Below are 121,896 nucleotides of genomic sequence, written 5' to 3'. Positions count from 1 at the left end.
TGTCCATTCCCAGTGTCCATTCCCAGTGTCCATCCCTGCCCATTCCCAGTGTCCATTCCCAGTGTCCATTCCCACTGTCCATCCCAGCCCATTCCCAGTGTCCATCCCTGCCCATTCCCAGTGTCCATTCCCAGTGTCCATTCCCAGTGTCCATCCCAGCCCATTCCCAGTGTCCACCCCAGCCCATTCCCAGTGTCCATCCCTGCCCATTCCCAGTGTCCATCCCTGCCCATTCCTGCTGTCCAGCCCTGCCCATTCCCACTGTCCATCCCCGCCCATTCCCAGTGTCTATCCCTGTCCATTCCCACTGTCCATCCCTGCCCATTCCCAGTGTCCATCCCTGCCCATTCCCAGTGTCCATCCCTGCTCGTTCCCAGTGTCCATCCCTGCTCGTTCCCTGTGTCCATCCCTGCTCGTTCCCAGTGTCCATCCCTGTCCATTCCCAGTGTCCATCCCAGCCCATTCCCAGTGTCCATCCCTGCCCTTTCCCGCTGTCCATCCCTGCCCATTCCCGCTGTCCATCCCTGTCCATTCCCAGTGTCCATCCCTGTCCGTGCCCGGCTCTCCCCGCGCATCCCCGCGGGATGCAGACGCTCTATGCAAATGAAGGGCGGCCCTGGCCCCTATGCAAATCAACATGCAAATCGAGCGGAGGGCGTGGCCGTGCCGAGGCGCGCGGGGGGCGGGGCCTGCGGCGCCGCGAGGTGCCGGGGGCGGGGCCGGCGATGCAGATGAGGGCGGGGCGGTGCCGTATGTAAATGAGGGGGCGTGGCGCGGCGGGCGGTGTCGGAGCCTCCCGCCAGCTGCGGGCAGCGGCCCCGAGCGCGGCCCCGGCAGCGCAGCCGGAGCGGCGGCAGCGGCGGCGGAGCGGCGTTAGCGGAGCGGGCCGGGCCGGGCCCGCAGCCCCCGCGCAGCATGGCCGAGCCGCCCGCGGCAGCGCCGGCCCCCGAGGGCGAGGAGGGCCCGGTGCGCTTCGCCCGCAAGGGCGCCCTGCGGCAGAAGAACGTGCACGAGGTGAAGAACCACAAGTTCACGGCGCGCTTCTTCAAGCAGCCCACCTTCTGCAGCCACTGCACCGACTTCATCTGGTGAGCCTTGCCCGCTCCGCCGCGGCCGCTCCGGGACACCGGCTCGGCGGGACACCCCTCCTCGGGCTCACCCTGGCCATCCTCCGGGCCCCCCTTTCCTCCCGTCCTGCTCCCCCCATCCCATCCCATCCCACCCCATCCCGGTCCCCCGGTGCCCGTTCCCCTCCGGCCGGCGGCTCGGGCAGGGTCTCTGCGCCGCGGGGCCGGTGTCTCACTGCGCCTCTCTCTCCGCAGGGGCTTCGGCAAGCAGGGCTTCCAGTGTCAAGGTGAGTGTGGCGCTGCCGGGGGGCTCAGGGGGTCCGCGCTCCGCGTCCGTCCCCCGGGACCGGCCCGAGCATCCCCGCGTCCCCTGCGGGCACCATCCCCGGGTACCGGCCCCGAGCATCCCCGCGGCACCGCCAAGCAGCTTAGTCATTTTTTAATCAACCCAGCAACTAGTCGGTGCCTTTAAGCCGGTCGTGTCTCGTTAGCAGAGATAAGCGCCCGGGAGTTCAGCTAAATCCCCCGAAAAAGGCCGAGGGGAGTTTGTTTTTAATGTACTTAACGCCAAAACATGTGCTGGGTGGCGAACGGGCTGGGCGAGGGCTCCGCGGCTGGAACTGCGCAGCCGGCGAGGGCTTGAATGGCTTGGTTGTGTTGCTGGGGAAAAAAAATGAGGCTTTATAACCAAATATGTTGCGGTAGCCGGGTTACTATGACCATAATTCTTTGTTCTGATGATGCTGGGGCTCCGGAGAGGCTCTTCAGGGACCAGGGATGTCCCCCTGGGACATTGGGCTGAATCACCCAGGCGTTATCGGGCTGTAGCCAGCCCAGCTGGGGGCTGCTCCTGCCCGGCCTCCCCTGGTCCCACCTGCGAGGGTTCAATCGGGGCTGCTCTCGCAGCTGCTGGCAGCCAAATTTTCCTTTTGTGAATATTTGGGACAGAGGTTTATTTTGGCGGGTGGCTGGCTCCCAAGTTGAGGTATTTGGCATGAAAACAAACGTGCTTTAGAGCTCTGAAAGGCCCCTCTTTGCAGCTGTCCTTGGGCTTTTGGAGTGGCACACGGTGTGAGGAGCTGGGCTGGGTCTGGAGCATCCCTGCAGCTGCCTGTACGAGCAGTGTGAGCCTAATCCAATTTAAATGATGCTGCTCCTCATCCTTAACACTTACCACACGCATGTAACCTTAAAATACCAAAGCCATCTCCGTGCCACCTCCCAGAGCCCAGCCTGGAGGCCTGGACAGGTGTTGGCAGGCAGAGGAGAGTGGATGTGGAGACTAAAACGTATCCCAGGGCTGTTCTCAAGGTCACAGCTTCCCCTGGTACCTGAGGTTTCACACATGGGCAGCTCAGCCACGGTGCTGAGAGGAATTCTGTGCGCCCTGGTTTGGTGTTGCCAGGCATTCCTGGCTGTGAATGAATTCCCTGAGCTCCCTTGCAGCGAGGTGTATTTGTGCAAACACCGTGTCTGTGAAATCCAGAGCGTGTTATGGAGGGGTGGGCACCACCCCAGCCCGGCAGGGTTTGCCTGCGTTATTTCCAGAGCCTGCTCAGTTCTACCTGAGCATCCAGTGTCGGGTGCCTGGCGCCTTTCCAAGTCTCCTCCAGCTGTCAGGCGCTGTTATCCAGACCTGATACGGTGCTCTTGGTTCAAGGTTTGCCCTCAGATGGTTTTGGGCAGGGTTGAAGCAGCCCAGCTGGGCTCGGGGTGGCCGGGCAGTGCAGCCCTGGCTCGGGGGGCAGCAGCCCTTGTGAGCTGCAGTGGCACCAGCAGCACTGCCAGGGGGTCAGTGCCACCCCCGGGGGTGTGGGACAGGTCTGTGACATCCCCTTGTGCCTTAGAACCCCCTTGGCAGGGGTCACTGGTCACTGTGGTGTTACAGACGCGTGTGCCACAGGGAATACTGACTGTGCAGCAGGGAATCCTGCAGCTCCAGCTCTGCACACCAGCCCAGCCTCTGCTTTCCTGAAATCACCGATCTGTGGGCCAGGTGGGACGTGCTGGGGTGCCCAGGGGAAGGTATTCCCGTGGGGGAGGCAGTTCTGGGGTGATGCCCATCACGGCGAGGGCACCCCAGCTGTGCCCCAGGGTGGAGGACACTGCTCTGTGTCCCTGCAGGGCATTTCCAGCTCAGAAATTCAACCCAGAGGTCTCTGCCACCTGCTCTGGAATCACGGCTTGTCCTGCTGTGAGGCAGAACTGGGGATGCCAGGGCTGGCACTGCCCTGTCCAGCCGTGCCAGGGGAGCCGTGCCCATGCTGGACTGAGCAGGGATCACCAGCTTTGGGTCTGTGCCCCACCGGTTGTGCCGCAGCTGCTGTTGAGCTTGGCAAACATTGGCACAGAGCAGAAAATGCCAGGGCTGGTTTGTGTATGGGGGTTCCTCAGCTCTGGGGTGAGGGTGTGCTCTCCCTTTGCCGTGCACAGCTTTAATTTAACTTTACCAACTTCCCCGAGTGCCTCACATTGTGCTGCGGGATGGCTGGGATGCAGCTGGGGCTCACGCCTGTCTGCTCTCAGCCGTGCCCGCTTTAAGTAGATTTTCACCTGTGCCCTGATTTCTTTCTAGGGCATTTGCAATAATTAGATTGTTAATTAGCTCGTTACTTGTGACTTTTGGCAGGAAGTTAGCAGAAACTGACTCTTTGTAGCCTGAAATACTAATGGGTACCACAAAATGCCACTTAATAGCCTGCTAATCTGCTGCTTATCCTCGCACACCATCTCCTCCTTATCCTCGTGCTCATCTGAGCACTTCCTGGGCCAACGTCTCTCTGGTGAGCCAGAAAGTGTCTGGGTGTGGGCAGGGAGGCTGAGCACAGCCCTCCAGGAGCAGGGCTGCTTCTGGCGCCCGGACAAAAAGAAATCAATACCTCGTGGGTGTTGGAAAGCTGAGGGATGCGCCTGGAGCCGCCAGGAGGATGTGAGCTGCTCCCGAGGGAGGCTCGGTGCCCCCTGGCTGCTCTCAGCCCGTGCTACAGAGGGGTTCTCCCCTCTGGAAGGTGCAGGGGCTTGTCAGGAATGGAGAAAAGCAGTGTGTGTGTGTTTGTGTGTGTGTCTGCGGTCCATCCAGGCAGTGCCAGCACCAGGGATGCTTTGGGAGGGACGGAGGCAGGGATGAGCAGCCCCTGGTGTCTGCAGCCTGGGGAAGCCAAGCCTTGGCTCTCCTGAGGTGCTGTGGGATGCTGAAGGAAAGGGAGCTGCTCTGAAAGCTTCTGAGAGCGGAGTTCGGCTCGCCCTGTGGGAATGTGCTGCAGCTGGCAGCTCTCGCTCCCTGCTGGTGTTTCCCCCGCCTTGGCACCCTCGGGGCCGTTCTCCTGCTGCCCAGGCAGCTCCTGTGGGTCAGGGCTGCGATCCTGTGAGGGGGATCCCTGGAGCTGGGCTTGCTCAGCCTGCAGCCGCTGTGGCTGGGCAGAGGTGAGGAGCAGGGGAACATGATTCACACTTGGGAGCAAAAAATAACCTGCATCTGTCGCTGCTTTCGTGTGTGCCATGTAGCAAAGCTCTTGGAAAGGAGAATCTTGATTCTTCCTGAAGAGAAAGGGGGAGAAAAAAAGCATAATTTGGTAATGTGTGCTTGGGTGTCATGCAGTAACTTTTCTGGGGAGAATGTTTACTTCTTGTCCCTGCTTGTGACTCAGTGAGCAGAGAGACTCTTCAGATTAGATCTCCTTCCAAGGCTTGCAGCGCACAGGATTCCTCCCTGCAGGTTTGCCTCTCCCTGTCCTCCAAGGCCTGCGCTCTCCTTCTGTTTTGTGTTCCCACCAGTCAACGTCTGAGAGCGGCTGGGAAATGTCACCCCGGCCGTCCCTCCGGAGCAGGCATTTCTCTCTTGCTCAGAGCCCTCCCAAGGCACCTTCCTCCCCCCAGGAGGAAGTGAAACCCATCACACTTTGCTCTCCCCTGCAGCCTCTGCGGGCTGCCTGGGCTCCCCTTGCCTGCGCCAAACAAGGCAGAAACAAAAGCAAAACAAACCCCAATCAGCCCGAGCCGCCTCAAACCCAGTAATTTCGTGTCAACATATTATGCACACTGGAGAAATGTTAGTGTTCAAATAGACTAATTAAAAATGTTACTGCAATTACTTTTTTTGCAACACAAACGATGCTAATTATATAATGCTGCAGAAATTGGAAACGTGATTTTGGAGGGGGTTTTGGTGCGGTGGTAACGCGGCTCTGGGTGCTGGAACTGTGTCCCCAGGCCCGAGGGCTGTGTGTCCCCAGGCTGTCCCCAGGCCAGAAGGGGTGTGTGTCTGTCCCCAGGCTGGCAGGATATCTGTCCCCAGCCCAGCAGTGTGTCTGTCCCCAAGCTGGCAGTGTGTCTGTCCCCAGTCTGTCCCCAGCCCGGCAGTGTGTCTGTCCCCAGGCCAGTGAAGTGTCCCCAGCCCAGCAGTGTGTCTGTCCCCAGCCCAGCAGTGTGTCTGTCCCCAGGCCGGCAGTGTGTCTGTCCCCAGGCCAGTGAAGTGTCCCCAGGCCAGCAGTGTGTCTGTCCCCAGTCTGTCCCCAGCCCAGCAGTGTGTCTGTCCCCAGGCCGGCAGTGTGTCTGTCCCCAGGCCAGTGAAGTGTCCCCAGGCTGGCAGTGTGTCTGTCCCCAGCCCAGCAGTGTGTCTGTCCCCAGGCCGGCAGTGTGTCTGTCCCCAGGCCAGTGAAGTGTCCCCAGCCCGGCAGTGTGTCTGTCCCCAGTCTGTCCCCAGCCCAGCAGTGTGTCTGTCCCCAGGCCAGTGAAGTGTCCCCAGCCCGGCAGTGTGTCTGTCCCCAGTCTGTCCCCAGCCCAGCAGTGTGTCCCCAGGGCAGCACTGCAGAGCAGGCACAGCAGAAAGGGGAAGTGGGGCTGGCCGTGCTGCCTGCACGGATGGGCTGTGGTGCTGCACAGCCCGGTGCACACCGAGCTGACAGAGATGGGAGCCTGTGTCCCCCGCCTGTCCCTGCCAGGCTGGCCCTGGAGCTGTCCCCTGGACAGGCAGGGAGCTCTTTTGGAGGGATCTCTTTTGTCGGGACCTGTTTTGGGGTGCTTTTTAGGGCCACGCAGGGCAGGGACAGCTGTGTCCCTCTGCTGTCCCCATGCAGCACACAGGGCTCGCCCATCTCTCTCTCTCTCACAGTGGAAGTGGTTTCTCCTGCCCTCCCCCCGCAGTGCAGGGTGGGTTTTTCTTTCTTATCTCCGGAGATAGCTGGCATCCTAAAACCATCTGGGGCTGGCTATTGAGGGCGTCTGGTTCCTTGCTGGGGTATTTGTTGCTGGCCCATAGGATGCTGCCTGTGGGGCTGGGGGTGGCAGCGGGGTGTGCAGCACGGTGCCCGATGGCTCTGACACCACTGCAGGGGTTAAACCACCCCGTCCTGAGCCTCTGCCGTGGTTATTCTCCAGCCATTGAGGCTTCCTGGGGAATTCGGTGCCTGGGCTGTCTCTAAGGAGACTCCTCAGCAAACAGGGCTGGCATTTCTGCACGCCTGCTCGCTGGCACACGTGTGATCCTGCAGCAGATCCCTGCAGGTGTGTGGGGCACCCTCCCCTGGCAGCGAGCTGGGGGTGGGCTCTCACTGTCTGGGCTGTGAAACGGAGCAGGACCTTGAGGGTTTGGTGCCTGTGAGGAGCAGGAGGAGGGGCTGAGCCTGCTCTCAGCACTGGCTGTGGGTTCTGTTATCTGCTGGGCTCTGTGGGAGCTGCACGGAGGGCATTGTGCAAGCCCTGGCTGTGGCTGCTGCCCTTCCTCCTTCCAGCCAGCACTGCTCCTCCTCCTCCTCCTGCAGCTCCCCAGCAAGGACCTGAGAACACCAGAGAGGCTCCTCAGTGCCCCTTGGGTCTATGGGCAGGATCAGAGTGCCTGGGGAATGGAATTGAATTAACTCTGGCTGTGCCTGGGGGATGGAGTTAACCCCAGCTGTGCCTGTGACCCAGCCAGGGCAGGGTGCCTGCATCACCCTGTGGCAGGGTGCGCTCAGCAGGGCAGGGTGGAGGTGCCTTCCCCTGTCCTGCAGGTGTGTGCTGACAGAGGGCAGGGTCTGCCGTGGTGCCTGGGTGGGATCGTGCCCAGGTGAAGGGTTTGGGGCTGTTCCTGCAGCTGTGGGAGGGTTGGCAGCACAGGACACAGCTGGCAGACACCCCCTGTGTGTGCCCGTGGTCCAGCTCAGCCCCAGGGCCAGCACAGCGTGTGCTGCTGAGGTTAATGCCACCCGTGTGGCTCCGTGAGTCACTGCTCTGCCAGCCCATCCATCCGTCAGAGCCGCTCCAAGGGTGAGTAAGGAGCTCCCTGCAGGGGAGGAGCAGCCCCAGGTGCTGGGCAGCGTGCTCTGAGCTCAGGGGGGCTGCAGCCTGGCACAAAGGAGCTCTTGGGAAGAGGCAATGGCACAAAACCGGGGGTCCTGGTGTGGGGTCCTGCCTGCAGCCCTGGGTTGGCAGCCCCGTGCTCTGGGCTTGCCCTGTGTGCTGCCCACAGCTGGGGACACAGATCACAGGGGGCTCTGGAGCCCCTCCAGCCCTCCCAGGTGATGCTGCTGCAGGAAATGAAGCCTGGCCAAGGACGTTCCCCTTCCCTGGAATGGCTCAGCTCTGTACTCTGAGGTTCAGCAGAACCCACAGGTGCTGTGCTCCTTGCAGGGACCCTGCAGGGGCTCCCTGGGTGGCACAGTGCCCTCACACCTGGTACCTGAACAGAGATGTGGGGCTCAGGGTGGCAGAGACCAGGGCTGTCCCTTGGGTTTGCCTTTCTGCAGGGAAAGGGCAGCTCTGGGCAGCTGTTCCCCAGCTCTGAGCCCATCCCTGCATCCCTGCATCCCTGCATCCCTCCATTCACCCACCCATTGCTGGTCCAGGCTGGTGTTGGTGGCCTCTGTGCCACGGCCAGGAGTCCCTGGAGGCAGAAAGGTGCCATGGACATCAGGGATGGGAAATGACACAGAAACCGCCTCAGTTTTGCCCTGCCCCGACGGGTGAAGGTGCAAATCTCTCTGGGGCTCTGCAGCCCCACCAGGGCAGGTGCCAGGGGCTGGGGAAGGGACAGCCTGGCCCTGTCCTGCAGCACCCTGCCCCAGGCACTCAGTGTTTCCACGAGAGCCACAGAGGGGACGGGGGGACAGGAAGGGAGCCCTGGTGCTGTTTGTAGCAGCTGAATTCTGCGTGAAGCAGAAGCAATTCCCAGAAGTGGCGGTGCCGGCCGTGGCTGTTCCTGGGAAGGGAAGGCACGGCTCCAAACCACAGCCTGCTCCTGCTGGCAGCACCCAGAGCCCTGCAGGGACAGGCTGCCCTCACCCGGGAGCTGGGGATCCCCATGGGCCCCACCTGAGAGGCTCTGGGGTCTCTGTGCCCCATCCCAAGGGGGGCTGTGCCAAGGAAACGGCTCTGGCTGTGCTGAGGGGCTGCAGGGACAGAGCTGTGTGCCGGGGGCTGCCTCTCTCAGCACCCCAGAGGGGTCTCCCCTTTGGAGAGGGTGGCCAAGGCTGGGCTGGCCCAGCCAAGGGGATGGCTCTGGCCAAAGGGCTCCTCCTGTGTGCAGGTGGTTTGTGTGGCTTTGCTGTGCTCCCCTGGGCTCTGGGGAGCACTTTGCTGCAGGCTCTGGGGGATTGATCCATCCTGGTTCGGACTGGCCTCCACAGGAAAAGTGAAACCGATGGAAATGTTGTGCTGTGAGAGGCACCGAGCTCTGTAACTCATAACCTGCCAGCAGCACTGGCTGTTCCTGCTGAGGGTGACTCCTGCTCGTGGTGGGGAGCTGGCTGAGCCCTGGCTGTGGTTTCTGACAGCTGAGGCTGCCCCTGTGACGGGCAGTGCCTTTCATGAGAGGTGACAGCTCTGCTCTGCAGCATCGTGGGGCAGATGGGGCTCAGCTCTGCTCTGCTGCTGCTCCCTGGCAGCTGCTGGCCACTGCCCGTTCCCTGTGCCCGTTCCCTGTGCCCGTTCCCTGTGCCCGTTCCCTGGCCATTCCCTGTGCCATTCTCTGGCCATTCCCTGTGCCCGTTCCCTGTGCCCGTTCCCTGTGCCCATTCCCTGTGCCATTCTCTGGCCATTCCCTGTGCCCGTTCCCTGTGCCATTCTCTGGCCATTCCCTGTGCCCGTTCCCTGTGCCCATTCCCTGGGCCATTCCCTGGCCATTCTCTGCCCGTTCCCTGTGCCCGTTCCCTGTGCCATTCTCTGGCCATTCTCTGCCCGTTCCCTGTGCCCGTTCCCTGGGCCATTCCCAGGCCATTCCCTGGCCTTGCCTCATCCTGCCCCTGCAGCCACAGGGACAGGGCTCTGTGTCACCTCTGCCAGCCACGCTGTCCCTCCTGTGCCTCTGCTCAGGCTCTTTGCTTTTCAGGGATTTTGGGCTCACTCCCTCCGCTGTGCTCTTCCCATTGTGTGGAAGAACAAAATAAATCCCAGTGCAGCCCTGCTCTGGAATCAGTGAGTGTTTGGGGTGGGTAACCTCGTGTGCCCCCTGTTTGGGAGCTGAACTCCTGTGCCCAGAGCAGGAGCCTCCCTGCCCAGTGATGGGCACTGGCTGTGAGTGCTCAGTGCTTGTGAGCTACATCTTGTCAATTTAAATAATTTGCTTCCATATTTGGTCTTGCTTTTGTGCCAGATTTATACATCTTGTTTAAATCTGACAAGCAGAATATACTTGCTGCTAATCCGAGCTGGACAAGGCAGCGCCTGCCAAAAAATCCAATATTAATAAGCTTCGGTACATGGAAGTTACTGGATTTGCAAACTTGAGGCTTGTTATGGCACAGCTCCCTGAAAAGTGGCTTTTTTGCATCTACTTAAATCTGGGTTTTTCCGAGGAGCCAGTCTGTGAGCTTCCCTCTTTGGGTGGGAAGCTCAGTCTTTGGAACAAGGGAAGCTTTCCAGCTCCGAGCAGGAGATGAGCTGTGTATTTTTGGGGTGTGGTTGGGAACATGGGGGATAGCTGCTGTCTGTGCAGGGGGGTCTGCAGCAGGGCTGTGAGCTGTGCCTGTGCTTGGGGACTGGGGCTGCTGGAGCCAGGCCAGAGGAACCCAGAGCTGCTCCAGGGATGCAGCCAGGCTGGGACACATGGGGATGCTCACCTGGACAGGAGAGGGATCCAGGGAGAGCTCAGAGCCCTGCCAGGGCCTGAAGGGGCTCCAGGAGAGCTGCAGAGGGTCTGGGGACAGGGATGGAGGGACAGGACACAGGGAATGGCTGCCACTGCCAGAGGGCAGGGATGGATGGGACATTGGGAATTGAGAATTGCTGTGCCCTGGCACAGGTGCCCAGAGCAGCTGTGGCTGTCCCTGGATCCCTGGCAGTGCCCAAGGCCAGCCTGGACGGGTCTTGGTGGAACCTGGCACAGTGGAAAGTGTCCCTGCCCATGGCAAGGGTTGGAACAAGATGAGCCTCAAGGTCCCTTCCAACCCAAAGCATCCCAGGGTTCTCTGATTCTATGTTTAACATCTCCAGTCTCTTGTGGCTCTGCTCTCGTCTTCCTACATTTGGTATTTAGTCAGCAGCAGGGAAGCTAAAAAAGATTCAGATGTCTAAATCTCAGCCTTCAGCTGTTCTTCCTCTTCCTCGTGCTGCGCTGCCAGCGTGCTCCAGCTGATCCTGCCGGCGGATTCCTCCCTGCCTTTTGTTGCCGTGTGAAAGGATGCAACAGGAATAGCTTCACCTTTGGGGGGAGCGGGTAAATACCTTTATTGTGCTGGTCCGCACAGAGAGCACCGGCTCATTGAATAGCTGACACCCGGAGCACATGAACAAATGCATTTTCATGATTTCCAATTATAGCAGAAGAATGAGAGAGTGAGGTGGTGAAGAGGAGTGAAAGTCGTCCTGGCTCCCCGAAGGCTTCCTGCAGCCGCGGTGACATCGCGATGAAGTCAGGATTGTTTTATAATATCACTGAGGAGCCGGAGTGAGGGGGAAGTGGCCCATGAATTTCATTTGCATCACTGAGTGGATTAGCTCCTGACGCAGTGCAAAGTCATTATTTACTGTGTCTCGGGCTCCGGAGCCCTCCCAGCGCAGCAGCTGCTGGGGAGAGGCAGATTCAGAGGGGGAGCAGCTCCGGGAGCAGCCCTGGGTGCTGGGACAGGGATGATGGAGCCTGGCATGGGATAGAGATGGAGTCTGTGCCATAGGGATGGAGTCTGTGCCATGGGGATGGAGCCTGGCAGAGGACAGGGATGATGGAGTCTGTGCCATGGGGCTGGAGCCTGGCAGGGGACAGGGATGATGGAACCTGGCATGGGATCGAGATGGAGCCTGTACCATAGGGATGGAGCCTGTGCCATGGGGATGGAGCCTGGCAGAGGACAGGGATGATGGAACCTGGCATGGGATAGAGATGGAGTCTGTGCCATGGGGATGGAGCCTGTGCCATGGGGATGGAGCCTGGCAGGGGTCTGGGGGCTGTCTGAGGATCAGGCTGTGGTTCTGGCATTCACTGCACTTCCATGCTGAACTTGAGCTTGGCTTAGAGAAATCCCTGGCCGAGCTCCAGAGCCTGGCCTTAACTGAGAGCAGCCAAGAGGGGGAGGCTGCCCAAGGGACAGCAGTGGTGCCTGGGGCAGATGCACTGTCCCTGTCATGCAGCAGCCATGATGTGCCAGGCTATGCTGTGCCAGGCTGTGCAGTGCCATGCCAGCCCGTGCCATGCTGGCAGGGACAGCTCTGGAGCCCCTCTGTTCTCACTCACAATAAGTCACTGCCCCCAGAAGATTTCTGCACAGCTGGAATTGATTCCCCAAATGGTTATTTCTGATTCCCGTGCCTCAGTGCCATTTTTGCCGTGGAGGTGCCTTTGCTGGCTCTGATGGTGGAGAGGGGCTCTGGGAGAGGCTCTGCTGGTGTGTCTGCCCCAGGGTTGGCTCTAAAACTGGACTTATTCCTTTTGTGTGACGGTGTGTCTGAGGACCGTCTCCAACAGCTCAGTCCATTCATTTCCAAATCTGTGTTGCTGCTTGTATTGATGGAGAGGAGCCTCAGGGCCTTGTCAGAGGAGGGCTGAGGGCTGTCACTGGTTAACCTGAGCCATCCCAGTGAGGAGCAGCAGGGAGAGGAGCAGGACCAGCCCTGGTGGCTCTGCCTTGGCAGCAGGGCACGGCCACAAGGGCAGAGCTGCCAGCCTGGTGTCTCCCAGGGCTCCCGAGGTGGAACCAGTCTCACTTACTGGGTCATTCACAGACCGAATCTGGGCTTTTGGCAGGAGGAAAGGCTTTAATTAGCTGCTGCTCAGTAGGGCTGCTATTAGATCTTCAGAGCAAGATGCTGCCGGACTGGAAAAAACGCAGCAATAGCTCATTTGCTCAGGAAGCCATGATGGTGATTTGCATTTCGGTCTGGTGCTGAACCCTGGTAGAGAATTCTTCTAAAATAACTTCAAACTGCAGCTCGGGTTCCCTCCCTCTCTGCAGCTGGGTGGATGCTGGTCCCAAGAGCTGGGGTGTGAATTCCTTTGTTTGCAGCACCCAGCTCTGCAGGCAGGGCTGGGCTGTGGACATGTCCTGTCAGCGAGTGCTGCATGACAAATGGCTTCTGTCTCTGCACCTTGGAGCAGAATCCAATTCTACCTTATTATGTACCTAAAAGGATTTTTCTGCTCTGCCAGCAGCCCCTCTGCTGACCTGAATACCCAAGAGATGTGTGGCAGGGTAGGAAGCTTTGCAGTGCATCTCCTGAGCCTCAGCTCCGCTGCTGCTGGAGGACAAGGAGCTTTGAGATGTGCTCTCAACACTTTGAAATGTGTTTTGGACATTTTTTTTGTTTGTTTCTCCTGTGTTGTCAGCTTGTTTAAGTGCAAAATGAGAGCAAACCCCACACCCTGGGGCTGGCTCATGCTGCGGGCTCTGTGGTGGGAGCGATGCTGTGCCCTCATCCTTGGTTTGCTGGGAATGTGGCTGTGCCCTCACCTTTGGTTTGCTGGGAATGTGGCTGTGCCTTTACCTTTGGTTTGCTGGGAATGTGGCTGTGCCCTCACCTTTGGTTTGCTGGGGATGTGGCTGTGCCCTCACCTTTGGTTTGCTGGGGATGTGGCTGTGCCTTTACCTTTGGTTTGCTGGGAATGTGGCTGTGCCCTCACCTTTGGTTTGCTGGGAATGTGGCTGTGCCCTCACCTTTGGTTTGATGGGAATGTGGCTGTTCCTTTCCTGAGCTGGGAATTCTCAGCTGCCCTGGCCTCTGTGCCAGGTTTGGAAGGTGCAGTCCCTCTGCTGTCACCTGGTGCAGTTTCCCCATCAGGTTACAAGGAAAGAACCTGGTTTATCTTTGAGGTCATTTGAGCCATTTCCCCGGGGTGTGGGTGGGAACACGGGATAAGGAGGGTGACACAACACAGCACATCCTGCTTGGGGACAGCCCCTGCAGAGCAGGAAGGTCCCTGCAGCCCGTGCTGCCTGCTGGGGTGGGGACAGGAGCCACGGCAGCAGATCCCGTGGTCCCTGCTGCTGCTGGGGAGCTCCCTCCAAAACCACCTCCCCTCTCCTGGGCTCTGCACATTTGGAATAAACTTAATTCCTCTGCTGGTACTATTAACTGAGTCCGAGAGGATGGAAATAAATGCCTGTTGGGAAGGGCAGGCTGACTCACTTTCTCATTCTCCTGTAAATTTCCATTTAAGTTTCAGTTTAAGCTCAGGTATGAGGGGAGTGAAAGCCGGTAATTTGTGACAAAAACTTCTATTTTAACCCGCAGCAGAAGAACTCCCTTTTTAATTGCAGAAATTATAAGGCTGGATTCCTGTGAGGGAAGGCTGGCTGCAGTGGGTACCTGCTGGCTGCTGTGGGGGCCTTGCTCCACATCTCCCTGTGGCTGCACACCCCTCCAGGGCAGGGGAGGCTCCCCTGGCCCACGCTGGGTTTGCTCTCACTTTGCTGATGGGGCTGGAAGCAGCACCTTTGTGGGATGGTCCTCAGAGCAGCCAACCGTCCCTCCTGCCAGGACTCTGTGGCTTCATGGTGTCCCCATCATCTGTGGCTTCATGGTGTCCCCATCATCTGTGGCTTCATGGTGTCCCCCACCATCTGTGGCTTCATGGTGTCCCCCACCATCTGTGGCTTCATGGTGTCCCCCATCATCTGTGGCTCCATGGTGTCCCCCATCATCTGTGGCTTCATGGTGTCCCCCACCATCTGTGGCTTCATGGTGTCCCCCATCATCTGTGGCTCCATGGTGTCCCCCACCATCTGTGGCTTCATGGTGTCCCCCACCATCTGTGGCTTCATGGTGTCCCCCATCATCTGTGGCTCCATGGTGTCCCCCACCACCTGTGGCTCCATGGTGTCCCCCATCATCTGTGGCTTCATGGTGTCCCCCATCATCTGTGGCTTCATAGTGTCCCCACCATCTGTGGCTTCATGGTGTCCCCCATCATCTGTGGCTTCATGGTGTCCCCACCATCTGTGGCTCCATGGTGTCCCCCATCATCTGTGGCTTCATGGTGTCCCCCATCATCTGTGGCTTCATGGTGTCCCCCACCATCTGTCCCACCCCAGGCTGGGCTTTGCCTTCTCCATCACTCTCCATACACAACCAACTCCATATTTTGGTCACCTTGCCCTTGGCTGGACCTCTTCCTGCTCTCTGGGGTTTGGGGGCAGCAAGCCCTTCCTGCTGTGGCTTGCTGGGCTTGGAGGCAGCTCCATTGTGGGATGGTCCTCAGAGCAGCCATTCCTCCCTCCTGCCAGGACTCTGGGGCTTTTTGGTGTCCCCATCACCTGTGGCTTCTTGGTGTCCCCATCATCTATCCCACCCCAGGCTGGGCTTTGCAGCCTTCTCCACTTTCCATACACACCCAACTTCATATTTTGGCCACCTTGCCCTTCCTGGACCTCCTCCTGCTCTCTGGGGCTTGGGGGCAGCCAGCCCTTCGTGCTGTGGGTGAGGGGCTGCCCTGCCTGCCCCAGCACTGGGGCCCCTCGCCTGCTGTGGGTCCCTTATCTCGCTCCTGGATCGGGCTCTGCAGCCGGTTCTTCCTTATCGCTCCTGCCTGGCTGGAAATTCACTTCCACTGTGTCAGAGCGAAACACGAAAACTTCTTTAAAAAGCAGGAGGAGAGTCATGTGAGGGAGCAGTGTTGTGTCAGCACTCACAGAGGGTTCAGAATAACGTGGCCCATCTGGTGCCTGCCAAAAGGGGAAGCTCAGGGCTCCCGGGCAGGGCTGGGGCACCCAGGGGAGCTCTGTGGGACCGGCTGGGCTGGAGGGGCCCCAAAGCCCACCCAGTGCCACCCCTGCCATGGCAGGGACACCTTCCCCTGTCCCAGGCTGCTCCAAGCCCCATCCAGCCTGGCCTTGGATGCTCGCAGGGATGCAGGGGCAGCCCCATGGGATCCTCCCCTCTCGGAACCCCTGTAGGGACAGGAAGGTGCTCCCAGTCCAACATCCCCCGGGGGTGGCAGCAGCATCCCCTCCCTGGCAGCCTGTGCCCTAAATTAGAGCACAAGATGCTGCACTGGGTCCATATGGAGACTCCTAAAATAATAGCTGTCAGCTCCCTGCTGACTCGCACGGGGTGCTAAAGCTTTGGGCTTTGGGAACGAGGGTTTGGGGAACAGAGATGGGCGTGGGCTGGGGCCAGACGGGAGGTGCTGCTGGCCTGGCCCCACCTGGGCTGGGATGGGCATGCTCAGGACCATCCTCTGCTGCTCTTGGAGCGTCCCCCAGGCTCTGGGAGCTGCTAGCACCCTTACATTCAGCACCAGGCTGACACCGGGCTGGCACGGGGAGCACTTGTGTTAGAGAGGGAACATGGGACAGGTGTGCCTGATGTGGGGCAGTGCTGCAGGGACGTGGGACAGTGCTGGAGCCCTGGCTCACTGCTGCTCTGGCAGCTCAGGGCTCTGTGGATGCTGCTGCTCACGCTCCAGTCCCACCCTGCTGCCCTTTGCCTCTGATGTCCCTCCCTGTGAGGAGCTGGGCCTTGCATGTCTGATAACGAGCTCCTATCTCATCTATCTCATCTTCCTCCACTGCTCCTCGGGGCCTGTTGGGTCCCTAATTGCTCTGCAGTGGCCCTGGGAGGTGGCTCCTGTCAGGACAGCTGTGCCTTTGATCGGCCCATTGCACATTCAGCTCTTGTCCTGCTCGGGTTTTATTTGCTGCCCGGGCCCTGCCAAGCCATTACACTGAAACGAGTGCCTTAATTGCGAGGGCTCGGCATCACCTTGGGGCTCAGCAGCCCCTGCTGGGACTGGGAGAGCTGTGCTGGGAGTGGGAGCTGTGCTGCTGCCCTGGCACAGCCAGGTAGGAGCACTGCTGATGCTGCTGCTGCTCCAGGAGCATCACTGGTACCCGGGGGCACCAAGCAAACCTGTGCCGGAACAGCTCAGAAAAGCGCTGGTTTCTCATGTCCAATTCTCAGGACAATTCCCTGCTCCCTGTGGAGCTGCCTGCTGGGGATGCTGCTCCTCCCTGCACAGCCTCTGGCTCTGTGCTGCTGCCTTTGGACACCGTCTGTGCTTTGGGACCCAGCTCTGGTGTCCCCCAAACCCTGGGGAGCTGGGCAGGAGGAGGCAGCTCCTGGCAGGATGGTCCTGGTGGCCTCGGTGCCTTCCTGGGCACATTGTGGGGCTCTCTGTGCAAGAGCCAGGTTTTGTAAGCGGGGCTGTGCTGAGGTAACGCAGAAACCATGCAGGAACTTCCTGTGAGTGACTCTGACTGGCAGAGGAATGAAAATCACACAGCCTTTGAAAGGGCTGAGATGGAGAATCTAAGGGTGCATTTCTGTGTGTAATGTGTGAGGAAGGGTCACTTTTGAAGTTTATTTGCATCCACGAGGCAGGTGGGGGAGCAGCCTGCTGTGCCAGGGCTTGGGGTAACTGAGCTGTGTGTCTGGGGGAGGTGACACCCAGCTGCCCATGTCCCCTGTCACTGTGCCACCCCAGCTGTGCCCATGCAGTGTCCCTGTCACTGTCCCACCCCTGTCACTGTCCCACCCCAGCTCGCAGCCTTCCCCCTCTGTGCCGTGTTTGCCATCAGCCTCTGCCTGTGCTCTGCCTGACACCCAGTGATTTTTCTCTCTGTGCAGGTTCCTGAGCAGTCTAAATTGAGGAAGGGGAGGATCGCTTACAGACACGGCGCTGGCTTGGCTCTGTTTTGGGGGAGGATTTTTGAGGTTTGACTCAACGGTAGCAGCTCCTCTGCAGGGAGGGCTGGATTGATAGTCAGGAGTGCTAGCAGGTCAGGTGGGCTATTTTTGGCAGGGCTGTTTAATTGTCTGGTGTGATTCTTGCAGGGCTGGTGGCTGGATGGTTACTTATCTGCTGTCAGGGTTTGTTAGCGCGAGGCAGCTCTGGTTACACGCGGATATTGAATCAGAAACCCACGAGAGGGGCTGGCATCTGCTCTGTCTCACTTGCTTGGGAGGGTGGCAGGGGAAAAGGCACTCAGCAGCTCTGCTTTAATGCCAGAATCTGCTCCAGGCTTGCTGTGAGTGTCTTCTCCCCCACCACGTTGGGGCTGTCGCTCGGGGGGCATCACTGCCCACCCGGGACTGCCCAGCCCGGCTCTGCTGCCCTCCCTGCCCACTGCGCCCACTGGCTTTGGTTTCAAGCTCAGTTTCCATCTCAACTGCGTGCAGGACACGCTCTCAGCAGCAGGCAGGGTTTAACCAAATGCCTGTTAGCCGTGTAAGGCAGTGGTGAAAATGCTGCTGTGCCAGTGTGAGCCGTGTAAGGCAGTGGTTAAATTGCTGCTGCTCTGCCCCACTCCAGAGCAGGTTTGGGGTCTGAGGTGGGCTCAGAGGGCTTTCCCAGCCCCAGGCATTCTGTGTGCCTGGGGAGGGCTCTCCCTGCTGGATTTGCTGCTGGATTTGAGGAGGGCCAAGCCGTGTTCCAGCTGTGCCCATGGATGCCCACAAACCCTGGCACAGCCCCTCTCCTCCTGCAGCTCCCCAGGCCCATCCCTGGGGGTGTCACCCTGCAGATGGGTGTCCCAGCATCTCCTGGTGCAGCATTTCCCCACCACCAGCGACAGCAGGCAGTGCCAGGGCAGGGTTTGGGTCCTGCCCAGTCCCTGGGAGTTGCTCAGACCGGGTTAAGGCATTGCTTTTGGATCTGTGGAACGTGAGGTCTCAGAACCCTCTTTGACCTTGGGGTGTTTCAGTCTTGGTCAGGAAATCCCACTGTGAGCCCTGGAAAAGAGAAGGGGAGGATGAGGACAGGCTGAGGCAGGGAGGGTTTGCCTGAGCTGCTCCTCCTGCGTGTCCTGCCTGTCCCAGCTCGTTTCTGGCCCTGGTTTCCCTGGCTGCCTCCAGTCACCAACGTGTCCAGCCTCCCCTTGGTGGGCAGCTGTGGCTTCAGCTGCAGTGTGACCTCTGCAGGATGAGGAAAAGCTCCTCAAAGCCCCCTGTGCCTAGTGAGGAGCGCAGTCTCTGATGCCTGTGTGATGGAGGGACTCATTCCCTGAGCCTTCTGCTGCAGGAGGTGGGAGCCAGGCCCTGGGCTGGTGTCCCTGGGGATGTATGGTGTCCCTGGGATGGTGCCCTGGGATGGACGGTGTTCCCAGGGATGTGTCTTGGGATGGCGTTCCTGGGATGGTGCCCTGGGACTGTCCCTGCATCCCCCCGGTGCCCCTGGCCCTGCCTGGGGTCCTGGCTCGGGGAACACGTGGCCTGGGATGAGTATTTTACTCAGTTTCATTCTTAGGCTGTCCTTGCTGTGCTGACTCACGCCCAGCTCTGGGAAGCCCAGCACAGGGCTGCTGTGGGGGCAGAGGGGGCAGAGCAGAGCTGGCACTGCTGGGACAGAGCCCAGAGCAGAGCTGGCACTGCCGGCTGTGGGGCCGTGCCGGTGCCTTGGTGTGGGGCAGCCAAAGGAAGTCTGAGGTCAGGCTGCGCTCAGAGCACCACCAGGGGCCGCGTGGGGTGCAGGGGGTGCAGCAGCATCACCCTCAGCCGGGTTTCTCCAGGGTTTCTCCAGGTTCTCCTGCAGCACAGCTGCTGGGGGGCTCTGTGTCAGTGCCGTGGGAGAGCAGGAAAGGGCAGCAGCAGGGCAGTGCCAGAGCTGTGCCCCAGAAGTCCCCGTGTGTGCCCCAGAGCGCTGTCTGTGGTATCACTTCCCCAGAGCTATTTCTGACACCGGCGGGTTCTCACTGCTCGGCCTCAGCTTGGCTTGTTTTGTGTCTGGGGAGCCTGAGCCCAGTTCCTGGTGGGCAGGGTCCTGGTGGGGAAGGTCCTGGTGGGCAGGGTCCTGCTGCTCCTGGCCCTGGGAAGGTGCTGGAGCAGGGGCTGCTCCGGAGTCACACGCTCAGTGCCCCCAGGAACCTTGGGCTGTCACCTCACCATGCCCAAAGGGCCAGGTCCTGCCGGGAGGGGCTGCCTGCAGGCTCTGCCCATGCTGGCAGGTTTGGGGGGCTGTTTGCAGGCTCTGGCAGTTTTGGGGGGCTGTCCCCAGCGCTGCAGCACCGTGTCTGTGAGGGGTGTGAGTGGGCAGGCTGGCAGGGGGAGCAGCTCCTTGCTGTTCCTCCTAATTGCTCTCCCACTTTGTGCTCAGCGAGCAGGGAGCTGTCTTGGCTGGCTCCCTGGGGACCCTGCCTGCTTCTGTCATGCAGCACTGCACCGTCCCTGCACAGGGCCCTTTCAAAGGAATCCTCCTCTGTTTTGACTCGGTCCATCTTCCCCCTGACGTGGGAATGATGCTCCTGCCTCCTGATGTGCTGGATGATGCCGGGGCTGTGCTGGAGGCTCCTCAGCGGGGGCGAGGGCTCCTGGGGTGGCTCCCATGGGCTGTGGGAGATGTGGGAGCAGGGCTCCGTCCCCAGCCTTCGCCTCGAGAGTTCTTCGCTCCAGACTTGTTACTAGAGGCTGATAATAAAATTTGTAGGAGGTTTTTTTTCTGATGGAAAGCGTGGGGGAGTGCAGGAGGAGCTCCCCTGGTGCGCTCAGCACGGTCTGGGATTGCGTTTGGCACCAGCCCCGAAGCCGGGCTGTGGGGTGGGAGCCTGGATTTTGGGGACACGGGGGTTCAGGGGTTCCCTGCACTGTGTGAGCCCAGGCAGGACCCAGGGATGGCCCAGGTGAGGCAGGGCTGGCCCAAAGCTGCCCCAGGAGCTGCTCTGGGGGCTGTGCCACATTGCTGTGATGTCCCTGCAGGGCTGGGCAGTGCCTTCCAAAGCAGCAGCACTGACCTGCCTGGAGCTGGGAATGGTGCTGCTCCTCCCCTGCTGCTCTCTGGGAGCCTGGGATGTGCTCAGGCCGCTCCTCACGGCAAGCTCTCATTGCCCCGTGCCCTGGGATGTGCCAACGCTGCTCCTCACAGGCAGCTCTCAGTGCCCCGTGCCAGCTGCAGGTGGCTGCTGGGTGCTGCTCTCACCAGGTGCCTGGCAGGGCTCAGCTGAGCTCTGTTCCTGTCTCTCTGCAGTCACACACGTGCCCAATGACAAAAACTTTGGATCTTTCTCAAGGAAAGAATGAAATTCCATCCATGACTGCGTGGATGGTGTTTGCAGGGAGCAGGAGTGCTGGGGAGGGAAGCTGCCAGCTCATGGCATGGGTTGGGTTGGAAGGACCTTAAAGGACACCCAGTGCCACCTGTGCCATGGCAGGGACACCTCCCACTGTCCCAGCTGCTCCAAGCCCTGTCCAGCCTGGCCTGGGGCACTGCCAGGGATCCAGGGGCAGCCACAGCTGCTCTGGGCACCTGTGCCAGGGCCTGCCCCTCCATCCCAGGGAATAAATGAAAAGGAGCTTTTTCTGCACCAGAATTACTCAGCAAATTTCTCCTGGAAGTTGACTTCAGGCTGATTCTGCTGAACATTGATTGTTGGAGTTTTTTTTTGTTTTTTCTGGTTGTTGTATTTGTAGAAATAATGATGTCTAAGCGCTGTCTTACCAGCTGGTCAGGAATTCTCTGGAGAGCTGATAATTTCCAAAGGAAACATTCCTGCAGCAGTAACTCCTAGTTGGAGTGTGCCCACCTGGAGGCTTTTTCCCTGGAGGCAGTTTGTGTTTCAGTGCTGGTTAAACACCTTCTCCTCCCTGCAGCTGCCACTGGCCCTTCTGTGGAGAGCCATCAGAGCACATCTCCACAAACCAGCTGCTTTGGGATTGCTGGGATGTGCTGCAGGGACAGACAGTGTGGGGCAGCTTCAGACTGAGAGGGGACACTGAGGTTAGATATTGGGAATGAATCCTTCCCTGTGAGGGTGCCCAGAGCAGCCCCTGCATCCCTGGCAATGCCCCAGGCCAGGGTTTGGGGCACCCTGGCACAGTGGAGGTGTCCCTGCCATGGCAGGGCTGGCACTGGGTGGGCTCTGGGGTCTCTCCCAGCCCAAGCCTGCTGTGGTTTGGTGGTTTCTGTGCCCCCCAGGTGCCATCCCAGCCCCATCCCACCGCTCCCAGCCAGCTCAGGGCTGCTGTTGCCACGGGAACGTTCTGGAGTGGGAAACCTCCTCTGATTCCCTCTCCCTGCTATCAAGGCGCTCAGATGGATCTGGAGTCACAAATACAATAGTTTTGGGGTGGTGCAGGGAGTTGAAGGATCTTTCCCTGCTGAAGGAGCTGCCTGAACTCTCTCGGGGTTGAATGAGATTTTCCCCTCAGTGCCCACTCAAAGCCCACTTTGCCAGCTCCGTGTGTGTGGGGCTGCTCCCTCTGCCACCTGCAGGGATAATTAAGACCTTCCAGGTTGCCATAGAGAGTATTTTGCCTCCTAATATTGCACCAATTTATATTTGGGATATTTTTCTCTGAAATTGCCAGTGCAGAGGCTGCTGTCTTTGTCAGGTGCGCCGGTGGCAGGTACAGGAGGGGAGGCCTTACCCCGCCTGTAATTGGCAGCATGGAGGAGACGCTCAGCGCTCCTGCCATTTCTTTACATTTGGTATTTCTCACAAGCACCATCCAGAACGTTCCTTCCTCGCTGAGGGGCCGTCAGCAGCCTGCTGCAGGAGTGATGGGATCCTATGTAGGCCAAGCCCTGGACGAGGAGCCAGCAGCTCCAAAGGAATTGTCCTGCAGTGACATTGGCCCGGCTGAAATTCATCTGGGTGAACTTGGCCCTCTGGACGGGCACTGCAGAGTCAGAGCAGCACCACCAGAAGCTGGGTCTGCCCCTGGGAGCTTGCTCACCCTCTCTTGCTTCTGGAAACCCTTTCCTGCTTTCTGAACCCCCGTGGCTTGTTCAGGTGGGGATGGAACCAGGGCTGCGCTGGGGCTGCAGCTCCAGCCCTTCCCCAGCACTCACCCCTGCTCCTCTGGGAAACTGCAGCACTGGAAAGAGCAGCACAAAGGCTTGTGTTGAGTGAGAGCATCATAGCGAAGGGCTGCTCTGAAGGGAGATGTGAATGCTGCCCTTGGATCCCAGGATGGGAGCTGGGACAGCAGCAGGAGCTGGGGCTGGTAGGGAGGAGAGGCTGTGGAGAGAAAAGGGCTGGGGCAGCACAAACACTGACCCCAGGGAGAAAAGGGCTGTGGGTCTGCAAACACTGACCCCAGGGAGAAAAGGGCTGTGGGTCTGCAAACACCCACCCTGGAGAGAAAAGGGCTGTGGGTCTGCAAATACCCCAGAGAGAAAAGGGCTGGGGCAGCAGCTGAGCCCTGCCTGGTCACCCCCTGACCCCTCAGGGCATTTCTGGGTGTGGGGTGAGCCTGCAGCTCCCCACAGCTGAGTGCTGGGGGCCTGCAGGGATGCTCGGGAGGGATCCTGGCATGGCAGGGCTTGCAGGGCAGGGTGAGAGCCCAGAGTGGGCTGGGCACGGGGGCAAGAGCTGCTCCTGAGCCAGGGCAAAGCCGGGGAGCCCTGGGCTCCTTGTCCCTGCAGCTCCCAGAGAGGGGACAGGGCAGTTCCAGCAGCTCCTGGAGAGGGGACAGGGACGGGGACAGGGACAGGGCAGCTCCAGCACTGGGGGCTGCAGCTCTCACTCACTCTCTCCCTGCCCGGAAGGAGCTGTAATTCCATTAACGAGCTGAATCTGCTGGGGTCAGCCTTTGCCATCCCAAATAAGACGGTAATGAAAGGGAATTAGGAGGTAATTGTGATGAATGGCCCCCGCTGGCAGGGAGCTGACGCAGGTGGGTGGGTGCCTTATGGGACCATGGCCCAGCAATGCAGGTGAGGATGGGAGGGGAGGAAGGTCCTGGGGGATGATGTGAGGCAGGAGAAGGTGCAGTCCAGGAGGAGGTTCACCATGTAAATGTGGTTTATTTTAGAAGCAGTTTGCTGTGAATTATCACCTGGCAGGGTGCAAAGCGTGAGTTTTTGGGGAGGCACCTTTTGGTGAGTGTTTGGTGTTCCAGAGGCCGAGGGGCAGAGAGGAGCTGCCCCCGGGGTGGCTGGCAGTGAGCCGAGTCCTGGGCTGAACCTGCCTCCTCTGCTTTAGCTGCAGCCTCCATCACTGCCGGGACAGGCTGTCTGCGGTGCAGGCAGTGATTTACAGAGGGACCCAGCTGATGCCAGCTCCGAGCTGCGGGGGCTCGGGAGCCTTTGGCAGCTCTGCCAGGCTGCTGGTGCAGGGGAAGGGAGGATGAGCCCTGTGGTGAGGGGAGGGCTGGAACGGGCTGCCCAGGCACGGTGTGGAGTGTCCCTGCCTGGAGATACCCAAAGCCAGCTGGGCACGGTCCGGGCAGGCTGCCCTGGGCGAGCAGAGGGACACGGTGACCTCCAGAAATCCCCGCCAGCCTGAGCCGTTCTGGGATTTTATGGAGAGAGAGATGGGAGAGCTGATGGAGCCGCGCTCCTGCAAAGCTTTGCTGGGCTGAGGAGGAATGAGGAGGTGCCAAGTGAGGCTCTGCAGGCCGGGAGGAGCGAGCCCCAGAGCCCTGGAGCTCCCTGATGGTGCGGGGACAGAGGGACAGCCAGGACAGAGCAGGGACAGGGGACAGAGGGAACAGTGGGACGGGGGGGACAGCAGGGACAGAGGGGACAGTGGGGCCGGAGCAGCGCTCAGCAGCCGGAGCCGGCTCTTTCCCCAGCCCGGCGATGTGTTGTGACTGTTTATGTAAAAATAACAGATCTTTCCAAATATTTATCGCTGGATCATGTGCTGAGGAGCGGGTGCCGTGCGCTCGGAGATGGAAAGCCGCCCCCGAGCAGCTGCCAATCCGGGCTGGGGCTGGCACGGCGTGCGGCTCTGGGGAAGGGCAGCAGCTGGGATGGTCACAGGGATGGGTGTGAGGGACAGCGCTGTGAGCCGGGCTGGCATCAGATCTGCTTCAATGGACACCTATTTTAGGGGTTTTCTAACCCCAGACCCTCCCAAGTTTGTGTTGGCAGGAACTTTGAGTGGCTTTGGGGCAGTGTGGAGGGGGACCATCCCCTTGGAGGAACTGGGTGCTGGGTACGTGTCTCCCTGTGCAAGCCCAGCAGCTCAGGTTCAGGTAAAGCGGCTGAAGGTTAAGGTAAAGCAGCTGAGGGTTCAGGCAGCCTTTAACCTCCCGGGATTGCTGTTTCTCCTGCAGGAGCTGCTGGGCAGGGCTGGGGCCATCCATCCATCCATCCATCCATCCATCCATCCATCCATCCATCCATCCATCCATCCATCCATCCATCGTTCTCATCCTCCTCATCCATCCATCCACCCATCCATCCACCCATCCATCCACCCACCTGTCCATCCATCCTTTTATCCCTCCATTCATCATCCATCCATCCTGCAGCATTCCCCACGCTCTGCAGCTGCTGCCAGGCACCAGGGTGGTGCCGTGGGGATGCTCTACTTCCTTTTGGAAGGGGAAACTCCTGGTGGGAAGGTTGCTGGGAGCTGGGATGAAATGTTTGATGCAGTTGCTGCAGCTGCCCTGCTGAGGTGCTGGCCCTGTAGTGTGTCACAGGTAAAGGATGAGCATCCCTTCTGCTGAAGATCAGGGTTTTAGTCCAAAAACCAAACTGGTGGCATGGAAAAGCTGGGCACAGAGCTGGGGCTGCTGCCCATGTGAGAGATGGAGCTGCAGCCTCCGAGGGGTCACCAGGAGCTTCTGCTGCTCCTCATCTTGGCTGTGCTGGCAGCTCCTCAGAGAGCCTCATCTCTGCTCATCCTCAGCACAGGGGACATGGGAGAGGCCAGTGGGAGCTGCAGCCATGGCTGGGCGCACACAGCTCAGTATTTCAGTGTTTCTGAAATCTGCCCTGGTTTGTTCCTCTCAAGTGCTGCAGAACAGCTGGGAGACATTTTGGGCGCGCTCACAAATTTTTAGTGTCCCACTTAGTCTGTTATGTATGGAGCTCTCCCCTTCATTGCCTTATTCAAACAGCCTGGATGTGAAGCTGCCTCGGGGCACCATGGCTGGGGCAGGGTGGGCGCTGTGCCAGCACAGGGTTGGGATGGAATGTCCCCTCGTGGCACCAGGGCCGCTCTGGGTGGCACCAGGGCTGGCAGGGGCTCTGGGGTTGCATCCCTGTGCTTTGGGTGAGGCTTCTGCAGCCTGGCTCGCTGGGGAGCTGCTAAATTGCTTCTCCAAATGTCATTAACAATGCAAATGGGCTCTTTCAGCGGGACAGAGCTGCATGAAGAAGTAGGGCACGTTGGAAGCATTAATGAAGTCCCACTGGCCAGCAGGGACGTGGACGGGCACAGTGAGCCAGGAAAGCCCTTGCAGGGCTCCATGGAAATAAACCAGCTCCTCTCCTCTCCCCTGCCCTCCTCCCTCGAGCTGCCAGCCCAGATAAGGTTCTCATGGAGCCAGTGGTGTGTGATGGCACAGGACTGCTCCCCACGAACAGCAAACCCAGTCCCTGGGCTGATGGAGCTTTTTAGGGCAGCAGAAGGCAAAGGCTTCAGCCACTTTGTTACAACAGAATTCACCTAAAGGATAATTTCTGTTAAAATAAGGTAAAGCATGGAGGAGGTTTGATTTCCTCCTCCCCAGCAATGTGCTTTAAAACCCTTCCCTTAATGTGATCCTGCAGGGAGTGTCTGATTTCACCTTCCCTGCTGACCTTGGCCAGGGCCGGTGCTCCCGTGTCCCAGCTCTCCATGGCCATCACCTTGAGCAGGTTCCTGAGCTCGTCCCACACACTGCTGCATCCCAGAGCCTCCCTGGGGACAGGGACAGATGGACTGGGACAGACAGATCCCTGGGACAGGGACAGACAGATTCCAGGGACAGGGACAGACCGATTCCGGGGACAGACAGATCCCAGGGACAGAGCTGCCCACTCCTCCTGTACCAAGGTGACTCTCCAGCTCTGCACTGCCTGTCTGGCAGCATCAGTAAAACCCTGCTCTGAGCAGCCCTGGCTGGAGCAGGGGGAGCAGCCACAGTAAATCTGCGTGTTGGAAATGTTATTTTAATATCTTATCCATGGAGCATCGAGCGCGGTGCCAAGTGCAGGAGCTCGGTGCCAGCTGCAGCCCTTTGGGTGTGCTGGAGCAGAGGTGCTGCTGTGCAGCCTGGCAGGACTCAGGGCCTGTTCTCCAGGCAGGAGAGCCAAGCAGAGCCGTGGGATGCCCTCCCCTGCCCGTGGCCCAGGGCTGCAGCTGCCAGGGCAGTGCTGAGGGGTTCTGCTGCTGCTGGCAAACCTCTCAGGGAAGTGAGCATCCCTCTCCTGGCTGGGGCCCAGCAGAGCAGCAAGCAGCATCCCTCCTTCCCTCCTTCCCTGCCTTCTCTGTGCCCTGCCAGGTGCCAACGCCCCCCAGGGCAGCCAGGCTGGGCTGGCACTCGGGGTGAGCCCCGTGCCAGGGCTTGGCCAGGTCTGCCTCGGTGGGAGGGTGAGCACAGCCCAGCCTGGGAAAGCCAAAGCCTCAGCAGGAGCCGGGGCTGAGCATCCTCAGGGTGGCCCAAGGCCGTTCTGTGCCGTGCTGTGCCGTTCTGTGCTGTGCTGTGCCGTTCTGTGCCGTGCTGTGCCGTGCTGTGCCGTTCTGTGCCGTTCTGTGCCGTTCTGTGCCGTTCTGTGCCGTGCTGGGCTGTGCTGCAGCCCTCCCTCCCTGCAGCTGCTGCTTCCTGCACAGGAAGTGGCAGCGTTTCTTATCTTGGCAGCTCCCTCCCTCCTTCCCTCCCAAGAGTTTAGGGCTGAGCAGGGCTGAGAGCAGCCGGAAGGCAGGTTGTGGGTGCCCCAGCCGTGGCTGGAGTGCTCCATGCCCCAGCCCCTGTGCAGGGAGGTATTTTGGGGAGGTCTGGCTGCAGGGAGGGGCTGGGTTGTTGCTGGAACAAAACTGGGGGGGATTGCAGCTCTGTGCCCAGCTCTGTCTGTGCCTGATGTATGCCTGCCATCCATCCATCCATCCATCCATCCATCCATCCATCCATCCATCCATCCATCCATCCATCCATCCATTATCCCTCCATCCCTCCCTTCTCCTTGGCTCTGGCCCTGCCCTTGCTCCCCAGCTCTGCTGTTTGTTCTCGTGCTAAAAGCCCCGTGTTTGACAAATGTTTTTTCCCCAGGTCTGGAAGTTTTGCAGCCCATTGGGATTCTCCTGTGCTGTTTTCCCTGCTCTCCCCTCTCCCTGTCTCTGGTGGGAGGCAGCGCTGCAGGATGGGCTGTCCCAGGACAAATCCCGTGGGAGTTTCCTCACACACAGCCTGGGCCTGGAGCTGCGGGAGGGAGCAGTGGGCAGAGGCTGTGACCCCAGCAGGGCTGGGGATGTCTCCTTTCCCATTGCTGTGGGGATTAGGCCAGTGTGTGCAGTGTTTCCAGTGAGGTGCTCCTGGGAGGGTTTCACCTGAGGGATGAGCAGGGTGGGAGGCTGGCAGGGATGGGGGTCTTGGGGGTCCCTGGTAATACCCAGGCTGTGCCATGCAGCAGCAGGGAGGGGCTGCAATAACACATCCAACAGCAGCACAGAGAGGGACAGAGAAGCATCCTGAGATGGTCTGAGAGCCCTTTCCTCAGTGGTGCGCCCAGGAGGTGTGCCATGGCAGGAGCTGCTGGTGCCCATGGTGTGCCCAGGAGGTGTGCCATGGCAGGAGCTGCTGGTGCCCATGGTGTGCCCAGGAGGTGTGCCATGGCAGGAGCTGCTGGTGCCCATGGTGTGCCCAGGAGGTGTGCCATGGCAGGAGCTGCTGGTGCCCATGGTGTGCCCAGGAGGTGTGCCATGGCAGGAGCTGCTGGTGCCCATGGTGTGCCCAGGAGGTGTGCCATGGCAGGAGCTGCTGGTGCCCAAAGTGCTGCCAGGGCACGTTTGGACTGGGAGGGATCATTGAAACCCCAAGTTCATGGGGGTCCTGTGCTGGTCACAGCACCAGGGAAGTGCTGTACTGTTGGTGTGGCCACAGAGGGTTCACAGTCAGTGCTTGGTGTTGGGAAGCCAGGGCTGTGCACAGCCACACAACTGCAACACCAAATAAAAACCTTCTGGAGGCAGCTTCACCCTAGCAGGGCCCTGGCTAATTGATGCTTTCACTTGTAGTCGGATCGAGCTGTTCACGTTCCTGGGTGCTCAGGAAACCCTTCAAACATTGTTTGGTGTGTGGAGAACAAGCCCTCCTAAGATGCTGCCAGCTGAAAATAAGCCCGAGGCAGCAGCAGGGAAGTCATTAGTCTTCGTATCGGACACACAGAAATATGTTTCTGTTGTGTTCGTGATTATTTTTGTTTTCTGCACTTCCTGGAAAGCAAAGGGACCATGCAGCATGGTGGTTTTTTTTAGCAATGCAGAGGGGAGCAGGATTACAGCCCGTGCTCTTTAGCAGTGTATAAATTGCTCCCAGCCCTTGCTGTGCAGTGACTCTGGGCTCACTCTCTGCTCCTGATGGGGTTTTGTCCAAAGAGCTGAGATTGGTCACATTTGGGGGCTGGTTTGGACCCCAGCTCGTGGCTCACTGGGCACCCTCTGGAGGGAAGGTGAGGCCCTGGCAGAGCCCCTTTGGGAGGGCTCCCAATCCCCTCACCTTGCCGGGTGTCCCTGTGCCAGGCTGGAGCCACCTCTGTGGATGTGCACTCTGGCCAGTGACACCAATGGCACCACTGATAGCAGTGGCACCAGTGGCACCAGTGGCACCAGGGCTGGGACAGCTGGGTGGGCGCCAGCTGCAGGCACAGCTGGAATTGAGACTCTTTGAGTGCCCAAAGACTTCACCAGCCTGATGTCCCTGCACGTCCCGGCCTGTTTGGAGGTGCAGGCAGTGCCCCTGGGCAGTGCCACCTGGGCTCTGCTTTTGGAAATAAGACAGTGCTCAGAATAGCCAGAATTAAGGGGGATGGAGGGGGGGATGCAAGGAAGAAGATGTGAGTGAAGTTCCCCTCTCTGTCTTGGAGATAAGCTCTGAAATCCAGCTTTAAGTGACTTGCATGATTAGCACTTTGGGGACTGGGTTTTTATCTGCCTGGAACAGGATTAATACGCTGTGACAAACAGGACTGGCTTCAAAGCAGGCATGGCTGGGGCTGGGAGCTGAGGGAGCCAGGCTGGGGGCTATCTGTGCTGGGATGCCCTCTCCCAATGCCTGCCCTCTCCTCGGGGCACCGCTGATCCTGCCGGGATCCCTTCCCACCCTTCTCCCTGCTCCCAGGAGCCTGACCCGCGGTTTCAATTACAATATTAAATTACCAGGTCACCAGAGTCAAAGTAGGCTGCCAAGTTTTTAATGATCTTCTCTTTCTTCTCATGTGGAGTTTTTTTTTTTTTTTTTTTTTTTTTTTCCGAGCCTCTTTTCCATCTCTGCACTTTTAATTGAGACCATCTGTAATTTAACACATCGCCACAGTTGTGTAACTGGTGCAGGGCTTTAGGAGGACTCGGTGCTCATCCTCAGGGACTGCAGCAGCTTTCCACTGGCTTCCAGTGCCTTCCTGAGAAACCCAGAACTAATTGCCAGGACCGTTTAATCTGCTCCCTGGGGGCTTTGATTAATCACTCAGTGCTTATTTTCCATCTCTGCCTGCTGCAGGAGCTGAGGGTGCAGTGGTGGGCTGGGGCCGGTCCCCATCAGGCTGGTGTGCGGGTGTGGGTGAGTGGAGCTGGCTGCAGGCACCAGGGATGGCACCAGGGATGGCACCAGGGACAGAGCCCAGCCCTTGGGGTCAGGTTTGGGCTCACAGGGTGTCCTTGCTGCCTGTCCCCACTTGTCTGAGGCACCAACCCAGTCTGTCCATCAGTTCTGCATCTCAGGGGCTTCTCCTCTGCCTGGCCTTGGCCAGCCCCTGCCTGCTCCTCCTCCCCCATCGCCAGTGTCCCTGCTAGCCCTGGCCATGGTGGCCCCGGCTGTGGGGCTGTCCCCTCCAGCCCAGGTGTGCCTCTCACCCTGCCAGCCCCCTCGGATCACAGGGCTCATAACCCAGGCTTCAGGAACGAGTTAGGAGGGATTGGTGGCATGGAAAGAACCAAATTCCAGCTCTAAAACCTCCCTGGCGGTGCTGCTGCTGCAGTGTGAGCTGGCTGTGATGGGGGACTGGGGGCAGCTCCTTCCCCTCCTGTTCCTGCAGGGCTCCTGTTGGATGGGAGCTGGAGCTGCCCTGGGCAGGGACACAGGAACCCGCAGGGGAACGGTGCCTGCTCCTGGCCTGGAGCTCCCCCCAGCCCTGCCCCTGTGTTTGGGGAGTGGGTGATGGTTTCTGCATGCCCTGGGGCCATTCCCACCCTGCACAGCCCCTCTGAGGCTGCCCCAGGAGCTGCTGCTCTCTGCATGCCTTCTGTTGAGGTGGGACTGGGCCAGGCACCTGCACAGGACATGAGGAGGGATAGAATGTAAGGAAATAGTCTGGAGGGTATTTTCACACTTGAGGAGTTGCAGTTGTACCAATTACTAAAGATTAGGAACAGGCTGGTTTGTAACAAGTTGCAGCTGTGCTTAATAATGATGAGTGCTATAGAGGGGTGGGTTAGCTGGGTGGGGAGATGGGCTGGAGCTTGTTGGTTGTGCAGTGAAGAAGAAGGAGTCAGTGCTGTGGAGAGATGCCCATGAGAAATCACTGAGAAGGTATGGGACTTTTGCAATAAGATACCAACAGGCACAGGGCAGGGCAAGAGCTGTTCCCCCAGAGATGTTGGGATGCTCTGCCTGCTGCTCCCAAGCAGCTTTTTGGACATAAACAATTTGGAGAGGAGGCAGGAGCTGCACTTGTGCCATGCCCTGGGTGGAGGAACCACATCCAAATGTGGCACAGGTTCCTGTGCCAGCAAGAGCCACGGAACCTGGGCCAGCTACACTCCTGGTGCTGCTACCCAGGGCATCCCCTGTGCCCTGCAGCCTGTCCCTGCAGTGGCTCTGGGTGCTGCAGGGTGAGGGTCTCTCTCTGTGCACAGTGAGGGTCTCTGCACAATGAGGATCTCTCTCTCTGCACAGCAAGGTTCTCTGCGCACAGTGAGAATCTCTCTCTGTGCAGAGTGAGGGTCTCTGTGTGCAGGGTAAGGATTTCTCTCTTTGCACAGTGAGGGTCTCTCAGCAGAGTGAGGATGTTTCTGCACACAGTGAGGATCTCTCTCTCTGCACAATGAGGATCTCTCTGCACAATGAGGATCTGTCTCTGTGCACACTGAGGGTCTCTCTCTGCACAATGAGGATCTCTCTCTGTGCACACTGAGGGTCTCTCTGCACAGAATGAGGATCTCTGTGCAGGATAAGCATCTCTCTCTGCACACAGTGAGGATCTCTCTCTCTCTGCACACACTGAGGATCTCTCTCTCTCTGCACACACTGAGGATCTCTCTCTCTCTGCACACAGTGAGGATCTCTCTCTCTGCACACACTGAGGATCTCTCCCATCCCAGCTCTGCTGCTGCCATGGTCCCGTCCCCACCCACTCCCCTTCCCTGCCGGCGATGATTGATGCTGCTCATCCCGCTGGCTCCAGCTCGTTCATTGTCATGCAGAGGATGTTGTCACTTCATTCTGGTATTTCATGGAAAACTGCAGGCGGCTCGGGCTGTTTTGTTCATGAAGCCCTTCTGAGAGCACGTGGCTGGGCCCGAAATACTCAGCCCCTTTCAGTGAAAAAAGAGGGGTTGGTAAAGAGTTCCCTTTGGGAAGCAGAGGCACGGCAGCCTCCCTGCCCCTCCTGCCCAGTGCTGGGCTGGTGTGGGGCACTGGGGGCACTGGGGACACTGGGTTCACAGCAGCTCTGCTGGCCAGGGCTTGCCCCAGGAGCTGCAGTGCCACTTGTACCCAGCTCTGCTGCAGCCTGGTGTTGATGGTGACATCCCAGGGTTCTGGTGACATCCCTGCCTTTGTTCCCCCACCAAGGAGCACCCAGCCCACGATCCCAGACCAGCCCCATGTCACGTCCCCATCCCTGGAGCTGTTCCTGGTGCTGCCCAGAAATCCCTGAGGATCAGAGCTGGGATTTCGCTGGAGCTGACAGCGGGAAAACAGCTCAAGTCTGAGGAGCTGACGATGGCTGCGCTGTAAGAACCCCAGAAAGCTTTTAACCAAAGCCGGGGATTAAATCCAAAGAGCACAAATTTTAGCTCAGCTCCTCTCTCTGTGTGCTCTAAGTGATTAAAAGCTGTAAAGCGCTGTCAGAAATTCAGGACTTCCCCTCCTGGAGCCCTTCTCTCCCCTTATTTTATGATTACCATGCTTCGCTGGCTCTGTTTGATGTCGTGAGTGTGATTTTTTAGCATGCAAAGGAAAGGAAAGCCGTGGGCAGCTCTGCCTGGGGCACATTTTGGTGCCTCCCCGGGCCGGGTGGTGCCTCTGACCCCGGGGGTTTGCCCAGCGTGGGTAGAGAAGCACAAAGCTCCCTTAAAAAGTCCTTTTTTCTCTCGTTTTTTGGTGTTATTTTGTTTCCCTCAGTTTTGCTAATCTGAATTCCAAGCTGTTTCCCAAAGCTGTTGTTCCTTGGGAAGAGGAGTCGTTATCCAAATGAGAATATCCACAGGTTGGAAGGGAGCAGCCTCACACTGAGATGTGCTCGAAATAATCTCTGAGCTTCCCTGGTATTGGAGCCATCTGCCAAAGCTCAGCTCCAGCAGCTCCCCGGGGATGCTTGAACCCCTCCCTGGCTTTGATTTTTAGATGAATCTTGCTTGAACCTTCTCCTGTCTCTGTTAACTCTCCATCTGTCTCCCTCACTTGACATGCTGCGTCCGAGGCTGTTCCCGCTTCTTCCAGAGCTCTCCCTGGCCTGAGGAGAGGAACAGAGGCTTCCCTTGCTGGGGATGAGTGTTCTGGGAAGGGCTGGGCTCAGGAGCCACCGGAGGTGACGGCCCTGAATTATTCATTCAGCAAAGGACCGGGGGAAATTGATGATTCCCTTCTGCAGAACATTGGGACAAGGCGTTCGTGCGATGCAATTAGAGCACCAAATGGAGCTCAGGGAAGGCAGGGCTGGGCCCTCCTGCAGATGAGGGCGTTCCATGTGGGACATGGGGCCAATGCCCCTCCTGGGCCAGCTGGGAGCCAGCAGGGCACCAGGGTGTTTGCCACCCTGCTCCTCCATGTGTGCCAGGGCTGCCGTGGGGTTCGTGCCCTTCAGGATGGGCTCAGCAGCCTCGGGAGTTTGCCAGGGAAGCACTGCCCTGAGCCTTTCCTGGCCTTTCCCATTGCTGGGAATGCACTTGCCACCCTGCTCCTCCTCTGTGTGCCAGGGCTGCCATGGGGTTTTTGGTCTTCATTGCCAGTGAAGCTCTGCCTTGAGCCTTTCCTGGCCTTTCCCATTGCTGGGATACCTGTGCTGGGCTGGGCTGGCTCCCAGGGTAGCCTGGTACTGGTATCAGCAGCTTGAAGCTCAGACAAAGGGCCCTTAGGGCGTTTCCTGGGCACAAACCCCAGCCTGGGAGGGGTTTTCTATTCTGAGGGCAGATCTTTGGGCAAAGTGTCAGGTGAGGGATGGCAGGGAGTGCTCCTGAGCCTGCTCACAGGGTGGAAACAGGAGAGGAGGGAACGTCCTGCAGGAACAGGGGCTGCGTGCAGCCTGGGCTGGCAGGGCTGCGGTTTCTGCTGCTGCAGGAATTGGCAGCAGGGTTCCAGGGCATGCGGCAGCCTCTGCTCAGAGCTGCATCCCAGCCCAGCCTGGCCCCGGCACCCCTGCAGTCCTGCATCCCTGCACCCCAGGCACGCCTGGGCAGCTGCAGCCCTGCTGTTCCCTTCCCAGGGCCAGCCCTGCCCTGCTGGAGCTGCAGCCAGACGTGTGTTCTGCAGCCCTCAAACGCCTGGAACACGCTTTGATGTGGTTCCTCTGATTGGCAGCCCTGGAATCAGCAGGGAAATGCTTGATGGTTTTTCTGGAGGGTTTGTGAGCAATGGTTTGAGCCAAGACGCCTTTCTCTGTCTGTGTGTGTGTGTGTGTATATATATATATTTGAGCAATACTGTGTTAGCATTTTCTAGCATTTTCTCTCTTTCCATCCTCCACAATAAGATGTTTCCTAGGGTTTGAGAATGCCCTGCTGCTGCTGTGGTTTCCTAGCTCTCAAACCCAGCCTTCCAGGAGATCTTTAGGATTCCCAGGACTGTGTCAGGATCTCAGGGAACACAGGTGTGTGATCTTGCCCTGGTGTTTTGGTGCAGATCTCTTCAGATCTGAGGCGCTGTCCAGGGGCTGCTGTGGAAAATGTGCATCCCAGAAAATGTCCCACAAAACCTGCTGGGCTCAGGGTTTGTGTCCTTCCCTGCTCCCAGAACGGGGGTGTCTCCCCACACCCAATGGATCTGGCCCTGAAGGAGGGTTTAGGGCCAGGAAACCCTCCTGCACTATGCAGTGAGGAATGGGAAAGGTTAATCTTCCATTCTTGTTGTGTACAAATGGCTCGGGATGTTTGTAGCCAGCCAGCCAGTGGGATTTGGTAACTTTATTACCCAAATAATAAGATTTACAAATTAACTGTCTAATTAGCGACCTGGGAAAGCTGCCGCTCGTGCTGGGGTTTCCAAGCTGACAAAGACATGGGCTGAGGCTGCTCAGATGTGATGGCAGCGGGAGGGCAGGGCAGCGGGGAGGATCTCTGCAGCCTCCTCACATCCCCTGGGCAGCTCATGGGAGCAGGGACAGGATTGCTGCCCCGAGATCCTGCTCCTGATTCACCCTCATTTCCTTGTGCATGGATGGAGCACTCACCTGAGCTCTCACCTGAGCATGGGCAGGGCTCCAGTGGAGCCTGCCAAGGCCTGGGGAGCTCCCTTGGAGGGTGCAGAGCCCCCAGTGCTGCTGGGGCACAGTGTGACCGTGCTCACAGGGGTTTTCAGGTGAGGGGAGACACGAGAATGTTGACTCCATGTTCAGAAGGCTTGATTTATTATTTTATGATATATATATTACATTAAAACTATACTAAAAATAATAGAAGGAAAAGTTTCATCTCAGAAGGCTGGCTAAGCTAAGAATAGAATGGAAAGGAATAAAAAACAAAGGTCTGTGGCTCGGACAGAGAGAGAGAGCCAGCTCTGCTCTGACTGGTCACTAATTTCAAACATCTACATGAGACCAATCCCAGATGCACCTGTTGCATTCCACAGCAGCAGATTATCAATGTTTGCATTTTGTTCCTGAGGCCTCTCGGATTCTCAGAAGGAAAAATCCCAAGAAAAAGATTTTCATAGAAAGATGTCTGCGACAGCACAGAGCCCCCAGTGCTGCTGGGGCACAGAGCTCTCTCTGCCTTGCCCTGTGCGTGCAGGGATGTTCTGCTCACCCATCTTCCCATGGATTACCTTGCACAGGTTAGAATCACAGAATCCTGGGATGCTTTGGGTGGGAAGGGCCCTTAAAGCCCACCCAGTGCCACTGCTGCCATGGCAGGGACACCTTCACTGTGCCAGGCTGCCCCAGCCCTGTCCAGCCTGGCCTGGGACATTCCAGGGAAGGCTTTGAGGTCCCTTCCCACCCAAAGCGTTCCATGGCAGGTTCAGCCTGGTGTCCCTCTGGTTTCCCTGCAGAGCTGGAATGGTCCCAGTTGCCCTGTCCCAGAGCCATGCCCGGGGTGCCACAGGGCTCTCTGGGTTTGCACACACACTTAGGAGAAACCCCTGCTAATAGAGCTCTAATTCCTTCCTTCCTGCTTCCCAGATGCTTCTGTCTCCATGTACAAATGACAGAAATGGTGAGCAATGCTTTCAAGAAAATGTTTGTTTGTTTGACTCAGAAAAGCAAGTGAGAGGTCCTGCGAGGAGAGAGCTCTTGGCAGCTGTTCTGCCTCTAAAACCTTCTGGGTTTGTTTTTGTTCACAATGGAAAATGTGAAAAGGAAAACGAATTTACAGCTGGATGTGGCAGGGCACAAAGAGAGGATTGTGAGGTTCATGGCTGATGTCACTTGCCTTTTCCTTGTTCCTTAGGAAAAGTCCCATGGTGCTGCAACTGGAGCCTGCTCTGTTCCTGCACAGCTCAGTTTGGTTCCTGTGCTGTCTCCAAACCTCAGTCCCTGCTCCTCATCCTGCAGAGGCTCTTATTCAGTGTAACTGCAGCTCTGGGAAGGGATGTGGTAGATGGGAGAGCCCTGGGGCAGAGCAGAGCGTGGTACCAGGGCTGGTTCCTTGGCTCCCTTTGGGCCCTGGAGCTGTGTCATTGTGTGGGACAGGCATGGCAGGCAGGGATGCTGCCCTCAGAACAAACCAGGGCTGGTTCCTTGGCTCCCTTTGGGCCCTGGAGCTGAGATCTCATCTGTGGGACAGGCAAGGGACAAATGATTCTTTAGGGTCTGCACCTGCAGGACAGGCTGCTCCACTCCTGGGGCTGAGGACACCCCAGGGTTGCTGTTTCACAGTTGATGGGATGGTCTAGGTTGGAAAAGCCCCCAAGAATCATCCAGTCCAACCATTCCCCAGCACATCCAAGGCCACCACTGCCCCACCTCTCCCCGTGCCACATGCACATGGCTTTAAAGCCCTTCAGGGACTGGGATTCTGCAGTTGTGGGGACTCTCACAGGTGTCTATGAGAGCACTCAAACCATGCAGTAACACATGCTCAGCATGAGTTGTGCTCAGCAGAGCAGAGGGAACATGGAGAGGCAGATTTCCCTTTGGGGCTGAGCTGCAGCCCTGCCCCAATGTCCTTCTCTCCCTGTAGTCACAAAACCCAGCACGACAGTAAATTTGAAGGTGCTTATTTGGCATTCGTGGGAAAAACCAGCCTTGAAATTCAGAGCTCTGGCTGTACAAACCGCAGAGACAGCGCTGGCAGCTTCAGGCAGGCACATGCTGAAAGGGTTTGGTGGCTGTGGGATGGGGTTCAGCTCTGGATTCCTCTCCTGGGAGCCTGGGCAGGGGCAGTGGGATTGGTTTCCCTCTCCCAAAGGGCAGGGCTGGCATTGACGTGTGTGAGGGGAGGAGGACGTGCGTGTCTGCTGGTCTGGCAAACGGGGGCTGGGGAGATGCTGGAGAGAAGCAGAGCTGTGGGAGGAACATTGCCCACCTGTTCCCTTCGGTACAATCTTCCATTTTTGGCCACATGCACTTTTCAGCTCAGATCCACGTTCTCCCTCTTTTTATTCCCAGCAGTGACCTCAGAGCGTGTGCCACGGGTGACAGTGAGCTCAGGGAACAGAATTGTCCCCAGCCCTCCTCTGACGTGCACCCGACACTTTGTTCTGCCGAGTTTCACCAAAAGGCCTGGGGATATTCCATAAGGGTTCAAAACCCTGCCAGGGGTTTGCTTGAAAACCCTCCTGACACTGCTCAGAAATCCACATGGCTGTGGTTTCTTTTGTTCCCTCTGGGCTCTGACATGGCTGTGCTTTGTTTTGTCACCTCTTGGCCCTCGTGGTGCCGTGCCCTGACCCTGTCCCTGTGCTCTCTTTGCAGTTTGCTGCTTCGTGGTGCACAAGAGGTGCCATGAATTCGTCACCTTCTCCTGCCCCGGTGCTGACAAGGGCCCTGCCTCGGATGTAAGTACAGGTTCTGTGCTGGGCTGGGCTGGGCTTGCTGGGCTGCACAGCACCTGCAGGAGGTGCTGCTCCATTCCCTGGGCTGCACAGCACCTGCAGGAGATGCTGCTCCACTCCCGGGGCTGAGGGCGCCCCAGGGTTGCTGTTTCACGGTTGATGGGATGGTCTAGGTTGGAAAAGCCTCCAAGAATCATCCAGTCCAACCATTCCCCAGCACTCCCAAGGCCACCACTGCCCCACCTCTCCCCGTGCCACATGCACATGGCTTTAAAGCCCTTCAGGGACTGGGATTCTGTAGTTGTGGGGACTCTCATGGGTTTCTGGATACTTAAAACACTCAAAGCACGCAGTAACTTGTGCTCAGCAGAGCAGAGGGAACATGGGAGGCAGAGATTTCCCTTTGGGGCTGAGCTGCAGCCCTGCCCCGATGTCCTTCTCTCCCTTGTGTCACAAACCCCCCCAGCCCTGCCAGCAGAGTCCCAGCCTTGTTTCCCTGAGCATTTCTGTCCCCGTGGATCCCTGGCTTGGGGCAGCAGCGCTGGGAGCCCACTCTGCCAGCAGCACTCAGGTCTGTCTGGCAGGTTCTGGGCTTTTTCGTGGAAACTGGCTAATTTGGGGAACTGCTGGGAGAGAGGAGCTCGAATTGGGGAAACGACAGAGCACCACAGCTCTCACCCTTAAAAATAGAAGTGGTGGGAGCAGGCGGCGTAGCAGGCAGCGGGAGGTGGAGGCTAAACACGCCTGGTGTCCCAGAATGGGGCTGTGCCCTGCCAGGGACAGGGGAGAGGGCTGGGCATGAGGCTCTGGGGGCAGCAGCACTTGGAGGGGTTTGTTCTGGTGCCTGTGCCCCTTTCCTGAGCCCTGCTGTCTGTGCAGCGTCCCATGGGGCACCCACTGCCCTCCCTGCACCAGTGCCACCAGCCCAGGGTGGCACTGCTGTCACCCACACAGGGACGGGAGCCCCTGAGGGCTCCCTGTGCCAGGGACAAGCAGGGAGTGCTGGTGGGGATGTGGGCAGGAGCTGGTGCCTGCCTGGAGGGAGGGGTGAGGCTGGGCTGGGGCACCAGAGCATCCCTGTGCTGGCACTGCCCAGGAGCAGGGGTGCCAGAGCACCCCTGTTCCCTGTGCATGGCACTGCCAGGGCCTGTGCCAGGAGCATCCCTGTTCCCTGTGCATGGCACTGCCAGGGCCTGTGCCAGGAGCATCCTTGTTCCCTCTGCATGGCACTGCCAGGGCCTGTGCCAGGAGCATCCCTGTTCCCTGTGCATGGCACTGCCAGGGTGCAGGGATGCTCTGGTACCCCTGCTCCTGCCACAGGGATGCAGGCAGGGCGAGCTTCCTTCCTGCTGCTCTGCCAGCCTTGCTCTTCCAGCAGCATAATTATATCCATCATATATCTCATTTATAATTATATAATCATATCATCCTGAAGGAGCTTTGAAGCAGGAGAGGACGAGCTGCTTCAGCACCCAGTAATGCCTTGGTGGCCTCAGCACTGAGCCAGGGCCAGGGGCTGTGCTGGGAACAATGAAACCTGGAGTTTCCCAATGCTGGAGTTTCCCTCTGCTCTGTGCCTGCTGATAACCACAGTGAGGATCCAGAGCCGCCTGCACTGGGGGCTGACCTGGTGCCCTCAGGCTCTGCTGCTCACTGGGATGGGTTTTGGTAAATCTTCATAAATATGAATATGAACCCCACAGAAAGGAGGTAATTTTATTGCTGGTGTCAAACCTTGCAGTGGCCCAGTGGTTCTGCTGAGCAGGGCAGGGATGCTGCAGCCTGGCTGGGGCTTTGCTGCCAGCCCAGAGCTGCTTTCCCCGTGGCCTAGAGTTGGAGCCAAGGATAAAAATGTGTTGAAAGCAAAATATCTCCTAGCTTCACTCCTTGAACCCTGTGTCTTCATAGTGCTGGAGAATTGAGGAGAAAACCATTCTGTAGCTGTGCAGTGCTGGTGGTGTACCTGCAAGTTTCCAGTTTAGCAGCTGGGTAATTCTGATTACTGGGCTAGAGCTGTGCCCTGGGGGCTCAGGGGGTGCTGGAGCTTGGTGTGTGCACCGAGAACCTGTGGGGAGCGGAGCAGAGCCCTGGAGACAGGGAAATGTCACAGTCCCCATCTCTGCTCCCACCTTGGGCTGCTCCTGTCTGATCTGGCTGAGTCTGAGCCTCCTTGAGCAGGGTGGGAGTGTGGCTGTGTGTTTAACCTTGGCAGGGAGCAGGAGCTTCCATCTGGGAGAGAGCACTAATTACACATGATAGTGTCTCCAAGCAGGGAAAAATGAAAGATTAATTGCTTCTTGCAGCAGGGAATGGAGCAGTGGCTGGGAGCAGCGGTGCTGCAGGCACGGGGCTGTGTTTGTGCTGCACAGCTCTGCAGCAGGGCAGGACCTGGGCTCCTCACTGGTGTCCTGTGTGCCTGGGGTCCCTCCTGGAGAAGGGAGAGCTGCTGAGCAGGGCCTGAGAGCCCACAGCCCCTCCTGTGTGTGACTGACCCGCAGCGAGGGCTCCAGGACCCAGAGCCAGCCTGGGTAATGTATGCCAGTTGGCAAACCTAATTAGAGCTGGAGCTATTAGCAGAATGCATAATTATTTAAATTGTAGAGAAAATAATCATTAAGATGACCTTCTTTGCACGATCCTGCTAAAGGTCATCTAATCAGGATGTGTTAATAAACATCAGAGTTGCTCTGGGAAGGTAAGGGGCCGGTGTAGCTACATTTCAATTTTGTGTGTAAATTGTCCCTGTTTGTGGGACAGGAGCTCAGGAAGGATTCCAGGAGGGATTTCTCCATGGAAAGGGCTCCCCCATGCTGTGCCCCAGGCTTCCTCTTACCCTGGTGCTGTCCCTGAGGACAGGACCCCAATCCCTGCTCCCAGCTCCTGTCCTTTGGATCCCTGCTCCCAGCTCCATCCCTGCTCCCAGCTCCATCCCTGCTCCCAGCTCCTGTCCTTTTCTCACAGCTCCTTTCTTTCTGAGCTGCCCTGGCCAGCATTTTAGCAAATCCTCCCAGCCTTCCTGCGACTTGCTGCTTTCTGTTGTCCTGCTAATTAACTCCTCCAGGCCTCTGCTGTGCCATCTGCCCCTGGAGCAGGCACCTGCTGCTGCTGACAGCTCCCGTGGGATGAAGATGTCTCAGCCTCGCTCCCTCCCAGCACCTCCTGCTGCTGTCCCAGCCCCACAGAGCCTCTGCTCCCCCTGCCAGGCTGCCCTGCCTTCATCCCAGTGCCTGCCCAGCCCTTCCCTCCTTGGCCTGGGGCAGGGCAGGGGTCTGAGCCCAGCTCAGAGGGATGGTGGGCTCTGTGCCCTTCGCTGCCCAGCCTCCTGCCATCCGTGCTTGCCCTGCAAGGGAAACCAGGGAACCATTTCTGCCTGCTGGGAGCTGTTCCCTGCACACCCAGGGGAACTTCCACACGGGAAATGTGGGGATCAAACACGAGGGTTTGGGTTTGTGTCCCTGCCAGGGTTTGCTGAGTGCAGGCAGTAAGCTGTGGCTGTGTTGTATTTGCTGTTATGCTGTTTAAATGACTATGAAATTCACTTTTAAATGGTCTCTTCCCATGGACTGCACTAATTCTCCTTCAGCAGAGATAATTTAAAGCTTTCTTTGCAATGAGAAGGGGAGAGCAGCAGCCCCTACTCCTGAAGGCAAGGCTCTGTGTTCTGTCAAACGCAAGTGCAGAGGTTTCAAACACCCCTGGCTGTCCATGTGGGTGCCGCAGAGCTCCAGGGCTCTGGGGGACCGGTGGCACTGGCACTGTCACCTTCCACTGTCACCTTCCACTGTCCCAGCCCCATCCAGCCTGGCCCTGGGCACTGCCAGGGACCCAGGGGCAGCCCCAGCTGTGCCAGGGCCTGCCCACCCTGCCAGGGAGGGATTTTATTCTTATTTGGACAAGGAAACAGGAGAAACTTCAGATGCAATGAGTCAGGGCTGGGATATTGCAGGGGGTGCTGGATCTGCAGCACTGACAGGGAAGGGAAGGGCCTCAGCATGCACTGGCTCTGCTCATGGCATTTTCCAGCTCTGCTCCACAGAAATCTGTTCCTGTCCCGCTCCTCAGGCTGGCTCAGCGCTGCTGGGGGAGGAGTGTAGCCTTTTCCTTTTCTTGGCAAACTTCTTTTTAACCATTCTTGTTTTAAGCCTCAGCATCTGCATACGCAGTGTTCTCGTCAGTCCCGTCTCCGTGGTACAAAAATAGTCTCTGTGCAGCCACTCCAGCCCAGCTCAGCGATGAGCCCCACAACTGCCACTTTCTGGCACTTTCTCAGGCGCTGCCCAAGGTGCCCCTCTCAGCCAGAGAGAGCCCTGCAGCTCTTCCTCTGCAGCCTGGCTGCTCCATCACAGCTTTGGCTGTGCCCCTGTGCTTGGGAGCAGGAGGGGAAGCCCTGCTTGGGGCAGGGATGCTGCTCTGGGGAGCCCAGCCCCATTTTGGGGAGCCCATCCTGCTCTCTTTCTTTTTCCAGCTCTGGCTTCTCGAACCCTGGGTGCCAGTGGGAATTCAACATCCTTCTCGTGGAGTGGGAATTGCCTCCTTTTGCACAGAGCTGGTGTTTTTTATGAATGACTGATGCTCTGGCTTGCCTGAGCAGGAGTCTCTGTTCCTGGAAGAGAGTGCAGCAGCTCGGGGGTGATCCCTTGGGTGGCACGGGCTGGCACATGTCCCCCGTGTCCCCCATGTCACCTGCCCACTGCAGGGGTGCTGTGCTGTGCCCGGGGGCTCTGCAGGATGCAGGGCTGGGCAGCCAGAGCTCCTCTCTCCCAGGATATTGCAAGGGAATCAGGATCACGGCGTGGGTTGGGATGGAACTTTCCAGACCATCTCAAGTCCTGGCTGCCTGCCCTGAGTTTCATGGGGAAACTGCCCCCACCTCCTGTTCCAGCCTAAAATCCAGGCTTAAATTCTCTGCTCTCCTGTAAATGTCTGAGGAATGAGAAGGCTCTCAGACCTGCAGAGTCACTGGCAGCCCTGGCTGCTTGGGGTGTCCAGAGCACAGGTTTGTGACCTGACACAGCACAGGCTGACTGTGACCCCTTGTCCCCTCAGCCTCCCCAGCTTCAGCCCTGCTGTGTCTGCAGCACTTTCCTCAGGTAAAACGTGAGATATTTCCAGTTTCAGTGCCCTGGCTGGAGCCTGTGCCCAATCCCTGGCACAGCACAGACCAAGTTAAAGGAAGCTCTGTTGGTTTTCCCCTCCTGGGTGCCATTGGGGGTTTCTGTGGTGCTGAGCACCAGAGCAGAATGCTGGTGATTAATGCAGCTGGAGGCTCCAATGCAACAGTGCTGGGAAATTAATTTCAGGGGGATGGAATGTATTGGCGGTGATGTTATAGCTCGCTTCTGATTCCACTCTTTATTTATTTACTCTGCTCACAGTGCCCTGAAAAGGTGTCTCTGCTAATGCCTGGGCAGCTTTCCAGGCCATTAAAAAGCTGCTCAGCTCGAATGACAGAGCTGGGACTGAGCCTCATCCCTAACCCTTAAACAATTAACGTGAGCCGAAACCAAGCTGCTCCTGCTGGAGCCTTCCCTGCCTGTGCTGCTGCTGGGGTGTGAGCCCAGCACTGCCCTGCCCAGCCCCTGCTCCAGGCTCTCCTGAGCCCCAGGATTGTGTCCCGTGTCCCCCTTGCATGGAACATGCCAAGAAAGGCCAAACCCGTGCTCTGTCCCCGTGCTGGGCTCTGGCTCCCTGTGCAGAAGCTGTTCCTTATGGAAGTTCTCTCTGGCACAGGTGCCCAGAGCAGCTGTGGCTGCCCTGCATCCCTGGCAGTGCCCAGGCCAGGCTGGACAGGGCTTGGGGCACCCTGGGACAGTGAAGGTGTCCCTGCCATGGCAGGGGTGGCGCTGGATGGGATTTAAGTTCCCTCCGAACCCATTGTGGTTCCTTTATTTGGGTTTGTTTGGCTCTAACTCCTGCTGACCCTTGCTGGAGCCCAGGAGTTTGCCCAGTGCCTGCACAAGGGATAAACTGGGCTCTGCTGGCTCTGCACCCTCTGCTGCTGGGAAAAAATCTGCCCTTGCTTGTAAAAAACCTCAAAATATTAAAGTGTCCCCTGAGCAGTTTGGATGCCTGGGAGGCATTCAATGCCTGTGAGGAGAGGGCTGGCACCAGAGCACAGGAGATGTTCCCTGGGCAGGTTTAATTTAGATGGAATCACAGGTGGCTTTTCCTGCTCTGTGTGGAAGCTGGGCACTGTCCAGCCCTTCTGTTGGTCTGTACCCACCACCTTCACCTGGTGCTTTCCATGCAAAGAGTGAGTTATTGGAAAACAGTGAGCGCCCAGCCAAGGCAGTGCATTGCTTTTCCATTGTTATGGCAACACAGATGAAGAGGAATGAGGCTGGATGCTGGTGCCTGCTGGAAGGGTCCCCACGAGTCGGTGGCAGTTGACTGAAGTGCATCAGCAGCACCTCCAGGGCCAGCTGGCACTGGCAACGGGCACAGCAGGGCTGCCCTGCCAACCCTGGATGCGAGTTCATAATCCTTGTCCTTTGTTTTCCTCCAGGACCCCCGGAGCAAACACAAATTCAAAATCCACACGTACTCCAGCCCCACCTTCTGTGACCACTGCGGGTCCCTGCTCTACGGGCTCATTCACCAGGGCATGAAATGTGACAGTAAGTGATGATGGCAGGGGGCTCAGGGACCCCGTGGGGGGCTCAGGAGCCCCAGATCCAGGGCTGCAGCCCAGACCCCGTGCCCTGTGCTAGCAGTGTGGAGCTGCAGGGCTCTGAGTGCACCAGCGGGCACCTCCTCACCCGGCGTGGGCAGTGCCTGGGGCTGCTGCAGGGAGAGGGGAGGGCAAGGCGCTGCCTTGGGGGGAGGCTCCCCCATCCCTCTGCAGCAGCATCCCCCCACATCCCTCTGTGCAGCACCCCCACAATCCCCACTTCAGCAGCATCCCCCAGACTCCTGGCCAGAAGCACCCCCAGAGCAGCATCCCCCGCAACATCCTGTGATCCCTTGCATCCCCCCGCAGCATCCTGTGATCCCCTGCATCCCCCCGCAGCATCCTGTGATCCCCTGCATCCCCCCGCAGCATCCTGTGATCCCCTGCATCCCCCCGCAGCATCCTGTGATCCCCTGCATCCCCCCACAGCATCCTGTGATCCCCTGCATCCCCCCGCAGCATCCTGTGATCCCCTGCATCCCCCCGCAGCATCCTGCCCTGCCCTGCATCCCCCTGTGGCATCCTGCACTTCCCTGCATCCCCCCACAGCATCCTGTGATCCCCTGCATCCCCCCACAGCATCCTGTGATCCCCTGCATCCCCCCACAGCATCCTGTGATCCCCTGCATCCCCGCAGCATCCTGCCCTGCCCTGCATCCCCCTGCGGCATCCTGCACTCCCCTGTACTCCCCTGCATCCCCCCACAGCATTCTACGGTCCCCTGCATCCCCGCAGCATCCTGCCCTGCCCTGCATCTCCGGCATCCTGCACTCCCCTGCACTCCCCTGCATCCCCCCACAGCATCCTGCCCTGCCCTGCATCCCCCACAGCATCCTACGGTCCCCTGCATCCCCGCAGCATCCTGCCCTGCATCCCCGCAGCATCCTGCCCTGCATCCCGCAGCCTCGCCGCTCTCCGCGCTGGCTCCGAGTGACACCCTGTGGCCGGGGCCGGGCGCTGCAGCGGGGGAATCGCTGCGCGGGGAGCAGAGCACGGGGGCTGGCGGCGGAGGGAGGGGATGGATCGGTGATTTTCCGAGTTAATCCTGTGTGTTCCTATTTAAGGGGACTGGGACAGGCAGCGTGTGCGAGCTGGGCTGCTCCCTGCTCAGGGATGGGGAAGCTCGGCTGTCTGGGAACAGCTTATTCCTTAGAACCTTGGGAACCCTGCCAAGGGGAAGCGAGCTGCTGCAAAATGTAAATACTGATATATGGGTCTCTATAGATAGATAGAGAGCTCTCCGTGCCTCTCCCTGTGTGTGCAGATACTCGGGTAGGCTTTAATGCCCCTTTTGGCTCCTGCTGGATCCAGCTGAGCACCCTGGGGGTGATGGGGGAGAATTTTAATGAGCCAGCAGAACTGAAGCAGCTGAGTGAGGGCCCAAAGCCGTCTGGGGTCTGTCGTGCAGGGCCCAGAGCTGCTGGCAGGGGTTCCTGTGGGTTATTGCTGAGCCCAGGCTCTGCAGAGCCTCCAGCTGCCCCTGCAGATCCATTTGCCCTGCGTTCACCCCTCACATCAGCCCGGTTTGGGAGGGGGGCAGGCTGTCCCCGTGCCCTGCTCACCTGCTGAGTGTCCCCTGTGTCCCCCAGCCTGCATGATGAACGTGCACAAGCGCTGTGTGATGAACGTGCCCAGCCTGTGCGGGACCGACCACACGGAGCGCCGGGGCCGCATCTACATCCGCGCCGACATCGACAAGGACGTGCTCACCGTCGTAGGTACGTGCTGCCAGGGCTGCCAGGGCTGCCAGGGCTGCCAGAAGCATTGGGGGCAGGAGAGTCGGGATGGACGGAGACGAGAGATCTCTGCAGGCAGGTCGTGGGATTTGGGGTTTATTGCACAGGGCCTGGGTGCAGAGCCCTGCTGGGATTTGGGGTTTATTGCACAGGGCCTGGGTGCAGGGCACTGCTGGGATTTGGGGTTTATTGCACAGGGCCTGGGTGCAGGGCACTGCTGGGAGCTGCCACAGCTCAGAGCAGGGCTGAGAGAAGAGAGGGGGAGAGAGGATGAGAGGGTAAGAGTGTAAGAGAGCAAAAGCATAAGAGAATAAAAGGGGTAAGAGAGCAAGGTTCCCGTTACAATACAATAAATCTTCTTCTGTGCTGACTATTCTAATTCTCACTAACCAATCTAGTACAATATACAAATCCTACAGCATTTACATACAGCCTGTAAGAATCATTACATTACCATACTGTGTTACATATTAAACCCTACAAACTCCTCTTTGGGCCCCTTCTGCCAAGCTGTAGGGTCTGCTCTGACCCTTGGGCCTGTCTGCAGGCAGAGGGTGTTGAGATCACCTTCAGCTGGCCACACCATTGTTTTCCAGTTGTTCAGTAACTAAGGTATCTCGAGGCTTGCTTTCATTTCAATCTCACTTATAGTTTCCATATTCTCAAAATCTTTTGCCAGGCAATCATATTTATACGGCTTTCCTGTTCCATCTTCCCCAGCAGGCTGGGCAGGGGCTCCTGCCCACACGGGACCAGGCAGCCCAGGGCAGGCTGAGCCAAAGCCAGGGGTGTGAAGTGCCCCGGGTGGGTGGGACCCTGACCTGGCAGCCCCGGGTCCTCCTCCATGCCCCTGCCCTCGGCTGGCTCTCCCTCAGCCTGGCTCCCACATCCCGGCACAGTCGGGGGAGCTGTGACATCCTGGGTTGGGTCTGTGGGATGGGGGTGGCTCCGTGGTGCTCCTCGCTGCTCTGGTGGGTGCTTGTGTCCCCCGAGAGCCGGCAGGGCTGTTCTCAGGAAAAACAGCAAGTTGTTCAAAATGTTAATGAGAAACTGGGAAAAGTTGTGGAGGACTTCATAATTTATTTTTTGGTGGATTTGTCCTTAAAGAAGAGCCTCAGTGAAACAGGCAGAGCTATGTTTGCACAGGCCCTGCTTCCCAGGCACCCTCCTGAAGGTTGGACATAGTGATCTTGGAGGTCTTTTCCAGCCCTATTGATCCTGTGGCTCCCTCCAGCCTCCATCAGATGCCCGTGGGTGCAGATCCCACCCTGCTGCTGGCACCACGGGCTCCCTGTGCTGTATTCCCACCACCCCAGGGGCAGGGAGGAGCTCCCAGCCCCGTTCTGTGCAGCTGGATTCCATCTCTTCAGCTGGCTTTGAAAGGCTGGTTTATTTCTGGCCCGCTCTGGAGGTGTTGGTGCAAACGTGTCAGCTGTTGGCTTTTCCAGAAAGGAAGGGAAGCGTGCTGAGCTCTCCAGAGCCGAGTGGGAGTGCTTTGGGAGAGGAGAAATGGGCACTGGGGAGCCCAGGTGGCCCCAGAGCACAGCGGGCACCCAGCCCTGGGGAGATGGAGCCACCCAGGGCTGTGCTGGCACTGCTGGGGAACCAACTGGAGCCCTGGGATCTCACAACAGCGACAGTGCGGGGCTGGAGCGTGGCCAGGGAAGGGAATGGGGCTGGGCAGGGGCTGCAGAATCCCTGAGGGAGCCGGGCAGGGGCTCAGCCTGGAGCAAAGGGGGATCAGGGGGCCCTTGTGGCTCTGCACAGCTCCTGCCAGGAGGGCACAGCCGGGAACAGGGACAGGAGCACAGGGAACGGCCCCAGGCTGGGCCAGGGCAGCTCAGGGTGGGATTTTGGGAGAATTTTCTCCTGGAGGGAGTTAAAAGCCTCGTGGATGTGGCACTTGGGACATGGGACAGTGCTGGCCTGGGCAGTGCTGGAGCAGGGGCTGGACTGGATGGAATTTCCCGAGCTGAACAATCCCTGCAGGGCACGCTGGGGAGTGCTGTGGGAGTGGGCAGAGCCAGGCTGCTCTGAGCAGATTGCAGGTGGGAAATGCCCTTTGCAGGCTCCCCGCAGGAATCCCAGCGAGGGCGAGTTCTGTGGGGGATGAGGGGGATGCAGGGGGACGGAGCAGGATCAGGGGGATGCAGGGGAATGGATGCAGGGGCATGCAGGGGGCTGGAGAGGGACGCAGGGGGTTGAAGGGGGGATGGATGCAGGGGGATGAGGGGGATGCAGGGGGCTGGAGAAGGATGCAGGGGGATGAGGAGGATGGAGAGGGATGCAGAGGAATGGAAGGGGATGCAGGGGGCTGGAGCAGCCCCTGAGCCCCGCGGGATGTGAGGCAGCACCGTGAGCCCGCCCTGCTCCTACCGCTCGGGAAAGCGGGGCTATTGCTGCTGCTGCTGGGGCCACGTTCCCCTCTCCCCCGGGAATTTGGGGTCCGTGGAGCCGGAGCAGCCGCCGTGCCGCGGGAAGGTGCCCGGTGCCTGCAGGCGGCAGCACGGGCACGGCCAATTCTGCTTCGGTTCTGCTGTGGAGCTGACAAACCTGCAGGGTGTGCCCAATGCTCCTCCGCTCTGCGCTTTCCTCCTCTCCTACTCTGGGTTTCCCTTCTCTTTGCAAAGCTGCTCTTTCTCTCCTGGTGGAAAACTCAGATTTTCACAGAATCATCGAGTGCTGGAATGGTTTGGATGGAAAGGGACCTTAAAATTCATCTCCAGAGCTCGTGGGCAAGGAGATCTTTGACTAGACCAGGCTGCTCCCTGTGTGTGTGTGGGGCAGAGGATGCCCTGTTTGTGTGTGTGTCTGTGGGGCAGAGGATGCCCTGTGTGTGTCTGTCTTGTCTGTAAGGCAGAGGGTGCCCTGTTCTCCTGCCCGTCCCTCAGAGATGTCCCTGTGCCCATATTCCCAATGTTCCCAGCAGTTCGTGCCCAGTTGAGCCCCCCCCGGCAGCCCTGAACTTCCTCTTTACCCACCTGATGAGGGAAAACAGTGACCAAAACTGAAACCAATTATGCTGATTAGATAAACAAGCTGGAAGTGCATTAATTAATAATCACCGGCCCGGGCAGATGCAGCTGTAATGAGTGCTGTGCCTTTCCCATTGTAGGAGCACGCACAAATACATCCTTACCAGAGCATTAATTAGCTGTTTTAACTCACAGGGTGTTAATGAGAGTGCTGGGTGCTCCTGCCCTGGCTGTTGGTGCTGCAACTCAGCCCAAGCTCCATGCCCTCCAAATTCCCAGCAAGAGCTGTGGGATCGAGGGCAGGAGAGGTGATGGGCTGGGATGAGGGCCTGCAGGGATCCAGGCTTTGGGAGGGTTTTAGCAGATCCATGGAATCCTGGAATGGTTTTTTAAAGACCATCTGGCTCCAAGCCCTTGCCATGGGCAGGAGTGGGTTTGGTGTGGGGCAGCACCGGGCTTGTTGTGGGCAGAATTGGGTTTGCTGTGGGGCAGCACCGGGTTCGTTGTGGGCAGAATTGGGTTTGGTGTGGGGCAGCACCAGGTTTGCTGTGGGGCAGCACCGGGTTCCTTGTGGGCTCTCTTTTCATTTCCCATCAGAGGGAACCCCACGTGGCAGAGCCAGGAAATCTCTCACTGGGGTTTGTTTGTGCAGTGCATCAATCTTGCCTGTCCTTGAAGGCCTGGGGGCTGGGGAAGGGCCCTGCCCTGGTGCCAGAGCCTCAGAGAGCTCCTGGCCTGCCCCCCGTGCCCCCCATGCTCGGGGTGTGTGTCAGACTGATCTGCTCCCACCTTCCAGGGACTCGTGGGTGTCTCTCCCCAAGCTCTGCAGTTACAGCTGCCAGAGCCATTCAGAGATTTTGTCTGATCTGTTATTGAGAGGCTGCTGCAAACTCGGCAGAGTGAATTCAGGTATCATTCACCCTGGCACAGAGGTGACAGTGGCACTGCAGCAGTGTCCCCGTGCTGTGTGCAGAGCAGGCATTGCCCCCCTGAGCCCCCCACCCCAGACACACCCAGGGCTCACCAGCATCTCCCCCTGACCATGCTGAGCCCCCAGTGCCATCTCCTTGGCCACGCTGGGAGCCCGGAGTGATTTAGGGCTGCCTTTAAACGCAATCATAACATCCTTACTCATCTCTGTTAATAATGATGTTACTGCTTCTTAACGATGCACGGAACTGTCAGGATGTGAGAGGTACAGAACTGTTTTACATCAGATTTAGCTGTCAGATGAATGCCATAAGTGCTGGCGAGGAGCGCTGCTCCCCTGCCGTGAGGGATCGCTGCTGTGCCACTCCACGTTTTCATTTTTCCTTCGCTCCATTGTTGCTTTCTGCTTGAAAACTCAGGGAGTTTCTTAAGGTCAAGCAGAAGCATTTCGGGTTTTTAAACGAATAGATAAAATTATTCCCATTAATGAAATTCTGAGGCCTGCACGCTGAGATAATAACATGAGGTAATCAAATCTCATGCTTCAGGGCATAAACTGATTAACTGCAGGGCCAGGACGGCTTCTCCTGCTCCTTACAGGGGAGAAGGACAAACAGCAGAGGGCTGTTCATGGGTCTCCAGAGGCTGTGCTGGCTCTGGGACAGTGGCACACGGAGCAGAGTGGCATTGGTTCGGTGTGACATCATTCAGTGAGGCATTGGCTCGGTGTGACATCATTCAGTGTCCCCTCCCAGTGAGGGGACCCCAGACTCTGCCAGCCCTGGTCTCCCTCTGCTGCTCCCATGGGGGTCCTGGGGTGTTTCTGCTGCCCCTGGGCAGGAGGAGGGTGAGAACCACCCCAGTGCCCTGCCCTGGTGCTGCCACCTGTGCCTGGCACTGCCCAGGGGCTGTCCCTGGGGCTCCCAGTGCTGCAGGGGCACTGAGAACACGTTTCCATGCTGGATTTACAGCCGGGGAGGGGACAGGAGGCAGGAGGAGCTCGGGATGGGGTGTGTGGGGAGCCCAGGCTCAGCAGGCACTGGGAGCATCGTTCCCCATGCCCTGGCAGCACCAAGGGAGCCCCAGAGGGTGGCACTGGGTGGGCTTTAGGGTCCTTTCTGATCCAAACAGCCCCAGGAGTCGGTGATTCTGTGCCAGCATCCCCAGCTGGTGCCACCCTCAGGGCAGAAGGGGCTGGAGCTGCTGCAGGGCCCCTCAGTGTGGATGGATGGGGGGGCAGCCACGCTTCCCACACCTCTGCTGCCTCCCAGGCTGCTCCCAGGGCTGTCACCTTTGATAAATGAGCTCGTTTATAAACGCAGAGCTGAATTTTGGCCGCGAGTTCGATTCCATGGAGCTGGAGATTGGGCAGTGCTCCGGGAGGACAGCAATAGATGGCAGATTTGGGGGCATTAATTTGCTTTTCAAAGCTCTCTGGTCCCCAGCCTCATCAGCAATTCCTTGCTGGTCAGTTGGGAGCTGGGCAATTGGTTTTACCCTTTTCTCTGAAAGTACCTTGGGCATCCTGTGGTGCTGCACATGGAGCTGGAGTTCTGTCCTCCTCCTCCTCCTCATGGGGTTGGGGGATGCACTGAGCCCCTGTGAGCCCCACAGAGCTGCTGCTGGGATTCCAGGCTGTTCCCAGCAGGGCAGGACCCTCTGTGCCTGATCCCTGCTCTGCCCCTCCTTACCAACAGCTTTTCCCCAGGTTATGGCTCAGCTCCATCCTGACCCATCAGACTTCCCATCTCTGCTATCCGTGCTCAGCCCGGGGGGAAGATAAGATCCTTCTCCTGGCAGACAGACCTTTTTGGACTTAATCTGGGCGAAGAGACTCAGCTCAGGCTGGCTGTATTTAATTTGCCCAAGCTGCAATCCAATTAGGAGCAGCTGAGTCACCTCAGGTTTGCTCTTCCCGCTCTGCTCCCGCTTCCTGGAGCAGCTGCTGGCCCCAGAGCTGGGCAGAGGATGGAGCCCCTGGCACCCCAGGGCCACGGGGGGCTCCAGGGGGAGCTGGGGGATGGATGTGGCCGCTCCTGTGCTGCCTTTGGGCTCCTGCTCCCACCTCCCTGCCATGGCTGCTCCCGCTCCTCGAGGGCAGCTCCAGCCCCAGGCCCCCACAATTCACTGCAGTTCTGCTTCCCGGGGGCCAGGAGGAAACAGATCAGCTTTAAACTGCTTAAAGCCCAGAGCAAACAACAAACCAGCCTGTCAGAAAGTAAAAATAATCTCCTGAGCCGACCCTGCAGCCTCCCCCATGCACGGGAGCTGCGTGTGCTCGGCGCTGACGGTGTCGCTCCTCATGTAATGCCCATGTCTGCACAGATCCAGCCTAATTCTGCTTTTAATCACTATTTTCACACTTGCTCTTGGCACGCAGGGAAGTTGTCAGTTGTTGGGTATTTTTATAGCTGGAATGCTGAATTTAATCCTTTTTTTCTTCCCCAGTAAGAGATGCTAAAAACCTAGTTCCTATGGACCCTAATGGCTTGTCAGATCCCTACGTGAAGCTTAAGCTAATCCCTGACCCCAAAAACGAAAGCAAACAGAAGACCAAAACTATCAAGTGCTCCCTGAATCCTGAGTGGAACGAGACATTTAAATTGTAAGTACAAGGAAAACGTTTAAATTTCTAAAGTGAATTTTCTCACCACCAAGAATTCATGTGGCTTTATTTGCTCTGATTTAATTATTCAGAGGCATTGAGCTGACTCAAGTGAGAAATTATTCTTTTTTGTTCTGTAAGGGACACAGAAGCACCCAAAGCTCTGCCATGACCCTGCTCAGAGCAGAGTGTGTCTGGGCAGGAGCTCTGCGCTCTCTGTGAGGGTCAGATGTGCCCTGAGATCAGATGTGCCCTGAGATCAGATGTTGGAGACCCCAGCAGGCCTGGGGACCATCCCTTCCCTTGCACCCTGTCCATGTGGAGCGTGGGGGGCATGGGGTGAGGGAGCAGCTCAGGGTGGAACCATCCCCTTTGCCATCCATCCCTTTTGCCAACCCTTTCCCACCCCTTTCCCTTCTCTCTTGCAGCCAGCTGAAGGAGGCAGACAAGGACAGGAGGTTGTCTGTGGAGATCTGGGACTGGGATCTGACCAGCAGGAACGACTTCATGGGCTCCCTGTCCTTTGGCATCTCTGAGCTGCAGAAGTCAGGCGTGGATGGATGGTGAGATGTCCTTGTTCTGTCACCACCAGGGTCACAGAGCAGCCCAGGGTGTTTGTGCCTGGGATGGGGCAGCCCCTCAGACCTCACAGCTGCCCTGTGCTCCAGGAACCCTCCCAGCTGCACGGATGGGGCTGCTGAGCATCACTGCTGCCACGGGGTGTCTGTGTGGCACCAGGGCATGGACCATGGACTGCCTTTGTGTGACCTCCTCCATGGCCTGGGGGGCTTGGGAAATGGAGGGGAGGAACACAGACAGAAGGCTAAAAGATAATAATGAAAACTTATGACTCTCTCCAGGGCCTTGACACAGCCTGGCTGTGATTGGTCATTAAATCAAAACAATTCACATGAAAACAATCAAACAGTGACCAGTTGGGAAACAATGTCCAAACCACATTCCAAAGCAGCAAAACACAGGAGAAGCAATCGATAATTATTGGTTCCATTTTTCTCAGAGGTTTCTCGGCTTCCCAGGAGGAGAATCCTGGCGAAGGGATTTTTCAGAAAATGACAGTGACACGGTGGCATTGTGCTGGTCACCTGCCAGGCCCTGATGGGGCAGGGCTTCCCGTCTGGAGGCCAGCAGGGAGCTGCTGTCCCTTGCCAGCTCCCAGTCCCCTGTCAGGGTGTGTGTGTGCCATGCACTGCCAGTTCCCAAAGCCCCTCCCAGCCTGTTAAAACGCTTGGAAGTGGAGATCTAAGTGGTTTTCCTTGTCACAGTGCTGCCTGGATAACCTGCAGGAGAAGGAGCTCTGATCCATATTTCATACCCAAACAGCTGCAGTTAATGGAGGAGCCAGCTCAGGGCAGAGCCTGGGCAGGCAGGGCTGTCCTGGAGCAGCCCCTGGCATCGCACCCGGTTCACCTGGGCTGGGCACACCTGGGCTGTGCCCCAGCAGGGTCAAACTCCTGCCAGCTGAGTGGAGTTCCCGTGATTTCTGACCATTGCTGCTGAAGCTTTCCTCCTCCTTTGTGGAGCATCCTGTCTGTGTGCTCAGGGTGGCAGTGCCAGCCTGGCACGTGCCATGTGCTGTCTGTCCTTGTGGGGCAGCTGCTGGAAGGGCTTTGCCCACACCTGTGCCCATGGCTGTAATGAGAAACACGAGTTTGTCTGTGGGTTTGGATCAGGACAGCACAGGAGCACCAGTGCTCTGTGTGCCCACCACAGCAGGCAGGGATGCACCTGTGACAGTGTTCACAGGGGTCTGAGGATGAGGGAAGAGATGAGGATCTGACTCCGTGTTTCAGAAGGCTGATTGATTATTTTATTATATGTATTACATTAAAACTGTACTGAAAGAATAGAAGAAAAGGTTTCATCAGAAGGCTGGCTAAGAGTAGAAAGGAAGGAATGATAACAAAGGTTTGTGGCTTGGTTCTCTGTCCAAGCCAGCTGACTGTGATTGGCCATTAATTAGAAACAACCACATGAGACCAATCCCAGATGCACCTGTTGCATTCCACAGCAGCAGATTATCAATGTTTACATTTTGTTCCTGAGGCCTCTCGGCTTCTCAGGAGGAAAAATCCTAAGGAAAGGATATTTCATGCAAAGATGTCTGTGACATGCACCCCCTGGGCTGGGGGGTCCCCAGGACACAGAGGGACAGAACATCCCTTTGACCACTGAGGGGCTTGGGCTTGCCCAGGGGAGGGTTTGGGGGCTCTGCTGGCCTGGGAGGGTCCCCTGGGTGCTGTACAGGGAGGGTGCTGGGGCAGGGGGCCCTGCCTGCCCAGCCCTGAGCTGTGCCCTCTCTGTCCCTGCAGGTTCAAGCTGCTCAGCCAGGAGGAGGGCGAGTATTTCAACGTCCCCGTGCCTCCCGAGGGAGAGGAAGGAAACGAGGAGCTGAGGCAGAAGTTTGAGGTGAGTTGATTTTCCTTGGGCTCAGGGGTGTTCCTCACTGCCTGCCATGCCCACAGGAAGGGGCTCTCCCTGCCAGCTGCTCCCTGGCAGGGCAGGGACGTGGGGCAGGCTCCTGCTGCCCACAGAGGCTCCAAGGGGAAATGTCTGTTTGCTGCCTAATAAGCCATGGCAGTTCTTGCTGAATGATGGATCCAGACCTTGCTGAGTGAGCAGAAATTGGCCATTTCTCGGTGCAGCTGGAGCCTCCACAGAACCCCAGGAATGAGCGTGGTGCATCTGGAGACCCACATGCAATGAGCCTTGCAGAAATGAGAGAGTTGCCCTTATGGTTCTCGGCACGAACTCTGTGATTGCAGCACAGACTGGAGAGTTAGCTCCTGCTCTCCTTTCTCTTTATCTTATTTATACACAACTTTCCTCCTGTTCAGGGACTCAGTGTCAGGGCAGGAATCCCCCTCCAGCTGGGCTGTGATTGGTGCTGGAGTGAGGATGAGGAGTGGAGTGTGCTGGGGCCTGGGACGCGCCGGGGTCACCCCGATGGGTGTGGAAAGAGCCCATTGCTCAGGCTGGCAGTGCAGGAGCTGTTCCCGTGCTCTCAGGGCTGCAGGTGACCTTGAGAGGGGCGTTCTGCAGCCTGGAGCAGCTCGAGAGAAGCAATTAGAGGCAGCAGCAGAGGCTGAGGTTCCCCGGGAGGGGCTGTCTGCAGGGGCTGCCACAGCAGCAGCCAAATGGAGCCGCCGGGGTCGGGTTAATGGAATTTCACGCTAGGCTGAGCCCAGCACAGCCTCACAGTGCTGGGAGTGAGGGGGATAAATCCTGGGAGAGCCTTGGGGGAGCAGGATCAGCACAGCCCTGGGCAGGGGGCACCGGCCACTGCTGGGGGCTGGGGCTTAAAAATGGGGCTTAAAAATGGGGCTTTGTGAGGGGCAGCTGTGATGGCCAGGGGGCAGGAGGGGCTGTGTGGCTGTCTGTCAGGCTGTCTCTCAGGCTGTCTGTCTGTCTGTTCAGGAGGCTTTCTGTTCTGGACTGTTCCAAATGCGTTCGTGGCTTCCTCTGCGATCCCCTCCAGTTTCAGATGCAATCACAGGACATCTCCAATGAGAGGGACCACAGGGCAGCAATGGATGTGGGGCTGGATAAAAAGTCCCGTGTTTTACCTTCATGTATTTATGTTCACCCTTCTTTTTCTGGTGAAGAAGAGTCAGAGGCAGTTTTTGCCCCAAAAGAGCTTCCTTAGGGCTGTTTGCCATGCTCTGGATGGCTGGGCACAGGCAGGGTGGCAGGGCAGGCTGCAGTGTCCCACTGGCACAGGGGTGACCAGGGCCACAGGTGATTCCCAGCTCTCTGGCATCACTGGGATGAACTGGGAAGCAGCAGAGCAGTGCCACGTGCCGGGGCTGGTGGCTCCTGCAGAGCCTTTCTTGGTGCCCATCACACCCATGGAAAAGGCTCCCAAAGCTCAGGGTGGTTTCTGAGCTGGGAAGGAGCTGCTCAGGTGGGATTTGGGGAGAAGCCTGGGTTTGCAATGCCCATTGTCGCTGCTGCCCCCAGTGATGCTCTCCTCCCTGCCCCATCTCCCCCTCTGCAGAGAGCCAAGATTGGCACGGGCTCCAAGGCTGCGGATGAGAAGACACGAAATGCCATCTCCAAACTGGACAACAACGGCAGCCGGGACCGCATGAAGCTCTCGGACTTCAACTTCCTGATGGTGCTGGGCAAAGGGAGCTTTGGGAAGGTGAGCTGCCCCTGTGTCTGCTCCGAGCACCCATGGGGGCACTGGGAGCACTGCACACCCCCAGTGGGACTGGGAGCACTGGTATCACAGCACCCGGAGCCCAGCTTGGCTCCCTCTGTGTCCCACAGGGAACCCCATAGATGTCTGATGACACCACCACAAACTGCATCCTTTTGGGAAGATAAGCTGTGTATTTAAAGCTCTTTTTTATTTGGTTGGGGTTTTCTTCTTCTCTAACAATTACGAGTATATGGGACATTTTAATTAACTTCCCAGACTGGTTGTGAGCAGTAACAGAATTTCCTTCTCCTGGTGATTATGTGACTTGGAGCCTTCATTTTTTCATTTCACCAATCCCAGATGCACCTGTCGCGTTCCACAGCAGCAGATAATCATTGCTTACATTTTGTTCCTGAGGCCTCTCGGCTTCTCAGGAGGAGAAATCCCAAGGAAAGGATTTTTATAAAAGATGTCTGTGGCACCCCCGTGCTGTGGGTTGGCGTCCCGGGGTGCAGGACAGCCCTGTGCCCCTGCCCTGCTGCTCTCTCACAGGAATGTCCCCTGTGCCCCCTCCCAGAGCCCGTGCTGGCATCTGGGGGCTCCGTGCCTGTGCCGTGTCCCCGCCGCCTTCTCCCCCTGAATCTGAGCAACATTAGCAAACTCCTCAGCCAGCTCTGCCTTATATAAGGGAAAGTGTGACAGAAACTGTTCCCTGGAACAGCATGTTATAAATATGCTAATTAGCGCTAATTAAAACAGCACGTTGGTTCCTCCGGGTGGCTGCAGCCTCGCCCTCACGTGTGCCTGCACCTCGCCAGGCATCCCTGGGCATCCCGGCACGGGGACACCCAGGTGCCACCGCCCCGGCCCCGCCTCCTGCGCCAACAGAGGTGCCAGATGTGCGGGAGGAGCCTGGCAGGGGTGTCTGGAGCAGGGAGAGCAGCTCCTGGTGTGCCCAGCAGCTGGCTGTGCCCGTGGCACTGCCATCCCTCTCCGGGCTGGCACCGTGTCCTTCCCTCTCCGGGGCTGGCACCTGCTCCTGTGCCTGCTGCCAGTCCCTGCTGGCTGGGAGAGCTCTGGGGCTGCAGTCACGCTGTTTGAGTGAACTCTGTCTGTCTCTGTTAACCCTTTGGCACCCCAGATGTCCTGCTCAGCGTTTTGCTCTCTCCAGGGTCAGCAGTGCCCACCCGCTGCCCTCAGTGGCTGTCCAGTTTGACAAACTTGCTTTCTCTGTGCTCAGAATATCTCCAGTCCTTGTGCTGGAGCATTCCCAAACAAATACTCTATATTGCAGGAATAAATCAAGTTAAATATCAGCTTTTTTCTGCAGCAATAAAAAGTTAAACAGGAATGCAATCTGCTTCCCAGCGAGCGCGCTGGCAGATGGAGATCCCCGAGCCAGGCCTGGGGGTGGAAATGGATGTGCCTGGGAAAAGAGGGGCGTGGGGCTGTGTGCTCTGCCTTGGCACGCTCAGCCTGGCGCACAGGTGCCCCTGCTGCCCTGGGGTCCCCGTGGGCTGCCCAGGATGGGGCTGGTGGCAGGTCCACAGGGCTGGAGCCGCTCCCACGGAGGGAGGCAGCGCCTGGCACAGCCAGCCTGGGTTTGCTTTGCTGTATTATAAATAGAGGAGAGGGAAATTAGGTGGCTTGCTCATATTTTTGCAGCTGATCAATCCGTGGTGCTCTGGAGCTGTCAGGCTTTTTGGGGTTTGTGTTGTTTGCTGAGCAGGGTGGAGCCTTTGGGCAATGCAGCTCTGGGCTCCAGGGCAGGGAGGGTTCCCTGGGCTGAGGTGACCTCCAGGCTCTGCTCTGCTCTGGGTGTGACACCTGGCAGCAGGATAGGGCATGGGCGAGGCTGGGTCCCTGCTCCCCTGTCACCCATCCGTGTCCCTGTCCTGGGCTCCGGGCTGTGCCAGGGGCACTGAGCTGTTTGGATCTTTGGGGTTTGAGCACCTTCAGACACCAGCAGGAATCTGCTCCTGGAAAGGGTGCTCGGGCACTGGAAAGGGCTGCCCAGGGAGGTTTGGAGTGCCTGTCCCTGCAGGTGTCCAAGGAGTGTTGGGATGTGGCACTCAGGGCTCTGGGGACAAGGTTGGGATCGGGCACAGCTGGGATTCAGTGGGCTGGGAGGGCTTTTCCAGCCTAAAGGTTTTTTGGGGTTCTCTGACACAGATGGGAATCCAGGCCAGCTGTGCCCCAGGAGTGCAGCCCTGGGTGGTTTAGAGCCAGGAGGTTCTGGGGTTCTGTGACACAGAGGGGAATCCAGCCCAGCTGTGCCCCAGCAGTGCAGCCCTGGGTGGATTAGAGCCCCACTCACAGCATGGACAGCCCTGAGCAGGTTCTGCATTATGGGGGCACCCCAGCCAAGCTGTCCCTGCAGAGGGCTGGGAGCCAGGTCCTCAGCAAGGTCCCTCAGGGCAGAAGCAGCTGCCAGGCTCAGAGGCTCCCTGCTTTAGTCACCTTTCCTCTGACAGGGCTGTGGATGGCAAGGCAGGTCTGTACAGAACTGATATTGTATATAATGCTCTTACACTCAGGTAACAGATTTAATTTGCCCTCAAAATACGTTCCTGCGGTGGTTACTGCTTCTTTTCCACCAATTTTGAGCAACCAAAGCACTTCTGCTTTTGTCACCTAAAATGAGCTCTGGTTTTAGCACCTGTGTGAGGTGCCGTGTAAAGCTCAGCGGGTGTAAAATGGTGATAAATGGAGGCAATGAACCAAAGCAGCTCCATTTGAGCAGAGCCACAGGGGAGGGCAGGGGTGCGGGCACTGTGTGAGGCAGCTGTGTCTGCTGCCCTGGCACACAAACAGGGACTGCCTTGGGTTGGGAGAGACCTTAGAGATCACCCAGTGCCATGGCAGGGACACCTCCCACTGTGCCAGGTGCTCCCAGCCCTGTCCAGCCTGGCCTGGGCACTGCCAGGGCTCCAGGGGCAGCCACAGCTGTGCCAGTGCCTGAGCCTTGCTGGGTTCCATCTCACATCGCAAGGAGCTGCTCTGGGTACCCAGGGCTCTTCAAGGGTGAGCAGGTGAATAAATCCCATCCCAAAGTCCCTGACACCCCCATGGCTCAGCCCTGCCCCACCCATGGCAATGGCAGAGCCCTGTGCCTTGTGCCCTGCTCCCTATTCCCTCTGCCCTGTTCCCTGCACCCAAACCAGTGGGTGGCACCACAGACCTCACTCCCCAGGCTGTGCCCCCTGCCCTGCCATCCCTGATGCCAGGCTGTGTCCCAGACTGTAATCACAGAGTCTCTGAACTTGGAAAAGCCCTCTGGGACACTGAGTCCCACCCTAGCACTGCCACCCCCTGTCCCCAAGTGCCACATCTGCCATCTGTGAAACCCCTCAGGGTGGCACTGCCCCCTGCCTGGGCAGCCTGTGGAGCTGCAGAGGGCTGGAACACCAGAGGGTTAATTCTGTAAATTCTGCTGGCCCTGGTGTCTCTGAAGTCGCCCTGAGAGCCGCTCATGTGTCCTCTGCCCGTCTGGCCCAGCCTGGAGCACATTTCAGTTCCACCCTATCGATGGTGCCTCCATGTAATTTATTCCCCAAAGCCCCGAGCTGCTGTTCCTGATCCATGCAGGATCTGTGCCAGCTCCTTCAATGGAGAGCAATTCATTTCCACCAGCGCTCCAGTCTGAGGCCATGAGAGGGTGAGGGAGGGAAAACAGGAACCAAAGGAGGTTTCAGAGAGGGTTTATGTGCCAGCAGCCCAAGGAGCAGCTTGAGCTGATGGAGCCTGGCTGGGCTGGTGGGGTTAACTGAGGGATTGGCACCAGCAGGAGCAGTGAATCCCATTTACTGCCGTGAATAAACCTGCACTGGGTGGGACTGGGAGGTTGGGTGGGTTCTGCTGGCTGAGAGGTGCCTTGGCTGGGTGATGAACCAGCTCGTGATGGGGTTTGCTCACTGTTGTGGAGGGGGAAACTGAGGCACGGAAAATCATGGGGGTTTTTTATTACCATTCACTAGAGACTAACTCTTTTCCACCTCAAATATTTACCACCTTGTAATTTGATGGGCTCTGTGCTCAGCCTCTTGACACCCTCCCAGTGCTGGTGTCACCCTGAGGGTGCCAAACCCCTGAGGAGAGCGGGGCTCAGGGACCATCAGACCCCTGGGGCCGGCTCCTGGAGGCACTGAGGTGGTGAGGGAGGAGATGGTTAACCCTTAGATCCCTGGATGCTCTTGGGAGCGGCTGTGTGTGGTTTGGCCCCTCCTCAGGGCAGCCCCCGGGTGAGGAGCCAGCAGCTGGGGCTGTTCCAGCTGGAGGCTCTGCAGCTCCCCGTGTCCCTCAGTGTGCTGTGCCCCTGCAGGTGATGCTGGCAGAGAGGAAGGGCACGGACGAGCTGTATGCTGTGAAGATCCTGAAGAAGGACGTGGTGATCCAGGACGACGACGTGGAGTGCACCATGGTGGAGAAGCGCGTGCTGGCGCTCTCGGGGAAGCCTCCCTTCCTCACCCAGCTGCACTCCTGCTTCCAGACCATGGTAAGGGCTGCTGGGCTGGGCACCCTGAGCACGGGGAGCCTGACACTCTGGGAAATGGATTGGAATGGTGCCCCAGGCCAGGATGGACAACCTGGGACGGTGGGAGGTGTCCCTGCCCGTGGCAGGGGTGGCACTGGGTGGGATTTAGGGTCACTTCCACCCCAAGCCACTCCAGGATTTTATATTCTCTGTACATCACTGCACTTGCCATAGCAATTGTGTGTTCGCTGCCTTGGCAGCCTCACACCTTCTCCAGTTCACTGGCAAAGGTGCCCCCAGGACCAAAATGTGTGTGTGTGACATGGAAGGGTCATGTACAACAGCTGGGCCCTGAGATGTGCTCAGCAGGGAGCTGTGGGGACACCAGAGGTGATTCCCAGCCCCTCAGGTACCCACAGCATCCCTTAGGGCTCAGTAGCAAAGGGCTGCACTTTGCCCAGGACTCAATCCTCTGATCGAAGCCCTGAGCACAGGGAGAAGCCTAATCCAAACTGCAGGAAATCCTCTTTGCCATGGGTGTGGGGTTGGGTTTGTGTGAGTCAGGAGTGCAGAGGGGACAGGGCACCTTCAATGCAATCCCTGCCTGGCCCTGGAGCAGTGAATGAGAATGTCCAGGTGCACATCAGTGGAGCCAGCAGAGCCCTTTAGAACGGTGACAATGCTTTCCAGGAGGATTACATTTTAATATTGTCCCAGAAATTTCATTTCCCAAACACACTGGGTGTATTTAAAGTCTGCAGCCCGGCTTTGCAGCGCAGCAATCAGGCTGAGGCAGGAGCAGCTATTTCACACAGCATCTCCTGGCATCTGAAGTGAGTCAGCACGGGATTATTCCTGGCAGACCCATAGTAGCTTAATAGTAATCGTATTTGTAATGTAATCAAAATGTATAGCAGGCTGTATTATCAAAGGCTGGCACAAAGCACTTTGATTTCTGGGAGCACAGGCCTGAGCACAATTCCCCACCAGGGCTGTTGGCTCAGCGGCTCCAGGAGACAGAGAAGCCCTAAATCTGCCTTTAAAGAGCAAGGGAGGATGAGCAGGGAGAGAGCTCCTGCCTGGGGCTGGGGGTGAGAGGGGCCTGTGCTGGGGGATCTGAGAGGCCCCGGGTCAGAGCCTGGGCTCGGGCAGAGGGTGAGGGGGTCCCTGGGTGTCCCCAGGTGAGCTGTGCCCTGGCAGTGAAGGGCACAGCAGCCACAGCCTCACTGAGATTGTGTGAGATGATAAATCACACAGTCCTGCAACGGTTTGGGTTGGAAAGGACCTTGAACACCATCCATGGGCAGGGACAGCTTCCACTGTGCCAGGGTGCTCTGAGCCTCATCCAGCCTGGCCTGGGCACTGCCAGGGATCCAGGGGCAGCCACAGCTGCTCTGGGCACCTGTGCCAGGGCCTGCCCACCCTCCCAGGGAGGGATTTCTCCCTAATATCTGGTAAGGGGTGGATGGGGAGCATGGCTGTTGTCCTGGCTCTGCCCCTTGTTCCCAGTGTGCAGCCAGACAGGCCATGGAGCAGTTCATTAGCAGGGCACTGGAAGGAGCCCTGGCAGTGCCATTCTGGCTGCCCGGGGACAGGGGAGTGCCACCAGCTCCGTGCCAGGCTCTGCAGTGCATTTCCATCTGTGTCTGGGGGCTGCCCAGGGGTGTGCAGTCTGCAGCCCTGGCCAGGGCTGTCCCTGGTGGCAGGGGCAGGGCCAGGCCAGCTCGGTGCCCATCCCTGGGCAGCCCATGGGCAGCTGTGCCATCTGCCTGCTGTCCCTGGCGGCAGGGGCATGGCCAGGCCAGCTCGGTGCCCATCCCTGCTGTAGCCCATCTGCCTGCCCGAGTCACACCCGGCTCTGCTGGGCACAGCACTCCCTTCCCCACCCAGAGCAGGGCTCAGCTCCTGCTTTTAGAGCTCAGCTGGCTGCCTCGAGAGGCAGTGTTTGTAATGCTCTTCCTCCTTGAAGCAGATCGATATATTTAGGAGGCAGCTGCAGCCCAGCCCAGCGCTGCTCTGCCTGCTCAAGGTGACATTGCCACACGTGGGCTGGCCGGCCCTGCCAGGGCTGCCCTGCACTCGGGGGTGCCCCCAAACCCCCAGGCAGTGAAAAGCTGAAATCCCTGCTCTATCCCCTCAGTGCAGTGTGTTTTACACAATTCCCTGCTCTATCCCATGAGTGCAGTGTGTTTTACACAGCCCCACTGCCCCTGTGCTGCTGTGCTCCATCCTTGGGGCTGCCCCACAGCTGGGGGGGGCAGCACTGCTGAGCCAAGATCCTCTGGGTGGGCACTGCCAGGCTGGGAAATGCTCCATGTCCTCCCCTCTGGACCCCCTTAACCCTCTGAGCATGGCCAGAGCGACCCTCAGAGCAGGCTGGAAGGGGTGAGGAGAGGGAGCAGCCCCCTCCTGCCTGCCCTGCACCCCAGCACTGCCATCCTGGGACAGGGCTGGGGGTGTCACAGCCCCTCCTGGGCCTGGCCCCGCCCTGGTGGCCCTGGATGGAGCTTAGTCCCCTTGGGAACTGCTCATGTCTCCGTGCATGCCCTGACTGGAGCCAGGGAGTGCCAGGGAAATGCCAGCAGGGACCTGCAGAGCAGCTCTCTGGAAATGGCTCCTGTCAGGAAGGGCAAATGTACTCCTGGGAGTGAAAAACCTCTGGTTTAGGGGTTCCTCCACTTGCCTGCTCCAGGGGATGTGTCTGCAGAGGGGCAGAGCTCCAGTCCCAAGGAATGAATGCTTATGGGCTCTCTGTGGTCAGCAGCCCCTGCAGCCCCTGGGGAGCACAGGGATGGTGGCTGTGCTCCCTGGAATGACAGACTGGGGCTGCCAGTCCCCTTGGCGCCTGCTCCTGACCCTGCAGGCTCCCTGCTCTGATCATCCTGCTGCTAACTGCTCCCTTCTTCCCTCCAGGATCGCTTGTACTTTGTGATGGAATATGTGAATGGTGGGGACCTGATGTACCAGATCCAGCAGGTCGGGAGGTTCAAGGAGCCCCACGCTGTGTGAGTGCGCTGCTTTGGCACCCTGGGGTACCTGTGGGGTGCACTGTGCCGCAGACAGAGCCCGGGGCTTTGCAGGGCAGCTCCTGGCAGGAATCAGGGATGGGAAGGTGCAGCAGAGCTCTTTGTCTGGTGCTGCTGCCTCCACCTCGCTCTTGGGGTGCATTGTATTGTGAGTAGTTGAGGGAAATCGATAAATGTGGGTACATAAAAGCAATAGAAATAGATAAATGTAGGCACATAAAGGCAATAGAAATAGATAAATGTAGGCGCATAAAGGCACCATGCAGAGGGTGTGGAGGCTTCCTGGGAGACACCAGGGCTCTGCTCTCCCTGGTCCTTTCCCAGGGCACGTTTGGCTGCTCTGCCAGGTGCCCAACCCCAGTGTTAACTCTTGGCTCCTGTTCCTTGAGAGCTGGGCAGAGCAGGATGTGTTCCTGGGAGCCTCCAGGTGCTCACATAAACCCACAAACACTGAGCACAGCCTGGTGGGCTGAATGGTGTCTGAGAGCCCTCTGAGACCTGGGGCATGCCCCAGGGCAGTGTGGCAGTACTTGTGGCAGTGCCTGCTGGCCCCAGGAGCAGGGATGGCTCTCTGAGCCGTGCTGCCAGCCTGTCCTGAGGAGCGGCCCTGGGTCCAGCTCCTGCTTAATCTGTGCCACCAGAAGTGCCAGCCCCCAGAGGCGTCCCTGCCAGCTCAGGCTGCCTTGGATCACCCCTGTGACCCTCCTCTGGAATTTCCCTGCCTTGTCCTTGCTCACGCCTGCCTGACGCGTTCCCTTCACTGCCACCCCATTGGAAAGGTTTTATTTATCTCCTGTAATTGTCAGTTTTAAACCTCCTCTTTCAGGTTCTACGCAGCAGAAATAGCCATCGGGCTGTTCTTCCTGCAGAGCAAAGGCATCATTTACCGGTAGGTGAGCTCGTTCCTGCCTCCCTCCTTGCCCCAGGCTCCACCCAGGGCTGGAGCCTGGGCAGAGAGCTGCTCCAGGGCCTGTCCCTGCCCGTGCCATGGATGGGGCTGGCAGCTGCCCGCAGTACCATGGCAGCATCCTTAGGGTTGGGAAGGACCCGTGGGATCACTGGGTGCAGCCATGCACGTGGTGTGTCCCAAAAGGAGCCGTGGGTGCCCCTGGTCTGGGGGAGGATCCTGCTTTACCCCAGCTCATGGGAAGGCAGCTCTGGCTCTCCCCTGCCCTGTTCCATGTGTTCTCTCCACACAACACAAATGCTCCCTGGCAGCCTGGACCAGCTCCAAGCCCCAGGTTTGGCTGCAGGGCCCTGCTCTCTTACGCTGCCCCTGGAGTCAGCGCGTGCCAGTGGCTTGTTCCAGCTCTGCAGTGCCACCCTGTCACTTCTGCTTGGCCACCGAGGCTTCAGTGCCATCCCCAGTGTGCTCCCAGCAGCCAGAGGTCGCTGCCATGTGCAGCACCAGGCTCACAGGCTGCTGGCTGAGCTCTGGAAGCAGCGCTCACTGCTCCTCCCCGCTGGGAGAGCTCCCAGAGCCCAGGGTGGAGCGCAGCATCCTAATGAGTGTCAGACACCATTAAGTGCTCTGTGAAGGGAGATGCCAGCAGTGCTGCTGGAGTCAGGAGATGCTAAAGATGAAAGAAGTGGAACAAACTTGACGTGAGGGCTGTTTCTTGCCATCAGCTGCTGTGGAGAGATTCTAGGTCTGCTGGTCCCCAGTGGCTCTGCTTCCTTCCTTCCTCGGAATCTGAATCCCAGCTCGTGTCCGTGTGCCTTTGGCCTGTCAGGGTTCTGAGCACTGACGGGATAATTAGAAAACACAGCCTTGAACCCAGCCAGAATGTAGAAACTGCACCAAAATGCCCAGTGCTTGCTACAGAGGTGTCCTTGAGGCTGCAGCATCCACCTCTGGAGGGTGGCTCGAGGCTGGGATTGAGATCCAGGGATGTGTGGTTGGATCCACCTCTACAGCTGGTGAAAAGGAGCAGAGCTGGGGGCTGGTACCACAAACAGGCACTCTGGGGCTGGGCAGCACGGGGAAACACAGCTGCTTTGTATTTCAGGGGGCAGAGTGCAGGTGAGGCAGGAACTTGTGCTGAGTAGGTGCTTCTCCATCGTGAGAGCTCCAAGTGCACTTTGATTTTCACAGGAGTGAAAGGAAAAAATCAATTAAATCTGTCTGCTGCCAGGTGAGCGCTTTCCATCGCACACTTCAAAGCACTGTGCCCAGCACAGCGTTCCTGTGGGTTAACAGTAAAGTCAACACTCCATCCTGACGGCCTCTGCCTTATTTTCACTCATTTCCCAAACATTTTCCCACAAAGGGTCTGGATGTGAGCCGGGGCAGGGCTCACCCTGTGCCCCGTGTCACGGTCTGCTTTGCCCTGCAGGGACCTGAAGCTGGACAATGTGATGCTGGACAGCGAGGGGCACATCAAGATCGCTGACTTTGGCATGTGCAAGGAGAACATCTGGGATGGGGTCACCACCAAGACCTTCTGTGGCACCCCGGACTACATCGCGCCCGAGGTAGGGACGGAACTGATGCCTGTGCTCCCTCCTGGCCTTGGGCAGCTCTGCAGCTGAAACAGGGGTTCAGGAATTCACCAAATTCACCAAATTCACCATCCCTGTGCTCCCTGTGCTCCCTCCTGGCCTTGGGCAGCTCTGCAGCTGAAACAGGGGTTCAGGAATTCACCAAATTCACCATCCCTGTGCTCCCTCCCATGGGGTGACCTGGCCTTGGGCAGCTCTGCAGCTGAAACAGGGACATTCAGGAATCCACCATCAGCCTGCAAAGTTCATGCCCCCGGCCCTGTGCATCCCCACATCCCCCTAAGGGAATAGGGATGCTGGATCTGCCTGCCTGTGGTGCTGTGTGCTGCTTCCACCTCCAAGAGCAGCACATCCTCGTGCTGCTCTCCCTGCAGGGTGATTTCCTCACTGGGGTTTTCCCGTGTCCATCCTGCTGCCAGCTCTGAGCCTGCTCTGTCCTTGGCATGCTCAGACCCACTGCAGGTTGTTCCTCACTCACTCCTGGAAATGGCAAACCCAGGGCTCAGCTCTGCCCCTCACTGTGTGTGATAGAAGCTTCCAGCACAACATGACCAGTGAGAAACAGGGGATTATCAGTGAATAATATTTCCACGTGGAGGGGAAATCTTTGGATCTCTCCAGCTCACTGTTTGCAGTGAGGGGCCATGTCTGATGGGGAGAGGCTCCCCATCCATGGCTCTAGATCCCCACAATATGAATTTGGATTTGGTTATTACTGGTGTGATAGAGTCACACATGACACTTCCATGAGGTGCTGTATGGGCACAGTTTAATCCAGACTTGTGAAATTCAGAGCAGTAATTATTCTCAAATGTCTGTTCCCTTCACTTAAAAGTATCTCTCCAAACTCTTGTCACTCTGCTGAATTTGCAATGATGAAGTTAGTATTTATTCATTTAGATATTTCAGAGAGAGAGATTCTCTTTGCTAGGACATCAGTGCTCTTGTGTGCTGAACCACATTGTGTTTGCTGCTCCAGTGAGGTTTCCCATTCCTGGATCCATCCCTCATCCCACCAGGATTAATTCTGGTGCTGCTGGTGCAGAGCTGGTGACTGTGGGTGATTAATGCTCCTTCACAGCAGGACAAATGACCAGCTCTCCCTGTGTATGCCCGAGTGTTTTCACTTTAACTCTTATTTTCTTCTCCTTGCTCTAATTTGTCTTTTTCCAAAAGCAGAACAGCAAGTGGGAAATTAGGATGCAAATCGCTTTGGCACCCAGGAATGGCCCTGTCACCTGCAGGGCTGTGACCTTCCCACGCCAGCAGTGGGGAACAGCACAGGACAGGGGATTTCTTTCAAGTGCTCTTTCCTTTTAAAGGCCTGTGTGGTGTGAACTGCTCCCACCTGCATCTCCCAGGGCACTGTAGAGAGCAAGGGGAGGGTCTGGGGTCCCTCGGGGGGGGTTCCAGTGCTGAAGTGTGTCCCAGGGAATAACCCCATCCCTGTGACCCACTGCAGCTCGGGGTGGCTTTGCCCTGTGTCAGAGCTGGGGGGTAACACCGCTGTTGCTGCTATTGCACTGATATTGCACTGATATTGCACTGATATTGCACTGATATTACTCTGATATTATACTGTAATTTTTGTGCTGTTGCTGTTTGCAGATCATTGCCTACCAGCCCTACGGGAAGTCGGTGGATTGGTGGGCGTTTGGAGTGCTGCTCTATGAGATGCTGGCTGGCCAGGTGACTGAGTTGGGCTCCTCTGGGTGGGTTGGGTCCATTGTGAGCACAGGACAGGCTGCTGTGGCATTGCCACGCCTGGCACGTGGGTGGGCACCCCCTGAGCTGGGCGTGATGCTGGTCTGGGGATTGCAGTGGCAGGACCAGTGTCACTGTGGGGCTGGCTCCAGGCCAAGGAGCAGAGCAGCCCCAGGGATCTTTGGGACCCAGGAGGGCCCCTGAAGCTGTGTCTGCTTGGCTCCAGGCCCCCTTTGAGGGAGAAGATGAAGATGAGCTCTTCCAGTCCATCATGGAGCACAACGTCGCCTACCCCAAGTCCATGTCCAAGGAGGCCGTGGCCATCTGCAAAGGGGTAAGGGCAGGGCTGGGGGAGTGTGGGGAGGGACAGCCTGCCCCCCGGGTCCCAGCCTGCCCCCCCGGGTCCCAGCCTGCCCCCCCGGGTCCCAGCCCCCCACTGCTCCCACCATGGCCAGGCTCTGGCACTCTTGGGTTCTGGTGCCTGTGCCCGCCAGGGCTAAAGCCACAGCTTGTGCCACTGTGTGTGTGTGTCCTAAACCCAGGTTAAAATGACACCTGCATCCTCCCTGTGCCCCTGCATTGAGCAGAAATGCAGCTGGGACTGGGGCTGGCCTGGGAGAACTGGGGTGCTGGCTGGAGGGTGGGAAGGGAGGGCTCCTGCCAGTGAGGACAGGGCAGCTCTGAGAGCTTTGCCTGAAGTGAAAACTGATGCTCAGGGAAAACGGATGTGATTCCCAAAGAGTTTCCCTAAGATCAGAGACAAAACCTTCATCCTCCCACTTAGCTGTGATAAGTTGCCCTTCAGGACAACCCGAAGCTCTGCTGGTGTCTCCATGAGGTCAGGGCAGCATTTTCATTATCCTGCCTCTTAATTTGCAGTGAAGCTCTGCCTTGCCCAGCATAACAAGCTGGGCTCTCCATGGACTGGGCCTAGGCCTGGCTTAATTGCAGCCTGAGTTAATTTGGGATGTGATGGATAAAGGCTGGCAGGGTCCTGGTGCTGTTCTGTGTGCCTGGGACTGAGCCTCATCTCACCCCCCAGTGCCACACTGCTATAAATAAGTGTTTGTGTAGGAATTTAAGAAATGTTTGCTTATAATAGTTAATATTGAAAATATCTGAATGTTCTGTGTCTCAAAATAGAGTTTCTATCTCCAAATGACACATCCTGCGCTTCTCGCTCCCACTGCGGCATTTCAGAGCCTCTTGCTGGCGTTGCCAGGAGTCTGAGCTGCTGCTAAAGAGGAACATTCCCTTGTCCCGTGGGGTAAAGCTGCTGCAGGAGCTCCCACCTGGAATGGGGCACGGGGAGGGGGTGCTGCCCTGCCACAGCCAGCAGGAAAATCAAAACCTTCATTCAGAAACCGCTGGGTGGCTGGAGGGGCATCCCACCGAGGCTGTCACCATCTGCCATCCTCTTGCTGGTGCTGTCTGGGATGTAGAGGGAAAATCCAGAGTGTTCCTGGCCAGGCAGGGGCTGGGGCACACTCAGTGCTGCCGAGCAGCCCCGGGCTGGAGCAGGGCCAGGCTCGGGGCTGGCTGTGTGTGCTGCTGCACCAGGCACGGCGTGGGAGCTGCAAATCACCGAGCAGGGGCTGCCCAGCCTGCAGAGCCTGCCAGCCCCTCACTGCCTCTGGAAGGGCTTTCCAGGGAGATGCTGCTGCCTCGGGAAGCTGCTCTCCATCACTCCTCCAGCTGCAGATGCTGTCCCAGCTGGAGCAGGGATGTGCTGCTGTTTGCTCACAGAGCAGTTCGTGGCTTTGCTCTCTCCTTGTATTTCTTGGAGGTTTTTTTTGTCATTTCAGGGTTTTAGTTTGGGTTTTTTTCCCAGGGTTTCCCTTGCTTTCAGTGCCCTGTTGCAGTTAAAGATGGGCTCTCCTGAGCAGGTTTGTTCTGTGCCCTGGGGTGGCAGGGCTGACCTGGATCCAGTGGTGGGGGTGTCTCAGCTCCCCAGCCAGAGCACTGGCACCTCCTCACCTCCTGCCCCCCATGGGGGTCTCACAGCCCCCAGCCCTGGCACACAGGGCCAGGCTTGCTGCAGCCCTGGCATCAGGGTGAACTGCCCTGATTTAATAAAGCAGTGTTTTGTTGGGAGCACAAAGCTCATATTCTCCATCCTTATCGACGTCTTGTGAATCTCTGGCATCTCCGTCTGATCTGTGAGCAGGGCTCAGACCCTGCCCCAGGATATTAATGTGGTACAGCTGCCCGTGGTTCCTGGGGCCCCTTTCCCTTACTGAGCCGGTGAAGAGGAGAAGTTTAGATGATAAACAACATTAATGGGCTGTTTGTGCTATTTTCCCTCCAAAGGGCAGCTTGTCCATGTCAAAGGGGCAGTGGGGTTTGCAGTTAACCCTGCAGATGCTGAGAAGTTTGTGCCAAGCAAAGGGTCCGCTGGGCAGCTCCCCTGCTGCAGCCACGTGCTGAGGGAGCCCTGCCAGCACCCCGGGGATGTTCCTTTGCAAACCAGTTCCATTCCCAGACGGGAAGGGGATGTGCCCATCCTGGCTCGTGTACCTGCCATCTGCACAGTCTGCTCTCATAAAGCACTGTCAGCCTGCCCTGCCCCTGAGTCACTCCAGCTCCTTCCTCAGTGTCCTCCTCTCCTTGGAGCCCCAATGCACCTGCAGGAGGTGGGACCCTGATGTGGGGTGTCCACAGGGGACATTCTGGGGGGCAGAGGGACAGCTGTGACTGTGTCCTGCCTCCTGTCCCCAGCTGATGACCAAGCACCCTGCCAAGCGCCTGGGCTGCGGCCCCGAGGGGGAGCGGGACATCAAGGAGCACGCCTTCTTCCGCTACATCGACTGGGACAAGCTGGAGCGCAAGGAGATCCAGCCCCCCTTCAAGCCAAAGGCTGTAAGTGTGCTGGGCCCCCCTGTCCCACTGCTGGGCAACCACTGTCCCACTGATGGCCCTCCAATGTCCCACTGCTGGGTCCTTCACTGTCCCACTGCTGGGTCCCCTCACTGTCCCACTGCTGTGTCCCCCACTGAGCCCCAGTGTGGGTGTCCCTGCCCATGGTGCTGCTCTGTGCCCCAAACTCTGCATGGCCCCGTGTTGTCCCTTTGCTCTCCCTGCCCTTATGTACACGCAGGAGCAGGGATGTCCCTGCCTGGATTTCTCTTTGTCACTGGGGTCTGGCAGGGTCACAGCAGAGTCTCTGTGGGGCTCCAGGTCCTCAAGGCTTGGATTGTTCTCGTGCCTCCCCTGGGTGCTGTTGGCTGCAGTGCCCCAGCTGGGCTCTGCTGTTTCTCAGAGAGCTGGATCCCCACTGGATCTGCTCTCATGGCTGCTATTTGTGGTCAGTGTGGGGACATTAATCCTGAATCCATCCTCCCAGGGCAGCGCAGAGCTCGGGAATGCTCTGTGTGCTCACCTGCAGCCTCCCCGTCCCTGTGCCCATAACAGCCTTCTGCACCTCTGCTTTTCCTCTGCTTTACAGATGCCCCGCTCCTTTGAGGGCCCCTTTGGTGCTTGGAAAACTCTGCTTTCAGGGAGAGCGTGGAGTGGGAGCTCCTTTGGTGGAGGGTGCTGGGTGCCTCTAGCTCTGCTCTTTCTCTGTGCCTCTCTGCTCCCGCAGGATTTTCCCTCCCATAGCTCCTTTCCTCATCAAACTGGGATGGAACACCCCTGTGGTGGCTGGGCAGGGATGGGGCAGGGGTGCTGGCCTGGAGAGCTGCCCCTTGCCCTGTGTTTGGGGCTGGCGTTTGAATTTCAGGCAGATGTTCTCCCCCAGGCTCAGTGCTGGCAGTGGAGCCTCTGCAGGGAGCTCGTGGTGCTGTCCTTGGCTCAGAGCTGCCCTCACAGTGTGAGCTGTGCCCCCTCAGAGGGGCAATGTGCTGCTCTCCCTCCTGCCTGGGAGTGGGGGCGTGCAGGGTGGGCAGCACAGGGGTCTGGGTGCTGCCTGCTGCCTTTCCCTGGAGGGGAGGGACCCTTCAGGACATGGACCCTGCAGGAGCAGCATCACTGGGAGAGCTGCACCTTTGATATCAAGGTATCAGCACTGTGGAAGTGTTTGGGGCTGTCTGTGCCCCCCTGATTCACTGTCTGGGGCTGGGATCTGACCCTTGTGCCAGGGATGCTGAGGTACAAGGGGGGATCCCTGAGCTCCAGCTGTGGAGGGATCCTGGTCCACACCTGGATTCACTGAAGGGGCACCATGGGGTCATTCTGCACAAGTCCCTGTCTCCTGAACCCACAGCTGCTGCCATCTCCCACCTCTGTGCCCATTTCCCAGTGAAGCTGCTGCTGCTGTGTCCCCTCCTGCCATCTCTCTCTTCCTTCCCAGTGTCACTGCCTGCCCTGGGCAGGGGCACAGCATTGGTATTTGGTGCTTTACACTGAAAAACCACTGAATTCCATCAAAAGCCCTTTCTTACTGCTCTGCTGCTTTAAACTGTGCAAATTCTGTCCTGTTTTAGATGTCTCCTTCCTCCAGAAATCCCTGTGACACCAGCCCTGGTGTAAGCTGCCGGCTGTCGCTTCCCCCGGCGGCTGGCACCCGGAAAATTCCCTGTGTGATAGGACAGGGAGATTAACTGCAGCTGATTTGGGATTTAGGGAGGATTAAGACAACTCAGGTACCTGCTGATAGCTGATATTTCTCCTGCAGTGCTGGAAAAAGCTCTTTCTTTGGTGCCAGCACAGGGCAGAGCAGCAGGGATGGCAGTGGGGCTTGGGCACTGCAGGGAGGGTCTGGGGGTGACAGAGGACGTGTGCCCCAGTGTTTGTGACCTGTGATCATCCTGATGGCCACACCAGGGCCAGGTGCTGCTGCACACAGGGCTGGTGCTGGCCTGGCTCTTCTCCTTGGCTGGAGGCTATTTTGTTTTCCTTTTATTTTTTCATAGTTAGCATCTGTAAAGGTCAGGCTGCAGTAATTGTCTGTATCCAGAGCTTCAAAATAAGGAGTGAGATGCAAATGAGGGCTGGGATTCAGCCCCCAGCTGCTGTCCCCAGCCTTGCCCTTCTGCAGAGCATGCTCAGCCCTGGGAGCACCAGCCAAGGGGAGCAGAGCCCCATCCACATTGTGTCCAGGTTTGTTTTGCCCCTCAGAGGCACCGTGAGTCCGTGTCTGGTGTGGGCTGGGGCTCAGCTCCCCAGATTGTCTCCAGGTTTGTTTTGCCCCTCAGGGTCCGTGTCTGGTGTGAGCTGGGGGCTCAGCTCCCCAGCCCCCTGTGCCCCTGCAGCAGCAGCCACAGCTCCTCTGGGCACATCCCTGTGCTCCTGGGGTCCCTCTGCAGTTTGGGGAGGGGGCTCAGGGGGTCCTGGGGGGGCTCTCAGTGCTGCTGCCGTGGATCCCTGCCCAAAGCTCCATCATTTCCCACTGACAGCAGTGGATGGAGGCTCCTGGCCGCAGCTCAGAGCCAATTCCTCAATTCCCAGGAGCTCCTGTGTTGCTTTGTGCTTGATTAACCTTTATCACAGAGTCAGGAACAAGACAGATCAGGGGCTGGCTTGTCTTTGGTGGTTCTGACGTGGGGCTCTGCTTGGCTGCTCCCTGCTCGGGCTGGTGCATAACAATTCCTTTCCTGGGTCTGCAGCTACCCTGGGAGTGTGTTTACACTTCCCTGCTCTCCCTGTCTCTCGTTGAGATAATTATTGTTTTTGGTATCTAATTACTCCTTTACTTTACATAAAGCCTAGTGATTTGAAAAGTCTCATTTTGAAAGCACTGAAATCGCACAGCAGAGCCCAGGATTATTCACAACAGCACGGGGGGTTAAAAAATGGCTTTTAATCTAATAATTTTTAATTGCATAAATTAATTTCCCCCTAACTGCTCGGAGTTAATTAATGCTGAAAGGCCACTTACAGACCTGGATGTGTGAAAACACCAGTTCCATGCACAGGGGTTTGTAGCCTTAGTCCAGCCTGTGCAGGGTGAGTTCTGATGTTTGCACAAGTGATTTCCTAATTAGATGGGATTTAAGGATTGAGGGGCTGACATTGGGCAGGTGGATGTGCTGAGGTTAAACACCTCAGGTAACCCAGCCAGGGTTTGCTCTGGGAGACCCAGGGCCCTGTGAAGACTTTGGGATTCCCCAGACTCTTCAGCCTCTGTTTTCAGGGCAGAAATTTGGCTTTTCCCTGGCAGAGGGATGGTCCCACACCAGGAGCACTGGATGCTCCCTTTGAGAGCAGCAGGGATAAAGGGATGAGCTGCAGCATCCCAAACTGAGCCACACACAGTGAAAGGCACCCCTGACCAGCACAGGGATCCCCAGTGTGGCCCCAGGGCTGTGCTGTCACCCAAATTCCCCTAAATGGGACTGCCAGAAGAGCCCTGGTCCTGCCCAGGGCGCAGCAGGAAGCCAGAGCAGCCCCAGGAAGGTCAGACTCACCCAGGAGGTGCCTGCAAAGCCAGTGAGATTGTGGCTGTGCCACAATTTGGGACCAAACCCTTGGAAATCCAGGGTGTGAGCATCTCCCCTTGGCATGGAGTGAGGGTGGGGGGCAGCAGCATCCTCAGCTCCTGGTGGTCCTTGACTGCATCCCGGGATCAATGGCAAATATTTTATTGTGCCTTTTGTCTCTATTTGAAACCAAGCAGGGAGGTGATTAAATACAAGGCCATCTTTGGAGCTGACAGGTTTATTTCTGCAGCTCAGGAGGAAAAGCCATTCTGTGCTGGCTATAAATATTGGGCAGGACACACCGGGATTTATGTAAGATACATTCCCAGCCTCCCCCTTTCTCCAGGCAGGATGGAGTGATGCCTGTACGTTAATGCCACACTAAAATGAGCACAATTTCTCACTAGATGGCTTTAGATAAATGTAAAATTTCATATGGCATCTGTGTCCACTGAGCAGGAGCTCGGTTTGGGAGGCTGTAGAGAAGGTGCCCGTGCAGACAGCGACCATTCCTGCCTGGAGCAGTGGGATTGAGCAGCAGGACCCTCCCTGCTCCCCTCACCAGGCTGGGCCAGACCTGGAGCCTGGCACTCCCCTCCTCCAGGGCTTGGGCTGGGATGTGCCCTCCAGAAACTCAAAGGCAGTTTCCAACTTTAAGGTATTGAATTCACCCATCCATTTTTGTCTGCATCCAAACAGAAAGCCCATAAATTCCACACAGCAGGGCAGGAAATACCATGGGTAGATGCAACTTTTCAAATTTTTCATCCACATATTCTTCCCTCGTCGCGTGATAGTGAGAAATCCTCGCTTGCCAATATGCATATTAAAATATATTTGTGCTTCCTATTCCAATAACTGGCAGCCTCTCATCAGGATTAATTTTCCAATCCTTCTGAGGGGGTTGCTGGTTTGGTTTTATTTTATTTTATTTTTATTTTTTTTTCCCTAAGGCAGCAGATTTCTCTGTAGCCATGAGGCAAAGGCAGGGCTGTCAGACACAGCACATGGGCTGCCCTGCCTGTCTGCACTGGGGCTGGCAGGGGCTGGCAATGGGGCAGGGGGCTCTGGGGGGCTCTGGGTGTGCACTGGGCTCTGCTGGGTCCAGCCCTGCTGAGCTCAGGCCTTGCAGTTTAACCAAGCCAGACTAGAAATGTGAAGATGTGGTGCTACCAAGGCAAGGGTGCCACGGTTTCAATGCTGGAGGGGCTGGAGCTGGGGTTAAATCCACTCAAACATTGTCCCTGAGCTTTGTGTACAGGTTTGAGAGCAAGGGTCTCACTTGGTGCTATAAGGACATTCAAGAGCTGCCAAAGGAGCAGCCCATCAGAGGCTGATGGATATTCATGTTGTCTTCCCTGAAAGCTCTGAGCAGAGGAAGGAATTGGGAAACATCGACTTCTGCGTGTATTTGTCATTAATATTTTATTACGTTTAGTCTGATGTTTATTAAAAATGCAAATCTGTTTACTTAACAAATGCAAGTTAAATGCCCAGGAAAAATTGTGGCAGCTCTTGGAGCATGTGTTCTCCTTGGGGGACTGGGAGAGAGGCCTGGGGGACTGGGAGCTGTTCCTGGAGCACTGGGAGCTGCTGCCCAAGGGACTGGGCTCTGCTGCCTGAGCTGTGTGTGACAGGAGGGACAGTGGCCAGCCCTGTGCCATCCACGGGGATGTGACACGAGGGTGACAGGCAGGGATGGATCCTGGTCTGTGGCTGTGCAATGACCTGATCCCAGCTGCTGCTGTTGTTATTCCCTTAAATCAGGGTTTGCAGCCTGGGAAGCTGCACCACCCTTGTTCTGATTGCTAAGGAAATTAAATCAGGTTTTGGCACCACTGGGGCCATAAGGCTGTGGACTATTGTGGTCTGACTGGGCTGTAGGGCAGGGACAGCCCTGGGAATCAGAACCATGGAATTCCAACCTGGTTTGGGTTGGAAGGGACCTTAAATCCCACTCTGCCATGGCAGGGACACCTTCCCCTGCCCCAGCCCTGTCCAGCCTGGCCTGGGATGGGTTCTCTCCTCTCCTCAAGCAGGAGGAAACCTCTGAGCCGTCGAGCCTTGATGGGAGCCCCCTGCTCTGGAAACCCCCTGGGAAAGGGGGATGCCCATGTGGGCGCTGCCCTGTGCGCAGGTGCCAGGTGTGTGTGAGCAGGTGCCAGGTGTGTGTGTGCAGGTGCCAGGTGTGTGTGAGCAGGTGCCAGGGCTGTGTGTGGGCAGGCACCAGGTGTGTGTGAGCAGGAGCACCGTGAGCCATCGCAGCCCATCTCATTCCTGCTGCATTCATTCCGTGGCACAGCGGGGTTAGCCGGCCCTGGCTGTGCCGTGCCATGCCGTGCCATGCCATGCCATGCCATGCCATGCCATGCCCCCATGACCACCCAGGTGTGCTCTGCCCCTTTCCCCGCCCATCCCACCTTCCCGCCCCACCCACCTCCGTTCTTTTCTCCTCCCCTAGTGCGGACGCAATGCTGAAAACTTCGACCGGTTTTTCACCCGGCACCCGCCCGTGCTAACTCCTCCCGACCAGGAAGTCGTCGGGAACATTGACCAGTCAGAATTCGAAGGATTTTCCTTTGTTAACTCAGAGTTTTCTAAGCCTCAAGCCAAGAGCTAAGCTGCTGTGCAGATCTCATCCCCGCGTCCGTCACCAGGTCCCAGCTGCCGTTGTGGTGACGCATTCCATTGCAGAACTCGCATCCATGGGCTTGCTTTAGTTCCTTACTAGAGTGACCATGTCTCAAGTGTCTTCCTGTTGTCTGGGGTGTCGCTGGAGGGGAGTGATGTGCAAGAAGTGCTGCAAATGGGCTTTTGTAACATTTTGTTTGGAGAAAATGCAAACTGCTCAGTGGGTGACAACAAAAACGGAGACATGGTGACAACTGGGAGAAATCCCTTCATCATGTGCTTTAATTCCTGCTCTTTCCTTTTTCTAGTCTTTGAAATAACCATGAACATTTAATATTTAGCCTTCTCAGCCTTAGTGGCAAGAAGTGTTTTTAATGAAACCGTTCCCCAGAGTGTCTCCTCCCAAAAGCTCAGGAGAGCCAAGGTGCTGGTTCTGGCTCCCTTTTGGCCGTGTCCTGCTGTGTGTCCAGCCCCAGCACAGCTCCCCTTCCCTGCACAGATGCTTTGGGCTGGCTGGGTCCCCAGCAGTGGGATAAGTTATTGGGGAAGGCAGAGCTGCCCTTGGCAGAGATTTCTCCTGATTGTGCAGCTTCTAAGTAGCATTTTTTAAAATCAAAGCAAACATCCCCTGGTAAATGGGAAATTTGGAAGAGCTGCCTTTGAACCCTTGGTCACCCTAGTAAACACCACCAACATCCATTCCATAGCAAAGCTTTTTCTTCTTCTCAAATGCCAAAGCCATTGATGGAGTTTGTTACCTGTGCTTTAAATGTGTCAAAAATGGTATTGACCGTAATGGGAGGTACTTAACTCTGACCAGTATTGTGAATTCTGATATGAAGGGTGTAAAAAACCTTGTTTCAACGGGTACTTCTATCCTTTAAAATGGCCCGAGTTTTGTTTCTGGCATCAAAGGAAACATTTCAGGAAGGGTGAGTTTCTCTTCAAAGGACAACAATCACACTGCTTCCTTTTATACCCTTGCAGGTGTTCGTGGGCTGTCACTGTATCAATCTGCTTGATTTGTAATGTGCCAATTTGTTTTTTTTCTGATACCGATGATAAAATAAAAAGAAAGAAAACCCGCCCCAGAAACCTGCCTGTGTTTGGCAATAATGAGTTTCTGCAGTTCAGCCAGGTGATTCCTGCCGACAGTGGGGGCTGGAAGCCGCCCTGGCTGCAGGGGGATGCTGGCTCAGGGGCGGCGGTGGAGCCGCTCCTCGTCGTTCCTCTGTTTGTCCCAAAACCCGAGCTGGGATGTGCTGGAAGCATCATCTGGGAGGGAGCGACTGCCCACAGCCTCCTGCAGCAGTGCCCACTGCTCCGGGCTCCACACGGCCGGGGAAGGAGCTGGTGGTGTAGGTGAGACCAGGAAGGACTGTCCGGGGTGAGGACATGGAAGGAAGGACGGTCCTGGATGAGGAGACAGCAGGAAGGATGGTCTGGGCTGAAGACACGACAGGAAGGACAGTCAGAGGTGAGGACACGGCAGGAAGGACGGTCCAGGACCGGCACAGCGCATCCCTGGCACCGCCTCGCACTCCTCGAGCTGCAGAGCCCGGTGTGACTCATCCATCCATCCATCCATCCATCCATCCATCCATCCATCCATCCATCCATCCATCCATCCCTGCCCGCTCTCCCAGGAGCACTCGTTAGAAGCGGTTGGCACTTCCATCTAAAGAGGGATTACAGGCTGCTGTGAACCTCCCTGCTGCCTCTGGGAATCGGCCGCTGCCAAGTTCGGACGCTGCAAGGTTGTTCCGAGAGGTCCTGACCATCAGCAGGAGCTGCTGGAGCTCTGCCGTGGAGAGGGGGCTCCGTGGCAGGATCCCCATCCCTGGGCCAGGCAGAGATCCTGCTCCGGGCCAGCCCTACCTGGGCACAGTGCCAGGGGCAGAGGGACCCCGGCTGTGCCACACCGCGCCACCACCGCACCGTGTCACCACCACGCCACCCCGCTGTGCTCCTCGCTGTGCCCCTCACCACCTCCCAGAGTCAATTTGCCCATCGCTGGAGGCACTGTCAGCCCTGATTTTCCCCTGCGCTCCCCTCTCTCTGTAAGACCCACACAGCCGTTCCCTGCCTGCTCCCAGAGAGGTTGTTCATCATCTTGACAGAGGCCAAATTGCCACCAGTTGAGGCAGAATTCAAGGTAAGATTCCAGCAAACCCACACTTTGCTGTGCTCAGCCTCCAGCCAAGGCCCCAAGGAGTGGGGGCTGCTGCAGAGGGCAGTGCAGAGGAGTGGGCTGCCCTGAGCCCCCTCCCGGGCTCATTGCAGCCTCTCCCAGAGCTTTCTGCTGCCCAAAAGCAGCAGCAGGAGGTATTTCCCACTCCAAGGCTCCCAGGCTGAGCACTCCCGAGGGCTGGGGACCACGGTGGCAGCCTGCACCAGTCACATGTGGATGTGTCATTCCCTTTGCAGCATCCCAAAGCTTTCCTGCTCAGGAGAAGCTCCTGGCTTGGTAGGACAGTGCTGTCTGGCCCACGTTGCTTTGGATGGATGTGGCGTTCAGGAACCATCTCAGCACTCTCCAGGAGCCTTGGACAACTTTCCACAGAGAGACCCCGAGCACAGCCACGGCCAGGGAGCACCCTGGGGCACCCTGCTGCCATCGAGGTGGGCTTGTCCTCACATTCCCACTGCTTCACCCTTTGCCTGCAGAACTCTGCACCTGAAGCTGACCCTGTCACGCTGTCTGCTCCCTGCTCCTGCTCTGTGCCCCCAAATCCACATCTCCTTCCTTCTCTGTGGTGCCTGGAGAGAGGTGCCCTGGAGGGACCTTGGTGCCCAGGACCCGGCTGGGAGCCACAGATACCGGTGCCCTGGGGAACATCTCCCTGTGCTCACAGCCTGACAGCACAGCCACAGCCTGCCTCTCCTCCTGCCTCTTCTGCTTCTCCTCTCTCGGCTCCTCGAGCTCCATCCAGACCTGTTTTCTTCCCACCTCGTCTCTGCTCCATCGTCCTTGGCTTTTCCTGATCTTCCTCCCCGAGGCTGGAGCCATCCTGATGGGATTTCTGCTGGGGCAGTGGAATCTGCAGCACCCCCGAGGTCCTGATGCACTGCTGGCTCATCTCCCAGGGCTCAATCCAGCTGCAGTGTGGTGCCCCTGGCCTGTCCAGGCTGGCAGGAAGACCTGGCTCGGTGTCCTGGCCGTGCTCCTGCTCGAGGATGAAGGTGTCCCGGTGTCCCAGTGGGCCAGGAGGGGCTGCAGGGAGGACACAGCATCTGTCCTGCCAGGTCCTTCCCCAGCACAGCAGTGGGAGCTCAGCCATGGGGATGGGATGGGGTGCAGGAACTGCAGGACCCCCACAGTCACTTTCCTCAGTTCAAGCTGGCAGATTCATCCAGGGTTGGAAATCCTGGTGCAGCAGAGCCCAGCGAGGGCCTGGCATGGTGGGACCGCACTTCAAAGGCAAAGTCTGGGAAAAACAGAAAACAAATACAGTTTCTTCAAGGCTGGCAGGGTCCTACCTGTGTCACAGCAGGGGAAGGTGACCTCCAGCAGGGAGCTGGGGTCTCTCCTGTGTGGGGACATGGAAGAAGGGCTGGAGAAGCCTTTTGTCCCTGGTGGCTTTGGTAACGAGCAGAGCAGAGCCAGTTCCTGGCTGCCAGTGTCCCTCCACCACCGGTCACTGTGGGTGAAGGGCCTGGGGTGCTTGTGCTGTACCCTCAGTGCTCAGTCACCCTCCAGCCATGGCTGTGTCCCCTCCCACAGCAGGACAGCCCCGAGGCAGGCGCTCTGGGATCTGCAGGGTTTGGAGGAGCAGCCCACGCGCTCCCGGCGCTGGCTCCGCAGTGCTGATAGCAGGTTCCCAGTGCTAATCCTGACACTAACGTCCTTTCTTTCCCTTTTTTGGCTTGGGTGTAGCTGCAAAGTTGTTCTCCTTAAGAAATTGCAAGGAGGAAATGTTGCATATGTGGAATTTTCCTTCTGAGAGGTTTTGAAGTGCTGTGTGTTTTCTCTCTGTACAACCCTGGAGCAAATCACATCCTCCATCAATGAACCAGTGTTGCTTAACACCATATCACGGCATCATTCAAAAATCAAGCTTAAAGCAGAAAGAGCTCTTACAGCTGATTATTTTGTGCAGATTTTGACATGGTAGTGACTGTTGCTGCCATTTCGAGGCATGTTGCTTCCTCCAGGCTCCTTCCTCCTGTGCAGTGCCGAGCTCTGGTTGCAGTGGGGGTTCTGCATGCTGAGAACTGCTCCGTGCTCTCTCTCTCCCGCAGCAAACAGGGCAGGAGGGATGCTCCCTTCCCACCACGGCTCTCACCTGTCCCTCTGTGTCCTGCTCGTCTGTCTCAGGCGTGTTAAACCGGTGTTCTCCTCTTCCTGCTGCTGGTGTGGGGCTGCTTCTGTTCTACAGGGCTGGGAGCTCCTGCTCGGGGGCAGCTTGAGAAACAGCGTGGAGTGTGGAGTGCTGGGACAGTGCAGCTCCCTGGGGACAGCCCCGGTGCTGTCACCTGTGGTGGTGCTGTCTCCTCTGGTGGTGCTGTCCCCTCTGGTGGCTCGCTCCTTCCCCAGTTTAACTCTGTGCTTTCCGTTTAACAGAAGGACAAACGCGACACTTCCAACTTCGACAAAGAGTTCACCCGGCAGCCGGTGGAGCTGACGCCCACGGACAAACTCTTCATCATGAACTTGGACCAGAACGAGTTTGCTGGCTTCTCCTACACCAACCCCGAGTTTGTCATTAACGTGTAGTCGCGGCGCAGCCCTGTCCTCGCTGTCCCTCGCCAGGTGGCCCTGTACATAGGACACTAGTCTTCCGGGATTAGCAGTGCAGACACACGTCCCCTCCCGCCCAACACGCCGGCCGCTTCTCCCCGGAGCCTCTCCGTGTCCGTGCCACTCGCTAGCTTGGCTTCCCTAGCCGGAGTGTCCGGGGTGCCAGTTACCGGTCAGTGATACTTCTAGGAACTATAGTTGGTGGTGACTAATAGAGTTTTTAAACAGAAATATACCAAACCGCTACGGTCTCTGTAATTTTCGCAGCGGGACGCTGAGATCCCGGTGGCCCAGCTAGTCCCAAAGCGTTGCTGTGGAATGCTAAGCATGGTTGATCGCTTAAAGCGTTGTGCTGAAGCTTGCGATGAGTGTGAGCTTGTCTTAGAGGAGCCTTTTGTTCAAGACATGGATATATTTGATCAGTGTGGAAAAATCTGCTTCTAGACCTCTATTTCCCAATGCATTGTCCATAGGGTCAGCCCAGCTCCCACCACCTGCCTTCCCTGCCTCGGGCATCGCGACTCCCAACCATTCCCGTGCCAGTTCTTGTAAATCAGAGCAACCTTTTTCTAAGTGAGAGGTGGGGGGTTTTTGTAACATCTGGAACAGTTTGCAGTTTTGATACGCTCTGTCAGCACTCGCATAAATCTTTCACAGACGCTGTTGAGATGTAGCAGCTCTGTAAAGGATATTAATATTCTGCCAAAACAAAACACATTTATATTCTTGGTTTACAATTTACCAACTGAAAACACGCCCAAGACCAAAGGGCTGCACTGAGGGCTATTTATAATGGAAACTTTTCTACTTTCCACCCTCTGCTATTCTCTTCCAGGCTCCAAACCCATGGATTTCACAGACATCTTGATTTCCCTGATTCCCACCAAATTCCTGGGGGTTTTAGTCAGTAATAATTTTTTTAAAATTCTGAGTGAGAAGAGACAATTCCAGCAGCTGCTTGTGAGGCAGAGCCGTGGCGTGCGGGAGGGCAGGAGCAGGCGGGAGCAGGAAGGAGGGAGCAAGGACAAGGAGGGAGAAGGCAGGGGTGGGTAGGGGTGGGCAGGAGAGACGGGGCAGGGAGAGGTGGGCAGGAGCAGGCAGAGGAGGGCAGGAACAGGCAGGGGCAGGGAGACAGGGAGAAGAGAGCAGAAATGGGCAGGAGCAGGCAGGAACAGGCAGAGGAGGGCAGGAACAGGCAGGAACGGGCAGGAGCAGGGAGAGGAGGGCAGGAGCAGAGAGAAGAGGGCAGGAGCAGGCAGGAACAGAGAGAAGAGAGTAAGAGCAGGCAGGAACAGGGAGAAGAGGGCAGGAGCAGGTGGGAACAGGGAGAAGAGAGTAAGAGCAGGCAGGAACAGGGAGAGGAGAGTAGGAGCAGGCAGGAACAGGGAGAAGAGGGCAGGAGCAGGCAGGAACAGGGAGAAGAGAGTAAGAGCAGGCAGGAACAGGGAGAAGAGAGTAAGAGCAGGCAGGAACAGGGAGAGGAGAGTAGGAGCAGGCAGGAACAGGGAGAGGAGAGTAGGAGCAGGCAGGAACAGGCAGGAGCAGGCAGAGGAGGGCAGGAACAGGCGGGCACTGCCCATCGGTGGCCAGCCAGTGGGTGAGCCTGGCTGACTGTTGGGTTGGCAGAGGCCGGGCCCCAGGTGAGCATCTCCCAGGCCCTGTCACCCCGCTCCCCTCACGGCCCACAGTGGTTTGCAGAACCCCAGGAGGGTTTTCTGAGCCAGCCCTGGTTCTGCTGCATGCAGCCATTCCTCCAGGCCCCAGGGAAATGGGGGGGATTTTATCAATCATGAGGAATTCTACAGAGGAAATTCTAGTTTGTAGATCTTTTATAAACATGAAACTCGAGCTTCGGAAATTATTTTTTTCTTTTAATGATTCCTTGAGGACTAGAGGCTGCCAGCAGCTGAGGCGCTGTCAGGGGATGAGTGTCCCCTCCCTGTCACCCAGCCACGGGCACTGTCCTGGGCCTGCTGGGGGTGAGGGCTGAGCTCGTGGCCTCGGGTCCTGCCCTGGGCTGGAGGAACCCAAACAAACCCAGAAAAACTGCAAATTGTGCCAGATCCAGGAGGGGGTTCACGAGGGGCTCTGCAGCAGGCGAGGCCCAGGGGTCAGGGCTGGGGGCTGCTGGGGGCTCCCCAAGCCTGGCACACCCTGAGGACATGGGCCATCCTCTGCAGACCACAGCTGCATCAGAGCATGTGTGTTCCTGTGACTCCAAACCTGCTGCAGCAGAATCTGTATCACTTCAGTGGTCAATGTTCTTCATTTCCATACCTTTGGCTCTGAGGGTGCCCCCGGGATGTGCTGGGAGGACTCGGGGCTGAGGGGCACAGTGCAGGAGCAGCTGTGGGGCAGTCACACCTTTCTGTCTGGAGCTGCTGTGTCTGTGTTGGGGTGACACTGGTGCATGGAGCAGGCACTGCTGGACGCTGAGCAGAGCAGGCGGCTCCGAGGGGACCTGCAGGGAGGCTGGGACGTGGCACCAGGGATGTGGCACCAGGGATGTGGCACCAGAGAGGTGGCACCAGAGAGGTGGCACCAGGGGTGTGGCACCAGGGGTGTGGCACCAGGGGTGTGGCACCATGGATGTGGCACCAGGGATGTGGCACCAGGGATGTGGCACCAGTGGTGTGGCACCAGGGGTGTGGCACCAGGGATGTGGCACCAGTGGTGTGGCACCAGGGGTGTGGCACCAGGCAGCTTTGGAGGCAGTTTGGGATTGAGATCCACGCTCCAGGGCGAGCTGGGCCAGTGCCAGGTCCCCCTCTCAGGACTCACACCTTGAGCATTCCTGACCCTGTCCGCTCTGCTGCTTGCCCCAGTTATTGCAGGACTTCCAGATGTCCTGTATCTTCTGTGGGGGAATGTACAGTGGGATGTGCTGGCCCTGCACAGACACTCAGATCTGTGTGGACTCCGCCAAGGAAGGGCAGAGTGACAGGGTTTGAGTCACTCTTTATGTCATTTGATGATTTAATCCTCACAGTTGGATGGGGAAGGCAGAGCTCTGGGAGGATGCTCAGAGCCTCAGGAGAGCCCAGGTGCTCCTCAGGTGTGTGGAGACAGCCCAAGGAATCCCTACCTGGAGCTGCTGGGGATGCAGGGAAGGGGCCTCAGCTCTGCATTCAGTGGGACTGGCAGGGGTCCCCTGTGGCATAGGGGCACCCAGAGCCCGGGGGAGGGCAGAGGAGGGGCTGAGTTGGCAGGACATGCGCAGGATGGCACGTCCTGGCTTTGTCCCACGTGGATTACACCCCAGTGCTACAGGTAAGTGGGCCCAGGCTCTCCCTGGGACAGGGTGGGTCAGAGAGCTGCCCCTGGGCTGTGCTGAGCCCTTGGCTGCTGCTCTGGGGCAGCTCCAGCTCCTGCCCTGCTCCCAGTGCAGCTCCGCTGGTTCTGGCTGGGAGCTGCTGCTGCTGCTGCTGTGCCTGTGTGCCCTGGCCGGGGCTCTGAGCAGCCCGCTCGTCATGAGAGCATCACCAAAGCAGCTATCGATTGATGAATCCATTTAATGAATGAATAAATGGGGGTTTGTGCAGTGGCCAGCCCAGGCAGGCAGAGGGAGGTGAGTGCAGGGCAGTGCTGTTGCTCCGGTGCTTGTGAGTCCCAGAGCTGTGACCCCGGGAGGAGCCCAGGGCATTGGGGCACAGGACACGGATGGGCTGTGCCAGAGGCTGGGATGGCACCTGCAGGGTGCCCAGACCTGCTCCCACTGCCCTGGGGCAGGAGCAGCTGTGTGAGCACAGCCTCTGGCTCCATGCATGGGAGTGTCGCCTGAGCTCTTTATTTCTGATCACATTCAAAGTGGCAGTTAAAACAAGGAGGGAAAAAAAATTAAAAAATAATAAAAAAAAAGAGAAAATGTTTATTGTTGATGAGTTTGTGTTTGTGAATTTGATTTCACCTGCAAGTATTTGATGACTTTTCTACATCCTAGACTACCTGCTGTGTGTTGTCAAACGGTTCTCATGAAGACCTCCTTTTAGATGGGCATATACTCTTGATTCAATTTGCTGCATGTATGAAAAAATAAAATATTTAATTTTAAAGAAACCCTGAGAGCTTGGCTTCCTTTGCCCACGAGCCGGGGTCTGTGGGGTTGGGGTGTCCTGGGGGGCCGCAGAGCAGGAAATGCCGGGAATTTTCAGGGGTTTGGTCAAAAACCTGTGCGGCTGTGCGGTCAGTGAGCGCAGCGGCCCCAAAGAGGAGGCGGCACCGAAAGGGGCACGGAGGGGACAGAGGGTTAATTGTCAGTTAATTGCCCCCTGATGAGTTACTAAAGCTGCCGCAGAGGCTCCCCCAGAGCAGCAGCTGCAGCCCCTGGAGCCGGGCGGGGCTGGGGGCACCGGGCACGGCTGGGGGCACAGGGCTGGGGGCACCGCACCGGGCAGGGCTGTGGGCACCGGGCTGCGGGCACCGGGCACGGCTGGGGGCACAGGGCTGGGGGCACCGCACCGGGCAGGGCTGCGGGCACCGGGCGGCTGCAGCGCTGGGCGTTGGGCAGGGGGGGTCGGGACCCTCCGGGATCCCCTGGTACCCGCAGGGGCTCCGGGGGCTGTGGGGGCTCCTGGCCCGGTGCACCCCCAGTCTCTGCCCAGCCCCGCAGAGCCTGCACGTTCCTGCCCGTCTCCATCGAGGAAATCCGCTTTTTTAGGAAGTGTCCGTGTGGAACCGGGTGAGTGCGTCGGGAGTGGCTTCTCCGCCTGTCTTTGGGGACGTTAGCCAAGCTTCCAGCAAAATGGCCTCGTCTCTGCCACCCCATGCGGCTGATGGTCACCAGGGACACCCCAATTCACCCGGGGGTGGGAAAATGCCGGGCTCAGCCAGCCCTGGCACTGCGGGCACCCCCTGGCATCTGCTCCAGGCTGGGCAGCCCTGGGGGTGCCCCCGAGCCCCAGCCCCTGCTCTCCCCTCACCCCCAGCCCGGGACAGGAGTTTGGAGTGCCTGGGACTGGGATTTGGGGTGCCAGGACAGAGATTTGGGGCGCCTGGCTGAGCCCCTCCCCAGCCTCGCTGTTGGAACGCTCCTGCGCTTTGCCTCTCCTGGCTTGTGTAAGTGAAACATTTGGTTTTGTGACACTTTCCTTAATTATGGGAGCTAATGACAAAACCATTGTGACAAATGACTCAGCTTTTGATAGTGAAGTTAATTAATTCTGAGGTTAGCGCCTCCATTGGAGTATCTGGAGGAGCCCGATTAGGAGGTGCGCTCGCCCAGCGTGACACGGGCAGCAGGAGCGCGGCTCCCCTGGCACCAGGTGAACCCTCCCGCGGCCGGCAGGGAGCACTGCCCGCAGCGAGGGGATAAAGGCCGGGCATCCTGCTCCCGATCCATCCCTGCATCCACCAAAGCACCAGGGAACACAGCCTCGTTAGTGCTGGACCGAGTGACCAGCAGCGGATCTGCATTGGGCGCTGACCTTCAAGAGCGTCTCCCCGAAGCCATCTTTCATCTCTTTCATTTGCATTACAATCCTGTTTGCCTCATTATTCCTCATCCACTTCTTCTTCAAAGGATTTAAATCAAATCAATTAAATTGTGGCAGGCTGGAGCAGCAGCGAACCTTTCCTCGTGGCTCAGCGTGGTCCGGCTGGACCTGACTGCAGAATGGGTTTAATCTTCTGCTATTTGTTCTTTTATTGCCTCTGGGCTACCACTGCCCACAGATGCCTTTGTTCCCTGTCCATCCTTCCACCCGTCCCACGTGCAGGCTGCTCTCTGTCTGACCTTGGGGAAGGGATTCTCTTTGGGAAGGTGGGGAGCTGCTGGCCATGGAGCGGCTGTGGGAGCCCAGGGGCACTGCCACAATGCTTGCTGTCCTATGCCATCCCTTCCCATGTCCTCTGCTTGTTCTGTCTGCCCGGGGAATGGAAGGATCATGGAACCACTCAGCTTCGCAATGCTCTCTAAGCCCATCGTGTTCAACTGCTCCTGCAGCACTGCCGAGCCACCACTGCCCCATGGTCCCCTGTGCCGCATCTGCACAGCTTTTAAACCCCTCCGGTTGTGGGGACTCTGCCACCCGGCAGCCCTTTCAGTGAAGAAATTTCCCCAAATATCCAATTTAAACCTTCTGGCGCAAATCGAGGCTGTGTCCCCTCGTCCTGTCCCTTGTTCCCTGGGAGAAGGGACTGAGCCCCGCCTGGCTGCCCCTCTGTCAGGGAGTCAGTGTCAGCACGGAGGGGGAAATGCTGGGGGAACATCACAAGTGCGGGCAAACAGCCGGATCTGGGCACAGCTGCTGCCAGAGCGGCCGCCCAGGCCCAGAAGGTGCGTGGGGCCAGCCCACACACGGCCACCCCTGCTCCCCCAGCATCTCCCAGAATAAAGAGCTTAATCAGAATGGATTTCTGTTCCTGCCCTGCTATTTTTATTGCTGCTCAACTGTCGGAAATCCAGCAGGGAGAGCAGAGCTGGTAGGGAATTGCACTGAGCCAGCTGCTCGTGCCACGGGCCCTGTGGTGTGGCACGAGTGGCATCGCCGGCACCCCTGGCAGCTCCTCACACAGGGACAGCCCAGCCTCACCACTGGAGCCCTGCTGGAGCCAGGGGATTGCAGCCAGCGCTTCCAAAGTGGTGCAGATATAAATAATCCCCTCGTAGGAGTGGGGAAGGATGAGCACAATGTGCCCAAGGCTCCGGAGTCCTCATCCCCTCGCAGCCCCTGGGAGCAGGGAGTGAAGTGAAGGCTGGGCAGGGCTGGAGCACCTCCCTGCATCGCTAATGACCCAAACTCGCCTTGTCTCAGCCTCTCTTCCTTCAAGGAAAAACCTAATCCAGCTAGGGATTATTTCTGACTACTGACTTCCTGTCACTTTGCCAATTTCAATGCAGCAGAGCTTTCATCGCTGGATTTGGGAGGAGAAAGCCTAACAGATCTCGGGTTAGGACATTTTTTGCCTGCAAGGACAGCTTTTTTTCTTGTAAGAGTTGTACAGTCTTTGCAGTGTGGGCTGGATCTTTTATGTGCTTCTACTTCGCCCATCACAGGAGGGTCCAGGAGCAGGAGGATGACGATGGACAGGACAGGGAAAAGGAAGAGGAGATGGAGCTGGAGAGCCCAGGCTGCCCTGGTCAGCGTGCCAGGCTGTGACCCTGCAGTGTGAGCTGCAGAGCAGGACACCAAGGTCACCAAATTCTCATTGGTCCCAAACCTCAGCAAACCCCTGGGGAGCCCAGAGCTCCCAGCTCGCTCCTGGAGCTGACACCCCATTCCTGGAGCAGGGAGAGGAGTGCAGGGGTGTCCCCACCTCCAGCCCCACAGGGGCCAACACGATCTGACATGGACTTTGCTTCTGTTTGAGCTCGCTTTGTTCAAAGCCTAGGAAACGGTACATGTGCACTCTGCTCACACCTACACACGCTGTGTTAAAATAACACAATTAAAGCTGCAAAATCCCCCACTCACAATGCAATTTGCAGCCCCTCAGCTGTGGGTGGGAGATATCTTTGCTGCCTCTGCGCAGGCCGGGGGCCGGGCAGGGCGCTGGCGTCAGGCGCTGTGGCAGGGCTGGCAGGGCTGGCAGGACCAGGGGCGGCGTGAGGCAGGTGTCCCACAGAACTCGGCCTTTCCCTGTGCCCTGAGCCACCTGCACGGTGCCCACGGGATTGCTCGGGACCAGGGCCTGGGAAAACCACGAGCAGCAACTTTTTACACAGGCAGGTAGTGACAGGACAAGAGGGAATGGCTGTGAATTAACAGAGGAAAGATTTATGTTGGATATTGGGAGGAAGTTCTTTCCTGTGAGGGTGGCACAGGTGCCCAGAGCAGCTGTGGCTGCCCCTGGATCTCTGGCAGTGCCCAAGGCCAGCCTGGACAGGGCTTGGAGCAGCCTGGGACAGTGGGAGGTGTCCCTGCCATGGCAGGGGCGGCACTGGATGGGCTTTAGGATTCCTTCCAGCCCAAACCATTCTGGGTTCTGTGATTCTCTGCCCAGTGTCCCAGTGCAGTCATGCCTAGGGCTCATCCCAGTGTCCAGTCTGTGACACCAAGGTGTGACCTGGGAACCAATGCGTGCCTCCGCCAGTGCACACGATGGTTCTCTCCCCAAAACTGAGAAGCAATAACCTCTCCTCAAAAATGCCCAGATGACCCCTGTGACACAGGGTGGGTGGGCGGGTGGGCACTGCCGACCCCAGCCCCGTGCCCCCCCACTCCCCAGAGGGCTGTGTCCCCTCCCAGCTCCCAGCTCTGCTCTCCAGATGGAAGCGCTGGGAAGCAGGAGCTGTGTGCCCAGAGCCTGGGCAGAGCTGCGCCGCCTCCAGCCTGCCTGGGAAGCAGGCACGGGGCCGTGGGGAAGCGGGGAATGAAGCAGGGCGATCCGGAGCCGGGAGCCCGGGGGAGCCGGGGCGGGAGGCGGCGGGGCCGCAATCAGCGTGCCCTGCCTGGGGAGCGCAACCAGCCCTGATTGCAGGGTGAGGAGCTGCTTAATTTCCGCATTCTTAATTTCTCAGCGCCTTCATAATTCTCTGTTTGCCTTTTTGGAGTAAATAACTAGTATTTCCATGTGAGTGCATGCAGATGAGGGCTGGGGAGGCACTCGGCACCGTGTAAATCAGCCGCTTTCCCGTCTCACCGCGGCCCTCTCAGGAGCCTGAATTCCAGAGGTAAGCGTGTTCTAGGGCTTGTTGGAAAGGTCGCATGAGTCATGGGCTCATCCATCCGGCTGAGGGATGTTCCAGGGAGCTGAGGAGACAGCGGAGAGGGCGAGGGCAGGGGGGTAACTGCTGGGAATGGCGCAGGAGTGGCTTGTGGGTACGGGGGATGTTCAGGCTGAAGCAGCTCCTGCGCAGGGGATGAACACCGGGCTGCCGGGGCAGGGACAGCTCCGTGCCAGCGTGGGCAGGTGCTGTGCCCTCCCTGGGGCCGCTGTGTGCGTGTGTGCCCCCAGCCCCTTGTCCCGGTGCCAGCGGTGCCCGGTACCGGTGCAGCAGCTCGGGCACCGAGCAGACAGAGCTGGGGGGACCCAGGGAACCGAGCGGCCCCGTGCCGGGGGCTGGTGCGGGTGGGTGACTGTCCCTGGGGCGGCACTGCCACTTGTAGGGGATTTCCGTGTCCCGGGACAGTCCCGGGCCGGTCCCAGAGCCCCGGTGGTCCCCGGGGCGGTCTCGGTCCCCCGGTCCCCGCTCAGTCCCGGCGCCCAGCGGCGGGATCCCCCTGCCCAGTCCGGGTTTGGTTGTCGGGTCCCTCTCCCGTTCCCCCGGGGCAGTCCCGACCCCAGCACCCCGGGGTGGGGGGTGGGGGGGGGGGGTTCCCGGGGCAGTCCCCACCCCAGCACCCGGGGTGGGCTTCCCGGGGCAGCCACGGCCGCGGTCCCCGCCCAGTCCCGGCACCCGGGCTGGATTTCCCGTGCGGTCCCGTCCCCGGTGCCGCGGGAGCGGGCGGGGGGCGGTGTCCCGGCGGCGCAGCCCCCCGCGGGTCCCGCCCCCGCCGCCCCCCGCCGCTGCCTTGGCCGGGCGGCGCGGGGGAGGCGCCGGGAGAGGCGGCGGGAGCGCACGGCGGAGCCGCTCCGCCGGGCTGGGCTGCCGCGCTCCGCGCTCGGGCCATGCGAGCCGCGCTCCCCGGGGCCGGGCCGCCCCGCTCCGCGCCGCCGCGGGGGCCCGGCTCTCCGCCGCCCGCGGGGGCATGAGGCGGCGGGCGGCGGGCGGCGGCGCCGGCCCTTCCCCTGCGAGCCGCCGCCGGAGGATGAAGCAGCATGAGGATGTGTGACAGAGGCGTCCAGATGCTCGTCACCACGGTGGGAGCCTTCGCAGCCTTCAGCCTGATGACCATCGCCGTGGGCACCGACTACTGGCTCTACTCGCGCGGCGTGTGCAGGACTAAGTCCATGAGCGACAACGACACGAGCCGCAAGAACGAGGAGGTGATGACCCACTCGGGGCTCTGGAGGACGTGCTGCCTGGAAGGTACCGACCCCCGCGGCCCCCAAACTTCGGGGGAAGGGTTGCGCCGCGGGACCCCCTTCCCCAGATCCGGGCCCCCGGCGGGCGAGCGGCGCATCCCTGGCCCCTCCGAGCATCCCCCGGCCCGGCGGCCCCGCCGCTCCCGCTGCCGCCTCCCGCACCCCTCCCCGGGCTCTGGCCCCGAGCTGGAAGCTCGGGGGGCCGCTCCTGGCGGGGCGCGGGGCCGGGGGAGCGGGGCTGCGGCTCCCCCCGTGCCGGGCAGCGCCGGCGGCAGACGCGCCGTGTCCTCCCGGCCAGCTCCGGGCTGAGGGGCCACAGGTCCCTCTCCTGATCGGGAATGCGGGAGCGACAGGCCCGCGGCTGCTGCCCCTCTCCGAGGCTCGGCCGGCCCCGCGTCCCTGTCACGGGGGGAACGCACCGCGCCCGGCGCTTCCATCACCGAGCCCCGGCTCCAGCGCCAGCCCCTTCCCTGTGAGCGCACAGCCGGGCAGGGGGGGCTGTGCTGCCCCAGCGCTGCTGCTGCCCCAGCGCCGCTCGTCCCCACGGCGGGGCCGCCCCAGCACGGCTGCCCCACGGCCGAGCTCTGCCCGCCCGGCCCCGCTGCTCCCCTCCCGCAGCAGCGCCTGCCTGGCCAGGCCCCAGCAGCTGCCGCCCTCCTGCAGCACAGGCCACAGTTCGGGGCAGTTTTGCCCCAGAGCTGCTGCTCGAGGCGTCTCTGAGCACCCACGGGCTGTGGTTAAAGATGAGCTCGAACAGAGCCAGGTGCCGGTACCTGCGCAGCGATACAAGGCCGGTGGCATCGCCCTGGGCCCTAACTTTGGCAGTGAGGGCTGCAGCGGGTGTCCTGCGTGCTCAGGAGAACCTGCCCCGCTGCCGTGTCAGAGCGCCCCGGGCCCGGAGCGACCCCTCCAGCGCCAGGGGCAGGCGCTGAGCGGCTCCTCCACGTTGGAAAGTTCTCGGTGAGTCACGGATGCAGAAATACCCTGTCTGTGCCTGGTGCTCGGTCCTGAACCCGGTGAAGTCAGTCAGAGCTTGCTTATTGATTCAAGGAGGGTTTGGATCATGCTCTAATTCCATAATAAATAATTTGAGATAATCTGTCTCCCCTCTTGGGCTGAGGGAGCCAAGGAGGCAGCAGCCAGGGATGTGAAAGATGGGATCACTGGCGGCATGAGTAATATCCAAAATTCTTTGGTTTGCTACATGTATTTTTTTTCCCAGCCAATGCTTTATGTTTCCCTCACTGTGATCAATCACTGCTTTGGAAGGAGCCAGAGAGGCCCCGCTGCCCTGGGCACAGCTCACTCGGGAAAGGGTTTGGCAGTGCCATGGCAGAGCTCAGAGCCGGATGCCAGCCCTGCGCCCTGAGCCTGGGCACGGGGCTGGGAGCGGCAGGGCAGGGGCTCGCCGTGGGCTCAGCACTCCCTGTTCCACATCCTGCCCCACGCCGGGGCTCTCAGAGCTGCGGGAGTGGGAGAGGAGCCGTGCGGGGCTCGCCCGTACCCGCGGCACCCCCGGGCCTCGCGCGGGGCACGGGCTCCGTCACCCCCGTGCGGGTGGCAGCGGGGCTGCGGGGACAGGGACAGGGACACGGAGGGTCCCGGCTGTGCTGGGGGAGGACGTGGGGCTGGGATGGTGCTGGGGGACGTGCTGGGGCCGCCTGTCACCTTCCCGGATCCTGCAGGGGAAGGCGCCTCGCAGGCTGTGAACCAGCGCGGGGCTGGCAAGGGAAAACTTCCCCGAGCGAGCTGCGCAGGGCTCAAGAGCCGGGGCGGGGGAAGGAGCGTGATGGGGCGGGGGCCGAGCGGCCCCGCAGCCGGGGGAGGGCCGGGGGCAGAGCCCGGACCCGTTACACGCGGTGCGATTGCCGCTGCAGGGCCTCGCTGCTCTCCGTGCGCTCGGAGCGGGGACAGCGGCTCCATCCCCGGGCCGGGACCGGCTCTGTCGCAGGGGCCGCTTCTCCTGCGGGGCACAAATGCTTTTAGCACCGAGCAGAGCTCCCTGCCCCTCGGGAGCCGCTTCAGCTCTGAACTTTCCGCCGTCGGCGGGGGCCGGACGCGTGTGCGGGGCAGGAATCGCGCTGGAGTCGCCGCGGCTCGGCCCGACGGGAGCGACGGCTCCGAGCGAGCATTCCCGGGGCTCCGAGCATCCCCTGCAGCTCCGAGCATTCCCGGGGCTCCGAGCGAGCATCCCCGCGGCTCCGAGCATCCCCGGCGGCCCCGGCGCAGCGCCTGCGTGGGAGCCCCCACCACGTGAGCGTCACAAGCCCTTCGGCGAGAGCGGATAAATCCTGAATGGAGCCGCCGCAGACCCATGGAGAGCCACCCACACTGGGAAACACAAATTAGCGCTTGACTCAGTCGCTGGAGCCAGGCAGGTGTTCCCAGCCTGCTGGGCCGTGACAGCCTGCTCGGAATGGCAGCCTTTGGATCCTGGTTATTGCTTTGACAAGGTGTGGCAGGTGTCCCCGCGTGTGTCCAGCTCAGGTGTGACTGGGCTGGTCCGTGTGTGTCCCCCGTGGCTGTCCCAGTGTCGCTTGCTGTCCTGTGTGCCCGCTGTGTCGGTTCAGAAGGAAGGGGAGCTCATGGCACTTTGGGCAGAGAGCTGAAGTTGAGAAATAGCTGCTCAGGATAGTGGTGTTTTCAAGAAAGTAACAGAACTTTGGTTTTCATCAAACTTAATTAAATTCAGCATCATTAAATGCAGCATCATTAAATGCAGGGAGGCTCCGTGTCCTCCCTGCTGCGTGGTGTAGATTGGGACTGGCTCCATGGCATCATGCAGATCTGAAACAGGCAGAAGGAGCAGGAGGATTTGGCCAAGGCTGCTCAAAATACCATATTTTAAGGCGATGTGGTACTTTTCCTTTCCTCCTTCATTTCCCTCATCAGAATAAAGTGCTCTGTCATTTCTGGAGGAGGCCAAGCATTGCTCTGCCTGCCTCCCTCACAGAGGATGCTCAGCACCCTGCATTCCTCTGGGCTGGTTTGTGGGGTGTTTGGCAGGGGACACAGACATCTCATGTCCCAGCTGGGACATGTCTCATGTCCTTCAGCTGGGCTGTCCCCCTCGGGCCCACCCTGGCCCCTCAGTGTCCCCCAGAGCAGCTCCAGCGCAGCCTTTTCCAGCCAGCAGTTCCTCCCTGGAGAGCTTTCAGGGCTGCTCCTTTGGGATGATCCTGTCTGGATTTACACACAACACTGCAGGTGCCACCAGCTGACCCCACAGCCCTCGGGACCCTCCCTGCCCAGTCCTTCCTGCACCTGACCTGCAGCTCAGTGCTGGTGCATGGTCACTCCTGGAGGCTGCACCCCTGGGTGATGAGCCGTGTCCCTGGGCCAGGGGTTCCACTGGAGAGCCCAAGAGCTCCTCCAACTCCCCCTGAACACAAGAAATGATCTCTGGTACCTGGGTCTGCCGTGGGCTGTGTGTCCCTGTTCTGCCTGCTGTGAGTCTGGCTGCACGCTGAGGTCACTGAGCCCCTCACAGGGAGTCCCCAGAAGGGTGGGACCCCTCAGCCCATCTGGTGGGACTGGGCAGCATCTCCAGCCCCAAACTGGAACTGGCTCTCCTGGTTCCTCACTCCCAGCCCTTGGAGCTGGCTGTATGGAGATGGCCATGGCTGAACGGGCCCAAGGTACCGAGCTGCCCAAATCTGCCTGGCCCACCTCCCTCATCCCTCAATATTCCCATCTCTCTTTTCTCTGCCATTTCCCTGGTTTACTCCCAATTATTTCATGTTTTATTCAATGCTCCGAATGATGACGTTGCCATAGCTCAGCTCTGTCCTTGTAACAGGCAATCCTGTGCAGGAACATCCCTTGGATGGAGGGACTGTCTCTGGGAGCTCCCAGCCCAGGTAATAAAGCACTGTTGATTCTGCATAATGCAGGTCTTTAACTTTTTCAGGAGAGCCAAATCAAATACCCTGTGGAACTCTTAAATGTATTATGTTACTGATTTCCTTTATCAACTGAATCTATAACTATATCAGAAAAAAAATGTATGAAGATTGATAAATCTGTTTTCCAGGAGGCTGTTTGACATTTGCCTCCTTCTCTGCTAAGCCATGGGCAATGCTGGGGACACAGCTCCTGCCACTGCCCATCACATCCCTCCTGGCAGTAAACCAGCTTCTCCCTTCTTCCAGAAACTCAACAGAATGCCAAGGTTTATTAAAATCCATTTCAGATCTTCAGAAGCCTTCTCAGCCCATTCTCTGGATGCTCCTGGGAGGGAGTTCTCTGGTCCTCCCCGTTCCATGTTTACACTTTGCAGTCGCTGCTCAGCATCCCCCAGCTCCTGCCAGAGCCCGGGAGCCTGTTTGTCTCCAAGTAGAGAACAGAAGTATCTGATGAATAAATAAGCATGTGTCACTTCTGCTCCATGACTGACAGTTACACTGTCATGATCCAGCCGTGGTTTACACGTCAGGAAAGCTCCTTCCAACACAATGACAGAGCTCCTCCTTGTTGTGCCTTGACCTTTCAGCTGCAGATTTATTTTAACTGATCCCATCAGCTCCTCCCATCAGCCACTTGTGTGTGGCCTGCTACTTCCCATATCAAAGTCCCTGATTTTTAATTTTTTAATTCAATTCCCCCTTTCCAGCAGGGGTGTGAGGTGCAGGAGAGCTCCTGCCCTTGCTCCTGAGTTTCCATTTTCCCTGTTGGTTCTGTCCTGGCTGGTTTTGGCTCCGCTGAGCTGAGCTGGGTCACAGTGAAGGCATTAAACTGGGCTGGGAGCCCTGCCCTGGCTGGGCACCGGCGCTTCCCCCGCCTCCAGCTCCTCTCAGCCCTCTGAGTGAGGCCAAGCAGAGAATTTCCCCAAGGTGACAGCAAGATTGTTTCTGTTAGAAAGTTATTATCTTTAATTTTTAAAAGCGCCAAGCAAATGTCCCTGAGATTGCAATCACCCGTGATGGAGCACTTTTTCTCACTACTCATTATGGGCAGGTATTTAAGGAGCTGCTCATCCTGTTCCCCTGTCTGGTCAGTGTCTGGGATAGATTCTCATCTCCACCCCTGTGGTGCCTGATGCAGCTCAGTGCCAGTGCTGCTGATGGAGTGGAGGGGCTGCCAGGCCAGGCTGACCACGCTGACCATGCTGACCATATTGACCACACTGACCATGCTGACCACGCTGACCACGCTGACCACGCTGACTATACTGACCATGCTGACCACGCTGACCACGCTGACCATGCTGACCACACCGACTATATTGACCAGGGTGACCACACTGACCATGCTGACCACACTGACTATACTGACCAGGGTGACCACACTGATCCTGCTGACCATATTGACCATGCTGACCATGCTGACCACACTGACCACGCTGACCATGCTGACCATGTTGACCATGCTGACCACACTGACCACGCTGATCATGTTGACCATGCTGACCACGCTGCCCAGCACCCCTGGCATGGCTCCCCAAGTGCCCCCAGCTACAGCTCTGCCCAGGGATGGCAGCTGTGGGGCAGGGGAGCACAGGTGGGGACTGCCAGCGAGGGATGGAGGGGCCAGGGCTGCTCTGTGCAGCCAGGCAGGTTTGGGGGTGGTGGGAAGGCTGTTTGCTCATTTTGCTTGTTTTTTCCTGAGGGCTGGGCCGTGTTGAGTTTTCCTGTGTGATGGAAATACAGGATGTGATGGAGGCACTTCAGGAGAGGTGTGGGATGAAGGTGGAGAGGAAGTTACCTGTCTGAGATTACCTGGTGGGATTACCAGGCTGCAGTTTAACCCAGTGAGACTTTCCATCAGGACAGGCTGGAGCAGGGGCAGCCCAGCCCTGGCACTGCTGTCACACAGCACCAAACACGGGGCTCTGAGAGGGGTCACAAACAGCACCCAGGCACAGCCCTGGGTTTAGGGAATCCCCGAGCCTCGCCCTGGTGGAGGATGTACCGGATAAAAGTGAATTTCTGTCCTCTAATGGAGATGGAAATGAGGCTGGCTGGACCCTCCGGCTGCTCCAGCCCCATGTTCTGGTGGCACATGGCCAGATGCCACGAGTCATAAGAATCCTTCTCCTGGGCACAGAGGGGCTGGTGCCCCTGCCAGCTGGCACCGTGGCTCCAGGGCTGCTTGGAGAGTGTCCGGGGAGGAGCTGTGCCTCAGCTCGCTGCCACCAGCTCTGCTTCGAGCACGAGGTGCAGAATTCACCCTCCTGGGCTGCTGCGGTGTTTTCTGGGCACAAATCCTGACTCGTGGGGCGGGTTAAAGAGCCGGCTCCCTCGCTGCCTGCGAGCAGCACGTGATGAGTAAAATGCTGTGAACGGCTCAGAAACAGGCATTTCACTGCTGCATAGGCGTGGTGCAGAGCCTGTCATCTTCGGAGCTGTTCCCGTGTAAGAGAGGTGCAAGGCAGAATTTGAATGAGGCTCAAGTGGGTTTTTTCCCATGCAAGGTCACTGGCTCCACGCCGGCTGTAAATAATTAGGGCTGGCTGCCGAGGGCTGCGAGCCGGGCTCTGGGGTGCGGGCAGCTGTGCTGTGCTGTGCTGTGCCGTGCTGTGCCGTGCTGGGCTGTACTGTGCTATGCTGGGCTGGGCCGTGCTGTGCCGTGCTATGCTGTGCTGTGCTGTGTTGGGCTGTGCTGTGCTGTGCTGTGTTGGGCTGTGCTGTGCTGTGCCATGCTGGTCTGGGCTGGGCTGTGCTGGGCTGTGCTTTGCTTTGCTGTGTTGGGCTGTGCTGTGCTGTGCTGTGCTGGGCTTTGCTGGGCTGTGCTGGGCTGTGCTGGGCTGTGCCGGGCCGTGCTGTGCTGTGCTGTGCTGTGCTGTGCCGGGCCGTGCTGTGCTGGGCTCTGCTGGGCTCTGCTGGGCTGGGCTGTGCTGTGCTGGGCTGTGCTGTGCTGTGCTGTGCTGTGCTGTGCTGGGCTGTGCTGGGCTGTGCTGGGCTGTGCTGTGCTGGGCTGTGCTGTGCTGTGCTGTGCCGGGCCGTGCTGTGCTGGGCTGTGCCGGGCCGTGCTGTGCTGGGCTGTGCTGGGCTGTGCTGGGCTGTGCTGTGCCGTGCTGTGTTGGGCTGGGCTGGGCTGTGCTGGGCTGGGCTGTGCTGGGCTGTGCTGGGCTGTGCTGGGCTGTGCTGGGCTGTGCTGTGGAGAGGGTGCCTCCCAGGGATGGATGCCGGGTCCCCGGGCTCCCAGCGAGGTGGGCACTGCCCAGGAGGTGCCAGCCATGACGTTTGCTGGAGCAGCCGGGGAGTGATGCCCGGCTCCGCTGCCAAGAGCTGTGTGGCGTTTGGTGAATCCCTTCCCTCAGCATGAGTTTTGCCTTCTGTGAGGTGAAGTCAGGTGGATTCGGCAGTGCTCGACTCCCACGGCTCAGGGGAAGTGCCCCCGCTGGTCTGCAGGGTGATGCCATCCCGTGCCCCTGGCACAGCCCCAGGCACTGCTCAGGGGCCAGGCCAGGTGTGCAGAGCTGCCACGCTCTGTTCTCTGGGACAGGCCAGGTGTGCACACCTGCCATGCTCTGTGGGATGAACTGGCCAGGTGTGCACACCTGCCATGCTCTGCTCTCTGGGATGGGCTGAGGTGAGGCAGCCGAGCATTAATCTTGCTCAGTGCTCCTCGCCTCTCCTGCTTCCTGTTCACATGGGTTTTACCATGGATTTTTAATGAACACTGTGCACTTCATAACTACAGTAACTTCCTTTTTCGGGAAAATCAAAAACGGCCTTCAATTGATATAAATGCACTAATCCGTAGGCGTGGGGGATTCTGCCCGAGGGGCCCCACTTGGCAGGGGGCTGTCCCTGCCCCACCTGCAGCCAGGTGAGGGAGCAGCTGCCGGTATCCACTGCCATTAACAGCAGTGCCGGCAGTGCGGGGCTGGGGCAGCCCAAGGGGAAAGGTGTGACATGAATGCCTGCAGAGTGCCCACAGGCAGGTGGGGAGGGGTCCTGCCCGCTGCCCGCTCCCTTCCCAGAAGGGTTCCAGCTTTCCAGCACCTCCAAGCCGCTTCAGCCCCCGGAGTGCCCTGGGAGGGATTTCCCCTGAAGCTGCTGGATGCATTGCGGCTCAGTGCTCGGTGTGGAGGGGCGGCGGTCTCTCCTGAGCGCTCCCGGCTGGCTTTGCTGTGCTGATGGGCTCCGCTCCCGAGGTTTGGGAAGCTTTCCTCGGGGTGAGGAGCTGCTTGCTCTGCTCAGTCCCACGGGGCTGTGAGGAGCCGCGGCTCGCTGGGGAGTGCAGCAGCTCCAGATGAGGGCTCTGATTAAGAAGACAGCGCTGTGATAAGGAATGACAGCGCCGGGTGACAGCGGGTGGCTGTCCCTGTGCCTGGGGTGTGTGTGCTGACAGCCCTGCGGCGGGAGAGGCTCCTGGGCTGTGCGGGGAGGGGCAGGGGCTGCATCCCTCCCCGGGACCTGTGACACAGCCCTGGGAACACCCGGGGCTGCTGGGGAATGCTCTCATTGCACACTGCTGCCGTTTCCCAGCCTTCTCCTGCCACAGCTATGGAAGGGCTGCGGGATGGACAGGCCAGGCCAGGGGATGCTGCGGGCTCGGAGCTGGCCTGAGCCTTTTGGTCCCTTCCAAACAATTCGGGGGTTCTGAGGTGCTGTGATCCCTTGTCCAGAGAAGTGGGGGATCCTCTTGCAGCAGGCTCTTGGTCCCTTTTGGATGTGCCAGCACCCCTGGGCTTTGCTCAGCCTGAACATGGCAGGAATCCCCCACTCCCTGTGAGTGCTGAGCACACCAGGGTTGGCAGCAGGAGGGATGGTGCCTGCTGATAGAGTGTGATGATTTTCTCAGATATTGCCTGCTTCTTATTTCCTGACACCACAATGAAGAGACAAATCTCGCGCTGCTGGGCAGCAGAGGGAGGCTGAGCTGTTCCTGTTCCGGGTCCCTGGGAATGGTGCTGTTTAATCACACGGTCCTGTGGCAATGCCAGGGTGGCAGGAGGGGCAGTGGGCAGGTTTGGGAGCAGGTCAGTCCCTGGTGCCATCCTGTCACCCTCCCTGGGGCTCTGTGTTTGCTGTTTGCCAAGTGGGGTGTGCTGAAGGAGGACAATTGTGAGGTGTGCAGGAGCCCCAGGGTGGGGACAGGGACAAGGGGGGATATGTGACCCCCCAGCCCTTCTGGGGACACTGGGATCTCATGGGGACACTGGGCACTCATGGGGATGGTGGCACTGGTCATACATCCTGTGGGACTGTAGTGAGCAGTGACAAAAGTGGTGTTTGAAGGTGACATTTGCGTTCCTGCCTCTCAAATGATCACATTTCCAATTTCACTGGTGTTTTGGTCATTGTCCCCTAGTTATACCTTTAATCTCAGTTTGTGCCTGGAATCACAAGGGGAGGGGAGAGTACCCCAAAAAGACTACGAACAAGCAATGGCCCTTTTGAGGTGTGCCTGATGTAAGTAACTAAAATCAGCCTTGGCCTGTGCTGCAAGCAGCTCGTGTCCTGAACTTGCCTGCTGCCAGAGATGGCACCTCCATCCCCCTGGAGAGGCTGGGCTCCCTCCTGACACGGAGCAGGAACCTGCAGGCCAGGCCGGTGATGCTCAGCCGGTGTTAAACACCAGCTCCCCGCAGCCGTGTGTGACACCTCAGCATCCCCAGTGCCTCGCACAGCGCCAGCACCGAGCGCTGCGAGGGGCCGCGCCTTCCCGGGCCGCTGCCCGGCTGGGACAGGTCGCTGTCACCCTCCGAGGCACGCCGTGACCTGCGGCAGCCGCCAGCCCGGCTGTGTGTCCGGCCAGCGGGGACACTCACTGCTGCCGGGATGCCCGGCATCCGTGCCAGGGCCTCCACCTGCCTGAGCAGCCTGGCTCGGCACATCGCGGTGCCGCAGCTGCGCCACGGGTTGGGCTGGGCTGGGCTGGCACCGCTTCAGACGGGCACGGGCTGGAGCCCTGCCTGCCCGGCTGCTCCGGGGGCTGCGAGCCTCCCGCGGCTCCTTCTCCTCTGCTGGGAGAATCTCCTGTCGCTCCTCAGCGCTCCAGCCAAGGATGAGCGTGTTCTCTGTGCGTCAGTCTCTGGCCTCCTCTCCAGCGAGAGAGGCTGGAGGATCAGAGCGATCGCGCCTTGCATGGGAAGCAGCAGAGCTGCGGCGGGGTGTGAGAGCTCAGCCGGGGCTGCCGCTTCTGTCCCCCGGCTGCGGGAGAGGGGCGGCGGGGCTGGGGAGGCGTGTTGGAAACAGCTGCGTCTGGTGACATTGGAGACACCCTGTCTATTGCCCGGGCTGCCCCAATTCATTCTGTCCCTGAGCCTGCAGCAGCTCCGGGAGCCCAGCCCGTGCCCGCAGCCGGTGCCACCGGCGGAGCTGCGGTCCCTGCCCGCAACCGGGCCCGTGTGGCTGCTGCCAGCCCCGCTCAGCGTGGCCGAGGTGCGAGACAGCCGCGTCTCCTCCTTCTCCTCCTCCTCCTCCTCCTCCTCCTCCCCCCCCGAGCCCCGTCTGCCCGCACCGCGCTCGGCCCGGCCCTGGGGACCCGGCCTGGGGACTGCGGGGACGGGATGGCCCCTGTGCCCCTGCAGCCTGCGGGAGCTGCGGGACATCGGCCGTGAGGGAGCTGCCGTCCATGGGCTCTCCCGGGGCTCCCGGCCATCCCGCGCCGGTGCCGTGTGTGGCACCGTCCGTGCCGCTCCCTGAGGGGCTGAGGAACAGCTCAGGGGCTGCTCAGGGCACACCAGCTCAGACACTCTTTAGAAACCTCTTGCCACGTCAGTTTGAGCAGATCTCCCTTTAGGGATGAGGGGAAGTCTCCCCCAAGGCAGAGAAGCAGAACGCCCCAGGCAGGCAGGCAGGCAGGAGCGGCCCGGGGGGCTCAGCCCCGCTGGCGGGCGGGCCGGGGGTGACAGCAGCGGCACCTCCCGCGCAGAGCCTGTGCCAGGGCTGTGAAATCCCCGGCTCCGGCTGAGCACCCAGAGCGAGCAGATGCTCGCGATCTGCATCTCCGCAGTGCTGCCCCACCCGTCTGTAAATTGGGGAGAGTGGAATCATGGCACTGTGGAATGGTTTGGGTTGGAAGGGACCTTCAAGGTATTCAGTGCTACGGGCAGGGACACCTTCCACTGTCCCAGGCTGCTCCAAGCTCCATCCAGCCTGGCCAGGGATCCAGGGGCAGCCACAGCTGCTCTGGGCACCTGTGCCAGGGCCTGCCCACCCTCCCAGGGCAGGATTCCTTCCATATATCCAATCTAAGCCTCCCCTTTGCCTGTGTGAAACCATTCCCCCTTGTCCTGTCATTCCCTGCCCTTGTCCACAGTCCCTCTCCAGCTCTCCTCGGGGCTGCTCTCCATCCATCCATTGTCCTTCCAGCCCGTAGCCCCAGCTGCTGGAGCAGCACCCCAGAGCAGGTGGGAGCCCTCAGGGGTAACCAGGAGCTGCTGGGCTGCACCTGGGACGGAGCCATCAAAGGCTGCTGCAGGCACAGCCCTCCCTGTAGGGATGTGTGCTGAGGGCTATGCCACGGAGCCTGGGCACGATCCAGAGCTGAAGACAGGGCAGTACAGCCACAGGGACAGCCCCAGGTAAGTGCCAGGCCCCGGTGGAACTCCCTCTGTCCTGGATGGCAGAGCAGCACCTGGGATGGGCTCTCCGTGACTCAGAGCAGAAGAGGAGGATGGAAAGCCGTGGGGAAGAGCTGAAGCTCTCTGCTGCCACCGTCTCGGGGCTTTCCCGTCTTTCTGCTCTTCCCTCAGAGCTCTCGTTGGCTCCTGAAGGGCAGAGCCTTGGGGAGCTGGGCTTGTTTGGGGTTTGCAATGGCAGGGCCAGGCGGACTTGGGGCTGTTTAAAAGCTCCGATGTTTTCTAGCAACAGATTTTGTGCCTTGAGGTTTGGGAAGCTGGGGAAGGTGGGGCTATTTAATGGCCAAGGTGATGGTGTGAGTGGCTCCGGGACCAGGAGCAGCTTGCCCAGCTCTGACCTGAGTGGAGCAGCTCTGCAGCCAGGAGTGGGGTCCTGCTCCCTGGGCTGGAGGGTGCAGTGAGGGCAGGGACACCACAGCCTCAGACAGAGGAGTCCCTGAGGCAGGGCAGTGCTTCAGGGCCCCGCAGTGTATCATGCAGTGTCTCAGGGCCCTGCAGTGTATCCTGCAGTGTCTCAGGGCCCTGCAGTGTATCCTGCAGTGTCTCAGGGCCCTGCAGTGTATCCTGCAGTGTCTCAGGGGTCTGCAGTGTACCATGCAGTGTCTCAGGGCCCTGCAGTGTACCATGCAGTGTCTCAGGGCCCTGGAGTGTATCATGCTGTGTTTCAGGGCCTGCAGTGTATCACACAGTGTCTCAGGGCCTGGAGCAGCTGGCTGCCGTGTGCTGGGGGATTTTGGTGCTGTGAAATCCCAAAGTGCTGTGTGAGGGATGAGATGCACCCTCCCCACCCAGGCAGGGGCCTGCTGCCAGTGCAGCAGTGCCAAGGTGTTCCCAAACGGGGCAGGGGGAGTGTGGAATGCCCCGGGAGCGGCTCTGGGTCTCTGGGCAGCTCAGGAGGGCAGCTTTTGTTTCACGGATGGGGAAGACGAGGCTGGCGTCGCTCACTGGTTCACCAGCAAAGTTCTCTCCCGATGCTCCGTCTGCAGGAGAGTTCCTCCTTGTTCTCCCAAAAAAGCCAGGAGTGAAACGATGGTGCTACTCCTGAATATGGCTTTCCCCATCTGGGGCGTTGGAGCCGCTCCCCGGGGCTGCTTCCCTCCCGCAGATGGTGAGGAGGCGGCGCTGCCTCCGGCACCCGGAGCTAAATGCGGCCGGGCTGGCGGCGCTCGGAGCGGCGGGGCCGGGCCGGACCCGCGGCCGGGGAGCCGGAGGGGAGCGGGGAACCGGGGCTGCCATCCCTCCATCCCTCCCTCCCTCCATCCCTCCCTCCCTCCCTCCCGCACGGCACAGTGCCCACTGCATTCCCCGGAATAAATGGGCTGTGACGGTTCGAGGCCCTTTTAACACATCAGCTGAAGACTTCAAATATTTATACCGGGAAGATGTGACACAAGTATGGATGCATTTTAGAAAAGGCAGGTGCTGGAGTGGCAGTCGTGTATTTGAACTTCAAATACTTGCCTTCAAATCTATGCTATAAAAGAGGAAGAACGTGATAAATTTAATATCGCTTTTTCAGGGGAAACAACCTGCCGAGCCTCCTCCCAGGCTAAATGTGCTTTAAAGATTGACTGTGCAGCTGTAATAACTATTGATGAACTGTAAACATGAAAAGATCTCCCTGCTCCCGGCCTGTCAGGAGCATTAGGGTGGAAATGCTCTGTGCTCCGCTCTGGCATGACTCACCGAGGCCTCGGCAAATGTGTTTATTTGTAAAGATCCTTATTTCAGAAATAGTGACCTTTTTAATGCCTCGTGCAGCGAGCTCAGAAATTCCAAATTGCCTTTTGGCGACTGCCTCGTCTCGCTGCAGCTCTGACAGTGCTTTTCATGGCCATTTACATATTTTTAGCCTGGATATTCTGCACTGTGGGGCTCCTTTGCAGAATGATTTGCTTTTTGCAGCCCTGGGCCTGCAGTGCTGTGCTGAGGGCATGGAGGGGCTCACTGCTCACCGGGCTCCTCTGGCACCTCCTGAGCCTCTGCCCAGAGCCCTCCCTTTATGGGATGCAGTTAGTAACAGCCTCCTTCAAACAGACCGTGGTGCTGGTCACAGATTTAAGCAGCTGCTTCACCTTGAAACAGGGAATATTGAGGGTGGGCAGGCCCTGGCACAGATGCCCAGAGCAGCTGTGGCTGCCCCTGGATCCCTGGCAGTGCCCCAGACAGGGCTTGGAGCAGCCTGGGACAGTGGAAGTGTCCCTGCCATGGCAGAGGTGGCACTGGATGGGCTTTGAGGGCCCTTCTAGCCCAGGCTGCTCTGGAATCCTGTGATGATTCCATGAATAAATCCTGTGATGATTCCATGAATAAATCTGTTTTTCCAGGCTGCTGCACACCAGCACACCAGGATGTCCCTGCTGGCCCCCACACTGTCACAGTCACCTGCTGGGCTCTGTGTCACTGCCCCTGCTGTTGGCTGCACCAAAGCCAGTGTGACCAGTGGCTATGTTACTCTGTGCCAGTGGCTGTCCCCTTGTTCTGAGTCCCTGCTTGTGCCACCAGTGCCAGCCCAAGCCCTGGAGCAGCGGCAGAGCTGCAGGGTGGGCAGAGCAGCCTCTCAGCCCTTCCCTTCCCTTCCCTTCCCTTCCCTTCCCTTCCCTTCCCTTCCCTTCCCTTCCCTTCCCTTCCCTTCCCTTCCCTTCCCTTCCCTTCCCTTCCCTTCCCTTCCCTTCCCTTCCCTTCCCTTCCCTTCCCTTCCCTTCCCTTCCCTTCCTTTCCCTTCCCTTCCCTTCCCTTCCCGCACTCCCCAGGGCTGGCACTGCATCCTCCCGGCCCAGGATGAGGGTGTGCTGTGTGAAAATGCCATGATCAGTTATTTAACATTTCTGGGGCCTGTGACTAAGGCTGCTGCTGCGTTGTTTGGTGGCGGGCGGTGGCACTGCTCCTTTCTGTGCTGCTGCTCATCCAATGCACTGGGGAAGGACGTTCTGGTGCTTTTCCGCTGCTTCTTCCAGCCTTTATCAGCGCTCTACAATTCCAAGTTGCTGATTTATATTCAGAGTTATGAATATCTCCTTTCTTCTCTTTGTTGGGCCTGTTTTTATTTTTATAGCTGTTTGCTTATTAGCCAGGCAGTTTCTAAACCAATGCAAGCTCCTGTCATGGTGATGAGTTTTTGGGCAAAATGCTCTTAAATCATTCTCTGTACACAGTTGTGCTTTTATGCTGAAATCCATTCTCCTAAGTGATTTGGCTTGTAATTGTTTTCTGCTCTGTGAATTGACCTCTCAAAGCACCAGGAGTCTGTGCTGGTGCCTCGGACTTGCCTCTGTGTGCCCATAAGGAGCATCATCAAGCCATGATTGCTTGGACTTGAGCAGCAACTAGTTTTTAATTCTGTGATCCATTCCCCTTCAGCTGTCAACACGGAGTCGAAAATAGCACTCCCCTGTGCTGGATGCCACGCTTCACAGCTATGAAATTGTCATTTATAGGTTTTTAGAAATTCAGAGGACATTTTAATACCGGTGAAGTGAAACCTCCAGCTCCCCATCATAATGCAGCTTCTCTTGTCCCTGGTATAAATAGGTGCCTAAGCAGCCTGGGGATGATCCGGCCTGTGCTCAGGGTGGGAGCAGACACCTGAGCACCCACAGCCACAGATTCTCTTTGGCTGGATTCTGGCAGCTTGTTTCACCAGAGGATCCCAGGTTTTACCATCTTGACTCTTGGTTTTCCCCCCGGTCCCATCTGGGCAGGTTTTGTCCCCAGTGTTCTGGACGTGAAACTCAAGGGTCAAACTCACTCCTACAAATGAGAGTGTCTGGATCTGTCTGTTAATTATCCAGCTGGGTAATGGGATCATGGAATGGTTTGGGTTGGAAGAGACCCTAAAGACCTGCCACTCATGCCAGGGTTGGGCTGGGAGCTTCTTCCAGCTCTTGGAGGGGTGGAAAGGGGAGGAGGGGGATGAGCCCAAGCGCCCTTTGCCAAATGGGCACAGAGCCCCCACCCTGCAGGACAGACCCCCTTCCCCACACCCTGCTGGACAAGGATGTGGGATCCAGGAACCTCCCAGAGCTGAGCTGGCCACCCCTGTTCCCTTCAGCCAGAGAGGAGGCTGGAAGGCAACAAACCCTTCCCAGGGGCTCAGCAGTTAACCCAAGGAAATCTAAAATGTTCATTAAAGAGGGAGAGCAGGATCCTGGAGGGTCAGGGGAGGTCCTGGTGCCCCAGGCTCTGGGCTCAGCTGGGCCAGGCCTCCTGCCCTGCCCCATCTCCTACCATCCATGACTCCAAGCAGACAAACAAACCAAAGATCATTATGTTTTTTATATAATTGCCAGAATTGTATTAATTTAAACAGATAAACTCAATCAGTGAAGCTCATTAATTTCTAGCACACGGCTTATTTACGCCAATTCCGGCTGCTCCAGCGCTCATTGCGCTCTCATAGGAATGTCAATTACCTTTTAAAATAAAAATCAATGTTTATCCACTGTTAAAGATAAAACATTAAATGATTTCCTTAGACATGCTGATGAGTGCTCTCCTCCCCAGCATGATCCAAGTGCTCCCGGCGTTGCTGCCCATTGCCACGTGCCATGGAGGGGACAGCAGAGAAAGGACACCCAGAGCCCCTGCACCTTCCTAGCCCATCCCAGCCACGGGGGAACAGCAGAGAAGGGGCACCCAGAGCCCCTGCACTTTCCTACCCCATCCCTGCATCCTCCCAGGAGCCTGGTGTTTTCCTGCCATGACCTCCAGCAATGTGGAAGGACAGAGGGAGGAAGGCTGGGAGGATGCAGGGAGGAAGGAAGCTCAGGAGAGCGTGGGGGGAGCCCCTGGAAGCAGCTCCAGAGTGTTACCTGATTACTTTTCTAATGAAGAAAAATGAGAAAACCCTCAGAGCAAAGGGCTGGAAATTACCCATCAGCTGCAAACTTTTTTTTCCTCCTCTATTATTCAGAATTGTTTTGCTTTTCTGAACTGCCTTGTGTAGGTTGCACCAACCCCACAGATTCCAGAATGGGAGATGATGAGTCACTGTCAAAATGTAGATTTTCCCCCCCCCTTTTTTTCCCGTTTAACACCGCTGAGGGAGCGAAGTCCCTGTGCCACGCGCCGATCGCTGGCACCGCGCGGGCTGGCGCTGGCAGGAGCTCCCGGCCCACCCGAGGTGTGAGTGAGTGCCAAGCTGTGCTCGCCGTGTCCCCCTGGGGATGCCCACCCCGGGCATCTCCTGCTCCCCACACCCTGCCAGCCCTGGGGGTGCTGAGGCTCTGTCCCCTCTGTCCCCAGGTGTGCTCAGGTGTGTGCTCACACCGGGCTCTGCTCGGCCACCACAGCCACAGCGCAGCCACCCCTGCTGCCTCCTCGCTCCTGCTCTCCTTCCATCTGACTCGGGTTTTTTCCACTGGTGGGGGTTTTTTTAATACATAAAGCCAGGAAAAAGTGTCCTTCGGAACAGGCGTATCTGTGTAGGTGCCTCTGCTCAGGCACAAGCCACCACCGCAGCGAGGGGGAGAGGGTGTGAAAGGCAGACGGAGCCGCCGGGGGAGCTGCTGTGGGGCTGCTGGCCGCCGGGATGTGCTGCGGGACAGCTCAGCTCTGCCGAGGAGGAGGAGGATTCCTCCCACTGCCAGGTGTTGAGGGGCCCAGCACCCATCCCGGCACCAGCAGGGCCGGGGGCTCTCGGGCTCTGCCTTCACTCGGCCGCTCTCCTGGGCTCGGGGCCAGCAGGTGCAGGAACGGTCTGGGGAGTCCCAGAGCTGGTGGGATGGCAGGGACAGCTCCCCTGGCTCCCCCAGGGCTTCCCTGGCCGGCTGGAGAGCAGCCCTTGTCCTCAGCTCCAGCAGCAGCTCCAGGGGATTTACTCAGTGCTGCGGATCAGGGGCTGTAGCCACCCCACCAACCTTCTCTGCTGCTCTTCTAAGCTGCTGTGTGCCTTTGAACTCAGGCTGTGTTGAAAATGTGGTGATGCAGGAGGCAAACAATGTTCTGGGGGGTGGCTGAGACCCCCCCACAGCCATCCCAGGGCCGCAGGAGCTGCTTGGTGGCACCCACTGAGCCCTGTGCAGCGGCCACCGGCTGCTGGCCGTGGCTAGCACAGACCCAGAACCCCGGAGCTCTGCAATCTCACACCAGGGACCTTGTGCAAAGAGCCCCAGGATGCCTTGCAGAGCCTGGAGCTGGGGAAGGGAAGGAATATGGATGAATTTCTCTCCATCTCTCCAAGCATCTGGGAGGTGGGTGGGAGGTAAAAAAAGATGAGCCCTGAAGTTTTAATTCCTCGGAGATATTTAGGTATCTTGCTCTTGTTACTCAGGGAGTGCAGAGCCTGAGCATCTCTGGGATTGTGCAGCAGGCTCCTTCCTACCCCAGCACTCCCCAGCTCAGCTCCGACCTCTGGTTCTCCAAAATATTAATTTTCAGAGAACTTAGACCATAATGACCCGCCATTCCCTCAGATGGATTCGGTGTAACACAGTGCCTTCAGAAGGCCATTACTGGAAACCACAACTTGGGAGATAACTCACTTGGATTTATCAGCAGGAGCAGAGAGCTGAGGGCTGGAATGTGACCTTGGCTCCTGGCTGAGCCACCACGAGGGGAGCGAGGAATTTTGTTCTCATTTGAGAGCGGTCTCAGCTCATCCTCCTCAGCCTGAGTCTTCCTTTGCACACCCCAGTAGCACCCAGAATGGTCCCTGGAAAAATGGTTCCACCAGATGAAAAGTAATGAGATTTTAACACCATAACTGGAGCTCTTTAGCCTCCCGGCTCGTCGGGCTGGGATCGATATTCTCGGCTGTATTTCCACCCTCACAGCCCCTCCCCGTCCCCCAGCCCTCCCTGGGGGAAGGGGCTCCGAGAGGAAAACAACCTGAGATCAAATCAATTAATTGCCTCTGCATGTGCCGATCAGGGCGGGGCGGGAGCTCGGCGGTACCGCGGAGCAGGGAGAGCACAAAGCCCGTTCGGGGTAGGGAGAGTGCAGACCCTGCCCGGGGCAGGGAAGGGAAGGGAAGGGAAGGGAAGGGAAGGGAAGGGAAGGGAAGGGAAGGGAAGGGAAGGGAAGGGAAGGGAAGGGAAGGGAAGGGAAGGGAAGGGAAGGGAAGGGAAGGGAAGGGAAGGGAAGGGAAGGGAAGGATGCCCGCACAAACCCGCGGCCGCTGAGTGTGCCGAACGAGCTCATCGCTGCCAAATGAAAGCCCGTGTCACCCACCCCGAGGCAGGGCTCTCTGCGGAGCCTGGGCCGCCGGGCAGGGACAAGGACAGGGACAGCCTGCAGGCACCCCGCAGTGCCGTTGCTGGTAGAGACAAAAAGCCCCGGGAGGTTTCCCAGCTGGAGGGGATTCCCTGGATTGAGGTGAGACCATCACACGGAGAGCTTGGGCTGCAGTTGGGTGAGGCTGCGGCAGCCGCAGCTCCCAGGGCAGGATTCCCTCCTTGGGGAGCCCCTCGGAGGTCAGAGGGGATTTTTGGCATTGCAGCCTTGTTGTGGTGTGTGCTTGCAGGCTGGAGTTGTGTGTCAGGTGGCTCGGCATTGCCATGACGACGAGCATCAGTTGGTGAACAGAGGGAGTAAAGGAGACAAATGTCAGAGTGTGAGCGGATGCTGTGGGGCCGGGGCTGCCCCTGCCTGGGCAGCCGGGGGTGCTGCTCTGCCCGTGCCTGCTCCATCCATCCCTCAGTGCTGCAGCCCCGCTCTGGCCCTGCCTGGCGGCTGCAGAGCAGAGAGAGCCGTGGGGCAGAGCCGTGGGGCTCTGGGTACTGGGACAAGGTGGGTGGAACCCAGAGCTGCGAGGAGGAGGAGGAGAAGGAGGCTGGGGGCTCTGCCGTGAGCTGGTGTCCTCGCCGTGCCCAGTGCATCCCCTTCTCCCACAGTTCCCAAAGCAACGGCAGCAGGCGATTCTCCCTCCTTTGCTGTGTCTCCCTCTGGATGACAGCCTGCCTCCCCCAGAGCTTCATCTCCAGCCTCTGACTGATGCCTGTCGTGCTGCTCAGCTCCCCCAGCACAGCCTGGAGCGTGCAGGAGCCCCTGAGGGCTGGCTGGTGCTGTCTGGAGCCCTGGTCCCTGGTGCCATGGCAGAGGGCACAGAGCCTGCATGACCTGAGCCCGTGCTCTAGAGCCAGGATGCTGGCGGGGCTGCCCTTCTTGTGGGGAGGTGCTGCAGCTCCTGCCACCCCTCCCGGCCCCTGGCTGCTCCAGGGCAGTCCCACGCTGGGCCTCAGTGCCCATTTAGAACATGAAGGCCCCTGGGCTGCTGCCCACCCTGGCCCGCAGGAACTGAGCATTCCCTGCCTTGTGTCTCCCCAGGAACCTTCCGAGGAGTGTGCAAGAAAATCGACCACTTCCCCGAGGATGCAGACTACGAGCAAGACACGGCCGAGTACCTGCTCCGTGAGTGCTCCCCTGTGCACACATCCCCTGGGCCCTGCAGGGCACCCCCTCCCTGTGCCCCGGTGTCACCCAGCAGGGTCACAGCCCCCAGGCTCCCCGTGCAGCCTCAGGGACCCTCTGGCTCCCCGAGCCTGGCACTGCCATGCCTCAGTGCCATGGGCTCCTGGCCCGCTGGGCTGGCACTCGCTGTCCCCACAGCCAGTCCCAGCAGTGGCTGCACAGCCCGAGTGCCCTGGTGCCCCCACAGGGGACTGGGACCCCACAGGTCCGAGGTGCAGCCCCACAGGGACCCCTGTCCCTGTCCCTGCTGGTGTCCCTGCTCCCCGAGCCCCCAGCCAGGCTGGGCTCACCGGGAGAGCAGAGGAGCAGCTCCAGGTGCTCTGCCCTGGCAGCCAAGCACAGGGACACAGAGGGAGCTGAACTGGCACATTTCCTGCCAAAGGTGGCTCCTCCTGTCCCAGGGGCCAGCCAAGCTCCAGGGCAGGACCACAGGCCTTCCCACAGCATCCCAGAATGGCCCAGCTTGGAAAGGACCTTAAAGCCCAGCCCAATCCACTTCCCTACATGGATCAGCTTCCAAAGTGACAGTAGAGAGTAATGAAAGCAGCAGATCACTACCTGCTGCACCAAAAATACACTGTGCCTTGGCTTGGGCTCTCATCCCTCAGATAGGGCCGTTATTAAAGCAGAGAAATACAGAGAAGCTCCATTAAAATTCCACTCCTGGGGGCTTTAAAATAGACTTTTTACTTTAAATGTGAGAGGGGGTGGGAGAACTTCAGCACTAATCTACTAAAACTGCAAAGCCATTTCATTAAACTCACTCTCCTCTCCACTGGGTGAGCAGAGATGTGGAAATTTGAGAGTCCAGAGCAGCAGCTGGGTCAGTCAGAGGGCTGAGCATGAGGCCATGGGCACAGGGCCCTTCTCCCAGGACCCCTCCAGCCCCAGCAGCTCAGGGGGTGCCCAGGGCTGCTGCACACCCCTGCTGCCCCTGTTGTTGTTTGGGAATGCAGAGCCTGGGCTGAGCCCTCAGCAGTCTGGCACACACGTGTGGCTCTGCATGCCAGGGTGTCATTTGTGTCACAGTGCCTGGCACCTGCTCACCCTGAGGGGACAGTGTCCCTTGGCTGCAGGGCCACCCTCACCCAGCCTTGGGACTGCCCATGCCTTCCGCTGAAAGAGGGGAAATCCAGGTGAGATATACCGAAGGAATCCTTCCCTGAGAGGTGGGCAGGCCCTGGCACAGGTGCCCAGAGCAGCTGTGGCTGCCCCTGGATCCCTGGCAGTGCCCAAGGCCAGGCTGGATGGGGCTTGGATCAAGCTGGGATAGTGGAAGGTGTCCCTGCCATGGCAGGGGTGGCACTGGATGGTGTGAGGGTCCTTTCCAACCCAAACCACTCCAGAGGTCCGTGACAAGCAGAGGATGCCTAGTGAGGACCAGGGCTGTGTCTCCCCATCCATCCTGGCAGCACAAGGGGTGCCCTTGCACAGACCCTTCCCTGGTGCAGGTTCAGGGGGTGCTGGGGGCTGATGCTGCCCCTGTCCCTGTCCCACAGGTGCAGTGAGGGCATCCAGCATCTTCCCCATCCTCAGCGTGGGGCTGCTGTTCTTCGGGGGCCTGTGCGTGGCCGCCAGCGAGTTCTACAAGAGCAAACACAACGTCATCCTCAGCGCTGGCATCTTCTTCGTCTCTGCAGGTAGGAGCTGCCCCGGGGCCCCTCCAGCCTGGGGGACACATGGGCGGGGTGTGGGTCCTCCCACGCTGTCAGCACTGAGAGGTTCTGAGGTTTGAGAGCTGTTCCAGCCCTGTGGAAAATCCCCACAGAAGGGAAAGGTTGTCAGGGGTCTCTGGCCATGGTCCCTGTGCCAGACAGGGCTTCAAGTGTCCCCTGCCCTGCCTCAAGCAGAGCCCATGTGGGGGCACAGCCCAGGAGGGGCTCCCCAAGTGCAGCCATCCCCTGGGGTCACCAGACGCTGGGACAGGACTGGGGGCTGTGCCCTCCATCCTGGACAGTCAGTGGGCACTGCCAGCAGCAGCACCAGGCAGAAGGGCTGCCACATGGAAACCACTCTCTGGAGAGGCTGTTCCTGCTGGATTACTCATTTCTCTGTGCTGTTCCCTACCGCTTCCCCTGATTATCGCGTGACAATGTCTTTGTCTCGAGGAACCGCTCTATTTTGTGTTTTTCTTCTCCCCACAAAAAGACAAATGACTCTTCCTCCTTGGCTGGCAGGAGCTGCTGATGCAGATGAGAAAACAGCACAGAGAACATAATTGATTCATTAAGTAAATCTGGGAATGCACCAGCCTCTCCCCAGCCTGCAGCACAGCCCTGCTGGCTGCTGGTGGGGCACAGGCTGCCCCTGCCCCAGACAAAGCCTCAGGACTCCACCAGAAACGGGAAGAGACAGAGCCATTCCAGCTTCCCTGTTCTCCCAGGGCCATGGTGACCTGGCTTCATGCTGGGGGGATCCCCCTGTACCCCTCAGGCTGGCTCTGCTGCTGCATGACATCAGCCAGGCTCCTGCATTCCCTGCTCTGCAAAGCAGAGCACAACCAGCTCCTGAAATGTCCCTTTTCTGGAGAAAACTGTGGTTATTCCTCCTTCCTGGGAGGAGGGACAAGGGAATGTGTAAGGAATAATTGTGCAAGGGAATATAAGGGTGTTCTGGGAGACCAGTAGCGGTCTGCAAGGGGGTTTGGTCCCAGTGTGCTGGCAGAGGGTTGGTGCCCCATGGGGACACGTCTCCCCCATCCGCTTCTGCCACTCAGGTGACCACCTGCCCCACTTGTCCCCCCGCAGGTCTCAGCAACATCATCGGGATCATAGTGTACATCTCGGCCAACGCGGGGGACCCGGGGCAGAGCGACTCCAAGAAGAGCTACTCCTACGGCTGGTCCTTCTACTTCGGGGCGCTGTCCTTCATCATCGCCGAGATGGTGGGCGTGATCGCCGTGCACATGTACATCGAGAAGCACCGCCAGATCCGCGCCAGGTCGCACTCGGAGCTGCTCAAGAGGTCGGCCTTCACCCGCCTGCCGCCCTACAGGTACCGCTTCCGCCGGCGGTCCAGCTCCCGCTCCACCGAGCCCCGCTCCCGGGACATGTCGCCCATCAGCAAAGGGTTCAGCACCATCCCCTCCACCGACATCTCCATGTTCACCCTCTCCAGGGATCCCTCCAAGGTCACCATGGGGACGCTGCTCAACTCGGAGCGGGACCACGGTTTTTTACAGGTCCACAACTCCATCCCCAAAGAGTTCAAGGAGTCTTTGCACAACAACCCGGCCAACAGACGAACCACGCCGGTCTGAGGCGGGCTGGGCCGTGGCCAGGCTGCATGGCATCACCCTCGTGACGGTGTAACCTGTGAAACCCCGTTTTTAAGGACAAACCCGGAGGCTCCCCGTGCCCCTGCCCGTGGGGCTGGTTTTTCACTCCTGAAATGCCACTGGCCGGGCCAGGCCGCTGCACCTGCAGTGGGAGCGGGACCCCCGAGGGGAGGGGACGGGGCCGCGCTGGGACCCCGGCCCTGGTGTCCCACAGACTGAGCGGGCTCCAGCCCCCGGCACAGCGGCTTCCCGAGGTCTCCATCGTTCGTGTGATCATAACCGCAGTGTTCCCATAGCTGTGTGTCCATGGAAATGCTGGCGATAGCCCTGTCCGTGAGAACCCTTACCCGGTATTACCTTTCGGTGGAATCGCCTGGAAGGCCGCAGCTGGAAGCACTGAGCTAGTGCCGGAGCGATGCTTGTGTTCCGAACCCCCTTCCCTGTCGTGCTGGATGGAGTGCTCGGGCTGGGTTCCTCTATGGCGTTTCGTGCATGCATTAAATAGCTTGGAATTCAATTTTGTCATGTCGGGTTGGAAGAAACATCCTTTTGCAATTTTCTGTGGTCTCGAAAGGGCTTATTTCCTTCCCTTCCTTCCCTTCCTTCCCTCCCTTCCCTCCCATGAAAGGACTCAGGAGCAGAATTACTCCAGTGACTGGTAGCAAGTATCCAGCGTTTAATTCACCTCTAATGTTGCAAGCGAACGAATTACTTCCCTGCAGTTGGTACACACGCAGTCAGAGATGACTGGCTGGGCACAGCCGAGGGGCAACGCGCGACCGTGGCGCTGCGGGAGCGGCTGCAGCCGCGCGCGGATGGGGTGTGATTCCCGAATGGCTGGGAGATCCATGAGAAAAACAATAAAATTGTCCGGTTTGGCAAGTTCCTTGGCTGAGTAGGTCACAGTGACCCTGCAGAGGCACCGAGAGCGGCGCAGTGTGGCCGGCAGGGAGGAGGGAGGCCAGGCTGGGCTGCATGGAGCGCGTGAGCAGACGGAGGTTCGGCTCTAAACTCTCCCACTGGAGCAGAGCCCGTCTAAGTGCAGGCAGTTTGGAAGCAGTTGGTCCGCGGTGATGTGTCACTCAATTGAAATCTTATTTAACCTTCTGACAGAAGTGGCAGAGTCCCACAGGGTCCCCGGGGCTGCTCTGGGGCCAGCAGGGCTCTCATTCACTCCTCCCGCAGAAGGGGAACATCTGGTGCGCAGTGTGTGAGCCTGAACAGCCTCGCCCTGGCTCTGCTGCCCCAAGTCTGCACATCCCAGTCCTTACTGGGAGAAATGGACGGGCCACTGGGAAACCCAGCACAGGAGCTCTGCTGGAGTGAAATCCTCCTGGGAGCTCCACAAACAGCCTCAGCCAGGGCTGCGCTCCCTTCACAGAACCACAGAATGCTTTTGGGTGGAATGGGCCTTAAAGCTCAAATCATTCCATGGGCAGGGACAGCTTCCATCCTCCCAGGCTGGTCCAAGCCCCATCCAACCTGGCCTTGGGCACTTCCAGGGGTCCAGGGGCAGCCACAGCAGCTCTGGGCACCTGTGCCAGGGCCTGCCCACCCTCACAGGGAGAATTTCAACTCCTTCGCCCTTATATGCTACTGTTGAAAAGGGGGTTGTTCGAGAAGGCTGATTCAGATGTTAATTAAGCCTCTTAATTGCCGTAGTTGCTGATAGCGTGTGTTAAAAACAGTCAAAGGAGAGATGCACCCCCATCTTAGGGCAATATTTAAAAGCAGAGCAGTGAAAGGGCTGGCAGCGCTGAACACGGGGTAGAATGGAGTGGAATAGTGCAGTTGGAAAGGACCTACAATGACCATCTCCAACTTCCCCAGCAATTGGTTTTGATCGTGGCTGACCAAAAGCTAAAGCAGGGCCTTAGGGGCAGAGCCCAAATCCCTTTCCAGCCGCTCCAGGCAGGCTCTGGGCGCCCGGGGGGCGCAGCAAGGCTGCGGAGCCGCAGTGCCGGACCGGCTGTTTGTGTGCATGGAGGCAGAGCGGGCAGTGATTGAAGGTGTTTACTGCCACGTGTAATATCTTCCCTTTGTGCCGATGTCTTTCCCCTGGAAGAGAAAATCGATACCCAGGCTAAATCTGGAGGCTTCAATATTTCTCAGAGAAGTGCAAATCAATATGGATTTCTTAACAAGTTTCATTTCAATACCTGAAAGTGCACGTTCGGCCCATTTCCTGACCTTTGCAATCCCCGGGAGAGGAGGATTAAAAAGATTTGTTCAAATTCAACGAATTGAATCAGCAAATGCCCCATTAGCTTGTTTTCTTTCCGCCAGACCTTGATAAACAGTATGATAGCCCATCGTCTACGCGCGGCTGCCAGCGCCGCTCCGACGCCAGCCTCGCCGGGCACGGCAGTGTCCTGTCACCTCCACGGCGGGCAGGACAGCCCAGGTGGTGGCACAGGGGCCGGTGTCACACGGAGAGGCACCCGCTCCCCCTCCCCGAGTGCCGGCGGACCCACATCCATCCCCCGTGAGCCCGATCCTGCCGCGCTGCCGAGCCCGCTGATTTATGGTGCTGCAGTGCTCTATATTTATCTACAATGGCTTTGTGCAGCGTTAGATCATCGTGGGAGCCCGGTAAACACCGCGGAGCGAGCGGGGCGTGCGGGCCCGGCCGGCCGGGGCGCAGCACTCGGGGAGATTCGGTGTGTTTGCCCTTGGAACGATCCCAGGGACAGGAGAGCCGGAGCGCATCCCGCAGGAGAAGCGGGCAGCCCGCGGTGGCGGTGACAGCCCCGCAGTGTCTGTCTGTCTGTCTGTCCCTCGGGTCACGCACAGCCCCAGCAGTGTCCGTCTGTCTGTCCCTCGGGTCACGCACAGCCCCAGCAGTGTCTGTCTGTCTGTCTGTCTGTCCCTCGGGTCACGCACAGCCCCCCGCAGGTGAAGCGGGGCCGGTGCAGCCCGCGGTGGCGGTGACAGCCCCGCAGTGTCCGTCTGTCTGTCTGTCCCTCGGGTCACGCACAGCCCCAGCAGTGTCCGTCTGTCTGTCTGTCTGTCCCTCGGGTCACGCACAGCCCCAGCAGTGTCCGTCTGTCTGTCTGTCTGTCCCTCGGGTCACGCACAGCCCCCCGCAGGTGCAGCGGGGCCGGGCACCGTGCGGGCTCGCTGCGGGCACGGCGCAGCCCCGGAGGGCTCCAGCCCCGCTGCGGCGATGCCGGGCCGGGCCCGGGGCTGCCGCTGCCGTTCGCCTCCCCAGGGAGGGGTTTAATTGCTGTGTTGGTGCTGCGATGACAAAGCCGGCGGCGGAGCGCTGTCAGCCTGCGGGAGCTGCTGCTGGCACCGAGCCCGCCCAGGGGAAATGGCAGCCGGGTCCTGGCTGCAGCGCTGAGCTTTGCCTTTCACCCTCCTTTCCTAATTCCACACCTACATCAGGACAAACGCGCTGCCCTCTCCGCTGCCTGCTGCAAGGGAAGCTCCCTGGTCCCTACTCCTGCAGACTGCTCCTTCCTCAAAAGCATCTTTTGTCCTTTCTGGGTTTGATTTTTTTGGGGATTTTTACTGTTTGCCATAGCTCATGAGAGTCTGGGTAAGGCCAGACCGTTTATATCGTTTACTTGATGGACAGTAATGGTTTCTGTGCTGCCATTACTACCTGTCATCTAAATCCAAACGCTGAGGTGCTGTAAAGGGCAGCCTTTCACCGGGGGCTGGAATAGCTTCTCCAGCATCGTTATCCTGCACATCCGTAAATCCCCGGCCGACCACAGCCGCTAAACACAGCCCTCAAAAGTTCCCCGGAAAATTTTCAACAAATAAGATTTTCACCTGCTCTTCGGTAATAAACTGCCGTCCCTCTGGCATTATCCTCACTCCAGCCACTAGAGGAGAAAATCCTCCTTCAGCACCTGAGCTGGTGTTGGAGAAGGTCAGCAGGAGCTGGGGGTGTTTGGGGATGGGAGCTCTGTGCCTGTGGCTGCAGCTCTGGGGCTGCTGCACGCTGGGGAGCCCTGACAGGTGCCCTGGGGGCACCATGGGAAACAGGGATGCAGGTAAATGCAATTAGGAATTAATTACCACAGCTTCTCATTGCCTGCTTCTGGTGATCCAGTACCCAAAGGGAGCCTACAGGAAAGGTGGAGGGAAACTATTTACCAGGGCATGTCGTGACAGGGCAGGGAGGAATGTCAGGGAGTGGGCTGGGATTAGATATTGGGAAAAGCCCTTCCTTGGGGTGCTGAGGCCCTGGCACAGGGTGCCCAGGGAAGCTGTGGCTGCTGCAGCCCTGGCAGTGTCCAAGGCCAGGCTTGGAACAGCCTGGGATAGTGGAAGGTGTCTCTGCCCCTGGCAGGGAGTTGGATGAAGTGCTGCTCTCACTTTGCTGAATTAAAGTTTCAGCTTCTTCAATAACCTGTGTGTCCGCTGGAAAATTGTGACGAGTGGCATCGAGAAGCAACTCAGTAAGTTTATTTTGATGAAATACAATAATTATCACGCTTAGCAGCTGTTGCTATTTAAAATAAGAAAAAACGGGGCTTGCATTGAAAATGTTTTGTAAACCATGTGCACCAACAATCTGTTCCAATGAAACCAGCCATTATGGAAACGGTATAATAGCAGGAGCTCATTATGGAAAGTTAAATTGCAAATCATATTTTGTTTCAAATGAGCTGGATGAATGCATAATTTGCCTCAAAGAAATAGTTTTGTAGTTCTGAGCCTCCTGCCAAGAGCTGAAGCTCTTGGGCTGCAGCTGCCGGGGCGGCCTGATTGTCCATTTCAAACTGCAGGAAGTTTGGGTTTCAAAGGAAGGTTTGAAGAGAGAAAAGGGGGGAAAAAAGTGAAGGAATAAAAGGCAGAGCAGTGAGAGCTCTCAGTTGGTTCCCAATGTGAGATTCTGGTGGTGCAGGGTGGGTTTCAAACACACCAAGGGTGTGTATGGGGCTGATCACAGTCCCTGTGCTGGAGCCAGAGCCCGCAGCCTGGGCAGAGCTGGTTCCCCAGGAGCTGAGGTGACAGCCAAGGTGACAGCCATGGTGACAGCCGAGGTGACAGCCATGGTGACAGCTGAGGTGACAGCCGAGGTGACAGCCATGGTGACAGCCATGCCCGGGAAGGGCAGCATGTGCAGTGCCACTCAGGCTGGGGTTGGCACCTGAACACACGTGCCAGAGCATGGTTCTGGGGCCACCCGAGCCCCCCATGGCACAGCACCTGTGCAGGTGTTCCCTGAGCTCTGCCAGCTCTGGCCTCAGCCAGGGTGTCACCGGAGAAGCCCCAGAGCCACCACCCAGGTGACAAAGCCCCAGCCCTGCAGGAGCTGCTGGCACTGCTCTGGTGCTCAGTGCTGCAGGGCTAACATGTGGTGCCCTGTGCCCAGAGACCTGACCTGCAGGTGGTGACATGTGAGATGCCGCATGAACAGCTAATGGCATTGCGAGATGCCACATGAATGGCTTGATGGCATTGTGAGATGGCTCATGGCACTGTGAGATGCCACACGAACAGCTGATGGCATTGTGAGATGCCACATGAACGGCTCATGGCACTGTGAGATGCCACACAAACAGTTAATGGCACTTCCTTGTCACAGGGTGGCTCTGGGGACGGGCAGCGGTGGCACAGGGGACACGGAGCCTGCGCTCATGGCTGTGCCACCACGACGTGGCTGATGGGGAGTGATGGGCAGGTGGCCACAGCAGGACCCTCTGCCATGGGGCCAAGCCCAGAAAGTGCCCAGAGCCCCCTGCACCCTCCCTGCTGGGTGGGGACGCTCAGCACAGGTGGCTCTGTCCCTTTTGGCAGGACACACGTCACACCTGCTGTGCTCCAAGCACGAGCTCCTGGGGCCAGGGTCACCCCAGCTGTGGTGGCTTTGCAGGACCCAGGAGCTGCCCCTCTTGGCACCCCAGGCTGTCCCTGTGCCTCACTCCAGGCACTCTCGGGGTGCTCCAGTGTCCCCCAGCCCCGCTGCTGCATCCAGCCCAGCCCAGCCCAGAGGCAGCTTCATTAAATATTAAATCCAGCAGCTGCTGGCAGTGTTGGGGGGTGGGTAAAGACAGCAGAAGCAATTTGCAATTAAAATGTGTTTATCTTTGGAAAGAAGTCCCGGAAACTTGTAATTAAAATGTTTATACCAAGGGCAGGATTTCATAGCCTGAACCTTCAGAAATGGTAGTGAAGCAGCAGTGGCACAGGTGAGGCTGGCACAGGACAGATGGGAGCTGAGCTCCGGGCAGTGCTGGGGTGGGGAACCATGTCCTGCATGCCTGGAGCAGCCCCACGAGCTTTGCAGAACAAAAGTCCCCACCCAGGCACTGTGCCCAGGGGATGCAGGAGGGCAGCAGCAGCAGGGGATGCAGCAGCAGCAGGGATGCAGCAGCAGCAGCAGGGGATGCAGCAGCAGCAGGGATGCAGCAGCAGCAGCAGGGGATGCAGCAGCAGCAGGGATGCAGCAGCAGCAGCAGGGGATGCAGCAGCAGCAGGGATGCAGCAGAGCAGCAGCAGCAGCAGGGATGCAGCAGAGCAGCAGCAGCAGCAGCAGGGATGCAGCAGAGCAGCAGTGCGTGCAGCTCCTCCCCTGGTGATGCTTGGCCACATCACTGCCAGGCACACCACGGTGGCTCCTGGCAAATCCCTGTTGGGCTGCTGCTTTCCT

General features: G+C 58.5%; 2 protein-coding genes across 4 annotated transcripts; both read left to right on the top strand.

The window, feature by feature from the left end:
• The first annotated feature begins 883 nt into the window (after positions 1–883).
• On the top strand, positions 884–83,142 carry PRKCB (protein kinase C beta). Of its 2 annotated transcripts, none has more exons than XM_059484426.1 (17): positions 884–1,088; positions 1,323–1,354; positions 37,564–37,646; positions 44,149–44,260; positions 45,903–46,031; positions 52,403–52,559; positions 52,988–53,122; positions 54,890–54,986; positions 56,575–56,721; positions 61,043–61,216; positions 64,109–64,200; positions 65,048–65,110; positions 66,558–66,696; positions 68,332–68,412; positions 68,654–68,761; positions 71,146–71,286; positions 81,982–83,142. In XM_059484426.1, the coding sequence occupies exons 1-17, from the start codon at positions 916–918 to the stop codon at positions 82,132–82,134; spliced, it is 2,016 nt and encodes a 671-aa protein (XP_059340409.1). In that variant the 5' UTR covers positions 884–915; the 3' UTR covers positions 82,135–83,142. The 2 variants fall into 2 exon arrangements, with proteins under 2 accessions (XP_059340409.1, XP_059340408.1); XM_059484425.1 differs by lacking the exon at positions 81,982–83,142 and adding an exon at positions 77,248–78,512.
• A 7,545-nt stretch (positions 83,143–90,687) lies between these two features.
• Positions 90,688–116,171, top strand: CACNG3 (calcium voltage-gated channel auxiliary subunit gamma 3). 2 transcript variants are annotated; one of them, XM_059484328.1, is made up of 5 exons: positions 90,688–90,769; positions 91,875–92,068; positions 111,866–111,949; positions 113,509–113,649; positions 114,757–116,171. In XM_059484328.1, the coding sequence occupies exons 2-5, from the start codon at positions 91,885–91,887 to the stop codon at positions 115,266–115,268; spliced, it is 921 nt and encodes a 306-aa protein (XP_059340311.1). In that variant the 5' UTR covers positions 90,688–90,769; positions 91,875–91,884; the 3' UTR covers positions 115,269–116,171. The 2 variants fall into 2 exon arrangements, with proteins under 2 accessions (XP_059340311.1, XP_059340310.1); XM_059484327.1 differs by lacking the exon at positions 90,688–90,769 and having other exon boundaries at positions 91,848–92,068.
• Positions 116,172–121,896: the final 5,725 nt, after the last annotated feature.

This window comes from Ammospiza nelsoni, chromosome 17 (genome assembly GCF_027579445.1).
Source record: "Ammospiza nelsoni isolate bAmmNel1 chromosome 17, bAmmNel1.pri, whole genome shotgun sequence".
NCBI lineage: Eukaryota > Metazoa > Chordata > Aves > Passeriformes > Passerellidae > Ammospiza > Ammospiza nelsoni.
This window is presented reverse-complemented; position numbering and strand designations above follow the sequence as displayed.

Coding starts and splice junctions, on each gene's coding strand:
- PRKCB (XM_059484425.1), top strand. CDS start 916: ATGGCCGAGCCGCCCGCGGCAGCGCCGGCCCCCGAGGGCGAGGAGGGC. Junction 56,722..61,042: donor GCAAAGGGAGCTTTGGGAAG/GTGAGCTGCCCC, acceptor GTGCCCCTGCAG/GTGATGCTGGCAGAGAGGAA. Junction 68,413..68,653: donor ATGAGATGCTGGCTGGCCAG/GTGACTGAGTTG, acceptor GCTTGGCTCCAG/GCCCCCTTTGAGGGAGAAGA.
- CACNG3 (XM_059484327.1), top strand. CDS start 91,858: ATGAGGATGTGTGACAGAGGCGTCCAGATGCTCGTCACCACGGTGGGA. Junction 92,069..111,865: donor GAGGACGTGCTGCCTGGAAG/GTACCGACCCCC, acceptor GTGTCTCCCCAG/GAACCTTCCGAGGAGTGTGC. Junction 111,950..113,508: donor CACGGCCGAGTACCTGCTCC/GTGAGTGCTCCC, acceptor CCTGTCCCACAG/GTGCAGTGAGGGCATCCAGC.